At 39.7% G+C, this 130,773-nt stretch overlaps 19 protein-coding genes across 19 annotated transcripts; 12 read left to right on the top strand and 7 right to left on the bottom strand.

Annotated features, from left to right (window-relative positions):
- Nucleotides 1–20,264: 20,264 nt before the first annotated feature.
- On the top strand, nt 20,265–21,196 carry MELLADRAFT_112207 (uncharacterized protein; the record flags this gene model as incomplete). The annotated part of the gene is made up of 4 exons (XM_007416603.1): nt 20,265–20,523; nt 20,632–20,706; nt 20,776–21,022; nt 21,112–21,196. 4 exons carry the CDS (start codon nt 20,265–20,267, stop codon nt 21,194–21,196), a joined length of 666 nt encoding a protein of 221 aa, XP_007416665.1.
- A 6,400-nt stretch (nt 21,197–27,596) lies between these two features.
- Nucleotides 27,597–29,827, top strand: MELLADRAFT_68142 (uncharacterized protein; the record flags this gene model as incomplete). Its single annotated transcript, XM_007416604.1, has 6 exons — nt 27,597–28,083; nt 28,254–28,358; nt 28,495–28,894; nt 28,936–29,196; nt 29,397–29,512; nt 29,670–29,827. The coding sequence occupies 6 exons, from the start codon at nt 27,597–27,599 to the stop codon at nt 29,825–29,827; spliced, it is 1,527 nt and encodes a 508-aa protein (XP_007416666.1).
- Nucleotides 29,828–37,088: 7,261 nt separating this feature from the next.
- On the top strand, nt 37,089–37,596 carry MELLADRAFT_93911 (uncharacterized protein; the record flags this gene model as incomplete). Its single annotated transcript, XM_007416605.1, has 2 exons — nt 37,089–37,545; nt 37,589–37,596. The coding sequence occupies 2 exons, from the start codon at nt 37,089–37,091 to the stop codon at nt 37,594–37,596; spliced, it is 465 nt and encodes a 154-aa protein (XP_007416667.1).
- Nucleotides 37,597–38,497: 901 nt separating this feature from the next.
- On the bottom strand, nt 38,498–39,699 carry MELLADRAFT_79345 (uncharacterized protein; the record flags this gene model as incomplete). Its single annotated transcript, XM_007416602.1, has 4 exons — nt 38,498–38,682; nt 38,784–38,967; nt 39,051–39,178; nt 39,301–39,699. The coding sequence occupies 4 exons, from the start codon at nt 39,668–39,670 to the stop codon at nt 38,498–38,500; spliced, it is 867 nt and encodes a 288-aa protein (XP_007416664.1).
- Nucleotides 39,700–39,894: 195 nt separating this feature from the next.
- MELLADRAFT_45579 (uncharacterized protein) lies at nt 39,895–42,534 on the top strand (the record flags this gene model as incomplete). The annotated part of the gene is made up of 8 exons (XM_007416606.1): nt 39,895–40,212; nt 40,319–40,446; nt 40,543–40,664; nt 40,772–41,025; nt 41,105–41,334; nt 41,436–41,592; nt 41,694–41,802; nt 41,920–42,534. 8 exons carry the CDS (start codon nt 39,954–39,956, stop codon nt 42,191–42,193), a joined length of 1,533 nt encoding a protein of 510 aa, XP_007416668.1.
- A 5,268-nt stretch (nt 42,535–47,802) lies between these two features.
- Nucleotides 47,803–51,131, top strand: MELLADRAFT_112202 (uncharacterized protein; the record flags this gene model as incomplete). Its single annotated transcript, XM_007416607.1, has 4 exons — nt 47,803–48,994; nt 49,068–49,464; nt 49,528–50,630; nt 50,851–51,131. The coding sequence occupies 4 exons, from the start codon at nt 47,803–47,805 to the stop codon at nt 51,129–51,131; spliced, it is 2,973 nt and encodes a 990-aa protein (XP_007416669.1).
- Nucleotides 51,132–59,991: 8,860 nt separating this feature from the next.
- MELLADRAFT_93907 (uncharacterized protein) lies at nt 59,992–61,874 on the bottom strand (the record flags this gene model as incomplete). Its single annotated transcript, XM_007416601.1, has 5 exons — nt 59,992–60,232; nt 60,321–60,560; nt 60,688–61,057; nt 61,137–61,241; nt 61,397–61,874. 5 exons carry the CDS (start codon nt 61,872–61,874, stop codon nt 59,992–59,994), a joined length of 1,434 nt encoding a protein of 477 aa, XP_007416663.1.
- Nucleotides 61,875–64,900: 3,026 nt separating this feature from the next.
- On the top strand, nt 64,901–68,430 carry MELLADRAFT_79342 (uncharacterized protein; the record flags this gene model as incomplete). The annotated part of the gene is made up of 2 exons (XM_007416608.1): nt 64,901–66,371; nt 66,445–68,430. 2 exons carry the CDS (start codon nt 65,165–65,167, stop codon nt 68,004–68,006), a joined length of 2,769 nt encoding a protein of 922 aa, XP_007416670.1.
- Nucleotides 68,431–69,218: 788 nt separating this feature from the next.
- On the top strand, nt 69,219–71,227 carry MELLADRAFT_68136 (uncharacterized protein; the record flags this gene model as incomplete). Its single annotated transcript, XM_007416609.1, has 3 exons — nt 69,219–70,105; nt 70,172–71,143; nt 71,224–71,227. 3 exons carry the CDS (start codon nt 69,219–69,221, stop codon nt 71,225–71,227), a joined length of 1,863 nt encoding a protein of 620 aa, XP_007416671.1.
- Nucleotides 71,228–72,019: 792 nt separating this feature from the next.
- MELLADRAFT_93904 (uncharacterized protein) lies at nt 72,020–72,344 on the bottom strand (the record flags this gene model as incomplete). The annotated part of the gene is made up of 2 exons (XM_007416600.1): nt 72,020–72,235; nt 72,339–72,344. The coding sequence occupies 2 exons, from the start codon at nt 72,342–72,344 to the stop codon at nt 72,020–72,022; spliced, it is 222 nt and encodes a 73-aa protein (XP_007416662.1).
- Nucleotides 72,345–72,915: 571 nt separating this feature from the next.
- MELLADRAFT_112199 (uncharacterized protein) lies at nt 72,916–75,073 on the top strand (the record flags this gene model as incomplete). The annotated part of the gene is made up of 9 exons (XM_007416610.1): nt 72,916–72,932; nt 73,023–73,032; nt 73,115–73,192; nt 73,426–73,480; nt 73,647–73,724; nt 73,806–73,896; nt 73,973–74,116; nt 74,173–74,917; nt 75,002–75,073. The coding sequence occupies 9 exons, from the start codon at nt 72,916–72,918 to the stop codon at nt 75,071–75,073; spliced, it is 1,290 nt and encodes a 429-aa protein (XP_007416672.1).
- A 1,971-nt stretch (nt 75,074–77,044) lies between these two features.
- On the top strand, nt 77,045–77,539 carry MELLADRAFT_112198 (uncharacterized protein; the record flags this gene model as incomplete). Its single annotated transcript, XM_007416611.1, has 2 exons — nt 77,045–77,130; nt 77,206–77,539. The coding sequence occupies 2 exons, from the start codon at nt 77,045–77,047 to the stop codon at nt 77,537–77,539; spliced, it is 420 nt and encodes a 139-aa protein (XP_007416673.1).
- An 8,949-nt stretch (nt 77,540–86,488) lies between these two features.
- Nucleotides 86,489–88,287, bottom strand: MELLADRAFT_93900 (uncharacterized protein; the record flags this gene model as incomplete). Its single annotated transcript, XM_007416599.1, has 2 exons — nt 86,489–87,741; nt 87,894–88,287. 2 exons carry the CDS (start codon nt 88,285–88,287, stop codon nt 86,489–86,491), a joined length of 1,647 nt encoding a protein of 548 aa, XP_007416661.1.
- A 4,758-nt stretch (nt 88,288–93,045) lies between these two features.
- MELLADRAFT_45576 (uncharacterized protein) lies at nt 93,046–95,253 on the top strand (the record flags this gene model as incomplete). Its single annotated transcript, XM_007416612.1, has 4 exons — nt 93,046–93,349; nt 93,459–94,477; nt 94,542–94,818; nt 94,906–95,253. 4 exons carry the CDS (start codon nt 93,193–93,195, stop codon nt 94,923–94,925), a joined length of 1,473 nt encoding a protein of 490 aa, XP_007416674.1.
- A 2,282-nt stretch (nt 95,254–97,535) lies between these two features.
- MELLADRAFT_112196 (uncharacterized protein) lies at nt 97,536–101,107 on the bottom strand (the record flags this gene model as incomplete). Its single annotated transcript, XM_007416598.1, has 10 exons — nt 97,536–97,589; nt 97,670–98,781; nt 99,080–99,175; nt 99,347–99,505; nt 99,573–99,758; nt 99,837–100,052; nt 100,089–100,304; nt 100,372–100,539; nt 100,598–100,729; nt 100,822–101,107. The coding sequence occupies 10 exons, from the start codon at nt 101,105–101,107 to the stop codon at nt 97,536–97,538; spliced, it is 2,625 nt and encodes an 874-aa protein (XP_007416660.1).
- Nucleotides 101,108–101,807: 700 nt separating this feature from the next.
- On the bottom strand, nt 101,808–102,456 carry MELLADRAFT_112195 (uncharacterized protein; the record flags this gene model as incomplete). Its single annotated transcript, XM_007416597.1, has 3 exons — nt 101,808–102,122; nt 102,216–102,266; nt 102,337–102,456. The coding sequence occupies 3 exons, from the start codon at nt 102,454–102,456 to the stop codon at nt 101,808–101,810; spliced, it is 486 nt and encodes a 161-aa protein (XP_007416659.1).
- A 240-nt stretch (nt 102,457–102,696) lies between these two features.
- Nucleotides 102,697–103,726, top strand: MELLADRAFT_112194 (uncharacterized protein; the record flags this gene model as incomplete). The annotated part of the gene is made up of 2 exons (XM_007416613.1): nt 102,697–103,586; nt 103,657–103,726. 2 exons carry the CDS (start codon nt 102,697–102,699, stop codon nt 103,724–103,726), a joined length of 960 nt encoding a protein of 319 aa, XP_007416675.1.
- Nucleotides 103,727–104,670: 944 nt separating this feature from the next.
- MELLADRAFT_112193 (uncharacterized protein) lies at nt 104,671–105,253 on the top strand (the record flags this gene model as incomplete). Its single annotated transcript, XM_007416614.1, has 2 exons — nt 104,671–104,935; nt 105,048–105,253. 2 exons carry the CDS (start codon nt 104,671–104,673, stop codon nt 105,251–105,253), a joined length of 471 nt encoding a protein of 156 aa, XP_007416676.1.
- Nucleotides 105,254–112,188: 6,935 nt separating this feature from the next.
- Nucleotides 112,189–116,523, bottom strand: MELLADRAFT_118156 (uncharacterized protein; the record flags this gene model as incomplete). Its single annotated transcript, XM_007416596.1, has 11 exons — nt 112,189–112,980; nt 113,080–113,249; nt 113,338–113,409; nt 113,525–113,641; nt 113,732–113,822; nt 113,931–114,011; nt 114,085–114,180; nt 114,260–114,402; nt 114,487–115,296; nt 115,601–115,770; nt 115,863–116,523. 11 exons carry the CDS (start codon nt 116,521–116,523, stop codon nt 112,905–112,907), a joined length of 2,487 nt encoding a protein of 828 aa, XP_007416658.1.
- Nucleotides 116,524–130,773: the final 14,250 nt, after the last annotated feature.

Here is a 130,773-nt window from a genome sequence, read left to right as displayed (position 1 = left end):
AGCACATACATACGGAGCCTATGTATGTAGCTACATAGCAGCCCGACTATACATGTGGCCCGACTACACATATGTATTCACCATTGGTTTCATTGATTCCCTTTCTTATGGAGACTGTTTAACAAATCTTTTATAGAATATCCTTTATTTATTTCATTCAACCAATCTTTCTTCTTGATTCACGCACTCATACAAGATTATTGTAGAGACCTCGAGTGTCATTTATCAGACCACGAAAAATTGAACATCACCAATACGCAGGCCTTTCAACTATATCTCAACATATGCTTCCAGACCTATTTGATTGACGTCTTGATGGATTCATCGTACATCTTGGGTCCCCTACGGGTTTGTACTTGCACTGAGCTGAAGTGCTCAGCCGAAAAATTCAAATACGATGGCGTGACCTATTCTGGAAAAGCAAGGGACCCCAGCAACGGAAGGATTCACAACGTAAAACTTCGTAGGCTTCGCCAACAGGAACAGCAGACCAAACATCTTGGAAACAGTACTGTCCATAGTTCTCGCGGAAGACTCGGTCATTTTACTGATGTACGTAGTATCAGTAGTACAGGCCTACACCCCAGCCAGGCCCGAAACGCTGGGAATGCTGGGATCAGGAATCAAACAAGTTCATCATACGTAAGCTTAACATTCACATCCAATGCATCACCAGTCAAAATCAAGTTAAGAACTGATTTGAATTTGGAAATGTCTACAGGCCCGTCGAAGGTCCTTAAGCACCGGCGATATAACACCGCTGATTTCTCGCCCATCAATCCTAACCAATCAACATATTCATAACGACAATTTTTCCTTATCTTCTAATTTCCGCCAAGCCTGTCGAGGAATTACGTTTGAGGTTGATAACTTCCAAGATCAACCCCCCTGCGAAATATCACACCTGAGCAAATTCTGTACCGACTCTTTCAAAATTCAGCAGGTCTATCTTCTTCGACCTTCCATTATGATCTCAATGTTGCAAATCGCCAAGTCCAGTATCTTAGGTGGTGCAAGCAAGGACGCAAGCAGGTCAGCACTGCATTTGACTAAATTACAGGCCCATCAGAGTGCAATCGAGACGAATCATACTGGCCGACGTTACTGGGAAGATATTCCAACAACCGTTCCGAAATTATACAACATGCTCAATCTGGATGTTGATCTATCTTCCAAAGTCTGCTGCCCCGAGTGTTTTGCTATTCGCGGGAAAGCGATCACTGAAGAAAAGCCAGACTCCAAGCTGCACTGCGATGCGATGCGGTTTCTGAAAGACCCGACTCGATTGAAACAAGAACTTGGCAAGGTACTTCGCAGCAAATGTAACACACGACTTTACACACCTGGCTCAAAACCGAAGGCACTCCGTCTTTTTCACTACCAGTCACTCAAAACGTGGCTAGCAAAGATGATGTTCTTACCTGGCTTTGAGGACTCACTTGATGCCCCTCTTCTACGATCACAGCCTTCTGACCCTTCGATTATGACCGATATATGGGACGGCGAAGTCTGGAAGACATTCGGAGATCAAGATCAACCCTACACAATGACCAGTGGTAATCTAGTTTTTGGACTGTACTGCGACTGGTTCAACCCCCACGGCCGATCAGCGAAACGTCATATCTCTAGCGGAACCCTTCTTTTGATTTGTCTCAATCTACCACCCAACATGCGATACAAAGAGGAATATACCTTCCTTTTTGCAACAATTCCCGGTCCACACGAACCTAAGCTAGAACAAATCAACCATCTGTTGAAGCCTTTGGTATCGCAATTCCAAGAGTTATGGAATGGAATCTTTTTTACATCAACTGGAAGGCACCAAAACGGACGTGTAATACGAGCGGCATTATGGCCAATAATCGCTGACCTGCCCGCCATGAGAAAGGTGACTGGTTTATCTGGGCACACGGCTACATTTTTCTGTGCACACTGTGGACTGTTCAAAAATCATATCACCGAACTCGACATTGAAAAATGGCCTCCAAGATTGAATCATCAGCAGCATTCGAATGAATGGCATAACGCGACATCCCTTGGGCAACAAAACTCGATATTTTGCCAATTTGGCCTGCGATGGACTGTTCTTTCGGAGCTACCATATTGGCAGCCTATAGATTTTATCACTGTCGATGTAATGCATTGCATTCTCTTAGGAATGCTCTCAGACCATGCTACTTCTTGTCTTGGGATGATAGACGCCGGAGATAAATTAAAGGCAATTCATGCTTCAGCTGCTTTGAAAGCACGGTGTTCTCCTGCCCCTTCCGATAGTCGAGAGTCCACAGAAAATTCCTCGGTCAATCCCGTTTCCAGATACAGCGCCCAAATCTCGTCGGCGCTTGCAGAATCAGAGATATCTGCTTCCACACCAAGATTTTCTATATCAACAACTCCGAGAGAGTCTTCAGTAGATTGCGGTTACAAAGCATCCATATCAGTAGCTTCCGACTCGATCGTAACTGAAAGCATACATGGATCACCTGAGTAAGTTAACAAGTGCTGTCTTTGTAACCGGGATACTAGCCGAGATACTAACCAAATGTGAATTCTCAGAAAGCGTAACATGTCTTCATGCGACTCGACAAATAGGCTTGATTGTATAAAACGAAGCAGGACGGCCATTCCTGATATCTCTAGTGATTCGGAACTCAAGATTGCCTCTGATGGTGAAAACCTATCAGATTCGACCGAGCCAAGACCCCGGAGGTCTATGCGCTTGGCATCTAGAGCAAGAGCTGGCACTAGCGCTGGCCAGGTCAAAAAAAAAGTCATACATCAGCAAAGATACAATCAACAAAATTCAAATTCAAACAGTGGTTCAGATTCCGCCTCGACCATTCGGGGTCTGCATCAGCCAGCTCGATACAAGAGAACTGCTAAGCTACGACATAATACAATAGCAAACGAAGAAACCACAGCCCCTCAGCATATCAATCACATACCAACCCCGTTGAAATTTACAGTATCTGACCTTTCCAACTTACAAGAAACGATTGAAAGTGTGGTAACCCCAACATGGATGACGCGCCCACCTAAGAATGTAGGGATGAAGAGTGCTGGAACTCCCAAGGCTTCCGAATGGTTCTCGCTATACACCGTATACATGGTTCTTTCTACTATTCCAGATAAATACCAGTCCGAAGATCCAAATCACCAAGCAATATGTCAAAGTATCATAGAGGCTTCTGAGATTGCCAATATAACTGCTTCTCAAAAATTCAGCCACGGTGATGGGGATCGGTTAGCCTCAACTTTGAAAAACTACCGCACACGCCTACAGTTGCACTGGCCGAATGTCAGTGTGAAGACAAATCTACATTTCGCACAACATATACCACGAATCGCAAGACTTTTCGGCCCTCCTACCTACACAGCAAGTTGGGCAGGGGAAAGAATGAATGGTGTTTTGATCAATCTTCCCAAAAACTATCACTTGAGTTAGTACCATATCATCTATCACCTTGGCGAAAATGTAACCTGAAATTTTGTTTTGTGACAGACAATTTGGACCAGACAATGTGTACATCTTTCATTCGTCGAGGCTATTTCAGGCGGTGATAGACAGGGCCCTAATTTCTCAACAAGCCAATCAATCAATTCAGGCTCAAGTGATTGAAAGACTTTCAGGAACGCCCCATCAAAAGTGGACGGTAGCAAAACCTCTAGATGCGAGTACATACAAGACTTGGGTGGAATACTTGAACTGTAACCTGGATGGCAGATACGGATACTTCAAAAATCTCGGCAATGACAGCACTGCATCGAGTCAGGCACTTCCAAATACAGTTCAAACCATCAAACGGCTTCGAATTCTTGGAAAAAATTTTAGTGTTCGCACAAATCATGAAGGCAACAGTATGGTCAAGTACGAGTTCTGTGGCAAGCATCATTTTGGATATCTTATTTCTCACTTCCGTTCATCTATCATCCCAACAACATTTGTTTCAGTAGCACCCTTTGCCCCGTTGAGCTCAACAGACTTATCCAAGAACTTCTATAAAAAACATCCCAAGCTATACGCCACAATAGTATATGACCGAACAGAGGAACCACAGGTGATTGACAGTCAACAAATTGTTGGCCATATTGCACTGAAGAGGAATAAGGAAGGGAGCTTAGGTATACCCCAAGCAACTATTTCGATTGTCAGCCTCAGGAACTTGGTCAGTATCAACATCATTTTTAGTCCGCATGGCCTCCGAGCTGATTCCTTGGTGTGTTGATATTTCAGGATGTTGTCTTTAAAGATGCGCAAGCATAATCATTTGCGTATTCCACTCCAATTCTAAAGCTGGAACTTGTATATTTCAGTCTATATTTTTTTGGTTTTCCTTTCACTTTTTGATATCTTCTAAATTGTCGAGGCTTGAAATCACGAAGCTTCAAGCCGTGAAGTTTCCGTCTATATTTTTTTGGTTTTCCTTCCACTTTTTGATATCTTCTGAATCGTCGAGGCTTGAAATCACGAAGCTTCGAGCGGTCTAGATCTGAGAAGCCTACTCATTCTGTGAGTTTGTATAGCTATTGATAATCGGAGAAATATACATATATCATTGCAATTGAAGTAGTACTTGTTTTACATACATAATATGTTCTGATTCTTGACGATCAAGAATTCCTATCATCAGCTTACAGCCCAGCTCAAAACTTTTGTAAGTCTTCTGATTTACCATTTTCATTCTCAAATGGGCTCCTCAAGCTATCTGCGAATAAGATACAAAAAGGAAATAAAGTAATGTACAAAACTGATAGATCAATGTTTTCAAAAGCATGATTTGACCGATCACCACCAACAGTAGCAGTACATTATGACAGAGTGGACAAAGAGCTTCCCATGAACACTAACTGTAGATCCTGCTGATATATTTCGTTCATCTACAAATCAAACCTAAGGAGAAAAGAAAGACCCCTGCTCAACGATTGGGATCAACAAACTCAACAGATTATAATTTTTTTTTTAAAAAAGTGATGATTCTATTTGTTACATGATCTATACTACATATTTGAATTAGAATAATACAATTCTCGAAATCATTATATATGTATGTATCAAGACGAGTTAAGACAAAGTATCGTCTTTCGATGGGAAAAAGTATTCCTATGAGCCCACTCTCTCTCTGACACCCCTTTTGTCAAGACAAAGGATCCCCTTTCAATCTTTGCAGTCAGAACTCGTTCATTGAACTCCAATTGAGGAAGCAATCACTCTAGATGTCAATGTAAATGGCGTGTTGATTGAATTTAACGGGATCGAAATCAAACTAAAGAATAAACCCAATGTTAATTACATACTTTCAGGTTTGTTATCTAGTCACGAACCAAAGACCAATGTTGAAATAGACCAGGTATAAGAAAAAAAGGCAATTTGAAAAAAAGCAATCCAAAGATGAGTTTTGATCAATAGATGATATGATGAGTTTCTTTTGATTGAATTTGATTTGAATTTGATAAAATGTGATGATTGGTTTCATAAGTTTGAGGCAATTGATGGTATGAGATTGTATGGAGACTAGTGAATCATCCCCTAGCAGCGTTCATATCACTGTAGGAGAAGATCCAGGTTTCCCTCTTCAAGGGGACCTCAGGGAGCACCGAGTGAAACCTCGCATGAAAAGCACTTCTCGGGGTTCCGCTCGTGGAGCAAACTTAACACTCGTGGAGATACATCATGTACATTATGACGTAAACAATAGTAGCTGTAAGGTCTTAGTAGTACAGTGGTACACAGATTCAGCCTCAGGGAAGACCAACTTAACAAAGTCCCTCGCGCCAAAGGGCTTGGGCAAGGGACTTACGGCTAATCAATAGCATAGAATAGCAGCATATGTAAAAGAAGAAAGGTGTTGAACGGCGATGAAGTACAGATGATGCTCTATTCATCTTGATGTCGTGGTTTTTGCTCATGAGCTGAACGACTTTGAGCTATGGTTAGGCTGGTATGTTCAGCGCTGAGAAGATGCTCCCTTTGTTTGTGTTTCTCAGACACTTGTGTAACAAACAACTTGTTCGTGTGAGAGAAACTACACGAAAGTTGAGACCTCGACGTCGAGGTCGCGTTCAACGGGCACTGTGTAAAGGACGGGATTGAAGGCAACAAAGGAAGTAGTGCTTGAAACAGTACAAGGAGACAAGTTGATAATGATGGTTGTTCTATAATGATTTGATGAGTGAAGTGAAATACACTCAATTCGGAAGAGGTGGATTGGTTTGGCACAGTCTACAAAGTCAGGTACCACAAGTCTTTTTATATCATTGAAATGAACACATACAAAGCAAGCAACACGGCTTTTGGAGCAAGAGGTGGAAAAGCTTGTCAAGATAGCAGCATATGGAATGAGAAGTGGAAAAGCTCACAATTGGAAAAGAACAAGAACAAAGGATTGCAGGTTGGAAGGACAAAAAGGCCAAAATTTGTGCTTAACATCCACAAGGTGAGAAAAGTACATCAAAAAAAGATGAAAAGAGAAGTTGGAAAGGCATGAATACAGGGTGTAAAATAAGCATATTGGAAAAGCTTGAAAGAGAAAAGTAACACACCAAAAACATTCAAGCGGCAGGAAAATATGTGGAGGAAAAGACGCTGGAGCCAGGTCAGACGGTACCAAGTGGTCTTTCATGCGAGTCTGTTTGACATATTTATATATTAGATATTGAAATGCTGTAGCGTAAGCTCTAAGTTTTAGGAAAGATGCTCTAGGCGTAGACGACTCAGAATGCAATGTGGTAAAGCAGCACTTCCTAAACGGGGCGTGGAGTGATGGCACACTGAAGGGCTATAATTCAGGAATCATAAAACTACACCGGTTCGCCACAGTGAAGAAGATTGACCAGCACCTCCTGTTACAGATCTCGTCTTCAATAATGAAACAATTTGTCATATGGGCGTCCATGAAAGAAGAAAAGGTCGCTGCAAACAACTAATCCATGAGGTCATCCACACTGAAAGCTTACATTGCTGGGGTGAAAGCTTGGCATATTTATCACGGAGTAGACTATCCAACCAACATTGATCGATCCATCAAACCTCTCTTGAAAGCATCAAGACTATTAGAAGCATGCTTTGCAGATGTCGACCGCACAAGGCCTCCGGTGTTACTAACAGATCTAGTAGTGCTACTGGAAGAACTACCAAGTCAAGGAGAGCAAGGGTTAGCTCTTCTATTGGTAGCTTTGGCCGTGTTTTGGGGAACAGCCAGGCTGGGAGAGCTAATCACAGACAATCCCAAGGAACGGATGCCCAGATCAATACCCGAAGCGCTACGACACACTATGGAATTTGACCAATATCCGTAGTGGAGCGCAGGCTGCGCTATGAGGCCAGGCGACCTGGCTCCCCTATCTCGCCAAAAAAAAACTCACAACGTGGCGCAGCAATCAAATCGCTATAAAGTCGCTATATAGCACGCTATGTAGTCACAAAATGGGAAACAGATGTATTTCAAAAAAAACCGAGTCAAAACCCATGTGTACCAACGCCACCACCTCTCCGCTATAACCGCTGTTTTTACGAGCGGAGCGGTTTTGCGCTAAGGTAAAAACCTAATCGCTACGCTATCAAGTTGGGGTCGCTATGACCATTGAGCGCGGGGCGGTTAAAGCGCTCCGCTCCGCTTCGCTATAGGCAAATCTCACGTGGGATATCGCTTAAAAGCGCGGTCAAATGGGTTGTAAGGTCGGTTTTCATTCCAAGATCGTAGTATAACCAAGCAGAGTGGGGATAAGTAAGGATATAACAATTTTTTTAGCCATATCTTGTGTAAAGGCAGAGTTGGTTGGTGAAAAGGAACGACAAGCATAAAAGAAATTTTTTTTGGGGGCTATTTAGGTTGGAGAGAGACTCGGGTGGGAATTCAAGAAAAAACAAAGAAATGAAATGAAAACCCAAAAAAACCGTGGTGCGCTACTTCTTAGCCTTGACTTGCTGAGTTTGATAAGCTGTTACATATGCCCAAGCATCTGCATATATACCGGAGAGAGTGACCCCACTCTTTAACCATTCTCTGACTCCAACGAGCTTCCCAATCATCTTCGCGGTTAAAGATGCACGACTAGGTACTGCAATATCAGAAGCTGAGGAGAAAGTTCTCTCACATGGGCAAGATGTGCCTGACAACGCAAGATAATCTTGAGCCATGGATGCAAGGACAGGAAAATCGTTCTCGTGCTCCTATAAGTAGCAAAGGGAACCATCAGAAAGCCGTTTCAAGAAAGTGAATTGGATACAAAAGCTTACCCTCCACCAATCGAGCTCGTTCTGACCTGTGACTGTTAAGTGAGCACCCTCTATATACTCTACATATTCTTCTCTGCGTTTATCTGCGGCGGACTGAGATGATACATGCTTGGTAAAGACATCGTACTCAAAACAGTTTGGACGAGGCGAGGGAGGAGGTGATGGTGATTTGGGTGAGGGGGTAGGGTCGACTGGATCATCAGGCCATTGATCTAGGGCCACATCAAAAGCAGTTCTGAAAAGGTCTTTGGCTCGGGCAGCATCGTCAGGATAATTGAGATCAAAGAAGCGTAGTCGGAAGCGGGGATTCAAGATAGTCGATAAGACAACTGCATCGGAAGCCGCTGCCTCGGCTTGATATCCCTCAAGCTTGTTGCGCATGATATCAAGCATTGACTTCAATTCCAAGTCGTCCAACTCACTATACATCGTGTCGACCTCGGAGATGATGCGCGAATACTTGGCCAGCAGGACACACCCAGTGGTCGAATTACCTTCCATTATTTTGGTGGCGTACAAAAAAGTCTACAAAGAGATAGGCAGAGTAAGTAAAAGAGGAACAATCATAAGAAGTATCAATTACATACCTGAAGAACTTTGACCAAAAGCTCAATTGAATCCCATTCATCAGCTGTTATGAAAAGGCTTTGATAGTATCGAGTCTTTTGGTCACTGAGGAGGATGGCATCCACAACCTACAGTAGTTGCAATCCACAATAGTAAGTCATTTGAGACAAAAGATTTGGTTGAAGATAGATAAACGTAAATGGACTTACATCACGTGCATCACTCAATCGCTTGAGATAATCGGCATCTACATTCCAGCGGACACCCCAGCCAGAAATTGGTGAGCGCCCCTTATAGTCCAGCTGTTTGGCCTTCACAACAAACTCCTGACGTCTTGCAGAGCTTCGAGTGCATAAGGAATTGAATTTTTTGGCCTATGATACACAGTGACAAGGGAATCATTAATGATATGATGATATTACACTACACAAAATGTAATCTTTACCTGGCCGGTAAAGATTACATTTGGTGTAGTGTTAATGAAGATGAAAGAATAAGATACTTACCTTACGGACCGCCCGAGCAACATTGGTTAGATTGTACTCTTCCCCATCATCAGACCCACAATCGGATATATTGTCATCTAGCAGACGTCCGACTCTCGATCCTTGGGTTGAATCGTGGTCGTCCAAATCATCTTCGGAAGAATCAAAAGCCAGGTCTTCTTCACCATCATTGAGTATTACCGTGGGTGTGGGTAAAATGATTCCAGGCTGTGTAGTCGGCTTGATGTGACCGGCACTGACACCTAAGGATTTGAGGCCAGCTTTCACTACAAGACCTACCTTATGCGTGTAGCACTTGATCTGATTGACAGTCGAATCCCAATCGACAGGGTCTTCAGCATCCCGGAACATTTCGGATAATTTGTGAGCCAATGTGTTGTTTGAACTGCCCGAATCCGTTGTCTGAGCTAGCATGTAAAAATTTAGATCATGTTAGTTACAGATGAACGATGAAATAAGAGAAATTAAAAACCAAAACATAATTGTAAAACAAAAAGATGAACCAGAAAAGATTAAAGATGAGAATAAGAGTAAGATAAAAGACTTATCTTTTTATGTAGACCGTTAGATATCAAGAACCTGCCGACTGGCTGAGCGAGGAGTCGGCCGGCGTGATGCCACGAGACCAACTTGAGGGTCAGGTGTTGGGTGTGAAGTTTCCAATTGTCATCAATATAAGTTGCCGATACACCTATGAAGGCTTTACGACGACCTTTCGTTGTCCATACATCATAGATCAAACCAAACTTGCTTTTGTTTGACTATGATAAGAAATTGAAGAATGATCATTATGTTAGTAATCAAGTTCATGATTGCAGTGAAAATGATCATATCATCTAAAAGGACATACCTTAATTGACTCGATAACTGAAGACAACAGATCCTTGTAAATGCCCTTTGCAGTCTGAGATGCCCATGTGGTACCTCGCACGTTAGCGGACCGGTTCGTCAACTTGAAGGCCGCTCGAAGCGGTGGATCATTGAATCGAGCAAACGGTAATCCATGTCTGAGAATCCATATGACAAGGACCGTGTTGAGGAGGTCTACACTAAAGGAAGACTGGGATAAGAAAGAGTCAAGTGTGCTTTTAGGGTTTGTTTGAGCAACTTTGGCAGTGTCATCATGCTGCTGTCTCCAGGTTCGAGGAAGATTGTGACCATCTCGGATGGCAAGGTGTCTTTTTGGACATGCAGGTCGATCCTTCGATCCATCTCGATGCGAATAAAGGTTGTAGTAACTGCGACGGCCTCGGACAAAGTACCCGCGACAGTACTTACACCGATAACAACGAGGATCTTCGCCGGTCTGAAGATGAGATTGACCTCATTAATATAAAGAAAGACCGGAGAGAAGATAAAAAAAAGATGACAAAAGATGACTCACCTCGCCTTTAACATGGATGGGGGGCTCGTAGTGCTCCAACAAGGTTGAAACTCTGCCCAGGTGGGCTCGTCTGACTCCGGGTGCCTCGATGACTTCATCAACATCAGAATCTTGATGAACATCGAGACCGTCAGGAACATCGTAGTCCTAGAGATTTGAAAGTGGGGTTGATTAATTCCAGATAGAGAATCAATAAGAAAAAAGCTTGGATTCAAAGAAGAGAGATTTGAGAAAAGTCATGAAGATACATACCTGAAGAACGGTGGTGATAACCTTTTTCTTCTTCTTCTTTGGTGCTGAAGAAGGTTGAGAGGAGTTGGAAACATTCCGAGAAATGGAACCTTTGCGTTTCCCTTTTCCTAGATGACGTTTCCCTTTTCCTAGATGACGTTTACCTTTACCTTTTGGTAATCGTTTCTTGGTTTTAGAAGAAGCAGGAACTGAGCTGGGTGGTACTGATGATGCAACTGATCCTTCTCCTTCGTCCTCAGTCACAAACTTGTCAAACTCGTCCGCTTGATCGGTAACAATAGGGTCTTCACTATCAACACTAGGGAGCTGGAGAGCGCGTCGCGAGTCGGGGGACTGGGTTATAAAACCAGGTCGAGGCTGTACTGGGCTACGGGGTCGAAGTGATCGAGCAGGAGTCTCAGAAGGTGGAAAAAGAGCATCGGTAGTACTGGAGCCCAACTGAAGGGTTGTTTGAGTATAGCTTCTAGAATCGAGATGAAATGGAGACATGATGAAGGTGATTGAGTTTGTTTGATTACGAAAATCTACTTTGTATTTGATTTATAAAGGTGGATGAATAATCAGTGATATGAACAGGATGGTGGAAGAAACGATGTTGGATAATCAATGGAGGGAAAAGTACTTACCTGCAAGTCCAGGTGTTTTTATAGGTGGACCTGATTGGTCCGATTGTCCATGAAACAATAGCATGTGTCGAGAGGATGCTACTCGAATGAAGCTATGAGGTGATGTCGATAGGATGAAACAAGATGTTGATAGGATGGGATGAAGCAAAGAGATGGTGACGATAATAAATAATTGAGATGGGTTACGGTACGAAATGGACAGTGGGGTGGGTAAAGGTAGCCTGGAATGACGCTACGAGGTGATGTGGATCGGATGAAGCTAAGGGAAGGTGTTGATAATGAATACTTGAGATATACGAAGTGGTGAGAGGGTGTGGTGGGCAAAGGGTTAGTTCATAGTTGCTGTGTGTCAGGGGCTACGGGCCGCTCTGTGGCGCCCTATCGCTAAGCGCTCGAGGCCGCTGTGGCGGCTCATAGCTTGGCGGAATACCACTATACATAGCGGATAATTGAACCGCTATATGTAAAAAAGTGTAGCGCGGGCGGGGCGCGCGCTCTGCTACCGCCCCGCTGCCACTATCCCGGGCGGAGCGGCGGTGGCGTTGTGTGTACCTGCCTGGCATCTAGTGCTGGGCAAGGTAGGAGAGTGGGTTGGGTTCTACTATAAAAGATATAGGAACCGAGTAAGAAAAAGGACAGACACATATAACAAAACTGAGATAAAGTTGAAACTAGATTTGTATGAAAGCAATGAAACTGGAAGTGAAACTATCCCTTCTTTCCCTTCTTTTTAGCCATCTTGCCAATATAGAATTGGAGTGTTTGCGCAGCTTCTTCAAAAATACCATCAGGAATAATACCATCCTTCAACCAAGCTTGACACCCGACCAATCTCTCCATTGTTTTTGGTAGCATACTACCTCGTGAGGGAGTACAGATGTTGGCAGCGGCCGAGAATGTGCGCTCGCATGCGCAGGAAGTAGCTGAGACCGATAGATAATCACGCGTGAGTTTGGCGATGTTAGGAAAGTGTTGATGATGTAACTGTTGAAGAAAACTAAGTCAGTTTCTAATGAGGATGAGAAGAGAAAAAATGAGACAAACCTTCCACCAATTGAGTGGGGTTTGGTCTTTCTTGATTGGACATCGGCCTTGCAAGTAATCTTCCAGCTCTGAGCTGGAAGACTTGGCTGGTACATCATTGGAGCCTCCAAACACATCGAATTCATCAGTCTCCTCAGGATTGTTGGACTCGTCAGGAGGTGGTGTTCCCTCTTGTAGCTCCAATTCTTGTAACAGTTCAGTGAAGGTATTTTCAATCAAGTATTTAGCCGAGAGGTTGTATTCAGGATAGTGGAGTTCAAAGAATTTAGTTCAATATCAAGGGTTTAGAACTGTTGCCAACACTATGGTGTCGCATTCAGCAGCCTTGTGTTGGTACTCAGTCAACCATTGGATCATGACTTTGATGGCGTTATTGATGGAGGCAAAGGCGGCGCATTCAACTTGATGTTATTGGAGCTCGGAGATAACTCGTTTGTATTCGGCTAGGGGGTTACAACCGGTAGGGCCATTTCCCTCAACTTGGGATGTAGCTTCTACAAATGTCTGAATGAATATGAAGAAGTTAAAATGAGAGTCAACACGTGACAGTAGAACATGTAGAGAGAAATAGTCTTACCTTCAAGACCTTATTCACAAGCTCTACTGTGTGCCATTCCAAAGGTGAGATAGTTACGCCTTTGAAAAAGCATGCTTTGCGGTCGGCTGCTATCATTGCATTGATGACCTAGATTGAACCTGATGAATAGAAATAATGAAGGGAAAGATAAGATGAAGAAGCTTACCTCTTGAGCTTCACAAGCAATCGTACGACTCTCATAATGAGAATTCCATTGCGTCTTGCATGGTCGCTTAAGCATACAACCTGTGTAACCCATACGGGTAGCACGGGTCTTGAAGTTGTTCCTTCAAGCAGCACTGCTTGCTATTTGGCCAGAGATTTTGTCCACCTAAATAAAATAAGAGACACGATTAGCCCAAGTTGAATAACATTACCTGAAATTGATGTGAAATCACTTGCCTTGTCAAGAGCCCCCGCAGCCAAATCACCATAATCACCTTCTTCATCCAATTCAACGTGCTCATCATCTTCATCATCATCAACCCCGTCGGGCTTGTCTGGCAAACCAACCTCGGTGTCTTCGTCTGAATCAGATCCATACTCCACAGGATCCTCACCATTGTTCACCTCAAGGCCTGGGACTGGGAGAGGAACACGTGGAGTTGAGGGCTTCAGATGACCTACCTTATGACCTAGGGCCTTGAGCCCATGCCCAACCGTGAGGTTGAGTTTGTGGGCGTAGCATCGAATGTGGTGACTAGAGGAATCCCACGCCATCGCATCCACAGCTTGCAAAAACATCGATTCCAGTGCAGACACCATGGTCCCATTATTACCACCGCTGTCGGTGGTCTGAGCTAACATGTAAATATCACAATATGAAAATCAATCAAAGTCAGTATATAATCAAGATGAATGAAGGGAATGAAGAATGAATAAGACCAAAAGCAAACTCATCTTCTTATGAAGGCCGTGCTTGATCAAGAACTTGCCAATCGGTCTGGCTAGAAGCACTCCAAAATGACGCCAACTGATCATCTTAAGGGTGAGATGAGTGGATTTATACTCCCGGTTGTTATCAACGTAGTTGGCCGATGCTCCGACAAAGGCAAAACAATTGCCTTTCGTTGTCCAGACGTCATGTACAAGACAAAACTTGCCTTCATTGTTCTACATACGCCAAAGGTATACAATCAAGTCAACCAATGAAATATCATATGAATGAATAAGATAATAGAAACTTACTAGCAAGTTATTGATAGCCTTTTCGTGCAAGGACGAAAACAGTTGAACGAACTGTTGTGAAGCCCAGCACGTCGATCGCACAGTTGCTCCTCGATTGACGGTGTAGAACGCTGCCCGAAGGGCAGGATCTTCGAATCGCGCCCAAGGTAGCGTGTGACGGACAATCCAGATGACTAAGATTAAATTCAAGAGATCGACGGTGAAAGTTGGACCTTTGACGAATGAATCTAAGGTGCCATTAGTGAGTTTCTTCTCCTTTTCAAGGATTTAGTGATAGGTGGGAGGAAGTTCTACACCAGCAGCAATGGCTTGATGCCGCTCGGTGCAGGAAGGACGGAATTCGTTTCCGTCGCGATGACCCCACAGTGCGTAATAAGAGGTGGGTTCCTTGAGGTACTCGTTATTGCACCATCTGCACTTGTAGGACCAACCCTATATAGACATGGGAAAAAGATACGAAGTGAAAAAAAGATAGACAAAGGAGAATGATGCATGAGAGGTAGACAAAGAAATGATGATGAGATTAAGAAAACAAACATACTTTAGGTGGATAAAAATATTGAAGCATCTTCTTAACAGCAAGTGTTTGACCTTGATTATACCCAGTAGAACTAACTATCTTGATATCAGATCCCTGAGATAAGTCTACATCTTTGGGAATCTCATAGGGCTGAAGATAATGGTTAGAGTTGTGCAAAGGAGTGATTAAGAAAAGAAGCTTAATCGTAAACTTACATCAACATTGGCTCACTTAGATAGACGAGGCGACTGAGTGCTACCCATTGAACCTGGTGACACAGATCGGACTCGCTTGCTGGTTGAGGAGAGAGACTAGTGAAAATGAAAGGTAAGTTTTGATTAAATCAATTTTAGCTACGTGTAAGATTATATGATATCACATCAAGATGAAAAGCCAACCTTTCCATCTCAACTAGCTTTTGGTTTGACTTTGGTTGGGGCTTCTGGACCTTTCTTGTATGTCTTATGGGTCGAAGTCGGGGGTCGAGGCAAGGCAGCTTGACGAGCAAGAGGGCCAAGAAGTTCAACTTCTTCTTTGGAATCGGTTGGATTGGTTGGATTGGATGGCGCAGTGAGAGCAGATTGAGAATCTTTTGGCGGGATGACCATTCCAGGCTGAATTCAAGAGGGACTGGGGGGTTGAAGACTTCTCCTAATGGGTGCCTTGCTGGGAACTTGAAGGCTACTGGTTTGTGAAGAGGGTCTAGATGGTGGCATTCTGAATCAAAAAGATAATGTAGTTATCAAAGAATTAATATTTGATTTATGAATTCAATGAGTTAGAAAAGGAACGCACCTTGAATAGATTGTTAAAAAAGAAACTAGTAACCACAAGTTGGCCATGGTCGTATTGGAACAAATTGAAGGCCAGGGCGCAGCATTGATCGTGGTATGGACAACCATCCTTTGAGAAAACTGTCTGTATGATTGATGTTGTTGTTTGTTTCATGAGATGGGTGTGGCGTAAATTGGAGGAAGGTGAGTGGTTGGTGGGATACCCTGTACCCATCTGTGTGTACAGATGGGTACACTATATAGCGGAGTAAGACTTCTTGGGCTGGGTTGCGGAGCGGTTGCTCCGCTATAAAAAAACCCGGCCCGGTACTGCATTGCACAGTCTCCGCCATGAAATTCGAAGAGCATGGCGCACTCAAAAATCGCAACACTATTGCTCCGCAACCGCCATTTATTGCGGAGCGGTTCGGGTATTGCCCAGATGGAACAACTTGGTCTGGGCAGTTGACAAATCATACACGGAAATCACAATCCACAATGCAAAGACTTCTGAACCCGGAGAGGTACAATTGATCTTCTTACACAGACAAGACTCCCTTTTGGACCCGGTCTCAATGCTCAAATCTTGGTACACGTTCAACCTCAAAAACCTACAGATGAGATATTTTCTGTAGTGCGGCAAGGGAAGAAGGTCCAGCTTGGCAAAGTGGAAGCTATTACGGAGTTCAGGAAGGTGTGAAATCAGAAACGCTCCAAGAGAAAACAATTACTCCACGGCCATTCATTTCGAATAGGCGGAGCTTCGCTCAGATGGAACCTGGGAGCGAGTAGAGACGAAGTAAAGCGGTGTGGCCGGTGGTCCTTGAAATTGTACATGATCTACTTGAGGAAGTTCTTGGCAAAGGAATTGAAGTCATTGATCAAGTTGATGGAACAGCTGAAGTGGTCATGCACAGATTAATAGAAGAGTGACTCACGTGCTGTGGTAAATCACTTTGGCTGTGAGTATGGTTTGTAGCTAAAGTTGCCTGTCTAATCGTCTAAGTACTGACTATGATGATTGGTTGTAGCGGTTATCTTGTGGTAGAGTAGAGTGGCTGAAGATCAACGCTGTTTACGCCAGATTCCTCCCTTCTTTAGAATTCTTAGCAGATCCTTGTCTTGGTGTATTGTACATATGAACTCTAATTACATATACTGCTGCTCGGAAAGTGTCTTGATCTGTAGTGCAAACTGTAGTTGCATATTACTTCCAAGTGGAGAAGACGGTTTGGCAGGGGTACCTCACGGAGGACCAAGAATTGGGCTCGTCCCTAGGTTCACGTCAGTCCCCTGTGAGTTTTGGGAAAGAGAAGACCCCATTGGGCCTCCTTTGTTCTCAACCCAGTTGAGCGGATTATTCCCTGTGGTAGACATCTACCACTAGGATCCGCTCCGCTGGGGAATACCCCTCACACCACCTCAGTAAGAAAAATAATGTACTTGTTGTAAAAAGACAATTCTTATCTTTTTACAGTTGTGGTTACAAAGGTGTCCTGTAAGGTTTATCTGCCTGTAACTACTTACCAATTAAGAATTGAGTTTAGTACATCGAGGTTTATAACTTGGTCTAAACTGTGAACCCCCCCACTAAGATTCCCTAGTAGTGAGAGTAGTGGACTGCATGTATTACATATGATTCATGTATCCAGATGAGGATATAACTGAGCAGCCCTGTATGTACATAATAGCCACCTATTCACCCAGCCTGCTGCACATATGTAGTATGGGTGTTATGGCTCAGGTGTGCAGTGATGAATACTTTTATGACAAATTATACTTCTAATTGTTTTCCCCTTCCCACTTGTGGAAGTTGGATGATCTTCACAGTGAGGCTGTGGTAATAGCTCCAATATAATAATGTCCTGGTATCATTGGTTAAACAGTAAACTCATTAGTATATCTTCATTTTTTATGACCGTAATAATAGCTATTGTCAATCCTACATACCTAATAGGATTCCTTGTCACAGTTACTAGTTATAACTTGTAAACTTGTCTTTTAGTCAATCAAGTAAGTGCCACCCTGACAGATATGTGGTCAGTTCCTTTCAAGAATTTGTAGTGCTTCCCACTTTGGTGCTGGTAAACAACCAGAGTGCAGTCCAAATAAAGAACCTACAAATTCATGAAAGGGTAAGCATTTGTTCAGATCAATTTACTTTGATTATACAGATAAGGGTGACATGATGTTGGATGACAATTACACATTTGCCTGGCTCATTTGATTTTTGAGTACTGATGATCTCAACATCAAAAAGACCTTGTAAGGCTTTCTATTCTATGAGTGATATCACAGGGGCCAAAATAGATACTCACATACATGTGAGCGTTGTAGACTTTTTGGAATTCTCCAAAAAAGATTCATTTTCTTTCAGATTGATTCAATTCACAATCTTGTTTGTGTTCAGGTGATCATCCTGTGGTTCTCATATTTTACTTGACATTTATTGAGAAGGCTCATTTCCCTCTTGGATGAGCAATAACTGATTCCCGATGAGTACTCAGGATCAGCTCATGAGGCACTGAATACTCAGCAATTTGTTCAAAATGAAGATCAGCACATGAACTATACCTTCCTGAGGCTTCATTTTTCAGTGAAGAAGCCTGCCCAGGGGCGTCCCATTTGAGCTGCTCAGCAAATACTCAGTAGCATCCCCTGACTGGATCACTGATGGGCCGGACTTTTCTCAGACTTCCTTGCTAAGGAATGAAGCCTGATAGAAGTGTCATCCCATCTGCTCATTGCTCAGCTAATCCTCAGTGATATCCCCGGATAAAGTTTTTCACACTGAGGGGCTGAGATCAACTGAGCAGCCCCTCAGCCAATACTCAGTGACATCCTTTGGATCCTTCTGATCCGGCCAGGAATGCCCCTGAGGACTAGCTGAGCAGGCCCTCATCCAATGAGCAGTGAAATCCTCCGGATCCTCCTGATATCAGGGATTCCCCTGAGGAATAACTGAGCAGCCCCTCATCCAATGAGCAGTGAAATCCTCCGGATCCTCCTGATCTCAGGGATGCCCCTGAGGAATAACTGAGCAGCCCCTCATGTTCAGCTCAGCCCCTAAGCTATACATTGGTGGCATCCATTGGAGCTTACTGAACCAGGGAATGCCGCTCAGGATCAGCTGAGCAGATGGATCAGCCCTTCCTCAGACTTCTTTGCTCATGAATAAATGCTGAGGAAGGCTTAGTTTGTCTGCTCAGTTCCTGATGATCACGTAATCAGAACAGAAAGAAAAGGGAAACAAATGGGAAACAAATGGGAAACAAATGGGAAACAAATGGGAAACAAATTGGAAACAAATGGGAAACAAATGGGAAACAAATTGGAAACAAATGGGAAACAAATGGGAAACAAATGGGAAACAAATGGGAAACAAATGGGAACGAAACAGGAAAATTTCAACGCTCACATAGTTGTGAGCATCAATTTTTGCCCCTGTGTATCCTGGTCATTAATCACTGCCAGGATTAAACACTGTCCCTAATGAAATAATAATCACTTTTACATTGATTTCTTAGCATTTATATGGCAAAAATTGATTATCCCAAAAAAGCGACACATTATCCCAATTAGGACAGTGTTTAATCCTGGCAGTGGATCCAGCCATGTTTAGATTCACATGAGTGTTCCAAAAATTTCTTGGTTCGGTACTACATTTATAATGAGTTGGTTCTATACTGTCCTAGTATGTTAATGTTGCTCTCCCAAAATTCACCAGTATAACAAAGAAATTTGACAGCTCTCAAGAGTGGTTAAGACTTCTTTGATGGCTAAATTTCTTGAGAAAACGTGTAAAACTTTGAAAAACCTGACAATCTTCATCAGGGCTCTCTACAGGAGATTTCCAGGGTCCTTTTCACATGCAGCTGGCTAGTGGGTGAATGTGTTAGTTTACATAGTCCATTCATATTCTCAAACATCAATGTATGTGTTGCAATTGTATGTTGCAGGTCCATACACTCCCAGCAAAAGATGATTTTCCCAAGGAAAAAATGATCACATTTAATGCATTTTTAATTGAAAATGCTCATTTAATGCTGAATAATGCTGAATAATGCTGATTTAATGCTGATTAAATGCATTTTCAATCATTTTTTGCTCTGAATGTATCCATTTTTCACTTGGGAAAATTACTTTATGCTGGTAGTGATATGACCGTGAGACAAGTATCAAATCTACTACATTTCTGTCAACACATGTTTCATTGATTAAAGAATATCTTTGACATATAAATTAAATTGACTGCTTTGTTTCTTCATGGCAATCAAACTTACTAGTCTTTGCTTTGATCATCATGGAATATCACTTTTGGGTTCTGCTTGTGTTGCTCCGTCTATCTTACTCAGTATCAAGCTCAGTCAGCATAGAAAATCAACTCTACCAGCAAACCAGAGAGTTCAGTTCATCAAGAGGGATTGAAATTTTCAAACCTTTCAACATCTACTCTGATTCACCATCATTGCTCAGCTCAAAATCCACAGATAGAAAATTGATTGCAAAGAATTCTCAACTGTCTCAATACCAAGAGTTCAAAAGCATTCTCTCTTTGAACAAAAAAATATTACAAAGGAAAGGACTAGATATGAGTTTACAAGATTTAGCATCACCTTTCAACAGACTGTTTCCATGGGTCCCTTCAACAACAACATTCAGTCCAAAGGTTTTCAGTAAAGGACAACAATTTGAAATATCAATTCAAAAAGCAATTGAAATACTGGAAAATCACAAATTCCTTGATAGAGATTCTATCTGGGCACTTGCAGTCTTAAGACATCTTCAAGGTTATTTGCCAAGTGGTGACTTGGAGCCATTGAACAAAAACATGAAGCAGGGTCCCATAAGTTATGCTGCCCTTCTGCTTCATCTGACAAGGGGTATTATATGATTACTTCCTTTGAAAATTGAATGGTTTTGTTGATTAATGAATGTGGTGGTTTTTCCCTACATAGGTGCGGATCTTCTAGGAGTAAGTGCCACACTTTGGGAGGACGAGAAAGTTCCACAGCTGTCAAAGATTTCTTCAGGTGTGTTTCCTCCCTATCTTTGCTTGAGCATGTGATTCAATCTGATTTTGTGTGTATTGGAGTATGAAGCAATAGCAGAAGCCTCATTGAGATTAAAATTCATCATATGGATCATGTCCCAATTCAACAGGAATGAATCTACCAAATCCTCTAGATTCTTAGTTGAAATTTATGATATGTTTCTTCAGGAAAGCTGTCCAATGCAGCCTGAGAATTTCAAGGGCTTCTTGTTACTGTGTTCATCACATATAAGAGGCATGGATGTGTCAGATCAACTAGGACTAGAGGAGGGACTGGCATATGAAGCACTTCATATGTATGGAGAGATATATCCCATAGTCAGATACTTCATAGGGGAGGAAAAATTGAAGAATGATCAATTCAGGAACCGATTTGAATGTGAAGATATATTCCGGGGTATAACAATCATGCTAAGGACACCGTCTTTCAGTTCAATTGTGGACCTTCTTTCCCCATTCCTCCACTTTGAAAATTGGAACATGGACAATTTCAAGAAATTAATATATGCTATGATACATGCTAGACAGGACATCTCAAGATGGACAAAAAAGTCTTCAAGAGACTATACCTACACAGAAAGTGCACTGATCAGGCTATTACACCACATTGCTGTTTTCATTGATGGTTCAAAATTATATCTTGAAGCTCAAGTGGAGTGGATAAGTAGGTAATAATTTCTATGATGTTTTCTCGATGTCTACCAAAGGATTCATGAGAATCACTTTGAAATCTCAATTGAACCAATGCTGATCTCATGTTCACAATTGAAGACTTACTCAAAGACATCAGCTTAATGCTTGGGGAGAATTCTCTGGGGCCTTTGAAGGAGCTCATTTTGCCATTTCTTCAACTCCAAAATTGGAGTCTTGACATGTTTGTGCATGCAATTGATGTCATGATCAATTCTAGACAAGCAAGGTCAAGATGGGACAGAGTATCAACAGATTATTCTACTGCAGAAAGTAGGGTAATTGAGCTATTGTTACACCTTGCTGTCAAGGTGGATGGTGCAAGATCATATCTTGATGCTCAAGTGGAGCAGTTAAGTAGGTCACCTTCAAGATTTTATCCTCTTTACAAATCAGCCAGAAGGATCATCATATTCAACTTTTATAATCTGAATAGGAAAGACTAATAATTTATTCTCATAGGCAAATATCCTGTGCTTTTCACAGTCAAAAGACCTGCATTAGAATTAGAAGAGACTGGCCATGAGTGTTCAATTTGCATACATCCTATCTATCATCATGACTTTTCTGTTGATCTACATGGGGGAAATCCTGCAGGTCATGTATTTCACAAGGATTGCTTGCATGTATGTTGAAGAACTCTATCACCATTTGCACTTCATTTTTGTCTTAAAACAGCTTGCTTACAATTTGAATTTTTCATATCCACATGATAGCACATGATTTGTAGCAGGCCTCTGTCCCCATCAGGTCGTACAAGCTTCAAATGCCCAATTTGTCGGATGGAATCAGATATAGATACCAATGAACTGGACTCCAACACTGAATGAAGTAGTCTCCAAGGACTTGTATCTATGTGCTCTATGACAAAACAGGATCGTCCCAGAGGTTTTTCCATATATCAGGGAAGGATAAGAAGGCATCCAGATTTTGAAAGTTATTCTATAAGTAGTCCTTATATATACTCCCAGGATTCAAGCCTGGAAACTACAGCACCTATCTGATCCTCAAACACAATCTTTGTCACCCATAGACTTTGAATATAATATTCTTGCTTTTGTTCTGTTTATCCTTTCTTGCTTTGTAACTGAAAGTGTAGCTGCACCTTGAAATTTCTCATGAAAACTGGCCTCATCTCATTTCCCATGATCATGTACACCCAATAATGAATTGACTTATATGATTATGAGTTCAATGTTCCATAAACATTACTAAAACTGCACACCTAATCCATAACACCCACACTAATGTGCAGCACACTTAGTGACTAGGTGGCTACTGCTTACATACAGGCCTGCTCAGTTATCTGCTCATCTGGACAAGTGATCATTTTGAAAACATGCTGTGACTTTTTCAGCTTGACAAAAGGATTTCAAAAACTGACTGCATACACTGACTCAAAGGTTTGATGTAATTTCATCAACTAAACTTCATGTAACACCCTTCTTGTTACTAAGGCTGCCTGTCAGGGTGGCTATGAAAAGGAGCTTACGAAAGGTCTAGTCTACTGGTCGTAAGGGAGCCCTGACTGATATTCCGCTGGTTACGGGGAATAGGTACGTAATTCTTCCTTCAGGGTGATCCAGTGGAGCAGGAGGTGAAGTTAGTATATTATACTGACAGGTGACAAAGTTTTTATTCCGTGAATTAATTCACGACGGGACAGGCACACTGCTGGTTAGCAGGTGATAGCTGGTCAAGCCTGCGCCTGGATTATCTCCTAGGTAAGAACCTGGAGTAGCCTACGTCCAAAGGGTGTAGGGATCTTGCCAACCTTCCGGTGCAATAACTGGGTCTGAGACCAATAGAGGAGTAGGACTAACCTAAGTTAATCCAAAGATAATCCAGATTGTTCCTTAGAAACAGGAGAGGGATAACTACTACGGCTGGAAAGTGGTTTAAAAGGCGATGAAGCTATAAGTGAACAGTTATGGATCTCAAGGTTCAGAAACAAATCTAGGAAGTTGGAGTGACACTAATTCTAGGGGTTTGTTTAAAATAAGAATTTTATGCTTTTCAAACTGGAACTAATAATAAGTATTCTTTTGGAGAAGAACTTGCTTAGAAGTTGGAGGTCGAAGAAAACTTGGATACTTTAATTAGATGGTGGTCTGAAAAAGGATGAGGGGAATTAGGTGTCCTTCCTTTTTCTAGCGAGGGAGGACTGGTATTTATACCTATTCCTTCTCTAGCGTTGACTTGTGGTTGGGCTTCTAGGATTATGTCTTATCCTGGTGAAGCTAGGTTGTTTGTGTCGTTTTCCGATGGGATTCAATGTTGCTTCCCAATCCGGTCATTATTAAATGTAAGAGCTCTTTTGTGATAGAGTGTTATTTTATCACGCAAGGTCGCTTACTATTTTATTTGTATCACTCAGGTCTCTTAGTCTCTTGTCTCGTCATGGTTGTACTAACGGTTCGTGGGCAAGAGACTACTTTATTTGTAGTTCATCTTTTGATGTAATAGTTTTCCTGTTCTAGGGAACTTGTACAATTATTATTCTTAATACTAAAGTCTCTAGTCTATTTATGACTTTGAGTCTCTGATTATTTGTTGGGTCTTTGAAACTAGACCTCAAGTTGTAAGTGTTTTATTTTTATATATGTGTTTTTACTTTTTGTTAAGACAATTTAGAAAAGGAATCTGTTGTCTGTATTCTTTGATCTTTGATACTAGATCTAAAAAGGTGTATTAGTTTTTAGATAAGGTGATTAGTATAACTAATGGAGTGATGAAAACATAATATCAATTGTGAAGTCCTTTCGGTTCTTCTTGAGAAGAGCTCGAGGGCTGACACTGCCACTATACTATACTAGTATATTATACTATGGGTATAGTGTAGTTCAACTATACTATACTGACTACTATACCAGTACAGTTTGACCTATACTATACTGTAAAATATACCCAGTATAGTTGAATTTGCCAAATCTCCTGAAATATGCCTATACAACTTTTAAAAACAATATCTGACTATACTTCAGTATATTTAAGCTATACTGAGTATATTTCAACTATATTCTACTATCTTTAGAACTATACTATACCAAGTATAGTTCAGATGTGGTATAGTATATATAGTATAGTATAGTATAGTATAGTATAGTATAGTATAGTATAGTATAGTATAGTATAGTATAGTATAGTATAGTATAGTATAGTATAGTATAGTATAGTATAGTATAGTGGCAGCCTTGTTGTTACTGACAAATGACTTCAAGAAGCTATGATGGTGCATGTAGCCAATTTGTGGCACAATTTGGTCAAGGTGTAGAAAGTTACATGATGTATCACATATGATTTAATTATTCAGATCAGCAGATCACTGAGCAGACCTGTATGTGTGAAGATACTATCTTGCTGTGTGGTCAAAGATCATTATCTTTTTATGGTAATTGGAAGGTTTAGAAATGGAAGTTGTTAGAGTTAGACCAGAAGATCTCATGTGATGCATTGGTTAGTATGGAAATCAGTTTAGGTGTACAAAGGGCGGATTTGGAAAATCAAGTCAAGGGGTAAAATGGTGGATTCTTTGGGGTTTATCTTTTTACTTTTTGTAATTCTCTTTTCCTCACTTTTTCTGCTTCTTTTGGTGTCAAAAATAATCATGAAGTTTATCTCTAATATCATCTTCCTGAATTATCATTGATCAATGAGTCTAATACTGTTATCCTAAACTTAGATATGTTTTATTTTTATTTTTTCATTCCATCTACTTGTGATTGGGGGCTTTGAGAGAAACTAAAAGAAATCTCATGATACACCAAGAATACAGGACTGATAAGACAAAAGTAGAAATATAAACAGGCAACAATGTCACTATTAACAACATGCATAAAATCAATAGCCATCCTTGTTCAAAGAGATCAGACTAAGAAGATAATACTATAAGCTAGTGACCAACCACAAGTCTGCCATATACCTACTCCAGGTATAAGACGAGGGACTTCCCTTGACCAAAGAAAACAACTAACTTCTTATGAACCACTATCTTTACCCTACCCTTTGTCCAGTGAAGTCCAGCTGCTTGTTGCCATCAACAATAAATATTCCCATTTTTCTAGAATTTGTTTGTTAGAATTTCATACAAAGATTTAAGAAACATTCATTATTCAAGTTGGCCAAAAAGTGCCTAAAAATGTTTTTACTTTTGCCTCCCAAACCTTGAATTTTCATTCATTTTTTATAGAATAAACACTAGAATGTGCTTCTTGGGAAGGGCTTTCTGGAAGTTTTTTAAAAATTTGAAAGTTATAAGCTATGTTTTTATGTAGGGACATTTGAATTTTAGGCATTTTTTTAACTTGAAACCCCCTGAATCTTGTTATCCTGTTTCAATAAAATCCAAATTACTGAACTAGTTAGATTCTCCAATGGAAGTTCCATTGTAGGAACCTTTTCTGCTTGCCAGCTATTCCTTTGATGTAACTTCAAGACTTTTCTATTCTTATTTAGATGTCTTACTTACTACTCTGTTCTAGGAAAAGTAAATGACTTGATCAATTACCACGGTTCTTGCAAATCATTCTTGACAAGATCCCTGTAGTTTTTGAACTCAGGCTACTTGTGGATGTTTAAACAACCATCTTCTGCATCCCTCAGTAGGTCACTGTCAGTACTTCAACTCTTTGAATCTAGTTTTAGTGGATCATCACAGTCATATACTCACCACCACTCCATAGCTCTCAAAGTGATACTTTATAACATCAATCCTACGTACCCAATATATATGATTGTGAGGGTTGGGTATTCAAAAGAGTACTTAAGGCTCACTAAAAATGGCAAGGTAGGTTTGTAAATTTATATAATTAAGGTTATATTTCAAATATAATGTAATTACAATAAAATTATGAAGAAAAGAAAGGATGAGGGAGAGGGGAACTGGCCTGTTTGGGTAAATCCAGACAGGCTACAGTTAAATGACTCCTGAAGAGGAGATTATTATTATTAAGAATATGAAAGCTGGATCCAGGGCTTTCCTTCAATCTTCAAGGTGACCGATTGGAGAGTGAGGTATAGAGTCACTAGTCTGGTTGTTATAAAGTCACCAACTTATGGTTATTCAAAAGGTACACCAACCTGAGAGTTGATATAGGTCACTAACCTACGGTTGTTCAGAAGGTACACCAACCTGTGAGTTGATATAGGTCACTAACCTGTAGTTGTTCAAGAGGTAACTAACCTTGAAGTAAATTGGGAGGTCACTAACCTAGAAATGATCTACTTAGGGAAAGTAGAGGATCCAGAAGGTGAAGAAAGGGATTACTTTATCTTTTAGTCAGGAAGCTGCTTTAAAGATATGAAGTGAATCAATAGTCTTATTATTATAAGACTTTTGATTATGTACTTCAATTGAACTTTAAAGGGTTCTCTAAAAGATGTGTGTAATAAATTGCTTGAGGGAAAGTCCTTGAAGGTAGGCCTTTTCATGAGGCATGAAATGTGATGTCAGTCCATGAAGGCGTGCACTAGATAGATGACAGATAGGAGTGAGAGGGAAGAGTAGCGTGTCATCCTTAATCCAGAAAGAGGAATATCATATTCCTTCTCGAAAGAGACGGGATTACGAAAGCCAGATAATTTGATTAAATACGTCATAATATTGGAAATAAAAGAAAGGCGGAAGACATGATGATATATAAAGCATCAAAAGGAGAGAAGGACTTTCCTCCCTTTCTTTTTCTTTTCCTAGACCGTATCTTTTTCATCTCAATCATCTTTCCATTTACTGCACTGCATTTACTATCAATTATCCGTAATTCAACTTACTATAAGAATTTAAATTAGATATCAATTCATCCCTAGATTGATATAAGTTTACTACAATCCTTTAGGTTGTTACAAAATCTTTCTTGTTTGTTTCTAGATTACAAAGTCCTTTTTCAGAAGTACCATTCTCGTTTTTTAACGGGACTCGATTCATTGAATTTAGTTACGAACTCTTCATCGTTACTTCCTTGTTTCGATCTTTTCGTCGTTACTTCCTGTTTGGAGTTGTTGATAGCAGTCACCCAGCAGCTCTCTACGTTCACAAATTCATCCTTACTTAATCCGAGTCATTTCTAGATCCTTCACATATCTCTAAATTTTTAATACATCTGAAAGACAACACAAGTCGTCTTATAAATTGTTACGTCACATCCACCTTTAATAACATCGGTTGAATCTTTGTTTTTTCAAATGGCCAACAGTCAAACAACTAGCCGAATAACTCGTATTGCTAGAGGAGAGGCTATCGAAGAGGGAACAGTCATCATCGCCCCTCCTTCATCAACCACGACCGTTCCCCCCGCTGCTCCGGCGGATGATCTAGAAGGTACTGATGATCCCAACAATGATCAATTGGATGGTGAAACAATTGAAGAAGAGCGACGTGACGCGATAGCCAGGTCCATGGATAGCTACGCAGGAGAGGATGAAGTAGAAGATGATGAGGTAGAAGATCAAGAGTCGGAAGAAGAAGATTCCAAGGACGACACGTACAATGCAGAAGACGACCATGGGAGCCCAGACTCTTCATCTTCGGGAGAATCTTCAGCTTCATCCGATTCCGACTCCAGCACGAAGGCGGAAGATTCTTCTGAGGAAGATTCGTGGTCATCTGAATCTTCGAATGATTCGAGCGACTCGGATGATTCGGAATTGACAGTCAAGGAGAAAAAGAAGCGTAAGACATCCTTTTATCTTATCATATCATCCTCTAGCTCCCATCGTTTGAGCGCCCCACTTTAGGGAAGAGACTTTCTAGTCTACAGGCTACTCACGTAGCCCTGATTCAACATCTCCCACTGGTTGAGATTGGCTTCTAACAAAGCTGGTGTGTTTGTCCGAACATAGGTTCCAACATGTCAATCAAAGCAATCGATAAAGTGATTGCAAAAGCCCTTAAAGCGAAGGAGAAAGCAAAGGCCCTCTTAGCAAAAGAGAAAGCCCCTTCTAGAGGTAAGCAGACTCACCATCTGTATCATCCGGTTGTCACATACATGAGATACCGATGTCCAATTCCACTGAATGGTTAAAAAACGTGAACTTTCATCATACCTAGATAGGAAAGCGATGACGTAACACGGGAAACAAGTGTCGTCTTCAAAAACCAAGTCTTCAACCAACAGGAAGAGCATCAAGAAAGAAAACGGCATTCGTTTTCAAGAAGGAGCACCTTGCAAATCTTCCCTTCCTACTCTCCAACCTTATTGGGGAGAGGCCATGAAGAACTTATCAGATAACGTTCCCCTTACCGTTCTGAACCCAACATTTGTACAGAAAGACAAAGTCGAAAGTAGAAAGAACCAACCCGCCACGTCTTCGTCTAAGAATACTTGTAACCGAGGTCTCACTCCCCCATCCGAATATGCGATGACTTTCGGCGAATGGGTGGATGGTATAACCTTGTTGAGAAAGTACCTGAAGAAGGTATATCACTTCTCGATCTTATCTGATCAGTTAAGAGGTCACGTGAAGCATGTCAAAGACATCAAGTAAGATCTGGTTTATTCAAGAATTTAGACATTCCGCGTAGAACTGACAGATTGAATCACAGAGACGCTACCGAATGCTGGATGGTAGCTCTCCGGTACGATATCTTGTTTAGGGAACAACTGTTCGGTCACAGAGGTAAGGGCGTCCCAGTCCCGGATGCTAGTATCTATGTAGAAATCATTGAGAGGGCGGCGAAAGAGAAGGCAACTCGAAATGGTGAACTCAGCTCAGGAAATGAGAATCCATACGCTAAAGGAGCTCGATTTGAGCATCGTGATCCTATCACGGGGGTTTGGGAAGAGTGAGTGCCTTTTCCTATGGACGCCACGAGGGTAATAGTGAAAATGCTTAGCACTAAAGTAGACCAATAGAATTCAACAAAGGTCGACGGCTACCCTGTCCAAGAAGAGGAGGCGCCCTTTAACCCGTCCGAACTCGTCCTCGAATCATAGAAGAGCGACTCGCTTACCTAGAGCTCCTCGCCTCCCAGACATCATAGAGATGCTCCCGCCCTTATGAAGAGATCAAGCATCAGAAGTCCGTCAACCTAGTAACAGAGGAACAGCGCGTAGAGGTAGAGGTGGAGCGTCTAATGGTAGAGGAAGAACTCGCCAACAGTGAGTGTCCTTCAGTTGTCGGTACCTGTGATGCAGTCTTCTTTCCCTATCCTTTATGAAGGGGCTGTAGTGTGGTCGTATTTCTCGTTTTTTCTCGTTTTTCTTGAAATTGTGTTGTTTTTTGGTTGTTGCAAAAAAGCGCACTCACCCCCTGTAGCACGTGGTCTTATCTACCACCTTACTGTCCTTACCGCTCACCCAGTCACATGTCAGAATCCTGTGAACGTGTTGTATAAATGTTTGACAAAGGTTGGCTGGTTTGCGTTGGCATTCAACCCCTGGCTCGAATTATACGTATTGCTAGTCTTGATGTGATTCCCCTTGTCCGATGTTCCTTCAGAAATATACAACTATGAATTTTGATCGGCGTAATAACATTGTGTATTCTCCCCTAAAAAACTACCTTTTTGCCTTGGTCAGTCTAAACCAAAGATCAGCATCAAGACCTCGCCCGAATGAGGAGACGACATCTACACCACAAGAACCTACAGGTTTAACGGAGGTGCACATACCAATAAGGGACTCTTTGCCAAGGGACCAGTTCGACTCTCTACCAACTCGATGGCCAGAAAAACCTTACTGCGCTATGAACATAAGGATGTGGGAGGAAGAGTTGAAGAAGTATGGCCTACTACCGCAATTCAATTTTGTTCTAGAAGGCTTTAGGAACGGGTTTGATCAGGGTATACCAGATCATTGTATTGGTAGTCTTCCTTTTTACTGCCCACCTAACCACCAATCCTTGCAGGCAGTCAGGGATAAGATCATGGAGAACATTCGTAATGAAGTGCTAGAAGGGAGGATGTATGGCCCTTTCACAACAGCCGAACTACAATCACGGTTTCCTTTCTTTTGGTTGAGCCCGATGGGAGCCGTCATAAACGGCGATGGGTCCTTTAGGCCCATCAATGACCTATCTTTTCCAAAGAACAATCCAGACATTCCCAGTGTCAACTCTTTCATTAATAAAGACGACTTCAAAACAACATGGGATAATTTCTTGACGGTCTCCGAATTCGTAGCGGAAACAGAGGTTCCCATAAAAGCCGGTTTGTTTGACTGGGAGAAAGCGTACCGACAAATCGGAACTCTCCCAAGCCAATGGCCATTCTTACTGTTAACGTGCTTCTTAGGTTTTCAGTATATAGACACATGCATTTCATTCGGAGGCGTAGGAGGCTGTGGAAGCTTTGGTGGTCCAGCCGATGGATGGAAGGAATTAGTTAAGAAGCATTTTCGACTAAAAGAGGCTTTTAGATGGGTGGACGACAATCTTCTGATCAAAGAAGAGGCGAGCTCGCTAAGCATGGAAGAAGTTGTGGCTTATAGTGCAAGACTGGGAGTAAAGACAAATGAAACCAAATTTTCCCATTTTGCCGATGAACAAAAGTACATTGGCTTTCTCTGGAATTTCAAAGAAAAGACAGTATGCCTCCCGCTACAGAAACTACAGCTACGAATCAACCAACTCAGTGAATTTTTACGGCAGACACACTACTCTTATAAGGAGGTGGAGAAGATGAATGGTTGTCTAAGTCATGTTTCATACATCTTACCGCAACTGAGGTGTTATTTGTCTAGTAGCTTCCGGTGGGTGGCAGAGTGGCACGATAAGTACGCTAAGAGGATGATGGCGTCCGCGACGAGAGGGGACCTTAATGTGTGGATGGACGCTCTTCAAAGCTTTCCAAATAGACACCTCTTAAAGAAGAGAGAAGTGACAAACGTCGGTTGGGTCGGTGACGCTTCGACGTCCTTTGGCATCGGAGTGATAATTGGGAAGGATTGGTCACAGTTTAGATTACTACCAGGTTGGGAAACACCTATGGACCAACCCAAAAGAGGGATCGCATGGCTCGAAACGGTGGTGGTCCGTCTTGGACTACTGACATTGGCGAAACTAAGGAAGATGGAAGGAGGCCGCTTTCTGGTCTTAACCGACAACACCACGACGGAAGGGGTGCTACGAAACAAACGGTCCCGCGATTTCTGGGTGAACCAAGAATGGAAAGAAATTAGCTCTCTTTTATACTCTTATGACTGCCAGGTTGAACAACGAAGGGTAACTTCCCTAGATAATGCAGCGGATGAGCTGTCTTGGGGCATGTCCTCTTCCAAAGATTGGTTTAGACAGATCCATTTAGAAATTCCAGAAGACCTCACTCTCTGATTGAGAAACGCGACAGAAGAGGATCAGTTGGTGAGATAGAAGCGCTGACAGGAAGCAGAACCAAACCCAGAGCTGGTTATAGTACAGTCGATCCTTTTCTGGTACCTTAGTATAAAAATTTGTAGCTAGCATACGTGAGACCTTGTAATGTTAAGAATGAAACAATGTAATATTGTTAAATCCCCCCAATCCCATTGAAGCGGTCCCTGAGAACCAAGGTCGGTTGCTTAGGTAATAACGATAAATCCTGATAGCCCGGAGTCGGTATTACGAGAGCGAAGCTGAACGATTCAGGAGACTTTCTCAGGGACCAAAAAAAAGGTCCTTCAGGGTTGCTGAAATCAGGAGGTTATAAGTCCAGAGGGTCCACGAGATGCGGTTTGGTTTAGGAAAAAATTGAACCCATCCCCCTGTTTTATCTTCGGAAAGTTACCAATTCGGCTTCAACGTACAAGTTAATCCAGACAACCGTCTCTTAACTAGCAGTGGTAGAAAAAGTAAGAACATCAGCGAACATAGCACCTTCGCTATAACATCTCTGACTTGCTTTAAAAATTTTTTAGAAGATAACGGGATTCCAAGAATGAAGGACTTAACAACCTTTCTTCGAGTAAAAGATGACACTCCTCGACGACTCACAAGCACTCAGAGACACATGATACGGGGCGGATGGAAGAGGAGTACCCTAGAATCTTATGCGTCTGGTGTTAAAAAATTTAAAGTCTTTACAACGCAGTTCGGCCTAAAACCATTCCCAGCAGCTCGATCTACAATCGAATCTTTCATTGTATGGGCAGGACACAACCATAACAAAAAAGCTACAAACAAGCCAACACTACACCAAATGTAATCTTTACCGGGTGGTAAAGAAAACTACTGACATAGAAAAGTCCTGAGGCAACAGGAAGAGAGCTAAAAATCTGAAAAAATATGCACCTTGTTCCTAGATGTTGGGGCGTCATGATGAGTATTTTTTTGTATTTTACATGCAGATATTGGTTAATGTACTAACAATAAAGGCTGAAAATCATCAAAAACCCACCTGTAACAATACCTGAAATTTGGGTCATGATTATAAAGACAATATTTTGTGGTCTAAAAACTTCAATAACTTTTGCAATTCTGCTCCAAATAACTTGATTTTTGGTTCATTCAAAAGCTGAACCATTCTCCTTTACACTTCATAATGTCAGCAAGGTGCTATCTAGTCATTTGAACGCTCTACATATGTCCAAACAGTTCTGCATGAATAGCTCTGTAGGACCTTCTTCAGACGGGCTACAGATGTGATGTCTCAATGAAAAATGTAGAGCAAAGACTCACCTTTCCAATGAACCAAAAATCGAGTTATTTGATTCAGAACTGCAAAAGTTATTGATGTTTGAAGATTTCAAAAACCTGTCTACAAAATCAAGGGCCAAATTTCAGGTATTGTTACAGGTGGGTTTTTGATGATTTTCAGCCTTTATTGTTAGTAAATTAATCAATATCTGCGTGTAAAATACAAAAAAATACTCATCATGACGCCCCAGCATCTAGGAACAAGGTGCATATTTTTTCAGATTTTTAGCTCTCTTCCTGGTGCCTCAGGACTTTTCTATGTCAGTAGTTTTCTTTACCACCCGGTAAAGATTACATTTGGTGTAGTGCAATAAGAGTGGTGACGATACACAAATATTTGTCTGCAATCCGGACTTGGCACGATTTTCATGGACAGCGATGCCCGACTATTAATGAGACACAAATGAAGAGTATTCTACGTTCATCGACGAGGTTGGAAATGGAAGCGAAGTTACTGGGAGGCGACAGAAAACCTGTATCGCCAAAAGCTCTAGCACAACTACTCGACTTCATCCAGGACAATGAGGTGGATCCGGTAGGGATTACTGCGTTGGTCCTCACAGCGTATTGGGGTTTGGCTCGAATAGGAGAACTTGTTTATAGAACAACGTCCTACAATAAAAGGGACATCCAAGCCGTTCTAAAGTCTGATTTGCAGTTTATCTCGGTAGGAGGACAACGAATGGCGAAGATAACGCTTCGTGATGCAAAGACGTCTAAAAATGGCGAGCTACAGTATCTATTACTTAGAGAAACAGGCGGCCGCCTCTGCCCATTCAAAGCTTTAGGACGGCTAGTGCAAAGAATGGAAAGGGTAAAAGACCCAAGACTTTTTATGACTTGGAGAGATGGTGGGACAACAGCGATAACAAGACCAATCTTCATTAAGGTGTTAGAATCAGCTTGGGGAAAATCGAGCAACATGACAGGCCACGCCTTCAGGATAGGCGGCGCAACACTCTTGACAAGAGCAGGGGTTCAAAAGGAAGAGATAAAACGCCTGGGCCGTTGGAAGTCGGAATGCTGCTCACTGTACCAGCGAGAGTGGTCAGAGATAGAATGGCGGTGCGCACAATATGTGCTAGATAAGGAGAGATGCAAAATCCCTACTTACGTGTCATGAAATGTATATAGACCTTTTAGTCTCTAAAGTACGTTAGAAGTGAATCTTTAAGAAGAATCTGGCTGATTGGGAAAACGTGTGGCTAGCGACGGTGTGGGGAAGAGCCGGAGAGGCTCAGGACCGACACTAACCTGAGTGAAAGGAGACCCCGGCTCCCCACGCTCTAGTCTTTCAAAGGGGTAACTCCTTCAGGTTCTAGATAGGTTAAGAAAAACCTCTTGTAGAAGCCTGGAAAGGAAGTTACCTCTTGAAAACTGGCTTCCCCAAAATTCACAAGAATTTTCGGGGAGGCCTCTAGCCCACATAGTTTCTTGTCTTGTTCAGTAAATAGACTGAAGAAGACAAGACTCAATTCTTATGAAAGACAATTGAGTAGCGGAATAATGGATAGGCCTTTTCATGAGGCACGAAATGTGAAGTCAGTCCATGAAGGCGTGCACTAGATAGATGACAGATAGGAGTGAGAGGGAAGAGTAGCGTGTCATCCTTAATCCAGAAAGAGGAATATCATATTCCTTCTCGAAAGAGACGGGATTACGAAAGCCAGATAATTTGATTAAATACGTCATAATATTGGAAATAAAAGAAAGGCGGAAGACATGATGATATATAAAGCATCAAAAGGAGAGAAGGACTTTCCTCCCTTTCTTTTTCTTTTCCTAGACCGTATCTTTTTCATCTCAATCATCTTTCCATTTACTGCACTGCATTTACTATCAATTATCCGTAATTCAACTTACTATAAGAATTTAAATTAGATATCAATTCATCCCTAGATTGATATAAGTTTACTACAATCCTTTAGGTTGTTACGAAATCTTTTTTGTCCGACCCGCCCTCCCTAACACAGTGATGGAAACCAACATAGTGTGTTTTCCAGGGGAGACCCCGGCTCCCCACGCTCTAGTCTTTCAAAGGGGTAACTCCTTCAGGTTCTAGATAGGTTAAGAAAAACCTCTCGTAGAAGCCTGGAAAGGAAGTTACCTCTTGAAAACTGGCTTCCCCAAAATTCACAAGAATTTTCGGGGAGGCCTCTAGCCCACATAGTTTCTTGTCTTGTTCAGTAAATAGACTGAAGAAGACAAGACTCAATTCTTATGAAAGACAATTGAGTAGCGGAATAATGGACTGAGAGAGGAGGGGTTTATATACTCTCCTCTCCAAACCTAATTGTAGTGATATTTGATTGTATCATTACTGTGGTTTAGGGTTTAATGATTACCATTAATTATTATTATTATTATTATTATTACATAATTACATATACGTGTCATGTAATTTATGTAGTATAAGCATTTTAACTCTTGACACTGAGTTATGAGGTGTAATTGGTGTTTTATTACATGTTACATATGTTTTTAAATGTATATGTATATGTAATTTATGTTTGTATATGTTTTATTATATCTTACATGTGTTTTATAAGCTGTATGTACATGTAATTAGGTTTATAAGTGAAAGTTCAATATTATAAGTTAGTTTTGGGTACATGTATATGTACCCAGGGCTGACAATGTACCAAGTAAACCAAACTACTTAGCCACTAGTGTAAGTGCCACCCTAACATTCAGGCCCCCACTAAAATTGGATTTTGTTAATTTGTGGCCTCTATTTGAGGCTCAACCACTGCATGTATGCTCTAAGCTCCTCATAATCCTCATAAACAGAGAGCACCCCAAGCTGGCAACAGTGCTCTACAGTCTATTATGGGTGGTACTGTAGGGCAGGATTGCTAGAGTGCACAGGTCTTGAGAGCATCCCCAGCCGTGTGCCGTAAACCGTGACATACGTAGATTTGGAGTATTTTTATCCACAGCCGTTACCCCAAATACATACTTAGCTTAGGCAATTCTCTACGTGCGAGCCAAAATAGGCCAAATATGTTCTATTTTGGCTCGCACCCCAAATCCTTCCGTACCTCACTTTCCCCATAACTCCAACCTGTACAATTGCACTCTCTGCAAATCATACACCTCGATGATGAGCTAACCCATAATACACTTTGCAAAATATGCTACAAGCCGTACTGTACGGCACCACGGCTGTGCATGGTTCAAAATCCATGCATCAAACAGTACCCTAAGCGATCCGTGCGACCCTCCGTACGGTACGAATTTACGGCACGGCTGGGGATGCTCTGAGTCCATAGAATTGGGACCAAATCAAGCCAGACTGATTCTGGTGAGAGGGAACCAGATGTTGACTTGATAGCACATGAGAAAAATTTCTTTCTTCACCCCAACTTTTTCTCTTCCTCTCTTTTGCTTGTTGCTGAACTGTTAAAACTCCTACACATCACTACTCTCTTTCTTTTCACTTCTGAAAAAAAATTGTCTTGCTCACCCACCTCCTGGGATTTGTTCTCTCTCCATGGAGGGTAAGGGTAATTGGTCCTTGAAAAAGGTAGATTTCAACCATTTACTCTCCTTGGGGGTACCCCACATCACCTCTTGCTGCTTGTCCTAGACTTTCTAGGATAGCTGGTTGGGTTGTTTACAATGCCTGGAGTAGGCCTTTCTCTTGCAGGACAAACTTATAGAAAGACTTGGTGAGGTCACCCAGTTACTTTCTCATCACAGCTCCCTATTTCCCTCTACTGTCCAAGTAGTGGATTGATAGGCTTTTAAGGTATGTTTGCCGTTACAGTAAATGTTCCATCAAACACAAACTCTGGATAATTATATACCTTTGAAGATGTATTTTCAAGACTAATTTGCTATTGCTTCTTTTCATAGGTTGTCAAGAGTATCTCTGATCAGAAAGGATTTCTACTCGAGGATACACAAGCACTTAAGATCTGTTAAGAGAGGCGTTTGATCAGAGAGGCGGTAGGTGTGGATTTACCAAAATGCTACTTGCTCTTTCATTCTTCAAATTGCCCAAATCCAAAATCCAAAAACCAAACCAACTCAAGAAACGAGTAATCAAAGAAAGAAAGAAAGATGTCAACCTCACCTTTACCATCAACTTCAACCTCAACTTCAAATCAAATCTTAATCAAACCAACTTCAACATCAACCTCCAATCAAATCCATCAAACCGAACCTCAAAAAAAAAGTTCAATAAAAGAACACGAAATCCAAAGTTACAATCTAACCCATCAACTCTTACCACACTCAAACATCTATAAACTAATGAAACAATCCTTACCGAACGAAATCAAAATCACAAACTCATCTAAAACTTTAATCCAATCATGTGTTTCTGAATTCTTGATCTTTATCTTATCACATTCGAATTCATTACTTTCGAATCCATCATCTAAATTTACCGTTGTTCATCATCATCATCATAAAAGAAAAACTATTAATGGTTTAGACCTACTGAATTCGTTTAAAGAATTAGGGTTTATTGGATATTTTAATGTTTTGAAAATTTATTTAATTAAATATAGATCTAGTTAAGTTTCTTTCTTTCTTCTTTTTTTTTTCAAATGGATAAGGGTTCTGATTGGTTTTTTTTGTATATTTTGGTTTGGAATAGTTGTTAACCAAAATAATCATAGGAAATCAATCAAATCACAATCACAATCTCAATCTCAATCTCAATCTTTAAATCAATTACAAATCCAATCAGAACTTACTACAACAGATCCAATTGATTCAAGACCAACCAAACGAATCAAATCATCCAATCCAAATCCAAACACAACAGAAGAATAAAAACCTTTCAACCTGATCTCCCAAACCTATCAATCAACCAAAAAAAACATTTTGTTTCATTTTATAAATCTTCTTTGTGATCTGTTTCATGCTTGTTGTGATCGTTGATGTTCAAGAAAACTTTCAAAACCTTTTTTCTTCCAAATTATTTGTACAAAAAATATCTACGAACTTTGATTTTTTTTTAAATTTGCAACTTTATATATGCTTCTATATCTATGTATATATTAAACCAACAGAAATAAGTCACAAAAGAAACCAAAAGGTAAAAAAATAGATCGTAAAAAAATCCACAAATGAAAGTTACAAACTTCAACAAAAAAAATCCAATGATGACTTAAATATAATCAAATCAAACCTCTGACCAAATTAAACACAGAGAAAAAAAATCAATCGGGAATTTCAATTCCGAATTCTTTCTAAAACTAAATCCCATTCACTTTCAGCCACTCCAGCACCTTCTAATCGATTTAATTTAATTTGACGTTCTTCATTCAATTCATCAATCAATTCCCTCAAACTATTTTTTTCTTCTTGATTCAATTCTGTCTGATCAGACTGTAAAACGATAGTCGTAATAGCTCTTAAAGCTTTCTCAACACTACAAGAAAAAAAAACCCATACCCAAAAGAGAAGATTAAGATTAATGAAATGTTTAAGAGATAGGAGAAGGAATTGTAAACACTCAACTAATCTTCATCTTGTGATAATCCTTCACCATTTAAACCAGTAGGAATTCCAAGTGTAGGTGAAACTGAACTGATTAAAGTTTTGAAAAGATGATGAGACCTTAATGAATTTAAAATCGAATCGGATTGCATAGCCAAAGAGTTAATCAAAAACACCGTTTTTCTTCGAAGATTCATTGAAGGACCTAAACCAAAACCAAAACCCAAAAGAAAAACCAAACATAAATAAATCAACCGAAAAGAAGAATGGTTTGGTTTTTGTTGCTGCTTTTGGAAATTAAATTACCTTTTAAGATTGTATTTAAACTTTCTAATCCTGATGAATTGATAAACGAACTTAATGCATGGGTAGAAGAAGGAGCATGTTTTAAAGTTGAACTTAAACAATATAATGATTTAGCTTTGGTTTCTTCATCATTTGATTGATTTAAAACGTTTAAAATTAATGGAATCGGATCATATTTTAAAAACTGAAATCCACCAAAGAAAAACAAGACAAAATCGGATTAGTTTTATTTTTTTCGGGAGGGAGCGGGGGGTTTGGGGATCTTACGGCTAATTGAGATTTTGGATTGTTTTGGACTGAGGTACCGATGATCCAACATGTATAAAATTGGATTTGATCATTAGGTTCTTCTAAAAGTTTAATTAATTTAGGCCAAACACCTAAAACTTCCAAATCTAAAAAAAATAACAAAAAGACCGTAAAGTAAGATAATGATTAAACCAGAAAACCCAAAAAAATAGAGGTTCATATATATATCAATGAAAGTTAGATTTGAGTTTAGGAAATTGAATCATACCATTAGCATTATCTAAATCTTGAACAAGTTCTTCTAACCCTTCACCCGCCTGAATTCTTTCCTCAATCTGAACTTCAAGATTTTCAAAAACATTAATTAATTCTTTAATCCGAATGGCATCTGTTCTACCTAAAATAGTATCTAAGATAGATGTATCTAATTTTTTTATAGGTTCTTGTTTTAATACTACTGATGTATTTGAATTGGTTTCTAAGTTTGGTCGAAAGTTTATTTCAAATGGTCCTTGTGGGTCGTTGGGATGTGCGGTTATTGAGGTCGGTTCTGGGCTTGTGGGGTTTGGATTGGTGGTTGTGTTTTCTACGGCCCAGTGTAGTAAGTCGTTTAGTTTTGGTGCTGATGGGTTTGGCATGTTTTTGGTTTGGTTGGTTTTGCTGGTTGATTGGTCGGTCAGTTGGATGAGGTGACTCCCAAGTTTGTAAAATCCAATGGGTTTTGAAGTATTGGTTATGGGGTTAAGTATATTTACATAACTCGTTAAGGTACTTTATTAGTTGAAAACAGAGTTACATAAAACCGATTAAAATTTAATCCATCGATACAAAAAATCCAATCATCTATACTCGCTCTCCCCCTTGCCCTTGCACTTTCACTGATCCAAGAAGATATCACTTTCAATCAATCGAACTTCAATCATGGCATCAAAAGATTTACTACACGATCCCTTAGATTTATCAGAAGAATCAGAATCAGAATCAGACACCGAACAAATCCAAAGCAAACCTAAATCATCAAATCCTACATCTTTATCAAAACCTAATGTTAATAAGAATGGAAAATTGATTTCAAATCTTCATGTTCCAATTGAAGATATTAAAGAAGTTAAAGTAGATACTTCTAATTTAAATCCTTTAAGTCCTGAAGTGATTTCTAAACAAGCTACTATTAATATTGGTAAGTTTCTCGGATTCTTTCTTTTTCTTCTTCTTCGGTTTTTCGTGCTTTATATGTTCGATCGATCATTGATGATTTTGTGAGGTTTTTTGATGGACGGGTTTAGGTACTATTGGTCATGTAGCTCATGGTAAATCAACTGTCGTGAAAGCTATTTCTGGAGTACATACTGTTAGATTTAAAAACGAATTAGAAAGGAATATTACCATTAAATTAGGTTATGCCAATGCCAAAGTCAACCAGTCTTTATTTCATCTTCATTTCGTTTATTTTAAACTGACTTTTGTGTTTTTGTTTTCGTTTTGTTGGGCATGGCGATTCATTGTATAGGTTTATAAATGTGAAGAAGAATCTTGTGATCGTCCTGGGTGTTATAGAAGTTATGGATCTGATAAAGAAGATCGACCGATGTGTGACGTATCAGGATGTGGTGGTAGAATGAAATTAATCAGGTACCTTTCAGAACCCCTCCTCCCTCGATCATCTCTGAACTTCAAATCCTGATCAATTTATTATTTTGGGTGTTTGGGAAATGGGAAAAAACAAAACAAAAAAACAGACATGTATCCTTTGTAGATTGTCCAGGTCACGATATCTTAATGGCTACCATGTTATCAGGAGCAGCTGTGATGGATGCAGCTCTTTTGTTGATTGCAGGAAACGAACCTTGTCCACAACCTCAAACTTCTGAACATTTGGCAGCTATTGAAATCATGAAGTTAAAACATATCATCGTTTTACAAAACAAGGTGGATTTGATTTCAGAATCAGCGGCTGAGGAACAATACAAGACGATCCTTAGTTTTGTTAAAGGTTTGCATTTTTCTCTCTTTCTCTCTTTTCGAATGATTGAGTTTGATGTTTTGGGTTGGGTTTCGTTTTCGGTTTGTAGGTACAGTAGCTGATTCAGCACCTGTCGTACCGATTTCGGCTCAATTAAGATATAACATCGATTCAGTTAACGAATATATTGTGAAAAAGATTCCCGTACCATTACGTGATTTTAGTGCAGATCCTAGACTTACGGTCATCAGATCGTTTGATGTGAACAAACCAGGTGCAGAAGTAGACGAATTAAAAGGTGGTGTAGCTGGTGGTAGTCTTTTACAAGGTGTCTTAAGGGTACGTTCAATCTTTTTCTCTTTCATCTTTAAAACTTTAATCATCACTGGATCTTCTGTTGAATCTTTTGGTTTGGTTCTTTTTTTTTGACGGACGTTTAGATGGGTCAAGAGATTGAAGTTAGACCTGGTGTGGTGACTAAAGATGCAGAAGGAAAAATTCATTGTAAACCGATCAGAAGTAAGATTGTGACGCTTTTGGCTGAAAAGAATGAATTGAAATTCGCTGTACCTGGTGGATTGATTGGAGTGGGAACTAGTTAAGATTTCATTTTTTTCACTTTTCTTTTTGAATCGAAGTGAATCATGGATTGGTTTTTCTAATCAGAGGGATATATGTGTGTTCTTCTTCTTGAATAGAAATCGATCCTCAACTTTGTAGAGCTGATAGATTGGTTGGACAAGTTTTGGGAGGGGTTGGAAAGTTACCTAAGATCTTTACTGAGATTGAAATTAATTATTTCTTACTGTAAGTTGATTTTCAAGTGTTTTTTATATGATTTCGAAAGAAAAAACATGATGGAATTATTTGTTTCCTGAAACTGATGAATTCGAATTTTGTTTTTTTTTCTTCATGACTTACTAGTCGAAGATTATTAGGAGTTAAAACAGATGATAAAAAACAAACCAAAGTATCAAAACTAACCAAAGGTGAAATCTTAATGGTCAACATTGGTTCGACTTCAACCGGCGGTAGAGTGATGAGTGTAAAAGCCGATTTAGCTAAAGTTTTATTAAACCAACCTGCTTGTACTGAGATTGGAGAAAAGGTAGCCTTGAGTAGAAGGATTGAACAACATTGGAGATTGATTGGTTGGGGTAGTGTTAGAAGAGGTGCTGAGTATGAATTAAATGAATGATGTTTAAACTAAAAAATAAAAACATAAAAAGTTTTATATATACATATATATCAAAAGTTTGGATTTCATATATTAAAACTTTGGGTCATTGGAGAGACGGGTTTTCATTTGGTTTTTTTAGTTTATAAGATTTTTTTGATAAAGATTTAGTTGAGAAAGTTAACTTTTAAAAGAGGAACCCAATCGAATTAGAAAATACTTTTTTTTGGTTTGGATTTTCAAACAAAGGATTATAAAGTAGAAAAATATCTATGTATACAGAAATGATGATCAAAACAATTGGGTTGGAAGAGTTGTTGAGGTTTTTGATTTCATGATGATTTAAAGTTTTCATTTTAATTAATGATGTGTAAGGAATTGTGCAAGATTTCTTGGATCAAGTTTGCAAGTTATTTTTTTGACAAGCCCTGGTATTGAGTTCCAACTGGTGCAAACACTATTTGAGCCCAACTTGCAAGATCTGTGTGCTCATATTCTGCACAGGATTTGGGCAAATTGATTTTTTCAAGTTTGATTACCGTTGTTAAGATGTTGAAGGTTTGGTCATGATTTCATTTGAGGGTTTAATAAGTGATTTTCTAGGTGCATTATGTAAGATTAAATGTGCCGGTGATCAATAAGATTTGCTTCCAGTTGTGTTAATTTAATCGTGATATGTTTTAAATCAAAATGTTGAAGTGATTGAAAAAGAGAACTTTCACAGATCATTGAAAGACCTTTCTCGACGTCTGAAACTCAAGTCAAAGGAATACGCTGGTAGTATCTCAACAGAAAAGACCTCCATGGTAAGGTGTTCACACTCACACCAGTATGTGGCAGAAACAACTTCACCCAAGATACTAGGATCAACGCTGCCACAATTACTTTACCAGTATTGGTATTGTAGCGGTATTGTAGTTTTTTTTTGGGTATCGTATTGTCAGTATCAGTATTGCAGCCACAATACGGTACTGCCCAATCCTCCTGGCAGTATCGTGTATGGCGTTACTTTACTTAGTATCGTATTGCCCCCCGAGTACAATACTGGAATGGGCCCAAGGAAGTATCGAGTACAAAATCTCTATTGATTTTGTGTCTGGGAGTGCAATACTACAATACAGTATCAGTATCTGATCGGTATCGTGACAAGATACGGTACTAGGTATTGGGCGGCACAGTATTGCCATTGCGATACTTTACTGAGCATTGTATTGTGGGTACAACTACGTTACTGAGGCTCAGTTTCTCTAGTATTGTAGACCTGTTACTTTACTGAGTATCGTCGATACGATACCAGTATCGTATTTGTGGCAGTGTTGCTAGGATCAGTGGTTGCTGGGTTTCCAGAAACAGCTGGTGCGGCCAAAATATCTGGAGCTGCAGAGACAGCTGGTGCTGATACCAAAGGAAGAAAGGACTCTGTTTAAGAGGAGGTAGAAAGAGGAACAGATGTAATGTATCCTGTCACTCAAAATTAAAAGAAGGCTGATACTATACTCAACACCTTAGAACTTAACACTACACCAAATCAATAATATACCATGGAATTTAGAAAAGTCAAGATGTAGAAAATTCTCAGCAATGCATGAGAGGTGGGAAAGATTTGAAAAAGTTCTGGTCGAATCAGTCTGTGATTTCCCATCATTTTGCATATTTTTTCATATTTTTACCTTGAGTTTGGAAGATGTTCCATAGAGGAATGGGTCTGGGCTCTGGTGTAAAGGACTTTTAGTCCTCACTTGAAGGAAAATCTCAAAGAGGGAACAGGTTCAGATTTGCCACGTAGTGGACTTGCTTTTCTAGAACCCAAGTACTGATTTATTATATTGCCTGACTCCAAAGGACATGAATCTGAGATCAGTCTCAATTCCCTAAGGAATATACATGAATGAGAAAAGAAAGAGAATTATATAAAAGAGAAATAATGTAATAGAACTCACCTGACTCCAAAGGACATGAATCTGAGATCACTCTCAATTCCCTAAGGAGCCAGTACAACGAGAATTTTCACATGAGAGGTAATATGTAGAATAATTGTTAGGTCTAAAGGTTACGTGTCTAAGTTATAATTCGTGGTGTATGTTTATAGTTGATGTGTTATGCTTGTAATGATGGAAGCATCATTACATCTGGCAGTTCAACCGCTGGTTTACGCTTGACTGCCGTGAGGCAAATGAGTCTTATTAGCGTGCATGAGAGAACGGAACCTGTGTAAGACTGAGAAAAGAAAACACAGAGAAAACTCGTTTTTTGAAACCTGACAAGACTGAAACACATAAGAGTTCAGTGGGTGGAATCATTTTTAGGTACAAACTAACAAGTTTTGTCAAAGGATTTGAAAGAGAACAATCTGAATTGATGTAGTAGAGAAAAAGAGACAGCTTCTTTGATTCAAATAATTAGCCTGGGCAAGTGGGAGGCCAACAAAAAATTAGAGAATTTTTGTTTTAATGACACTGAAGAAAAAGGCTATAGAGAGAGGAAAAACGTGTGGAGTAATAAATTTTTGAAAAAAAAATTATGTGGGACAAACGAGCTTCCAACAGAGGACAGGAATTATAGGGAAATAATTTATTGACACTCTTTGCATCTTGACGTCAATCTTCTGCTGGCATGTGAGATGGAAGTATCTCCGCCAGAGAGGATGAGACGTCAAGGTTCCACCCCGCGTGTTTTCACTACCTGATTGCCTTTTTGACTCATTCCCATACGTCAATACCCATACCAACTCCCAAGAATGATTTTGGGGTGTATTTGGTCCGGAACTCAAATTTTGTCCAAAACTACCCAGGCTTGGGCATAAACTTTTCAACAATCACAAATACAGCAATTTTCTTTTGATCAGTTTAGTAGTTGCACATTATGAAAGCCACATACTGGATCTACAGTTTCCATTTGGATGCTAAAACCCTTGTGGAACAGATTTATAAGCTTTGATAGCTTTGCTGTTGGGGACAGTGATTGCTGTGCCTTTTTCATTTTTGGACACACACACACATTCTAATGTGTATCTGGTAAATCAAACATCTAGCTTTCAGAATGGGCAGACATTCCAGATGTTGACACAAAATTGACAATTTTATTGGTTTCACAAGGTTAATGCCTCCATGACTGCCAGTTTCTGACCTGTTATACACTGCTGCCATAAAAATATGTAAAAGATGCAAAATGATGGGCACACATAGGGGAATGCAACCCCTTTTTGCATATTTTTTGGACCCCTTCTGCCTTGTGTATAATTTTCTATGTCTTTTTAATTTTCTAAACTCAGCGATAAATTTGCAATCTGGAGTAGTGTAAACACTTAACATTACCATATTTCATCTTCTCAATTGTGACCTTGTTCTGACTCTTTAAGGATCTTTGACTGATCTTTGCCATTGTCTCATTTGGAGTCAGGTACATTGTCATAACATGTTCCTCTTTCATTTATTCTCTTTCTTCTTAAAAGGATCTTTGACTGATCTTTGCCATTGTCTCCTTTGGAGTCAGTTTGTAAATAAAACTTTCACTTTGGTTCTAGAAAGCTCTCCGCCACTTTGGTGGTGTCAAACGTCCCAAAGCGCCCCAGAAGTGAGATCATAACTTCAATTACCTTCTATCCTTCCCTTCCTTCAGTGAGGACATACATCGTCCTTACAACAGAGCTCTTCTGTTTTCCCTTATCAACCCTTGTAAAAGTCCTGAGTTGAGGCACTTGACACAGTAAAGGTCAAGGAGACAAGACCTGACAAGGGATTTTCAAAAATTGAATTCAATGTTATAAAGAGAGTTCAGTAGCAGGTTTTTGAGTCAAACAATGAGGACAGGCTGCCAGCAAAACCCTTCCTTGCAAAGGTGGGGAAGGTTGTAATTGATGGCTCCCCCAGAGGTTCCCGCGGGAAACATAGATAAGTTGACATTTCCTAAAGTATCAACAGCAGAGGGAGATGGAACGGAACAATTGGTGAAACCCTTGAGTGGTACAACTAACTGGATCCCCAGAGGGTCTTTGATTATCACCCAGGACAATGACGGGATCCGCCAAAGGTTCCAGACTGACTGGGAGATTATTTGTTGTTTGAAAGACTGGTCTGCAAGATCTTTTGGCCAATTCAATAGCACAACGGCCTAAGCTTGGCCATGGAGGAGACCAGACTTACCCCCCTCCAATTATCATAATTCTCAAGGATCTTATCAATATCTTTAAACTTCTTTGCAGCGAGAAAAGACTCTTCAAGCATAATCAAAAACTGAAAGTAACATAAGGGATTCTAATCAAAAATTTGTAGATAAAAATAATTTGTTTGAAAACTTTTCAGGATAATAGACGTGATAGTCGTCGAAAGGAAATGAAGGGAACATGTCTTTACTAGCCATCCTAGATTCCCATTCCTTACGAGATGAGAGAAACTAGTACCTCGTTCTGCAGGATTGCAGGCAAGCTAAGCAATGGTAACTCTTGCGTACCCGTCTACCGTTATCCGAAAACCTTTTCCCGAAACATTCCCGTATGTCAATACACGACGTAGCAACTCCCAAGCTTACAATCATGTGTCAAGCTGTGTTCAATTGAGACTTGACCTGACTTCTCCATCCAAAAACCTTTTCACTTCACTGATCTCAGTCTTCAATGACGTCTTATATATTTTTTGAATCAGGTACAGTCAAACCGGAAAAGCTTGACCAATTTTGCCCGCAAAACTCGAGCAAATTGGCGGGGAATTGGTGGCAAGCTTTTCCGGTTTGACTGTAAACGATGTCATATCGTCCTGTGGAACAGTGAGACTGGGTATTCTGCTCATCATTATAATCATCCCATCACATGCTTCTTTTTGTCAAGAAATCAAGTTCACTTTGATAATCCTTATCACACCAATCCGCACAACTTCACAACTTCAAAATGTTCAAGTTTAAGGTCGATTCATTTTTGAAATCGATGATTAGAACGAGAGCGTTTTTTTCAATGTTGAAATTTCAAGATTTCCTTCAACTTTTTCTTGAGAAGTGGAATCTGTACTTTTGGTTAATCTAACCATCATCTTCATCCTAATGGGTTGATATGATTGATTTTGTCATATTTGAAGTGATTGATTTGTCTGACATATGCGCAAGGGTAGAGATGAAGCCAACTGACCCGAGTTCCTCTCAGCGCGAGATGGGAAGTAGCTCGCCGAGAGGGACTCACAAGCTGAGTTAGGAGACGAAATCAAAAGAAGAAGATGGATGTAGGCTCAAATCATTGGTGATAGTCCTTTAATCTACTTCCGTGATGGGTATGGATCGATTCAAATGATCTTTTGGGTGAAGCTGTTTATGGTTATCTGCTTTTCTTGAGCTTCCCTTCTGAGTTATAGGTCGATCAATTTTATGAAGTCCATCGTTCAACTTCCATATAGGTGTAATGTTTCAAAGTTCTGTGTCGTTATGATGGTGTGTTGATTCAGTCTCACTTGGGTATATATTTGTAGCTTCAAGTGTCATATCTGATTTGGCTTTCTGAAACAAACTTGCTTGCTACCAGGGGTTGGCACGATGTTTTTTACGACTTCCATCTTGCCTCGGAGGGGGGACTTCGATGCTCTCCAAAGTCACGACCAACAAACACTCCGGATCAGGCATCAAGCGACTCGACCGTGGATCTATCCAAGATGAAGTCATTACGAATTATGATCTTGATGTCCAATTGGCCTATTTCACTGACCGCTACGGGCATTTGGGATTTATCCAAGACCATGGATCACCCTGTTCCAACCACGGAACGCTATACAGACTCATGGCCTCGCTTTACAGGACCTGACAATACAGCACTTCATCAGCAAGAAGTTTCCCGACCGGAAGGAATATATCGGTCGAATGTAGGGCATTCATATCCACAGACAGAACCTTCTTGGCTGGACACGCAGCTCTTCAACGCACATCCCTCGGACGCCTATATAGAACACCTTGGAGAACAGACATACCTTGAAGACCGGCTCGAACGCCCTAAGGACTACAACCACTTAAATCAGCTTCCAGGAATCAAGGCACAGCCACAGTCATGGCTCGACCTGCTCAGTGCAGACGACTTCGATGGAGCTCTGCACAATGATGGCTTCCATTCAAGTAGTCAGAGTCTCAGGCGTCACTCGGGAGTGCACAATATCGACTCTCATGACCCTCTGGCCGTCTGGACTGCACCTCACATCCAGCTCTCACAATCAGTATCAGGACACCACATTCCTGCCGAGCATTTGACTAGATCTTCAGAGAATGAGTTTGCTCATATCCTTGAGCAAAATCACAGAATTCAAACATCTCACGACGTTCACACCTCTAACAACCCACCACCGCCAATCTTAGACAGCACTTCGGGGCTCGATCTGCCCAGCGCAGGCGATGGTGGAGCTCGACACCATGATGCCTTCCATTCAACACGTCCCTACAATGGCTTCACAAGCTTCAAAGGTGACTCAGAAGTCCACAATGAGTACCCGCAACATTCTCCGGGCTTTTCCTATGCACCGCACGTTCAGATCTCGCCATCGCCATCAGGCCACAGTATTCCTACCGAGCATCCGATCGATTTTCTGGATAGTAATCTTGCTCGTATGCTTGATGAAGATGACAACTTTGATACATCTCTTTTCTCTCAAACCTTGAACAATGAGCCCACAGAAATCTCACGCGACGCTTTATGGCAACCCCCTGTTCCTCAAACAAGTTCTTCTGTCTCAAGCGGAAGGTGGCCTCTTGATACCTTTAGGGAGAATCTCGATCATGTCGCTCACGACACAACTCACAGCGCACAGCCCAAATCGGCTATCTCAGATGCAAGGCCAGCGTCAGAGTTGTCTGAAACCTGTGAGTGTTCCTGACTGGGTTTGATTTGGAAGAGAAATCTTTTTCTAATCCTTGATTGGTCTAAGCGTCACAGGGCTCAGAGGTCACTCGAAAGTGCACAATGGATATACTCATGATCCTCTGGGCCTTTCCTATGCACCGCACACCCAGATCTCACAATCGCCATCAGGCCATAGTATTCCTACCGAGCATCCGATTGATTTTCTGGATAGTAATCTGGCTCGTATGCTTGATGAAGATGACAACTTTGATGCACCTTTTGGATCTCAAACCCTTGACCAACCAATCTCACAAGTGGCTTCCTCGCGACCCTCTGTTCCCCAGGTCATTTCTTCTATTTCAAACGGAGAACGGCCTCTTGAAGCTTTCAAGGACACTTCCAGCCATTTCACCCACAGCACGCCTCCAATCACACATTCTATATTACCTATTCCAGAGGCCAGGCAGGCGTCAGAGTTGCCTTCAAGCGTGTTAGTATTTATGATCAGATCCGTTAGGAATGGACTTTTTTCTAATCCTTGATCGGTCTGCAGTGCCTTCGGAGGTCCTCCAAGTACATCGAACCCCCTCCTCTGGTTCTTAATGTCATCACCGGCTACTCGTTTGTATGAAGAATCCCTGAAAAAGGCAGACGTGTCATTGTTTAGATCAGGGCAGCTCAAGCGTCCGTTTCAGACAATCGAAGTCACATATCCATCTTTGAAACAAGAAACTCGTCAGAATCCTTCCTCATTTGATGACAAGGAAGGGCTCATCAGTCAAGTAAAAAGGCGTCGCCCATCCAAAGCTGCCGAGATTGACACCTTGACGTCATCGACACTCCCGAATCAGAAGCCCTCACGGTTACGATCCAAACCCTCTAAAACTCCTGCACTCGACTCCAAAACAAATGATATTCCAAAACTCCCAAAACCTCGTCGTAGACGACCTAAACCTGCTATTGTATTTCAAAGATCGAACCTCAAAGCTATAGAAAAGTATTACGGGTCCATTTGGCGTCTCGAAAAGGTGAAGAAGCAGAAAATGTTGAAGCGATTTGATTCAGAGCTTGCTCAGAAATTTATATTCAATGCCAATCATCCATCAATTTCACCTAGGAAATTAATTGATAGTTATGAACCTAAGATCCAAGCATTTTTGAAATCATTCGACATAGAGCGTGAAATTCCTGGTCATACTGAATATCTACAAGAAAACATGAACAAACTTCTGGATAATTACTTAGAGGTCCTGGCCATATGTTCTGAAGTGGTTTTTTCCAATGGTTTATATACAAACATGGAGGACGATGTTCGTGATGGTTACATCTGGCTCAAGGAAAAATTAAAAGGACTTCCAGAAACTCATTTTGACTACTTACCTATCAAGAATAACAAAGTACCAAGACCAACTACAGATAGAGTATTTTCGGAACCATTCAAGGATCTTTCGACTGTATACGACCGTACAGTCTTTTGGTTACGTCATAGATTATATGAAAAAAGACGTGAAAGCGTGGCAACTACATATGCATTAGACTTTATGCGTCAACATCGAGATCATTGGATCAAATATTTGACTCGGTCAGGGGCTCATCGGTTAAACGTCAAAACTTTGATGGTTTCAACAAACAGGGTAAGACCATTGAAATATACTGGTATAAAATGAAGAGGATAACAAGCGGGGTGATTCAGCTGAGAGAAGGGGTAATGGGATTATATGAGATGTTAGTCTAGGTGTCATTGTAGAAGACCATTTTATCATCTTGATCCCAACAATGAAGGATTGCTACTGACTAATGAGCCCGAGTTGAGATGACCAGCTCTTTAGTTATGCAGTTTAAAATATGATGGTGACCTGAAGTCAATTGTTTGTAGGTAATAGCACCTTGAAATGCTCCCGTCAATTACCATGTTCAGAATGCATAGGTTTGAGGCAAAGAGCTTTAAAATATAAAACCAGATCTGTTCCCATCAAACAGCTTGATTCCTCTACATTTTTTGCATCCAACTACCTTCATAGTGGCGTATCACCCCTACATAGCTTTCCGGAATTTCAAAGGATTGATGGAACACCCAGAAATTGTTATTGTGCCACCAAGGTAGTCTGTAGTCCATTATTAACTACAGGGAGAGCTGCAGGTGCAGATGGGAAATGAACCAGGGTTTTTTGTTGTATCTCTTGGTTCTGATGGTTTAAGGTCAGTATTCTAATATAGTTGCAGGACTATGCAGATAAGCTTGGAGTCTACTTATCTTTGTAATAACTCCTGACAGGCCCACCCAGATATCTCACAGATCAAGAAGTTGTACCACTCTTAGTTTCTCCATCCTCTGACAATATGTTTTAGATTCCTGATGAGTATGTGTAGGTGATTTGACAGCACAAGACTATTCTTGTTACCCGAGGATATTTATCTACAGGTGACTGAGCTATAGTGATTAGTGAAATTATCCTACAAAGGCTGCCTCTCTCATGTGGCACTGTTCTGGAACATGGGGTAAGTCCCACTCTCAAGTACTTGCTTGTCCAAGAGATACTTTTTTTAAGCTTCACCAAGTCCCTCACTCCTTGCAAGGCTTTGAGCAAGACACTTGTCACTAAAAATGGACTTCTGGTGTGAGAAGTGGCAAAAAACACTTCTTAAGGCAAAAGAAAAGGGCATGGCATGGGCCCGTTAGATGTGCTCAAACTTTGAGCTCCCTTGTAGCTCTCCTTGAACTCAAGCATTCAGTTGATACATGATCCAAGTTGACCACTTGTTTTTGAATATACAGGTTTTGGGTGGGTTAGATTACCATCCAGAAAAGGTGAAAATGACCCATCATGGCTCACCCGGTAGCAGGAGATCCAGAACAGGTATGGAGGAGATTGGAATTGGAGCATACATAATAATTTTTTTTGTTACCCCTTTATTTACACCAAGGACTGTTTATCAAGAGACAAAACAAGAAACTCAATGTGTCAAAAAGGGCATAATCTGTCTCAGCCGCCTATCTCCTTACTGACACATTTTTCTAAAGTACTTTTGATTTCACATATTGCACTAACTAACTAGGTATGTGTACTGTAACAAAGGAGGTATCTCAATTTCTTGTGGGTTTTTTACTATATTGCACTACCAAGCCTCTACAATAGATCAATGTTACAAACAGACCAAGAACACTCCCAAAATAAACACATAGAAAGAGAAAATCATAGAGATATGAGAAATGAGAAAAGTATAAGGCATAATATCTTTGTCAAAGTTTGTCATTTAATTTTTTAAATATCTTTTCAGGTGTAAGAATCAACCTGTTGACTGCATAGATTGTGCTGAATATGGATAGCAAGAGATTCAGGTGTGGAAGATTCTTTGTCTGATAAGAACAAGGATTAGGAATCAGTTTATGAAGAAGACTGATGAGTGATTGAAAGAATTCTACAATACCTGATAAGAACAAGGATCAGGAATCAGTCTATGAAGAAGACTGATGAGTGATCAAAAGAATTCCACAATCTAAAGAAAAGCAGATTGTAAGGAAATCTAAATATGAGTTCAATATTGCAAAGAGAGAACTAAAAATGAAGAACAACAACTAACACCTGATAAGAACAAGGATCAGCAAACAGTCTATCACTACAAAGAATATAATGTTTTCTGGGCAGAAGACACAAATATTGATATACAAAAATATTGGGCGGTCAGGAGGAGGGCAAAAAATACAAAAAAATATGGATATTGTTCCTGGTGTTCAGAGCTTCAAGATGAGCATTTTTGTGTATTTTTAGAGTGCATATTGTTGAATGTACTAACAAAAAACCCCATATTCATCAGATATACACCTGTAACAGATGCTGAAATTCAGTTCCTCAGATTGGAGAGGATATTCTGAATTCTACAAATGCTCATAAAATTTGCAATTCTTGCTCAAAAGACTCGCTTTTAGGCTCATTAGAAAGCCACAGTCTCTCTCTAAATGTCTTAATAATGATTCAAGGCTTCATTGTCTCTCACAAGTCAGCTATAGTCACTTTGAAATATCTTCTTCAAAGCCACATAGATTCTTTTCAAAGCTGGACACAGCGCCATGACCTTAATGAGAGAGCTGGAGACAGAGTTCAGCTTTCTAATGAACCAATAATCGAGTGTTTTCCTTGCCAATTGCAAAAGTTATGAGCATTTGTAGATTTCAAATTGTCCTCTCCAATCTGAGGAGCCAAATTTCAGCATCTGTTACAGGTGTACATCTGATGAATATGCGGTTTTTTGTTAGTACGTTCAAAAGTATGCACTCTAAAAATACAAAAAAATACTCAGATAGAAGCTCCCAACACCAGGAACAACAGCCATATTTTTTTGTATTTTTTGCCCTCCTCCTGACCGCCCAATATTTTTGTATATCAATATTTGCGTTTTCTGCCCAGAAAACATTATATTTTTTGTAGTGTATGAAGACGACTGATGAGTGATCAAAAGAATTCCACAATCTAAAGAAAAGCAGATTGTAAGGAAATCTAAATACTAGTTTGATGAAAGAAAGAACAAAAAAGTTTACAAGAGTTGTTTATATATACAGAAACATTGAACACATATCAATCATGTCATGATGTTGAAAGAACCTCTTCTATAATGTGCACTCAAGTGTACATGTCCTGCTCTTGAGCATGACATTGCTACACAACACTCAATTGATAGGCCTTAGGTGTGTCTAATAGTGCAGTAGCTGAATTGATATACAAGCTTAATAATATTAATCAGCAACAACTTTAATCATGAGGATTGATAAGGCAAGAGTGAAATTATTCAAGAAAGACAGGAATTTGAGAATGGTAAACAAGGGTGCTACAGGATTTATTCTTGTGTAATGATGTCATTGAGGGATTTGATGGCTGCCAAGAGTTTCATAATGATATCTAAAGTTATTCTTAGAAATGGGTTGATCTACAAAAATCTTATGATGTAGAAGAAATCAATATTGGATGTGAAAAGAGGTGAAAAGGTGTGCAAATCATCAAGAATGACAGTTTTCAGCTAATTACATATGTCAAAACTTGGCAGATCATGATAGGTGATTGCTCAATCAACTAAGAATGTTACATTTTGTAATAGGGGGTTCCAAGGTGACTTTTTTTGTATATTTACACTACAACAACTTGCCTGTTGTTGTAAAATATGTGTAAATGTTTTAAAGCAGGACACCTTTTTTGTTGGTTTTACTACCTTTGCTAAAAAGCTTGCCCGGTTCAATCGCAAAGAAGAGACAAGAGAGGTCAAATTTGTCCGCAGCTTGCTGCAAGGCCGCTGCGCAGCTTGTCAAGATCCCAAATTTGGCCAATCACAAATTGTGAAAGACATTGACTTCACCTGTGGATCTAGGGACTGATGAGATCAGAAGACGTTTTGCGCCTAGTTGCTTTGTTCTTAAGAGCTCTGATAACTGTGGCAGAATTCACAGTGCCTTGTTGCATGAGGGGAGTTATAACAGGCAACCAGTCAAGAGGAAGAGAAGTGAGGATTGAGGTAGTGTAGATATCATCTACAGTGAGAGGAGAGTATGTTGTGATAAGGGAGTTGAGTTGTTTGTAGATTCTGTGAAGTGAATTGATATGAGCGTCTATATTGCTACCCACCATACGAGTTGTGATGAGTTTATGAAGTAGATGCATTTGGCCCTGTGGTTGAGTCTTCATGAGCTACTCTAAGAGGATACCACATGCCGGCAGCGTCACAACAATGAGGTTTGATGTATTTAAGATTTCCATCTTTGATGGAGCGGGAGATGAGGGTGCAAGCTTTGGTGTTGTTGTTTTCCCAATTGTTCAATCTGTCTTTGACAGCAATTGGTTTGAGGATGTAAGCCAGTTTGGCTGCATCCAGGGTGAGTTCAACTTTGAGCTCCCAGTCATGGTAGTTTGAGTCTTCACTTGGAGGACAAAGGGAGGGAATACCGGTGAGCCAGATTTCCTTCTGATTCTCAGCAGTGGACGACACCATTGGATGAGAGACTATCTTCATGCAACTTTGGACCTTTTCAACACAAAGAGTGGGGAAGATAGAGAGATTGAATTGAATAGAATGATTAAAGTTTTGAGATTTGTATTCAACAAGATAGACTTAGGTGGTAGCCGATGGGCTCATAACCTCTTGAGATCAATGTATGATCTAAAGCAGCATAGAAAGAGACAAAGGAAAGGTGAAAAATATATTTCATATGAGAGAGAGAAAAAGGAGAGAACTAGACCTACCTGAAGCAGTGTAGAAAGAGACAAAGGAAAGTTGAGGAAAAAGACACCTTATACTTTCCTCTCTAAACCCAATTGTAGTGGTAATATAGTAATATTCAGTAGTTGTTATGTACTATAAGCATATCAAATCTTGACACTAAGTTATGAGGTGTAGTTGGTGTTTTATTACATATCACATGTTGTTTTAAGTGCACATGCATATGTAATCAGTATTTTTATGTATTTTGTTACATGTTACATACTGTCTATAGACTGTATGCATATGTAATTAGGTTTCTATGTTATATTTTTATAGTACAAGTTAGTTTTGGGTACATGTATATGTACTCAGGGCTGACATAGGGCCAGCTCTACTGGCCTTAATTGATATCAGAGACTCAACCAGTTCTAGAGCATTGATAATCTAGAGCTGCCCCTGGTTGTTATGGGGGCCAGATGTAGGTGATCAATTACCTAGAGCTGACAAGGGTTCATATGGGGAATTTTATCTGTCAGCTCATTATGAAATAGATATCCATGTCATATATATCCATTATATTGTGTCTCAATAGTCTTCCTTAAGAATTGAGCCTCCCCTCCCCAAGTCTTTACTTGTCGAGAGGAGGTCCAGTGTGGGCTAGAGGCCTTTCAGAATTTTCAGGGAATTTCCATATCCCTTCTAAAATTCTAGAAAGCCAGTTTTTTAAGGGGAACTATTTCATGTTATAGAATCTATGAGCAGTTTATCTTAACTACTCATAGTTTCTTACAAGGAATATCTCCTTCAAAAGACTAGAGCGTGGGGATCCGGGGTCTCCTATCTCTCAGGATAGTGTCGGTCCTGAGCCTCTCCGGCTCTTCCCCACACCGTTGCTAGACTCACACTTTCTCTCTCTTTAAGAAGGACTATGTACTTTCTCCTTTGTTCTACGGCTCGGTTGATCCACCTGGCTGCTCTGTGCGCCTCCGTTTGCATCATAACCTGAATCTATTGTTGCATTCTCTCTTCCCTGGTCTTAACTTGCCATTATCGATTTTAACAACTCTGAGCTATAATTCGGGAGTGTACATGCCGCGCTTCGTAACACATGTTGGGCATTGCGGCACTTGATCTCCGACCATTCCCTCTGGTATAGCAAATGACAGGATGAACGCCACCTCCCCAGTTGTTTTATTTCCTCCGTATCTATCCCTGCTTTCGTTAGCAGCGTCGCACCTCCAATCCGGAAGGAATGCCCTGTCATGTAGCTCGACGTGCCCCATGCCCTCTCTAGAACCTTGGTCAGTATCTGTCGTGTTATAGCGGTTGTGCCACCATTGCTCCACGTCATAAACAGTCTTGGGTCTTTGACTCGCTCCATCCTTCTCACTAATTTCCCTAAAGCTCTGAAAGGACACAGTCTTCCGCCTGTTTCCCTTAGTATCAGGTACTGGACTTCACCTCTTTTTGCGGTCTTTGCGTCTTGCAATGCAATCCTTGCCAATCGTTGTCCTTTGATTGAGAAGAACGCCAAGTCCGATTTCAAGACTGCTCCTATGTCCCGTTTCACAAATGAACTTGACTTATAAACCAATTCTCCCATTCGTGCCAATCCCCAGTAGGCCGTAAGCACCAATGCTTGAAGTCCCACTGGATCGATTTCGTTTTCTTGAATGTCGTCCATCAGCTGTACTAAAGCCTTCGGAGATACTGGTTGCCTTCCTTCTATTTCTAGTCTGGTCGAGGACCGCAGTATAATTTTAAGACGCGTCTGATTCACCTCGTGGCACGGACAGCCGTGAAAATCATGCCAAGTGCGTATTGCGGAGAGGTATTTGTGTATCGTCGCCACTTTGATTGGTTTGTTCGTTGCTTGAGTATTATGGTTATGGCCCGCCCAGACCACGAAAGACTCTATTGTAGTTCGAGACGCAGGGAAAGACCTCAGGTTGAATTGTTTAGTGAAAATCTTGAATTTTTTGACACCGGACGCGTAAGATTCCAGGGTGTTTTTCTTCCATCCTCCCTTTACCATATGGCGTTGAGTGCTCGACAGCCTACGCGGGGTTTCGTCTTGGATTCGTAAGCAAGATGTTAAGTCCTTCATCTTCTTTCTCTAGTTCCACATTCATCTATTCAGTATATTTCTTAGCGTGTATTTCAGCGGGATAGCAATACTTACTATTCTCCAAATCTTGATAGATTCGTCTCCTGATACAAGTTACTCAACTACTGGTTACTTCTTATCGCTGTGCTTGAGCTGCTGTCTCTCTGCTTCTCTCATCTCACTTGGTTTCTTTGTCTAGGGGTTTTATAACCCGCGAGGGCTGTGTTTGCTTATTTGGTTCGCTTTATCACTTGAACCGCTCACATAATATTGTCTCAGGGGTCTCAACCGGTTTGCTCCTTCCTTTGGATCAGCAATTCTCAGTTGATCAATTCCTCTCATTGTACGACCATCTGTGTTTGCATCATTTCAAGCTAAACTTCTCTCTTGGCTGATCTTAGGTCATTACATTCAATTCCGCTAAGCATTCAGAGAACCTTACATATTCGCTTGTCTACCTCTCACAGTATTCCTCTGTTGGAGGTCCCCTACACTACGGCAGTTATTAGTTCCTGTCCTCTGGTGTGTTAATCTTAGGTGAGCTTTACTTGCCTGGTTCACTTGATCCTCTTCGGTAGCGTTTCTCATCCATTGTTCGAGGTCGGGTGGGATTTCTACATGAATCTGTTGAAACCAATCTTTGGAGGAAGATATGCCTCTTGATAATTCATCAGCCGCATTTTCTTCTGATGTCACCCTTCTCTGCTCCACTTGGCAGTCGTGTGAATACAGTAAGGCACTGATCTCCTTCCATTCCTGATTTACCCAAAAATCCCGTGACCTTTCGTTTTGTAAAACGCCTTCCGTAGTTGTGTTGTCGGTAAGCACCAGGAACCGGTTTCCTTCTAGCGCCCTTGTCTTCATCAGTGTCAAAAGGCCTAACCGTACCGCTACTGTTTCCAACCATGCTATTCCTCTTCTTTGCTGGTCTAATGGTTCATTCCAGCCCGGGAGTAGTCTGAACTGTGACCAATCTTTACCTATCACGATTCCGATTCCGAAGGATGTCGATGCATCCCCGACCCAACCGACGTTTTTTAGCTCTCTCTTTTTTAGCAAATGTCAATTTGGGAAATTGTTGAGTGCTTTCATCCACACGTTTAGATCGCCCCTTATGGCCGTTGTCATTTTCCGTTTAGCGTACTTATCGTGCCACTCAGCTAACCATCGAAAACTACTTGAGAGATAGCATCGTAGTTGTGGTAGAATATAAGACACATGGCTAAGTCTGCCATTCATTTTCTCAACTTCTTTGTAAGAATAATCAACTTTAGCAAGGAACGTTTCTAGTTGTTCAATCCTTTGTTGGAGTTTTCCTGTTGGAAGGCATACCGTCTTTGTTTCGAAATTCCACAAGAAACCTATATACTTTTGTTCTTGTCCGAAGTTTGAGAACTTTGTTTCATTTGTCTTCACGCCTAACTTTGCGCTATAATGAACAATTTGATTCATCGACACCTCGTTAGACCTCTCTTTGATTAAGAGATTATCGTCTACCCATCGAAATGCTTCCAATAGTTTGAACCGTAATTTTACTAACTCTTTCCACCCGTCTGCTGGTCCACCAAAGCTACCACAACCTCCAACGCCTCCAAAAGATATACAGGTATCAATGTATTGGAATCCTAAGAAACATGTTAATAGAAGATAAGGCCATTGGGAGGGAAGGGTGCCTATTTGATGGTACGCCTTCTCCCAATCGAAAAGTCCCCCTTCAATTGGTACCTCCGTTTCTGCTACAAATTCAGCCACCATCGAAAAGTTATCCCAGGTTGTTTTAAAGTCGTCCTTGTTGACAAACAAGTTTACACTTGGGATTTTTGGGTCATTTTTTGGAAATGACAGGTCATTTATTGGCCGAAACGATCCATCTCCATTCACCACTGCTCCCATAGGGCTAGACCGAAAGAAAGGATATCGTGTCTGAAGCTCCTTCGTGGTGAATGGTCCGAACATTCTCTTTGCTAGCACTTCCTTCTCGATGTTCTTCGTTATTTTTTCTTGTACTGCTTCAGATGAGTGGTGGTTTGGAGGGCAGTAAAAGGGAAGGTCACTGATTCTGTGATCTGGAACCCCTTGGTCAAATCCAGATCTGAAGCCGTCTATCACGAACTGATATTTCGGAAGCAACCCGTAAGTCCGTAACTCCTTTTCCCACAAATCAATGTCCATTTCACATGTTGGTCCCGTTGGCCACCGTGAGTTACTCTCTCCTTTTGACATGCTACTATGGCTTACTCGTTCTTCTTTTTCTTTCATCGTCAGTTGTTTCTCAGTTTCGAACGACTCTAGCGCTTGAGGTTCCTGCGAAACCAGCATTCTCTCTTCTCTCACTCGTTCTTTTATTGACGACCACTTAATTCTACTGGGGTGCAAAATTAGAGGATTGGGGGGTAACACAATTTGTCATTACTCAGAACAATCGTAACGGAACACACTTCACTGACAATCCTCAATATTGGAGGGTTTTACAAATGAGCGGTAATTATGTATAAATAAAGGATGGAGGGGGTTGGATTGGCTGCAACTCTGTTCCCCCAATTCGGGGCTCTGTCTATCTCTTCCTTCATAGGAACAAGAGAAGGAGCGGAGAGACTGACAAGACTACAATCTCCAGATTGGTAGAAAAACTTCAAGAAAAATTTCGAGGACAGCTCTCTTTCATAAAGGAAGGGGAAATGAGGATGTCCTGCACTCGTGGTTTGTAGAGAAAACTTTCTACACTTACTGCTGTCCCCCTCTCCCTCTCCCAGTCGATACTCCTCCTCTGCCTCTTCTCACTGCCCCTCTTACAACTCTCTGACGGACTTCTCTAGGTGGTTCTTGTCGTAACGGTGGCAGCATCTCGATTATATCGGGGAGTCGTGGTTCCCTCGGCAATCTTGGCAATCGTCTGTTGTTTGATGACAGTGGTCTTTGTCTTATCAAGTGTAGCTTGCGTTTGTTTGCGTTATTCTTTGCCGAACTTGTGTATGTCAGCCGAGGAGAGGTAACTCGTCTTAATTAGCAAGCTGTTATATCGCTTTCTTTCCAGTTGCTCAAACTTCACTCACTCATCCCATAATCCGGTAATTGGGTCTCTATTCTCAAACCTCGCTCCTTTTGCATAAGGGTTTGCGTCTCCAAAGGACAGTTCTCCGTTTCTTGTCGCTTTCTCCTTCGCTAAACGCTCGAACTTCTCAATGTGAATGCTTGCGTCTGATACCGGAACTCCTTTTCCTCGGTGACCAAAAAGTTGTTCTCTGAACATGATATCGTATCTTAGGGCCACCATCCAACACTCGGTTGCATCTCTGTTTATCGGTGCTTGTTAGCTTGGTTTACTTGGTCCTGTTTGAGTCAAGAATCTATCCTTACTTGATATCTTTCACATGTCTCACATGGCCTTTCAGTTGATCTGACAAAATCTAAAAGTTGTACGTCTTCTTCAAGTAGCGTCTCAACAACATGATACCATCTATCCATTCCCCGAATGTCATCGCATATTCTGACGGGGGGTTTAGTCCTCTGTTCCTAGTAGACTTCGAAGACGACGTAGTAGATTGATTCTTTCGACTTTCTACCTTATCCTTTTGAACAAAGGTAGGGTTCAGGACTGTAAGCGGGACGTTATCGGACAGGTTTTTAATCGCATCTCCCCAATAGGCTTGTAAAGTTGGTAGAAGCGATTTACAGGGGGCTCCTTTCTGAAATTTTATGCCGTTTTCTTTCTTGATGTTCTTCTTACCCAAGGACGACTTTTGCTTCTTTGAGGTGGCTCGTTTGCCATGCTTTGTCGTTGTTGCGTTCTCTGCTCCGGGGTAAGTAAGAAGTACCTCTTTAGTTTTTGATCTCTCGATCATGTGAGGAGCCGTAGTGATTGTCCTCACCTTGCTTCTTACTTTTCCCTTTTGCTAGCATCACTTTGGCTTTCTCCTTTGCGCGGATTGCCTTCTCTATCTTTTTATCGATAGCTCGGATGGATCTGTGTTTGCCTATCAAAGGATAACATAGAAATGAATCATATGTCAGAACACTAGGATTACTGTCGCGTCCCCGCGCAGACCACTTATTGTTAAGTCTCTTCCCTTTCACAGGGGCGCTCAAACAATGGGAGCTTAAACGTCCGCCAAGATGGGATACACCTTACGTTTCTTTCCATGTCGTACAGTATCTTCTGATTCTTCCGATTTACTGGAAGAATCATCCGATGAGTCTGAAGACAATGATTCAGAGTCTTCGCCAGACGACTCGTCATCACTCGAGGTGGAAGACGAGTCAGAACCAGATGAGTCGGGTGAAACTGAAGATCCTGTCACATCCGAACTTCCATCATCTTCTTCCGCATCGAAGGTAGCATCTTCTGAATCTTCTTTTTCTTCTTCCTCTTCCGCTCCTTGATAACTGTCCATTGATCTAGCTAATTGATCTCTTCTCTCTTCTACTAGGGCTTCTCCGTCTAAATCTTCTCCTACCGGGTTGTCGGTACCTTCTAAACCATCTTCTTGTTCATTCGGTAACTCCCCGTTCAAATTGGAGGAAGGTGGAGGTATCATGTTCACATCTTCTTCTTGCACCTCTCCTCTGTTTCTTCTCGTCACTCTACTAGTAGGTTGGGTGTTTGACATAATAAAGTGATCAACTATAGGAAGTCGGTTGAAAGGGTGGGTTACGACTAAGGTATTTAAGGATTTGTAAAAGAATTACTTTGAAAAAGTAGATAACAATTAAGGTTTTAGGAGGACAGAAGAAATTCAATAATGCCTTGAAAAAATTAGAGAACGATTAAGGTTTTTTTAGGAGGACGGAAGAAATCAATAAAGTACTAAATTTTTTGTGGAAATTTTATTTTTGTATTTTCTTTAAGAATAAGGAGTAAGGAGAAGGTGTAAGACTTTTAAGAGAGCTTGTAAAGAAAACTTTAAGAGGACTAAAAAGATTTAAAAAATTAAGAGTATTTTAAGAGAGATCTGCAAGAATGCTAAGATAATAAAAAGAATATCTTCTTTTCTGCTACTTGGAACTATGTAATATTATCAAGTTAGAGATAATGAAGACTATCAGGATTATTAGTTTTATTGGGACACGTATAACTGAAATCTGTAGTAGCTTTGGAAAATGAAGATATTTGAGGAATTGAAACTTAATAGGAGTGAAACGGGCAAAAGGGCGGGAAATGGTATCTTCCCCTTCTTACTCCTTATAACTTTTGTCTTGCTGCTATTAGGGTGTTAATTATCTAATGACATATCGCGTGTTCCTCATTTGAATGTTCAGACGTCGTTATGTCCATTCTTGGAACAGAATTTGTTATTCCTAATTTGTCAATACATTAACACGAGTTTCTTTCCTAACATCTGACTCTTACGCGTCATTTTCTAGTGTTTACGTTTACATGGACTTACTCCACATATCGTGCCTCATGTAAAGGCTTATGTCCCATATCTCTTCAAGACTGGGTTAACAACTTGCAGAGATCTGTCTGCCCAGTCAAGAACATCACAATGCCCAGTCAAGATATATCTAATAACTGGTCAAGATGTATCCAAAAGCTTGTCAAATACTGCATGATATAAGTTGAGCAACAAATTCAAACGGATTGAAAACAGATTGAAAACAAATTGAAGTCACCGGGACGCAATGGTCTGCCAGTGACTTGCAATTGGGGGCTGTGAAAGTTTACCAAGACAGATCAGCCTTTGACAACCACTCAGACATAGGGTGTATTGGATGAAACCAAGCTAAAGCTGAAGAACCGGCTCTTGAGGTTCCACTCTCTGTTGCCAAAATTTGAAAGGCAGCAGCCAAGGGTTCTGGCCCCTTTGATTCCTTTGTTGTTGTCACAACTAATGCTTCTTTCAACAATCTGACACTAAAACAGATGGCCTGTGCATGGCTTATTTGCCATGCTCAATCATGGAGCCAATTAGAAGATCTTCTGCTTCAAGGTATGGTGCAATACCTTCAAAAGGAAGTACATCTTCACAGTTGTTGGTGGGCAGCAGATGTAGCCAAGCAGATCAATCTCTCTCTTAAAGAGTCTGTGTTCTCTCAACTAAGGTGAGTGGTTTATTTGGATTTTCTATTATTATTGATCAGTAGTTGTATTAATCAAAGGCTCTTGATATTATCAACATTGGGCTCTCAAATCAAAAAAACCTTGAGTCATGATGACTGAACAATGAAGGGTAATTGACATGCTTTTGTTGGAGTATTGGTAACCTTTGTGGAAAGCCACTGGAACTATTGGATCCGTCACCTGACTATGAAGGTAGTAACCTGGCACATGGGCCTTGGTTATGGCTAGAGAGATGGACCATCAATTCTCGGAGCTGAAAGATCTTTCCTACACGTGGGAGCCCCAAAAGATGCATATCTTTTGTTTTTGCCACAAACTGGCATTGATTGTGAATGCAGGTTTGGCTATGCTTGGCATCAAAGCACCTCCTCCCATCGATTCAAAGGAAGAAAGTTGAGGGTGATTTCCTTTGATTGGTACAATCATGGAGGAAGCTGAAGAGGACAATCAGTCCTCACCCCAAGCTGAAGATGTCAAGCATGATCCACAGGACCTTGAAACTGATGGTATGACTCCTACAACCAATGGAACAGCAACTGTTGAGGTTATCCGCAATTTAGATGATGAAGCTGAGTGGAACACAGCTGATACTGAAGAGGAATACAATTACCCTCAAATATCCAAAGTGGGAAATCTTGATTGCATAGGATGAAAAATGGGTTGTGTTTATAATGTATGCGGACTCCGGAGAGTTTAATGGCCAGATTCAGCAACACAGTTCTCCAAGTTGGGAATTTGGTTGATTTTGTTGGTAAATTCAGAATGTTCAAATTCCAATGAACATGTGGTATATTGACGCAGGTTGTTTTGATTATTATTGCATGAATGGAGCGCAGGAACTGACATTGTATTGATTCAAGGCAACAGGCCCACTGTTAGTCAAAGGTAGAACAGAAGTCATTGGACGTTGCATGATGTGTTGTCAATCCTTTGTTGTACATTGTATGTAGACAGCTCAAGTAACATAATATAGATATGCATCAGCAGTATGGAATGGAGCCACATGTTGCAATACTTGCAACATTGCATTGCAATGTTGCAGTAGGGACAACCGCAATGACAAATATTGTCACTGTTGGGACATAGGATACATGTCGTTTTGACCGGGGATTACATCTCTTTTTAAGTGCTTTTGGCTTAGTTACATAAATACACCACTAAAAAAAGGTAATTTTAAAAAGACTATTACACCTCAGAAGAAACGGCCATCTGATCAAAAACTGGTGTAATTGATGACAATGAGATTAGATTATTTAAACTTTGTGTTCCCATGCATAGAGCTTTTTTAAAAAAAAATCCATCTTTAGGCTTTTAGCCCAACCGCAGGAAAGCGATGGACCTCTATCATCATTCTACAATTGTAGAAGAGGATGTTATGTAGAGTCATTACTCTTATGCAATTGATAACAAAGGAATTTGATGCAGGACAGTGAACCGAACCCCAAAGCTGATCGGGGCGGCCCGGATTGCCGCCCCGTAGAACGAAGCCCCCGATGGTACATAGTTTGGAAGAGAAAAATTTCTCTATTGCTCAACAGTTTCCTTATCAAATAATTTTACCATAGCTTTCATCTCATCAAACAGCATCACAAAAACATATCCTCAAATTCTAAATTGCCGGAGTTGTGTGGATCTGAAGTCGCAGTGTTTCAGCGTCAGCCTTCCGACCCAAGTTTTGAACTTCTGACTTTCTGAAACAAAGTTGCTCACTGCGAGGGGTTAGCAGCATGTTTTGGCGATTGCCACCTTGCCTCGAAGTCGCTACGATGCTGCCTAAAATCACGATCAACAGGCGCTCCGAGTCAGGCATTAAGCACCTCGACAGTGGATCTATTCAACATGAAGTCACTTCAGACTTTGGCCTTGATGTTCAATTGGCCCATTTTACTGAACGCTATGGACGTTTGGGGTTTATCCAAGACCATTAGTCAGCCTGTTCCAACCACGGAACACTATCCAGACTCATGGCCTCGCTTTGCAGGACCTGAAGAACAAGCACTTCATCATCAAGAAGTTTCCCAACTGGAAGGAATATATCCGTTCAATGTATGGCACTCATATCCACAGACAGAACCTTCTTGGCTGGACACGCAGCTCTTCAACGCACATCCCTCGGACGCCTATATAGAACACCTTGGAGAAGGGACACACCTTGAAGACCAGCTCGAGAGCCCTGGGGACTACCGCCAACCAAACCAGCTTCCAGGGTCCAAGGCACAGCCACAGTTGTGGCTCGACCTGCTCAGTGCAGACGACTTCGATGGAGCTCTGCACAATGATGGCTTCCATTCAAGTAGTCACTACGATAGTGTTACAAGTCTCAGGCGTCACTCGGGAGTGCAAAATATCGACTCTCATGACCCTCCGGCCGTCTGGACTGCACCTCACATCCAGCTCTCCCAATCAGTATCAGGACACCACATTCCTGCCGAGCATTTGACTAGCTCTTCGGAGAATGAGTTTGCTCATATCCTTGAGCAAAATCACAGAATTCAAACATCTGTCGACGTTCACACCTCTAACAACCCACCACCGCCAATCTTAGATAGCACTTCGGGACTCGATCTGCTCAGCGCAGGCGATGGTGAAGCTCGACACCATGATGCCTTCCATTCAACAGGTCCCTACAATAGCTTCACGAGGCTCAAAGGTCACTCTGAAGTGCACAATGAGTACCCGCAACATTCTCCGGGCTTTTCCTATGCACCGCACGTTCATATCTCGCAATCGCCATCAGACCACAGTATTCCTACCGAGCATCCGATCGATTTTCTGGATAGTAATCTTGCTCGTATGCTTGATGAAGATGACAACTTTGATACATCTCTTTTCTCTCAGGCCTTTAACAATGAGCCCACAGAAATCCCACGCGACGCTTCATGGCAACCCCCCCTTCCTCCAACAAGTTCTTCTGTAGCAAGCGGAAGATGGCCTCTTGATACCTTTAGGGAGAATCGCGATCATGTCACTCAAGACACGACTCACAGCGCACAGCCCAAATCAGCTATTTCAGATGCAAGGCCGGCGTCAGAGTTGTCTGAAACCCGTGAGTGTTCCTGACTGGGTTTGATTTGGAAGAGAAATCTTTTTCTAATCCTTGATTGGTCTAAGCGTCACAGGGCTCAGAGGTCACTCGAAAGTGCACAATGGATATACTCATGATCCTCTGGGCCTTTCCTATGCACCGCACACCCAGATCTCACAATCGCCATCAGGCCACAGTATTCCTACCGAGAATCCGATTGATTTTCTGGATAGTAATCTTGCTCATATGCTTGATGAAGATGACAACTTTGATGCACCTTTTGGATCTCAAACCTTTGACCAACCAATCTTACAAGTGGCTTCCTCGCGACTCTCTGTTCCTCAGGTCATTTCTTATATCTTGAACGGAGAACCGCCTCTTGAAACTTTCAAGGACACTTTCACCCATTTCACCCACAGCACGCCTCCAATCACACATTCAATATTACCTATTCCAGAGGCCAGGCAGGCGTCAGAGTTGCCTCCAAACTTGTGCGTGTTTCTGCCTCGACTGGAACAGGAGTCCAAACCTTTTACTAATTCTTCATTGGGCTACAGTGACTTCCGCCGTTTGCCAAGTACATCCAATCATCTCCATCAATTTTCATTACCGGCCAGCCGTTCGCAAGAAGAATCCCTGACAAAAGCACCCGCGCCATTGTTTAGATCAGGCCCACTCAAACACCCATTTCAGACGGAATCACCATTCTTGAAATACAAAGCGTATCAGAGTCACTTTACATTTGATGACAGTGAAGGATTCATTCGTCAAGTCAAACGAAAGTCTGAAGATAACGAAATCCTTACCTTGCCCTTGTCGGCTGCCTCGAGTCAGAAGCCCGCACTGTTACAATCTGAACCCCCTACAACTGCTGCACTCTACTCTCAAACAAATTCTATCCTAAAACGCAAAAAACATCGCGGCAAAGCAACTATACATAATAATCCAGTAGACCTTGAAAAACATCAATCAACCCCCAAAGCTATAGAAAGATACTACGGTCGAAGCTGGCGTCGAGAAAAATTGATAAAGGAGAGATTATTGCACGATGTTGATGCAAACCTTATGCAGAAATTCGTATCAAATTCGAATCATCTATCAATTTCACCTAGAGAATTAATTGACAGTTTTCATCCTAAAATCCAAGAATTTTTAAACTTGATCGGCTTAGAACGTATCAAAAAGTTTCATACACACTATCTTCAAACAAACATGGATAAACTTTTGGATAATTACTTAGAGATCTTGACCACATGCTCTGAAGTTGTTTCGTCTAATGGTTTACATACCAACATGGTACAAGATATCCGTGATGGTTACAAGTGGCTCATAGAAAAATTAGCAAGACTTCCAGGAACTCAATTTGAATATTTACCACTTGTTGGGAACACTGTAGGACCTGATGAAAACGCTGTCTTCATGAAAACGTTCGATGGGCTTTCTATATATCGTGGTACAGTCTTTTGGTTAGCTCATCCATTATATGACAGGAGACGTAACAGAGTGGCCACCACCTATGTCCTAGAATTTATGCGTCAAAATCGAATGCATTGGATCAAATATCTGACGCCTTCTACGGCTGGTGAGTTATCATCGAAGACTTTGTTAATTTGGGCAAAAAGGGTAAGACCATTGAAATATATCAGTCCACATTGATGAGGATGACAAGCGAGGTAATTAAGGTCAAAGAAGTGGTATAACCATTTGATTACTTTGATCCCAACAAGAAAGGATCACCGCTGACTGATAAGCCTGAGTTACGATGATTTTCGAAGTAATGCAACTTGAAAAATAATAATGTCCTGAAGTCAGTTGGTCAGATGTGGCAGCTCCTTGAAATGCTTCCGTCAATTACCATGTTCAGAGAGGATAGGTTTGAGGCAAAGAGCTCTAAAGTATATATATCAAACTCAAGTCTGCACGCATACAACAGCTCTTTTCCTCCTCTACATTCTTTTGTATCCCAATTCCTTCATAGAAGTCTACCACCCCCGCATATAGAGTACGTCAAATGTGTAGAAATTGGTTAAGGACCCTTTGTTAGAAATAAACTACCCGCATTCTTCCCATTATAACAAGGACCCTAAAAAGTAAGTTTTAGTGCTATGAAGCATTTGAAAAGCCCCCAAACATTACAAAAATAAGTCCGTTTATGCCCAAGGAAGAAATCCAAACACTATGTTGGCCATTGTTGGAATGTAGATTCTTATACATATGTGGGAGTCTCGGAGAACAGTGCAAATTGGACAGTTTGAAATAGCTATAGCTCATCCCTCTTGAAACTTAAGAAGCTGAAACATATGATTGGTGTAAAAGATTATGAGGCCTTACTCTAGGGAGAGCGAGAGGGCTTGCGAGAGAGGAAGCTCGCTTAAGGAGAAGGATTTACAAGTCGAGTTAGGAGATGAAAGGAAGACAGACGATGGATCGGGTTCAGATTATTGTTGATGGTCTTTCAACTTGCTGCCATGGTCATTATGTATCACTTTGAATGGTGTTTGGGCGAGGCTGTTTCTAAACACTATCAGAAAGCCACACTTGAGGAGCGCATTGCTAGCAACGTTATTTTTTTCAAAAAAATCTGAAGGGCTGGGAGGCCAAAATGCATAACTAAGATTTGAACCCCGCTGATAGGCTGATAGTCAAGTCCGTTGGAGTGTTTTAAGATTTTGTGTCATATGATTCATAGTTTCAAATGTCATACATATCTGCTTTGGCTTGCTACAAGGGGTCGACACTAAAAGCTTAGTTTTCGTGATCTCCAACTTGCCTCGGGGGAGGGCTCCAAATCGCCAATGTTTTCCAAAATCACGGCCAACAGGCACTCCGAATCAGGCATCAAGCGATTCGACCGTGGATCTATTCAACATGAAGTCATTCCGGACCATGGTCTTCATGTCCAATTGGCCTATTTCACTTACCGCTATGGGCGTTGAAGATTTATCCAAGATCATAGGTCATTCTGTTTCACCCACGGAAAGCCATGCACAGTCTCACTTTACAGGAATTTACGATCCGGCACTCCATCAACAAGAAGCTTTTCGATCGGAAACATATCCGTCAAATTTATTGCATTCACGTGCACAGGCAGAACCTCCTGGGCTTGGCACGCTTATTGTTGAGGCTCCTTCATCCGACGCCTCTGTTGGAAACCTTGGAGAAGGAATATGGGAACAATTTGAAGACCCACTCGGAAGCCCTGGGTACTACACCGAGTTAACCCAAGTACTTAGCCAGCTTCCACGAACCCAAGCAGATTCGCCGTTGTACCAGCTGAGCGCAGACGGCTTCGATGGCGTTCTACACGACGATGGCTTCCATCCAACAAATCCCTACGATAGCGTCATAGGGCTCTGGGCTCAGTCGGAAGTGCACAATGAGTACACTCATGTTCCTTCGACCTTGTCCCATACACCTCACATCCAGCCCTCGCAATCGCCATCAGGCCACCGCATTCCTGCCGAGCATCCGATTGATTTTCTTGATAGTGATCTTGCTCGTATTTTTGAGCAAAATGACAACTTTGATAAATCTCTAGGATTCCAACCCTTGAAGCATGAGCCCACAGCCATATCGCGTGACATTTTATTGCAACCTCCCGTTCCTCAGGTCATGTCATCTATTGCAAACGGAGGACGGCCTCATGAAACTTTCAAGGACATTTTCAATCATGTCACCCACAGCACGCCTCGAATCACACAGCCTATATCACCTATTCCAGAGGCCAGGCAGGCGTCAGAGTCACCTTCAAACTTGTTGGTCTTTCTGATCAGATTTTACTATGAATGAAAATCTTTTTCTAATCCTTGCATGGTACACAGTGGCTTCGGAGGTTCTCCAAGTACATTCACCCCGCTCCTTCAGGTTTTATCACCGGCTCGTCATTCGGAAGAAGAATCCCAGAAGCACGGACACGTGTCATTGCTCAGATCAGGACAGCTCAAGCACCTAACTCAGACGCATCCAGTTAAACCTAGATCGAAACGAAAAAATCGTCCAAAACCTTCGTTAATGGATGACAATGAAGGATTTGTCCGTCAAGTAAAGAGACGTGGATCATCCAAAGACGGCAAAATTGATACCTTGGTGGCATCGACTCCGCCGAACCAGCAGCCCTCACGGTTACGATTCAAACGCCCTAAAGTTCCTGCATTCGACTCTGAAACAGATTATATCTCAAGACTTGAAGAATATCTCCATGAAGCAACTATGTCTAATGATCTAGTCAAGATTGACGATTATCAATTAAACATCAAAGCTATGGAAAGATATTACGGAAAAAGTTGGCATCGAGAAAAGTCGAAAAAGAAGAAATTGTTGAAAAAAATTGATCCAGAGCTTGATCAGAAATTGTCATCAAATGCCCATCTGCCATCAATTTCACCTAGGAAATTAATTGATAAATATAAACCTAAGATCCAAGCATTTTTGAAATTATTCAAGATAGAGCGTGAATTTCCTGGTCATACAGAGTATCTACAAGAAAATATGCATAAACTTTTGGATAATTACTTGGAGATCTTGACCATATGTTCTGAAGTTGTCTGGTCTAATGATTTACATACCAACCTGGAAGATGATGTTCGTGAGGGATACGACTGGCTCATGGAAAGATTAAAAGGGTTTCCAACCAGGGAATTCGATCACTTACCAATTGATGGAAACATTGTAATACCGACTGACGATAAAGACTTTATAAAGAGGTTTGATGGTGGTCTTTCTGTATATGATGGTACAGCGTTTTGGTTAACTCATAAATTATATAAGAGAAAAAGGGAAAGAGTGGCCGCTACGTATGTATTAGAATTTATGCGTCAAAATCGAATGCATTGGATCAAATATTTGACTCCCTCAACTTCTGGTGATTTGATAGCTAGTACTTTATTATATTCAATAAAAAGAGTAAGACCATTGACACAACCTACCCCAAAATAAAGAGTACAAAAAGCGATGGAATTAAGCTGGGGGAAGGGGTCATAGAAGGGGTTATAGTCTAGATGGCATTGTAGAAGACCAGTTGATCATTTTGCTCACTGCTGACTAATAAGTACGAGTCTCGAGAATTTGTTCTATAGTAATATTACTTCACATGCAATAATGACCTGAAGTCAATTGTTTAACTGCAAAGTATACTCTTGGTCTTGCAAATCACTGCATTCTTCTCAAGTGCATTCCCTTTCGTGATCATCACCTACATCCCCTTTTTGAAAAAAGGCGTGAAGAATGAACATGAAAAATCAATGGAAGTCTCGGAATACCCATAATGTTACAGCCACCTCTCCCTGGTAAACATATTCGAGAGTACTCACCGGAACTGAAAGAGTATTTTCCTTCACATATCTTTGGTCCTTGATTCATGATGAATGTTATTGATCGACATTCTTCCATTGCTTAGATCTATATGACTATAATTACTGCTGCCAACATTGAGGCAAAGGTTTTCCAAGAGTAATAGACGGTTCACTGATGAGCGGTTCATCTTTATTCATCATACGCCTCGCTTTCAAATACTGACGCTGGGTTCAATAAGTTTTTAGATCCGTCAAAGTGAGATTCGATCTTTAAAAAGAAAGATCAAAACAAAACAGGCGAGAAATACAATTGCAATACCCTTCAATTCTAAAAAGTTGAAAAAAGCTAAAGTTATACAAATCCAATAAGATATCAATCTACCAATTCATCTTTTCAATCTTTTCTTTAACTTTTTCTTTAGAAGCACAAGCCGTACTTTTGATTTGATCACCATTTTCATCATACATAACTTTACAACATTTATATAATCTTTTAACTAATTCTTCACATCTTTCTGGTTGATATGTAAATCTATTTAAACATTTTTGAAGTTGACATGCTTCAAGTTGACAAATTTGAGGTGATTGATCTGTCTACATAACATAAATGTTACAATAGGTGAGATGGAAGTAAAGAAAAATGAGATTAAAGGATTAAAGGTCAGAATAGATTGTTGCTGAGGAATTTCCGACTTACTGTCATGATGATTCAAACCGATCTGAATGATGTTTTTGATGACCTGGTTTCTAGTTCTCTGCTCTTTTCTTGAACTTCTGTTCGGATGCGGTTGTTCATGAAAGAAGTTCAAACTGAGATTGGAAACCAGATTCATTCCAAATCATTCGCAAAGTACCCGAGCAGTGCTACCCGATGCAAAAGCCCCCCGGTCTCGGGCTTCATTCCGGGCTGGACCTGCTCAGAACTTGATCCGCACGTTTTGGTACCGCGGGACCTACAATTTGACAATTCATTTTCCAGCCTTTCAGTTTGCTTCACCTTCAATTCTTCATGATACACCAAAAAAAGAGATGCCTAGGTTCAACTCAAGTCATCATGATCATCCAAATCCATACATTAACTTGTTAAGTACCTTTCCCTTTGATTTGGATCATGAATTTCTAAAACTTATGCTAACCGAAAAACATATACCTTTTACCTTCTGGTATTACGCCAATCAAATGGAATTCATGATTGAAGTATACGAGTTTTAGGTGATGAAGGCAATTCTGGAATACCTATAATTGATTCAACGAAAGAAAATGCACGTCAAATCATGAAAGCTATCTCAGCGTTCGTTAAATCGATTAAAATTCCATAAGGCTGTTCTTTTTACAATAATTGATTCATGGTCTGATACTCGGTTTTGTTTGAAATAATCAGTCAAGTTCTAGTAAGTTCAATTCGAAAACTGAATTTGATGATCCTCATTCAAAATGCTGATTCTTTTGTTAATCCTTTTTGAATGATTGTAGCCGATAATGAAAGAACATGGAATGGGTTTAAATACGTTTACAGAGTATAAATGGAATTCAGAATTCGCAGGTAGAAATGTAATCTACATCTCATAAACTCATGATCAAATCGTCAACAAAAAACTTATTCAATACTTCCTTTTGTGGTGCGGTGGGACATTGATAATCAAGTGGAATGGAGGTGAAACTATTGAATTAGTTTTACGTAAGAAAAATGGACAGTTTTTAGTTGGTCACCTTTTTGTTTTTCTTTTATAAATTTATAAAAAAACAATTTCTTTCTGATCCAATCGTCTTTTTTGTTTAAAAAGCCAATGGGTTATTTATTATCAGTGATGGCTCATGAATTAGCACACATTCATCATAGTAAGCGATTTTCTTTTCCAAAAAAAAGAAATTCTAATCTTATTAAAACCATTGACTAAAGCAGAAGTAATTTATCATTTTTGTTCAAAGTGAATCATGGTAAATATGATTTCATCAAATCTTGAACTTCGAAATTCAATCAAGCTGAATTCATGATCTCGAACAGGTCCACAATTTCAAAAACTGAATACTAAGCTTCGTTCAGAAATTCGACAGTTACAAGCCAAAGGTTATTATGGACCAGGTAAGGGTTTGAAAAAATTCACTGTCACTTTTTACACAGATTCTAAACAGACGTTTCCATTTGATCTTTTCTTCTCTATAGGTTTTTGGTCTTCAGGTCAACGACTCAAAGATTCCGCCACTTCCGCGGGTGATGGAGCTCTAGTAGCTTCTGATTTACCACAATACGCTTGGTAAACTCTGTTTTCAATCTTTTTCGCATCTCTCCACCCTTGACATTTCTCGATCTCACATCTTTTGTTTCCGCAGCGGTGGGTCTAACACTCAAGGTACACGACGTCGTGTTTACAAACCCAAGACAACTACTACTCGCACTCCTCGTCAAAAGCGTACTGCTCAACAGTTTATTGGTGATGGACAAAAGCTAGAGAACGATGGACAATCATTCTTCCGGTAAGTAATTCTAACGACTCAGAGTTTTCATCACTAATTTCTTGCTTATGAATCAGAAAGCGAGCCAATGCGGCCGGGGCCAAGGAAACTAGAGCGCAAGCTGCAGAACTTAGATTACGAAGGGCTGGTATAATGAATAAATCACCTACTCTGAAACTTGAACCTCAATTTCAAAAGTCCAAAGCACACTTAAAGCAAGAATCAAAGGGTAAACAAAGACTAGAATCATCAGAAGCTTCAGGATCGAAAAGAAGATCCAATTCGGTTGAAGTGATCGATATTGCAAGAGTCAATAAAGAGAGTGAAGATGATGATGATGATGACGAAATTGAGATAGTAAAGCTTGAAGCTGAATGGGAGGATTTCAAAGAATCCGATCGAACAAATCTATCTTCACCCGATCAAGTTGAGGCTGAGAAGAAGCTTTTGAGGGATGAGATGAACGAATTAAGGGAAGGATATGAAGCCTTGGGATCGAAAGTTAAAGACTCTAAACCATCACTTTTACCGAATACCAAGGACCGATCTTTGAAGAAGAAACGGGATGATGACGATGACGAGATTCAATTTTTAGGCACAACAAAGAGAGATCGTGAAGTGACAAAGCGAAAGAATGAAGAAGACGTCGAAGTTCAAGTCAAGAAAATACCACGGAGAAACGAAAAGATACCTTTTTCAGATTTGGGTTCGTCATCTTCTGCAAGATTAGTAGGATCGAATTCAAAGACAATACCTCGAAACCCAGAGATAATGAAAGTTTTAGAAACTAAAACATGGAAGTGTAATATTTGTTGTATGGAGGTATGTAGTGAATTCAGTTTGATTTGATTAATTATGATCAGAAATGCTGATTGAAGGGTTTGATTGAATTCGGTTGTTTTTCAGAATGATGATGACTTTGGTATATGTAGTTCATGTGCTCGTCCAAAGGGTATGGCAGCACCTGATTGGAGTTGAACTTAGAGATCGGTTTATTCATGTTGTTTTTATTATCATTGTGATCATTGGTGTGGAATTGTGATAATTCTTGATGGACAGCCCTTTGGTTTGTTATTTTAGATCTGATGACGGTGAGTTTGTTTTGTTTACATTGTTGCAGTCATTTTGTTTTGTATTTTGATCAGGTTAATGGATGGATTTTGAAATATGTGATGTATCTTTTTGTGGTCGAGTATGTGAACTGGTTTTCTGATATCATGCCAGTGATCTGACCATTGATAATTTGATTTGATTTAAAATTTAACTTCATTTCATGTCAGGTCTAAAAACTTCCTATGCTTTATTGGCGGTAACGCTTTTGTAAAAATATCAGCAATCATATCATCTGTAGAAACATACGCTACTTTAAGTTGTTCATCTGCCGCTAATTCTCTCAACCAGTCTGCTGTACCTTTACTGTGAAGCGGCGGAAGCGGTGTAGATGCTGTGATTGGCTGTGAATAAAGTTTTATTTCAAACGTCATTCATGATTTCATTCAAGAAATTAAATTTGATGTTCTATACAAATAATCTTTTTTTCCTTTGAAAAAAATCGGACACCAACAGATACATCAATCACCACCCCGATTATAAATGATGAGCAAAACCCATCCACATCTTTGTTCATCATTTTTCTTCTTCCAATCATACTTTCAATCAGAGATCCCTCTTAAAATAATCTATATAATTCTCTAAAAACACAGTGATTTTTAAAGATATCTTAAACATCGAAACCGAAAGAAGAAAGAAAAGTATGAATCAATTTAAAAACCTATTTTCGAAAGAAACAAGCGTTCATCAAACTCAAAAAGATGATGATAAAAAGAAGTCTGACAAGTAAATTTTGTATTTCATCTTCATCTTTACCGTTTAGAAAATTAATTGAAGTTTTTTGAATTTGTTTTAGAATTAAGGCTGTTGTAAGTGAAGTTTCTGGACTTTTTAAAGAAGTTTTGGGCGTTTTCAGTGAAGGATCTGGTGGTCATCATAGTCATAGTGATCATTCTGGAGGTGGTGGAGATGGAGGTGGCTCATGTTAAATGCGTCAATCCTGATTTCAATCCTTTGCTAATCGTTTGATTTTCTCAACACATTTCTGCCTTTACTTCATTTCTTTTTCTTATTTGGTTGAGTGGATAAGTTTCAATTTTCTTGTGATGAGTATTGATCAGAGATAAGATTTAAAAAAAATTGATGACAAAGAAGTGGCCTTTCGTATTCCGATCCTCTTAAATCAAGATATATGTAATAGGAAAAAAGACAAAGTCTGTTTTCAAGACATGAATGGTAAGATTTAAAAATCGAGACAATTGTCATTCATGATGATTGATATTTCCTTCTGGAAAATTTCGTCTCTGTGAAAAACTGCAAAATTGGCTTGAACCTCGTTCTTTCCTCTTGGCAAATTTGCTACGAGTAAAACAATAGAACCGATTGCCCCGCTATTCATTATCAAAGGTTGTCGGGGTTTTGGGTAAAGTTAAGATTTGGGTTAAGATTCGAAAGGTTGTAGTCAGCTTTGCCGCTGTGCAGCTGATCATCAGCTGTATATCAATCAAAAAACATTGAGGTTGGTATTAAATATTCCAAGTCAGCTGAGGTCTTCTGGACTTCTTTTATGCTATGCAGGTGCTGTGCTCTTGAACGTCATATCACAATAGGTTGAAGAGATATACTTCAGAGATTGAGGTGATTCGTTACACATTCTCCTTGAGAACGCCACATTTTGGCTGCATCATCACTTCAAGTTCAAATAATCAGATAGCAAGCGACGTAAATTACATTACTGGTTAGTGATGTTTCATTTTTTCCCTTATACCTTTTGATTGCAATTCAAAGCTTGACTAAATCTTAAAAACTTGGACCAATTTCAAACTTCATATTTCTTTATCCTTTAAAACAGGTTTATACAAATTTTTCAAATACAAATTGGAAAAGGAAGAAAACAAGATGAAATTTTTTGAAAAACTGTTTTGTTTAAAATCAAATGATGTTATGAATCAAAAACCAAAAGAAGATAATAAGAAAGTTCAGGAGTAAATTTATTTTTCATCTTTATTTGAACTGTCAGACAGATGATTGAGGTTTTTGGATTTCATTTTGTTTTGTAGATTTAAAGTTACACCTAATGCTCCTAATGTTGCAAGTAGGGATTTCTTTTCGGGCGTGGATATTAGGGGTTACCGTGGTCTTAGTGAGACTCTTAGTGGTCTTGGGCGTCATTCTGGAGGTAGTGGTGCACACGGGGCTGGTGGTGGTACTGGTAGACATGGTGGTGGTGGTGATGGAGGGGATGGTACTGGTAGACACGATGGTGGAGGCTATGGAGGTGGTGGAGGTGGTGATGGAAGTGGTGGAGGAGGTGGAGGGGATAGTGGAGGAGGTGATGGCGGAGGAGGAGGGGATGGAGGGGGTGGAGGAGGAGGTGATGGAGGAGGCTGTTGACCCTGCCAGTTTGTATGCATTTTCAAACCTTTGTGAATGTTTTGATTCTCTCAAGGCAATATAGGTTTTATCTCTTATCTGGTTGAATGGATAAGCTTCACGTTTGTGGTGGGGGGTTTTGGATTGACTGAAAACAGATTTTAAAGACAGGTCAGTGAAAATAAAAGGGATTTGATGTGAATATTCTTGAATTCTTTATGTTTCTATCACATTTCTTTTGATTACACATTTTTTAGTTGTTCATTAACAAAATAGGTGACCAGAGATCTTTGTTTGAAATGATAATCCTAGGATAAATATATATCCCAATGCTTTAATGTTTGCCATTTTTTTTATCAAAAATTTGCCTGAGTGAAAAACTATAAAATTGGCTTCTTGAAGTTCTGCTGGGTATTCTTCTCTCAACAAATTCGGCCCAATTAGACCAATGATGCCAATTATCCTGCCATGCCTTGAGATAGGCTATTTGAAATCTTGGTGAGGGCAGATAAGAATACAGATTTGCAAGATTGTGGCCAGGTTTGCTGCTGTGACACTGATTGTGATATGTAGCTGTCAACTTGGATTTGAGGCAGATATACATACATTGATATACAAAGGTGGATATCATTTCAATCCTGCTGAGGTAGACTGATGTCTTCTGAGTTAACTTATTAAAGCCCTTGGAAATGATTTTTTGGGCTACAGGCTGTGTAGGAGCGGTGCTCTTGAGAATTCCTGAAAAAATTCAAACCATTCTTATATAAAAACTTTGGTGGGAAAGGACCATACTGGATTCTGCTGAGAGAAATACATACTAAAGAATACCTATAACCAAAAAGGAAACTTAAAGAATACCTATAACCAAAAAGGAAACTCATAATTCATATCTTTCTACCATTACTGGGACTCTTTCCCTTACCAATAATACTTACCGGGGTCACTAGAGCTTCAAACCTGTACACGGGGGGTGGGTGGGTTCGAAAAGAAATCTACAAGCTGAAGAGCTTGAATTGAGTGTGAGAGAGAGAAAGGACAGTGAGGATTTCCAGATTCGAGCGTGAGATTGCGGATGTGGGGGAAATTGACACTCGGGAAAATTTTCAAGGTTGGGAAGTCTTCCCTAACTTGAATTTCCTTTACCAAGTGTCCGGGAAGCATCCTTCGCTATAAGGCTATGCCCTGTATTTGCCCACAGTCCGATCTCGCTCGTATCGTGGAAATAGGCGGTACTGTCGTGCCTTTGGGTACCGCCACTCATCCACTCTTTAACTCGCTGTCTCTCATGAGTGTATATGTATGAAATCATACAGTATATTGCAATTTAGTTTATGAGTATCATCTAGTATGATTTCATAAGCCGGTTTGTCCTATTCAAACCTAAAGAGTTCATCTTGAGTTCTCTAGGTTTCTTGGGGGGGGCCCTCTGCCTTGGTAAAGGCTGAGGGAGGTAGGACACCGGTCACAGTAGGCGGGAGACCGCTTCCCCTTGACTCGGGATGCAGTCCTGAGCCTGCGATCACCCACCTACTGTGTCTCGTGTCAAGTCGATGGACAACCCCCCCGGGCTATGTGGCTTATTGTGTTATTAAAAACTACGATCTGTCAAGTTCGTATACAGCAAACTCAAAAAGGATCTGCATGGATCTACTTGGTGTCATATTCCTAAGTCAACATTAACACCAGCAAAGCTCCTCCGGTCAACTCCTGAATTTGACTTCCTCTAATACACGTAGCGTTTCCAATAACTCCTCTTCGCTATACTCTCTGATCAACGCCCGAACCAATACAAGACGGATGTCGGTATCGTATTGGTTTCGTGTCGCCAACCCGATACCAAAAACTCGGATTTCCCCATATCGGTTCAGCCAACCCGATATGGGGACTGGTGTTTTTCCATATCGGGTATCGGCCACACCATACAGGCCAATACCCGATATGATATCGCTTCATGTCGCCCTTTGTACCCCATTACAATGAATCCTGCGTAGCCCTGCGTTGGCTCACGCAGTCTCCTGTCACATCGACACTTCCGATCACACCACGACACCACCATTCCGATAATTCGTCGACTTTAGTGGCGATCTCTTTAGACTTAGCCACTGTCACGATGCCCCTCCGATGGCTCGATAACGAGATCCTACTCACCTGTCAACCCCAATCTTATCCACAGATTCGAATCAAACGGTGGCTCAGCCTCCACTTTCAAAAGGTCAGCATTTTCGTTATACTACTCTTCCTTCCTCGCATCCCCACTATTCCCCAATTCAACGCGGCTAAAGATCATTGATGTGTGTTGAGTTAAATCAGAAACACACCATGGCATCCACGCATGAGTCCGAGTCCACCCAATTACAACCATCTCAGGCTCTTTTGAACGATGATTCTGTTCCGAATCCCATTCCCAGTACCCAGAAACGCAAACGAGGACCTTCCAATACAACCGGCACCCAGAAAAAACGCAAGGATGTATGTTATCTTACTGTCCAAGTCATTTCATCAACCGCTTTACTAACTTTATTTATTTGATTTATTGCTGTATAAAACCAGAAATCAAATTATGTTCCCGAAGGTCTGGATGTTGACCGAGACTCTGATATCGAGATAACCGGAGAGACTCAGCCTGCACCTAAAGCTGAGGTGCGCACTGAACGTGTCCGTGAACTTCTCAAGTACTATGAAGATCCAGTCGAATGCCCAGATGAAGTAAGTGGCACTGGCTTCTATTTGTTCCCTCCTTTAACTTTCTTTCACAAACTCATCTACATTCTCGGTATTTGGATATTTTGATTCAATCAAGATCGGCAGCGGTATTTTCCGGTATTACAAGTGCCGGTTTTGTAAAAAATCTTTTTCAAAACCCCCGAATACTTATCAGACTCTATACAACCATCGCGATGGGGCCGAAACTCGACCAGTTTGCCAGAAACGACACGTTGCCATCAATCAAGGATTCGACCTCAATAAATCTTGGCCTGAGCAACAGAAGGCTAAAAAGGAACAAAATAACAACTTAGATCGATTTGTTGTCAAGCAACCTTTTGGAATCAAAAACCTCAATCTCATGCTGGTCATTTGGGTTCTTCGTCACGCGCTCCCGTGGGCAAGATTTGAAGACTCTATTCTTCGTGCAGCCTTTTGGTTTTCAAACCCGCTGGCAACTCTTTACTCGGCAACATGGGCAGCCCAAGCAGCCCAGCGCTTATACATAGGACTCCAAAAAAATGTCATAAGTAGCATCTTGGTACGTTTTTTTCTGGTAACGTTTAATTTCCTTTTCACTTTGAATTAATCTCATTAATCCATACCACACAGGAAAATGACAGTGCCTTCTGTCTAATGCACGAGGGGGGGACGACAAGGGGACGACGGCATGCTTTTATTGGGGCCAGTGTTTTGTTTATTGATAGTAACTGGAGATACCAGGTCCGACACCTCACCCTCAAGCTTGTGACATGGAATCACTACGGGGTTCTACTGGCTCGTCCCCTGGCTCGATTCCTTGTTTGACACGGCCTACACAAGAAAATAAGTGTATTTAATTCCTTTTTCTTTGATAATCACCTCGAATATTGAGCCTGACATGAGAATGTTGTTTTATCCACATGCTTGCGCAGACAACGGATTCAGGCGCGAACAACAACACAATGGCGACAGAAATGTCAAAGATCTTCTCTGAAGGTGAGGATCCGGTGTTCTGGGATGCAAGGGTCAACCATGTGCGCTGTTACGCGCACAAGCTGGCTCTTGTGGTCAAAGCCGGTTTGTGAAGTATCAAAATTGATCCAGGACATACAAAGCCAACTACGACTCCTGGCCGTGAACTTCCTACACCCTCGCTTGGACTTGACGACTCATCCAACTTTCCTGACGACCCAAACAACACTGAACCGGTTGATTGTCTTGAAGATGGAGAAGATATTGGCGGGGATCATGATGGTGATACTGACTCTGAGGTCGAGGATGGAGATGATTCTCAATTGCAGACTCACTTGGCCAGTAGGTGGAAAACTGATGTAGTGGTACAGGCAGTCCAAAAGGTCAGTTTCTATCATGCACAACCGAGATCATAGTCACATACTGAATGATGATTTTGTTTCCAGGTGGATCTTTTTGCACGCCGGGTCTGTTTGAGTGCTGCCCTGCGAGCACTCTTCAAAGCACAAAGAGAAGGACAGGGGTCGATCACGGCGGGTTACGGAATACGTTGGAATGCGGCGGTCCAGTCTTGCCAAAAGGTTTGTGAAGCCCAAGAGGTATGTCTGGACATATTGATCATCCTATAGATCATATCATATCCCTTCTCACCATGTGTTGTTTATGTTTTCAGACAGTGACCCAGATGCTAGGAAGTGCCAATAGTCATCTTTTTGATGAGATGTGTATAACTCAGAGCGAATGGGCTGCTGTGAGGGCCTCAAATGGTGTCTTAGAGGTATGCATCACTTGCACTTTGTTCTTCTAACCATCATTAACAGTACTGATATATTTCAAATTTGTAGATATTCCTCTCTTCGACCCTCATGATGGAAGGGGATAGTCCAACAGGAGCGCGTGTCTTGTCCGAGTATTGTCGAATGGAGAAAGCTTTAGAGAAAATGGAGGCTGAGACTAAATACAAAAGCTTACATAAGATGATCGGGGTAATGCGTGTGAAACTCGCGGTGTATCATAATGAAGCGCTCAGCTGTGACGCTCTTGTCATGGATACAGTTTTAAATCCAAGCAAGCGTATGAAGTTCTTTGAAAACTACTATCCTGCGGAGGTACCTCGAATTTGAACGATGTTGGATCAAGCTTTTCAAAGGAAAGTGGTATCATCAGAGGCAAACATCGAGATCACTTCAGCAACAGCAACATCACAAAATACAATCGAAACTACTCACGATCAAGACGACGACAATCTCTTTGGACCTTCAGAAGTGTCTGCATCAATCAATCGATCAGACGAATTAGAGCTCTATCTTGGCACAAAATATCCTTATAAGGACGGGTGTATCTTAAAGTGGTGGGAGGTGAGTGTCTGATTTTTCTCCGTTTTACTCTCTCTTCATGTCACTTATGTCTTATGTGTGGTTGATTTGGGGCAATAGGAGAACTCAAAATGGTTCCCATTAGTGGCAGCGCTTGCGAAGGATTATCTCGCATGCTCGGGTACCACATGTCCAGTCGAAAGGACTTTTTCCTCAGCAGCCGATGTCTGCCAGCCTGATTGTGGTGGCCTCAACTCAAGCACGATGGAGCGCGCTGTAGGCTGTAGAGAGTGGATCAAAGCGGGTGTGGCTACACCAGCAGAGTTTTCAGAAGCATCTGAATTAATTGAAAAATATTTAGTAAGGCAACATAGTAATAAAACAAAATGATCTCGCTCTTTGTATTTGTAAATACAAATTATATTACAGTTTGATTATGTGAACTGCAAAAAAAATACTGTTCGCGATCCCAACCAACTTTTACCGCCATTTCGTATCGGCTCGTGTTGCTTCAGCGAAACAATATGAGCCTCCCCCAAAAAAAATTTTTCATGTCGTATCGGGAGTCGGTTCATATATATCGGTGTCCCGATGCGACATGAAAAAGCCCTGATATATCGTATGGTATCGGATAGGTTCGGGCGTTGCTCTGATATATAACTTGTAAGCTTTTGACTTCCAACGCCCGACTCTAACAATCTCTTCCAACGGGTGACTTAAGTTCCACCTCAATGATGCACCTCCTACGCGAAAGGAGTGCCCCGTAAGTCGGCTTCCTTCCTGATTCAACCATGTTTCCGAAAACAATTTCTGACATCTCGCCTTCGTCAAGGTTATCCTTTTCCCATCGCGGGGGTAAGAGAACAACGGATCGTCGTCTGTAGCTTTCGTATCATTAATGAGCCTACGAATAGCGTCCACTGGGTCCAATAGGGAAGACTGGCGCTGGCAGTGAATTTCCTGTATCTCGCCAACCGCCGCAGTTTTTGCTGATCGAATTTTTATCCTGATATAATGTCCATCTGGGTCCCAAATCAGATCGTTTACTCGGATCTGATCTATCTTACAGGAGGATTTCACCAACTCCCCCAGCCTCGCCATACCCCAAAAGGCTGTCAAGGCTACCGTGTAAGCTACTTGTCTTTCTAATTCTCCTGTTGCGAGATCCTTCACCAACTCGAACAAGTGTCTGACCAAGACCGGGTTCTTCTTCTCTTTCGGTTCTAAGCGAAGCTCTAACTTTTGCGCAGCTTTGAGTATTGCTTCCACCCTCGGAGTCTCCTTATGCAGATAGTCGAAGCCGTGGAACAAATGCTAGGCTTTGACTCCTGACAAGTAAGTCCGGATCGTATTTGATTTGATAGGGGGGTAGTTATCGACGTCTGGTCGTCGATCTAACTTTGGGCCTGCCCAAACAGCGAAGTGACATAGAACTTCAGGGTCGATTGGCAGAAGGAGGCGTCTCGGGATGTCATACTCTTTTGCAAAGGTCATCAATTTGGAAACTCCGGTGTTATAGTGTTTTAATGTCGCCGGCGTCCAGGTTCCACCTTCTAACATGTAAGCTTTCACTGCGTTATCACTTGATGAGTCTACTCCATTTTCATCCTTCAAAAACTCCATTATCTGATTGACTTATAAATTGATCGATTAAAGTGACGTTTTATAAATCTTTGTATTAAATTTCTAATGTTGTGATCAAGAATTGTTGATCATCACCGGCGGTACAGAACAGGATCAATGCCTCTGAGTCTCCCCAATTCTCGACCAGGAACTTTTGATCACTCACTCCAATCGAGGCGATCGGTACTCACGGCGAAACTGCTGTATATAGAGGCACAGGGCAACACACATACGACCGGAACACGTTTCAAATTACATTTCAAGGAATTCAGCTAACGATTTCAAGAAAACGTCATCATGCGTTTCAACCACCTATCTTCATCTAAAGCACTTGGCGAACAACATCACGTAGGTCACTTGGCACTTCAATCACCACAACGTCATCTGCAGATCGCTTGTCTTTCCCCCGCGCCAACAAGTCTGCCATATTCTCTCCTGATTTTACACGTTGTGCTACGATATCGCAGTGTAAGTGCTCCAACAACTTTTGAATTCTTTTCCATTCTTCGTTTACTTCCACGTCTCCTGACTTCCTGTTATCTACTGCAGCCTGCGAAGTTGTGTTATCGGTAAGTACGATAAACGACTTCCCTCCTACATTCCTAAAGGTGCTGAGCATTATCAAACCTAGACGAATTGCGACGGTCTCAGCCCAGGAAATATTTCGTTTCCCTCTCGAAGCTTTCTGCATATTCCACCCTTCCTTCAGATCGAATTGGGCCCACTTGGACCCGACTAGCACTCCAATGCCAGTTAGCGATGCGTCACCGACCCACTCTACATCTATTGGAACTTGATCTGGTATTATCCGTCTTGGTTTAAAGGACTTCATTGCCGCCTGCCATTCCAGTAAATCTTCCCGTACGTCACCCGGAATTTTTCTTTTCGCAGATGCCACTTGCCATGCACTCTCCCACCTATATAAGCTCGAGAGGTAGAACTTTAGATGAGGAACAATGTGTGTAGTATGAACTAACCTTCCTACAAATTTCTGCACTTTCTTCAGGTTAAACGACCCTTCTGGTACCAGGAATTCCTCTATTTCATTTAGGCAAGCATCGAACTTCTCGTCGGGTAATCGCACCGTTCTTTCTTTTGAGTTCCAAATGAATCCAATGTATCTTTGCTCCTCTGCAAAGTCATGGACCTTTTCCGCATTCGAAGAAACTCCCATCTCTGAACTAAATGCAACGATATCTTGTATTGATGTATTATTGTCTACATCTTTCACAAGTAAGTTGTCGTCGACCCATTGGAATGCCTTGGTCAGATTAAATGCTAATACGATTATTTGTTTCCATAAATCAGCAGGTCTTCCAAACACGCTGCACCCTGCGACTCCACCGAATTGAATCCGCGAGTCCAGCCATAGTCTATTCGACAGGTCCATGAGAAATAGGAACCTCCATTGCGACGGGTGAATATGAATCTGCCGATAGGCCTTTTCCCAATCAAACAAGGCGAGTAAGTAATTTCCTTGATGATCTCTGAAGAAAGCTGCTACGATCTTAAAATTGTCCCATGTCGTGGCATAATCTTTCTTGTCAACGAAGCTGTTAACTGATGGTGTGTCCTCGACGTCGTGAGGAAAAGACAGGTCGTTGATTATTCTGAAGGAACCATCTCCATTAATGACACTTCCCATTGGACTAGACCTGAAGAAACCGATTTTGGCGAACACCTCTTCATGAGTAAAAGGTCCGAAGATCCTTTTTGCTTTCCGTTCTTTCTCTAACGTGTTTGCTATCTTTTCCGCTGCCATTTTTGCTGATTCATGGTTATCGGGAGTGTACCACCTTCTATCTCCCATCGTATGATCAGGTATACCCTGGTGAAACCCGTCTAAACATCCCTTTATGACTTCTTGCGCATCTTTTTCAATCCCATACAAGGCCACCAACGATCTCCATCTCGATAGATTCAGGTCACAAACGGCATACTCTAATGGCCACCTACTGTCATAGTGTCTGCCTGAGTTCTTATATGGCTTTATTCTTACAACACTCACGTCGTTAGGCACCCTCAGTCTAGGTCCGTGATCAGGTAAGGCAAGTTCCTTCCTCCAGTCAAACCTATAGGCAAGTAATGGAAAGGCAATTGAAGGTTAGCCAAGGGCAGAAATTAATCACAGAATCCTGTCATACGACGTTTATTTCATGGAGACCACGACATCAATGGCGGATGTCTCATTTAGGTCAGAGGGAGAAACGACGATATCTACAATTGACAGTCTACAAACATTGTGACTTGTTACAAATCAAGAAGAAACCAATCCAACCACAATCGTTATACCCGACTATCTTTGGGTGGTGGTAAAAAGGGTACGTCTAGAGGAAATTTCATCTCTTTGAAAGGAAATAATTCGGCCAATGGCTTACTTTGCCTTCCCGTTGTTTCCGCCGTACTTAGGGCTGTTTGCCTCTCCTCTACGGTCGTCGCGTCTGTCATCCTGACGCCAAGAACCACCACCTTCTCCCCTTCGGTTGGCAAAACGATCGTTCTCTCGACCACTGCCGTATCTTTCACTATCACGACCGCCGCTACCTCCGTTCCAGCCCCCTCCGCGACCACGACCCCTCACGTTTCTCCCATCACCTCTTCTATCGTTGTATTGTTGGTAGCCTGGGTTGCTAGGTCCTTCATAGAAAGGTTGAGGTGGATAATGGTTTGCATGCTGCCAGGACCGGGCATTGGGCTTGCCATAATGAGGAGTGTGACTAGGGGAATTCGCGACCTGGTATTGTTTCTGATGATTGAACAGCTGATATTCACCGGTGATAGGGTGAATGTTGGCTTTTGGTTGGCCTTCAGCGTACGGGTTAATGTCTTGAAACCGGGGTTGAAAATCACCGAGGCGTTCACATTCGGTTTGAGCTTCTCTTTCTCGATTTTCATCACGAACAGCGGGGTTTGCTAACTTGCCATCCGCATTCTTAAAGGTCATAACTGTCGACCGAATGGCTTGATCATATCTAAAGGCCATGATCCAGGATGCCCACTCTCTTTTAATCGCCATTACATTCTCTCGGTGAATAACGAACTTATCAGCAACATCTCCGTGTCCGTAGTGACGTATATAAGAAACAAAAAGGTCGAACGCCGATATCCATTCTCCAAAGTTCATTCTCCATTCATCAGGAACATCTAGACAGGTATAACGATCGTCTTCACTGTCTTTCTTTTTCTTCACTCTTTGAGACTGGCGCACTAGGTCTAATCGTAACCACTGAGGATTGAAAATTGATAGGGGAATGTAACCCTTGAATGGTTTCATCTTAGCATTGAACCAGGGTGATAAGGCTACCAAACCATCGACTTCTATTCCAGTCTCGCTTACTTCCACTTTTTTCTTTTCTGCAGCTTTAGGTTCATCATTGTCCTTGGTCAAATCGACTTGTTGTGGCACTTTCTTCGGGATCGATTTCTCCTTCACTTGGGCTGGCGCAGCGACCCATGATGGCGTGACAATTGAACTAGCTAGAGCAGTAGACATGCCATTGAGAGCATGGTTTGAAGTAGATGGGTTGTTGAAAACAGTAAGGCCTTTAGCTTTCAACCAGGAATGGAAACCGCGAGGGGGACTATTGCCCATTTCTGCGACCGTGTTTCTACGTGTTGGGGAACGTACTGTACGAGGAAATTCAATTAAAGGTATGTTCAGTTATCACTCTCAGTGCTGGAGGCTTCACGCGTTTGGTGGCATCACCGAAGGTGGGAAAAACCGAACTTCGCTATACGCGGCATCACTCTGGGTGGTTACAATTGAATTTGTGGCTTACAATTTGGCACATTATCTATATTATCTCTTGACAGTAAACCACCTGAGTGTAACACCGAAGTTCCTGGTGTCAATGGTACGTCTTGATTGTTTGGCGACTTATTGGTTGGAGCAATGACAGCTGTTGAGTTGGTCGACGTATTTCCTTCCTCACCGGGTACCGTCAAAGTAACGACTGGTGTGGTGGGCGTTTCAGCATTAGTCCTATTGGAGACTGTTGAATTTCCACGGCCGCGTCCTCTGCTACGACCACGACGACTTTCAAGTGTTGCAGTTGGAACGACGATATCAGAATCTGGTGGAGGGACTGAACCCCCTCTCAACCTACTGCTAGTCCTTCTCAGCATTTCATTGAAATTTTGCGTGTTGGTAGCGATCTTGTCCGCTGTTGACATTTTCTTAACTTGAATAAGGATTTAAATTTTTGATAAAGGATAACTCCAAGTAATGATATCTTTTTCGAAAAGAAATCTACAAGCTGAAGAGCTTGAATTGAGTGTGAGAGAGAGAAAGGACAGTGAGGATTTCCAGATTCGAGCGTGAGATTGCGGATGTGGGGGAAATTGACACTCGGGAAAATTTTCAAGGTTGGGAAGTCTTCCCTAACTTGAATTTCCTTTACCGAGTGTCCGGGAAGCATCCTTCGCTATAAGGCTATGCCCTGTATTCGCCCACAGTCCGATCTCGCTCGTATTGTGGAAATAGGCGGTACCGTCGTGCCTTTGGGTACCGCCACTCATTCATTTCAAAAAGTTTAAAATTTTGTTTTTATGTTTTGTGATCGCATGACTTTTAAAAGTCACCTTTTACCTAGTTTTTGATGAAAACAACATGAAAAAGGATATGGATGTTTGTATGAAGATTATAATTCTAGGATACAATTATCCAATGGTACATAATTGATTTTGAAAGTTTGTCACGGCAGGAAACTTTGGCTCCCGTTGAGGGTTTTCCCTGCGGCAAATTTTGTCGAGTGAATAATTACATATAACGATTGCTCCGCTATTCCTTGTCGGAGTTCGCTTGAGACTTCTTGAGGACAAGCTGCGAGTTGAGATTTGAAAGATTGTGACAGGATGGTTATGTGATCTGAAGCCGATTGTTAGCTGTAACAGGACCCCGGAATGCGCCGCAGGATGATAGTCCCCAAATTTTGGAGAAAAACCCAAATTCCACCATGTTGCCACTGGACTCGAGGCCTTGTTCCAAATATGGTCAGATGTATCAACTGTGCCTTCTGAAAAGGTCTCCAAGAGAATTAGCTTAACAAAGCCCTCTCTGTGTGGCCGCGTCCGCGCCCTCGCAGAGGGGCTTAGGACTAATCGTCGATTTTTGGCTTGAGCACTACACTCCTTAAGTGTCTCTAAGGAGATTTTCAAATGTTTACGCTTCCCTCACAAACCAACCTCACTTGGTCCTGCTGGGAAAGTTGTTCATGATCATTTTCTACATGTGTATATCTTGTTATCACGAGAGAAACACTACCCCACCATGCTGTTCTTGAGGGAGTTTTCAAGCCTTATGTCTCACTTGTAAAGGGGCATACAAGGTGAATTTGCACCGTACCCGATTTTTGAATCATTGCTACAGGTGTGTTGTAAGAATCATCAACCTCCTTTTTTGGCCACACCGTTCACACTGGCCATGATGCTAGACTACAAGATTATGTAGAATTTTTATCAGAACAACTTTCCCTGCGGAGTCAGGTGAAGTTTGTTTGTGAGGGAAGCGTTAAAATCCGAAAAACTCCTTAGAGACACTTAAGGAGTGTAGTGCTCAAGCCAAAAATCGACGATTAGTCCTAAGCCCCTCTGCGAGGGCGCGGACGCGGCCGCGCAGAGAGGGCTTTGTTAAGCTAACCAAGAGAAAAACAAGGCCTCCTGTGGCAATTACATGATGGAATTTGGGGTGTTCCTCCAAAATTTTGGGGACTATCATCCTGCGGCGCATGCCGGGGTCCTGCTGTAACTCTCAATTAATATTTACTGTCGTTCTCGAAAAGCTTGTCCAAGTTTTCCCGCCAAATTGCTCGAGTTTTGCGGGAAAACTCGGACAAGCTTTTCGAGAACGATAGTAAGGTCTACATATGTGATATCAAGTCTGCTGTGTTTTGCTGTGAAGTCGTATATACATTTTTTGCTGTGAAGTCGTCAACTTCGTCAACTTGTTCAATCTATAAACTTATCAAAGTCCCACGCTCGCCCATCCTCCGCGAGCATGGGACTTTGATAAGTTTATTCAATCTACAATCTTCATCAAGTTTGCCTCACAACTTCACTTACTGATTTTAACCTGGAGAACATCACATTCTAACTGCGATATCCTCAAACCAAGTTTAAACCGTCAAGGGTTCTTGATTGATTGGTACTTATCTTCATCCGCTTACCCCTACATCGTCCAGACCGAACTAATGTTGATTCGATCTGAAAAATAGCTTTGTTCGCATAAACCCGAAACAAAAACCGAAGAAAGAGAAAGATGGAGTCCGTCAAAAAACGTTTTCGTAGAACTTCAAAGAATGTTATGGATCAAAAACCAAAACAAGAGCAAGATAAAGAACCCAAAAAGTAAAGATCATTGTTTGATCTTCATTGAGATGAAGGTTTGGAATTCTAACTCGTTGTTTCGAATTTGTAGAGCTCGTGGTAAAGGTAGAGTTTATGATATCATTAATGCTGGGTTTATGGCACTTCGAGGACTTTCAGGTGGTGGTGGATACTACGCAGGTCGTCTTTAAGCTCAAACAAATTTACCAACTCCTCAAATTGATGATCTAACACAGCCTTCCAGACTCATTTGGAGGGCTCGATTGAAAGGTTATGACTTTTGTCTTTATTATGAAGATTTGATTGATCTGGAAGAAGATTCAAGACAATCAATAGATTGGCGAGAATCGTTTTTAATTTTGTCCTGACCTTGGATTACTTTTCTTGGTATTGCAGCCTTGTAATTTTGTAATTTTCTTGTAATAGTTCTGGTGATTTTTGAGAATTCGAGCTCCGTTGAAAGTTTCGTTTCCTTGAGCGCTGACAATTGAACCTCACATATCATTCGATATCAAGTTGAGTCAAGACTGTTATGATGAAGACGCTGTGATGTCCTGTGATGTCATTTTCAGGGTCATATTGTTGAACATGATGACGTCATTTACGTCTTGGTCAAGAAGGATATTAAGAAAAGGTAGGCAAGAGCCTCTCGCTCATTTTTTGCGACATGGTCTAGTGAGATAAAGATCACTCTCCTTTGAACATATACACAATCTCGATTTAGGTGAGAAGGACTATGTAGGCCCTGGACCCACCTGGACCCCATCTGTCTGAATCATAATGGGCGCATACTTTGAGAGGCTATGCAGCTTTACATGACTGAGGAAAGTTTCAAGTTTCGTCCTTGACCTTAAGATTGTGCAACAACTTTATGAATGAGATCTCTTCTTCTTCAGACCAAAACTTTACCCCACTTATCGATCCAATTTCCATAACGCCAGAATTTTAATCATCAACATTTATTGTCAGTTTCTCTGGCCTTTCCTTTTGCTCCTTTCTTCCCTGAAGTTGATCTTAATCTTAATCTTGATACTCATAATCGTTTTACTATCGCCACAGAACCAACTCTCTCTCTCAAAACATATAAAGATGGGTTTCTTACAAAGACTTTGCTTCGGATCGTCACACCATCATCATCATGATGACGACAGGTAACAATTCATTCGTCTTGAAGCTTAGCTTTAGTTGAGGTTGCTCAACTTTGATTTCTTTTGGGAACGGCTCTAGGTATCGTTATGGTGGACGTCGACCTTTCGGTCTGTTTGGTGGTGGATTGGGTGGGCATCATGGTGGACATCACGGTGGATATTATAGTGGCCATCATCATGGTGGTCATCATCATCACGGCGGCCATCATCATCATGCAGGCCATCATCACCATCACGGAGGTCATCATCACCATCACGGAGGTCACCACCACCATGGAGGGCATCATCATGGAGGGCATTGCTAAGATCTAGTACGAGGATGCATCTCCCTGTGAACGCTTCAATCTTATACGTAGCAATTTCTTTGTCCACTTTTATACACTTTCTCCGAGCGCTTTTTTAATCATCATCAAACAGATTGTAGCGTTTTTATATCTCTGTTCCAGAAGATTGTATTTTTTACCAAATGAATGAGCAAATTATGGAGCAAAATGACTTGAATTCACCAATGCTCCTGCAGATATGTTTGTGCACTGTATCAGAATAAGTGGTCCAAAAAAAAGCGCCCACCACCTTGCTACACTTTATTGTAAAGTCTACTTCGACAGCACATATCTCTGCACAAATTCAAAAACACAATCCATAGAAGGTTACAATTTATGGACACAGCCATATTTGGTACATTTGGTGCCAAAATAAAGAGGTGAGAATACATTCCATTGTTGCACACTCGAGTCTCGAGTCACTATTACTTGCAGATGGCCCTCTTTTGCAATCTTAATCATGTAGGTGTAGTTCGTATCTGGCTTTGATTTCCATATGCCCCCTAACTCCACTCTTGGGTGGTCCTTTCCCTTTCAGAAGTCGCCATGTCAGGACCCCGGAAAGCTCCTATGGAACCATCCGACGGGAAATGACGAAAAATTGACTGTTTGATACCTCAAAAAAGTTGTTTTTTGAGGCCTTTGATACCAATTTCGTCGGTAACATCCGACGGTTTTTGCCTTGATTTGGGCAGTTTTGCTCCTTTTCCGCTGGTAACATGCTGTATTCCGCGGGTTTACCTCTGTGACATGCCATTTCATACAGATTTGATACCTGTATTGCTATTTTACGTCGGTATGTTGTTACAGCTCTTTTTTGAAAATTGGCCGATTGATACGTATTTCGTCGGTAACTCAGCCAAAATCTCGACCCCCGATTGATACGTTTTTCGTCGGATGGTTCCATAGGGGCTTTCCGGGGTCCTGCCATGTCAGCAAACATGTACTCTGGAGAATGATGGTGAGTTGTGAACTTGTGACGTCAATTCATGCGTGTTCTACTCTTGTTGAATGTCGCGTGAGTGATACCTTCTTCGGGCATGACCCGCGAGAGAAACCGGAGTTCGGATATCGGCCAACGGTTACATCATCGACTTGATTGATACCACCAATTCATTCCATAACCATCAACTTTCACTTCCACACTGGCAGTTCATCCTAATCTTTACTGTCGTCCTCCTACAGACTGGATAGCAATCTTCGCTTTCAAATCTAAAACGCGAAGTACAATCAAAAGCCTTTATTCACACTCTTTTATTCTTCACACTCGGAATTTTCGTAATATGGCACCTCTCCCTAAGCATAATTATGAGTATGATCTCGTGGTGATCGGTGGAGGTTCAGGTGGATTAGGTTGTGCAAGAAGAGCGGCTCAGTATGGTGCAAAGGTAGCGATTATTGAACGAACTCCTGTTTTAGGTGGGACCTGTGTCAACGTCGGTGAGTCTTTTTGATTTTCTTTCGATCAATTCAGAAGATAAGCTTCTTCGACGACAGAGATAATCTCACTGACAATAATTTTCGAATTCCGAATGATCATGAATGACAGGTTGTGTACCAAAGAAAGTAATGTGGCATGCAGCTGATGTTAGGGAAAAGTTAAAAGCTGCAACTCATTACGGAATGAAAGTAGAAAACATTCCAGAGTTCGATTGGTCAGAAATGAAGAAAAAACGTGATGCTTATATCGAAAGATTAAATGGAATATATGAAAAGAATTTAAAGAATGATGGAGTAGAATATCTTACTGGTCATGCACGTTTTATTGATTCACATCAACTTGAGATTTCTAAAGGAATTCAATCTACTCATGCTCATTCTCAAGCTGATCCGACTACCAAAGTCACTGCTCCTGATGGTATTAAAACTATCACGGCTGAAAGGATCGTGATCGCTATTGGAGGTCGACCTGTGTTACCTGACATTCCGGGATCTGATCTTGCGATAGATTCCGATGGATTTTTTGTTCTCGAATCTCTTCCAAAACGCGTAGCAGTGGTCGGCGCTGGTTATATTGCTGTCGAATTAGCTGGGATCTTTCATACACTCGGTGCTGAAACTCATTTATTGATTCGACACGAGAAACCACTTAGATCATTTGATCCGATCATTCAAGATACTTTGCATAAACATATGGAACATACTGGAATCAGAATTCATCCAAATTCAAATGTTTCTAAAATCACTACCTCTGAGAAGGGTCCCTTTGATCTCACTAAACCTTTCGAGAAAGTGGTTGAAACGAAGGAGGGCGAAAGGATTACAGTAGATTGTGTTCTCTTTGCTATTGGACGTAAACCTCTTACAGATTTAATCGACTGTGACAAGGCAGATGTAAAGTTGGATAAGAAGGGTGATGTGATTGTAGATGAGTATCAAAAGACGAATGTGGATCATATCTTTGCGATCGGAGACGTTCAAGGTAAAGCTCTTCTTACGCCTGTGGCAATTGCTGCAGGAAGAAGATTGAGCAACAGGTTATATGGTGGCGTGAAAGATGACAAGATCAGCTATGACAATATTGCTACTGTCGTCTTCTCACATCCTCCTTGCGGGACAGTAGGTTTGGTGAGTCTTGTAACTCTATCTTGATGATTTTTTACACTATGCTCAATGTTTTCGACCTTTACAGACTGAAGATGAAGCCAAGGAAAAGTATGGAGAAGAATCGATCAAGACTTATACATCTAAATTCACTGCTATGTATTATGCTATGATGCCAGCAGATGAAAAGGAACCGACAGCGATGAAATTGGTCTGTTCTGGTCCTGAAGAGAAAGTGGTAGGGATTCATATGATTGGAATGGGTAGTGATGAGATCACTCAAGGGTTTGCTGTGGCGATTAAGATGGGCGCAACTAAGAAAGATTTAGATGATACGATTGCTATTCATCCTACTAGTGCTGAAGGTATGTTTCTTTTTTACTTTTCTGACTAAAGTGAATCATGTTCTCCAGATCGGTTGACGAATTTTGAATGGACGTATGGAATTTTAGAGCTTGTGACGATGAGATAGGTACAGATTCACCTTGATCTTATGAAGGACTTTGATGCTCAATCAATGGGTTCATCAATAGATTGGGTCTGTTATCAAACTCTCAGGACTATCATTTTCATTGGATATCTCTGAAGACTTTATTTTTTTGTGTTTTGCTGATGATTTCAATTATGTACTTGAGGAATGCGAAAAATGTGTTACTATAAAAAAAGCAAAAAAAAAGCATCTGATTCAAGATTTCTTTTGTCTTTTTTGGATTTCATGCTGATCAAACAATTGTAGTTTTTGTAAAATTTGACTGGAAAGATTCTTGCAAAAATATATACATACAGCTATTCAAGAGATCAATGTCCTGTTCCAACTTGTTTATTTTGTTCTTCTTGAAGGTTCATGTCAAAATAGGCCAAATCTAGCCATGTATCAGGCAAAGGATGCACCCAACTGAACAAGAAACTTCTGATACAGGCCTGTATTGTGTAAATCTTTGCTTGAGGGTCTGTGAATCATTGACAAAATCAAAAACAGTTTTTTTGAGCAGGTCATGAATTTCTTGAATAGCTGTATATATATATACTTTGTATGCCTCTTGTAACAGTCAATTAATGGTGTGTTGACTTAAGCAAATTTTACTCAGAACTTGCTTTTTACAAATATCAAAGTGTTATTGGGTAAGAAATTTCTGACCAGAAATCACATTCTATAAAATTTAAAACAGACAAAAGGAACATATGGGATATGACCAGCATTTTATAATTCAAGAATGTGATTTTTGGTCGGAAATTCCTGAAACAAATACATCCTTAGGTTGGTGGAGTAAGGTTCATCTTTGCATTTTAAATATTGAAGGATGTGCTTAAGTGAAGAGACCCTAACTCACTCCCATTAGAATAAAAACTCTGGGGGGAAGAATCAGATGAAGATTGTGCAAGTGGCTTACCAAAACGTGCACTTGGACATGTATCTCATCATTCAAGCTGTATCAAGGGGATCTCTGGGGTCTGCTGTACCATTTATCTGGACATATGTTGGTTTTAAAGTGCAATGGACTGTAATCACCAGAAAATTTCCAAGTGGGAGGGGGAAAACAATTAAGAGTATGATTTGTTGTAAAAGGATCTGTCACTTTGCACCTGAGCCATAATACCCAAAGTGCCCGTCTGGGCTGCCCCAGACGTAGGGGGCTTCAAGAGGTACAAAGGCTTGCTCAAAGGTCTCCAACATCCAGTATGTCCTCTATGGGCACAGTGACCCACACTACATATGTTCAGTAGGATGAATAAATTGGTAGATATCATGTACATATAAGTCCACTTGGTTATCTACTCATATGAATAAGCAAATCACATGTGATACATTCTGTAACATTTTCCAGTTTGATAAAATCACTTCAAAAATTGACTACACACACTCATGACTGGAAGTTTTGGTGTAATCTCATCAACTAAACTTCATGTAACACTCTTTCTGTTACTGTTGAATGGCTTCAATAGTACTGCCTGAGTAGCTATGAAGGTAGATGTAGTCAATTCTCTGGAAAATTTTCCACAATCATGCAAATTACATGATGTATCACAAGTGATTTACTCATTCAGATGACACCGCGGGAATCATTAAGTGTGAAACCCAATTGAGCAAAGTCGTGGTGTCCGGGTCCGTGACTTTTTTCAATTGCGGATCTTGTTTGCCATAGGTTTGCTATAGGTTTGCTAGCTTGCATTGAGCTGCCCTCGAGTTGTCTGCCTGAGCTGCAGTACATGTTATGCATGTTTTTCCTTTCAATATCCTCAGACCACTCAAGATCGTGTATGAGTCATGAGCTTTATTATGTATATGTTACAAGAGTCTAGACATATGGTACGTCCATTAGTCCATACTACAGCCTGAGTGAATGACTAGGTAGAGGGCAGCTCGAGACAAGCTTGCAAACCTATGGCAAACCTGTGGCAAACAAGATCCGTGATTGAAGGAAGTCGCCGACCCGGACACCGCGACTTTGCTCAATCCGGTTTCACAGTTAATGATTCCCGCGGTGTGAGCAGAGAACTGAGCAAACCTGTATGTACATGATAGTTAACATTTTACTTGGCTTGTTGCACATATTTAGTGTAGGTGTTATGGCTCAGGTGTGAAGTGCTAGATCCTTTTACACTGAATCATACTCTTGATTATTTTCCGCCTCCCACTTTGGGAAATCTTTTGATGTTTACAGTGATGGTTGACCTTGCTTGACTTTTGGGTCTCAAAGATAGTTTGAGAGGAATGAAATAATGTGACATTGAAAAGAAAAGAATTGGGAAACAGTAGGAAAAAACAATCTTGCTAAGCCAAATGTAACCACATAGATAGGGGTGATAGTCCAAGAGTATGGATAGTGATCAGAACTCAAACACATCATGGCAGCTCTGGCAGATTTGTGGTCTCTGATTCACATCAAACTACATATACTCATAAAGTTGTATACATTTTTGAATTGTCTATCATCTCTTGGAAGGGTTAGAATGCAGAGTAGCCTCTGTGAAAGGAAAGATCAAGTAAAATTTTGATACAAATGCTTCTGTCACATGGGACCTGTCCACCATTTCTCAAGACTCTCATACTTTTTTATCATGTTGAATTTTCAAAGAATTCCTAATACAGTGTCTCACTTTTCAAGCGTTTGAATTTGCCTCTGGGAATCTTGTGCTATGTAGAAACATTTTGATATGTTGATCAGATTCAAATCTAGAAAAACAAAATGAAAATTCAGTTTGAAATTCACTCACCTCAATACAAAACTCCATTTCAAAAAACTGTCCATCCTTTTCAATCATCTGTTGCATCACTTCACGAGCATAATGAATTTTGAATTGTCTTAAAAGGTTTTGTGTTTTAGGATTTTGAATTTGTGTGAGCTCATGTAAAGTTGAATCATAAGTTTTTAACCATTCCCAAAAGATATCCCAACTGATGACAGTCCATTTTGGAGTAAGGGTAGCAAATTCTAAATGATGGATAAGTTGAACAGACGAATTTCCTCTTGGTGACTCTTTGTGTTCATTCATATCTTTCCAAATTGGTTTGTTTATATTTTCCTCTACGTAATGAAGGTATTCAAGTGCTTTATTTTTTAACCATTTACGAAAGAATTCACTTGCTGATACATATACGGTTGGTGTATTTGTGAACTTTTCTCCAAGTTTATAATCTTTAGTTATCATGCTTAAATCTTGTGTCAATTTGCAAATCCATGAAACCTGACGTATAAAGATTGGGAAGATGATATGCTCTGCTTTGAATGACACGATACTATTGAAAGTCTTCATATTCAACTGAGCCAGGTGTCGACTTAAATTCTTGGTCATGGATTTTTCAACTGAACCATAAGCACGAGACATATCCTCAAAGAGTTCTTTGTTTTTCTCAATGATTTGTTTTCCTTGATGCGCATAAGTGAATACCAAATCACGTGTTTTACGATAAGATTCTTCATGACTCCTTCTAAATGATCTATGAACTTCTCCCTGTTGTCTTAAGTGATTTCTAATCTTTATAAGAAGAGAGCTGTTATTGGATGGAGGATTAACTTGTTTAGGTTTTCGAGTTGATGGATTTGTCATCTCTTGAGAAGAAAGTTGTGTTTTTCTTTCATTTTGTTTAGGAATAACCTTTTCACTCAAAATGTTTTCAGGGATTTGTTGGCTGTCTGTGTGATCATCTGCTGGAAACATTTTCTTTTGTTTCCTTTTGGTTTTAGACCTCCAATCGTTGGTAGTGTCGATTTGAATGCTCTGCTCATATCCATGAATGTCTTCAGTCCTTTTTCCATTGACAGTACTGCTTCCTGATAGCTGGATGTCTAGGATATTTTTGAGTTCCAAAGCGATTATTGTCAGTACTAGATTTGTATTTTGTAAAAGCATACATCAGATAATACCTGGAGTAGCTTCATCAACCAATTTTCTCTCTTTTTGATTTGACTCTGTGGAAGATTTTGACAAAATGTTTTGCTTCAGATCTCTGGAAGTCTTGCCATTTTGAACAATATCCATTTCTTTGAACGATACTTTGGATTGCTGGTCATCAAGCTGGTCGTATTTTTGTTCCACGGAATTCATCAGCCCTGAAGTTGGAATGTAAGGATCAGTTATTTGTAAATTCCTTTTGAAATTCTGCTGGTTTGAAGGGATCCTGACCATGTTCTGACTGCGATCCTATCTCATGTCGATTGGTTTTGCTGCCTGATATATCTTCCAAATTCTTGGTTCTGAGAAGCTTAGCAGGTGTCGAACCTATCATCTCCACATCCCGGTCAGAACCCTGAATGTTTTTATTTTGTATTTTCCTTGTGTCTTCTGAGTTGAGATATTTTGTCTTACGACCAATACCTAGCGAGCTTTTGAATACTGTACCTTTTGATCTCAGTTATTTGTTTTCAATGAGAATCCGTTGAATAGACTCACGATCTGATTTCCTCTTGTATTCATTCCACTCATGCAGAGCTGTTGACTGTTGGATACCTTGAGCCTCACTGACACTAGCGTGTTTTCTTTTTGCATTTTGGAAGGGTTCATTTGAGTCATTATTTGTATTCATAGATTCCAATTCTCTTATTTTTCTTTCTATAATTTCATTCACAACTAGAATTAGTTTATTAACCCAGTATGATAGTCAATGGACAGGAATTACCTTCAACTGATTCAGAATCATATTCACTAGCCTTTTTGTTTGATTTGATCGCCTGAGAAGCTAAATTCTCCAGCCCTTTATCCATTACTTGTTCTCTAGACTCAGTTGCATCCTTCCCTATGCTATGATCTGGGGACTGTCCCAAAGGTTTGGTAGTCTTTTTAGAGGCATTTGGGTATTTGAGTTCTATGATTTCACCAGGTCAACCCACCGGCATCAGCTTGGATCTGTATCTTCTAGAACAGTCATGACTTCAAAGCATACCTTTGTTGATTCCAGTGAGCTGGATGTTAGCCAAATTTTCAAAGTGTTCACTAACTGGGCGCATGATTTGCTCTAGTTGTTTTCTGAATTTTTCATCTGATTTGGATTCCTTTTTTGTGGGCTTTGCATGCTTCTGAATGTGATTTGCTCTTTGATCCCTTTCACTGGCAGGATATGGAAATTTGGCCTTCACATTATTATCTTGTGAGACACATTCTAAGATTGATATCAAGTCAGTTCAAGATTGATTACTTTTGTTATTGCAATATGGAATTTCACCTTTCAGTGGATTATCAACTGAACTGAGATCTCCATTACTGTAATCAACAACAGATGTTGACTTCAAAACATTGTCCAGATCAGGCATTTTCCTAGTTTTCTTTTTCAACCAGTTTTTCTCAATTGTTTCAATTGAAATGACATCATTAGATTCAGATGAGGAGACACTTTTGGTTGATTTCAATAGATCTGTTTTTCAAAGAAATCAAAAATTAACTAGAACCACATGATTTCATAACCATTTTTCAAGGCTCACCTTTCATTGCTTTTGACTTGCGGATCTTCTTGCTTGATAAGGTAGGTTGCAACCCAACATATTTTCCAATGTGAAGATCTCTTCTCTTAGTTTTGTCTTTTGCCAAATGATCTTGTGTATCTGATTGTCTGGAGTCCATTGAGCAAGGTGCCTTAAGGGCCTTATTTTCTACCATCCACAAAATCAGTGCTCAGTGCAAATCAATTCCATGCAGGACTGCACATACTGGACAAGGTACCTTCAGAGGGTTTGATTCTTGGAGAATCCATTGGAGTAGTCTCTTTTGGGTTTTCAAACTCATCCCAAGAACTCATGACTGAATTGATATCATCAAGATGATATCCTTTGTAATGATTTGCTGTAATTGGATTAAAGAACTTAGAACCCTAAACACAATTTATTTGATGGATTTTATTTTCAAGAGGAGTATGAAAGAAGAACTAAACTTACTAAATGGATGATGATCAATCATGGTGAGATCATTTTCTAAACCATTTGGAATCTTCTGATCAAAACTCATCACTTGATCATTTTCAGAAACTTTCCAATTTCCAAGAATTATACTTTCTACTGAGATAGGTTGAACTAATGTATTCAGATCATCATGTATCTTCTCACTAGAAAACTTAAAGCAATCTTGACCTTTTCTATAACCATTCTCCTTAAGATTCTTCTCAATTGTCCTTGGTGTTAAGATTTCTCTTGTGAAGGATAGAAAGACTTGTTTGGGAATCATTAAGCATATGAAGAAAGAAAACCATTTGGAAGGACAAAACATTGTTTTTTTTCTTTTTGTGGAATGTGATCAAAGATTAGGATCACAATGAATTCTTGAAAATTGGATTGAAATCAATATGGATACGAAGGATCACCACCAAACAAATCATTCAGTCATGTTTGATGAAAGTGAATAGTTTAAATATTATAATCATGTAGCTCATCTTTAATTCCATGTTTCAATCAAGTATCTCCAATAGTATCTGTGCACTGATTTTGAAACATTCAATCAAGGCGTGTATGGAGATAAAAGAAACTTAATTTAGGATCTTGTTACCACGTAAGCTTCATGAATATAGAAAATAGTGATTGTATGTCTTGATAATATGCTTAACTCCTTAGATTAGATTTGAATTTTGCTCAAGAAACATGTCTTTACATAAGCTGCCTGTCTCCCATTCAACTTGAGGTTTCATCAAACACTTGATCAGACATATCCATACCCACAATTGATCAATGTTTTCTAAATTTCTAAGCATACTTGTTTGAAGATGTCAAGCATTAAATCAAGTTTATGTATTGTACATCTTGTCACCACAGAGTATTCCATCGGAATCATTAACTCGGGTTTCTCAAGTAATTAAATTTTCATAAAACAAACGGTTTTACATGATACAAATCAAAACGAGATAAAAACTACAAGAAAAAGAAGTCAAATATCAAATCAAATCACTAGACTGATGATTAGACTGATGATTAGAATTAGAATTAGCAGTAGGAGAAGTCGAAGAAGAAGAAGAAGAAACAATGGAATCCATTTGACCATTCCAACCAGGAGCCAATCTATGAAGAGTTTGAAGTTTATTTAACCGAAGTTGATGTTGGATTTCTTGTTTTTCAATCAACTTAAGTTGTTCTCTTTTTGATAAATAATCATTTGCTGATTGGTATTGGGTTTTTAAATTTTGTGCATTTGTTTTTAAGTTTGATAAATAATTTAATGATGAACTTTCTAGTGTATATGGATAAACAAACTGAAAGTGAAGATGTGGTTTTTTGGTGTGAAAGGTTTAAATGCATTAGTTTTCTTTAATAGAAGAAAAAAACAGGAATTGAAGATTACTTACATAGGCTGTTATGTCATCTGGCATTGGATGTAAATCGGCTGGTAAGACGATCTGTGATTGAGATGAAACGTAAAAGTTAAGAGATATGATCGAATGTATGGATGATGGATTTGAAACTGACTGGTTTAGGTAACCAAGTTCCAGGTGCTTTGATGAGAGGAATGTTATTAAGTAATTCGTAAGGATGATGTGAGTTATTTTTTTGTTGTTGACTAGAGCCAGCTGAAGGTTTGAAGTCCATCTTTTATTCTGATGAGTTGGTTTGTTGGTCTTGAGAGTTTGTTAATGAGGTGATCGAGATACTTGAGAAAGTGAGTGAGATCCAATGACGTGAATGGGTCAAGACAGGTCAAGACTCAAGTTTAGAGTGAGACTCAGAACAGTTAAGGTACATAGCCATTTAAGCTACTTAAGCTTATGTAGTTGAGTACCCTATTGAGTTGAAAGTTGAAAGTTGAAATTTGAAAATGCAAACCAACCAATGAATTACTTTTTACCTTCAAACTCACTGACTTCTTATCATCATCATCATCAAAAACAAAAACAAAAACAACAAAACCAATCAAGCTCAGCAAAAAGAAACACTCTAGAATCTCATCTTGATCATCATGAAACATCCAATATTGAAGATTGGACTCAAATCGAATTAAACTCAACTTCTACTTCAAATCATCCATCAAGTTCATCTGATATTATAAGCACCAACCCAAAAGAAACTGAAACATCAACTAACATCAGAACCGTCGATTCACCTATTACAAACTTAGATCAAAGTCAATTAATTTCTAAATTATTACCAAACGAAGATCACTTACACGAATCTCAAGTTGATTCTTTAACTGATTTTGATCCACAAGCATGGAAAAGAGGTGAAGAAGTGACTAAAGATCATTCGTCTCATTACGAAACCCTTAAACCGAACTTGATACCGATTTCGAACCAACTTAAGAAAATCAATATCATGAAACCTAATGAACTTGAATCGAAACTATCTTATCAAATCCCTGTATCATCTTCATCTAATTTAACTAATCTAAACAAACCCTTTGATGAAGTTTCTCAATCTTCAAATTTAAATCAACCATCGAATTCGAATTTACCAAGATGGAGACCATACCTTTCTATATCTCGAAGAAAATCTAAAACCCTAATTTCAAAGAAACCTATTGATGAAATTCCGATTAAAGAAACCAAAGTAAATGAAAACCAAATTCCAAAAGCTTTAAACAAACCAAATCCGAAAAAAGAAAATGAAGAAGAAGATGATGATCAGAGTGTTAAGAATCGATGGTTTAAGATCGATTACAAAACTTTGAAGTTTATTGGAATTAGTAGTTTAGTCATCATCTTTGGAATAGGAATCGGAACTAAGTAAGTGATACTCCTTTTCTTTTCGAGATTTACATCATTTTTTTTCTGATGATTTTTTCGGGGGGATTAGGAAACGAATCAATTTGAACAAATTCAAGTCTATGATCTTCAAATCATTTAAACCTTTATCAATCTTTTAACCAAGTTTTAAAACCCCTTTCAACTTCATTTCCCTTTCTACATCGTTTTTTTTACAATCTTCAACTATCTACCTCATCTTTTTTTCTTTCTTTGCTTCATCTCTTGTAAACTTATTTTTGCATATCTCTTTTTCTCTATCTATATCTCTATCTAAACACGCATTGCAATCTTTCACTTACTTATGATGATCATGATTTTTTTTCTCGATTTATGTGTGTGTGTATGAGTATGTAACACTTTGTAAACCTTTGTTCAAAGTATCTTATTCAATTTTTAGTTTTCAATATCTGCATGTCTTTGTGATTCATAATTTAACTGAACTTGAGTTGTATGAGGATTTCGAACCACCTGGTTTTGAGTCTTGACCACATTTTCCTTTAACTGGGATCCTAAATAAGTGTTGAAAATCTGATCCCATCAAAGTTGTTAGACTAGGGAGTAAACGTATCTGTTCACCTTTCACGGTTTTCTACTACTTTACTCGATATAACTGTATCCAAACTTGAAGATACCATTGAAAGGAACTGAGAAAATGACGTATCGTAAAGCTTTGGCTACTAAAGTTCAGAGCTTTCAAAGTGCTACGCTACTTTGTCGAATATCGTAACAGTCATAGGGTTGCCGAGTGATATGAAATAAGATTTTCGAAATCTCATGTTTCTTTTTGAAATCAAAAAATGCACTATGTATACACATCCGATCTTATAATCAACCATGGCTAAATTGATTCAACAGAAGAACCTCAAGGAATTGAGAAGGAGAAGTCTGTTTAAAGAAAAGACTTTTAAGAGGTGACCACTGACCCGGGCTGACTTCCAGAAACATGTCGGATAAATTGAGTTCAGGGCCGGGTCAAAGCCTTAAGAACTTATGAGTGTGACCGCTTGAACAGTGATGATCAGTTCTCTTAAAACATCGATTTACTTTGTAGCAGACTCAGAGAATGGAAAGCTCAACCAAACCAGAAAGTTCACATCAAGTTCAACAAGCCAACTCAATCAATCAATCCAAACACCATCATCCATCTTCAACCACAAACTCAGAATTAGAATCAAATCATTCGATCAATACACCAATCCCTTCATTAACTTTAAGTCTTTTTCAACATTTGTTTGATGATCGATTAACTTGGCAAAGAAAGATAGGATGTATGACAGCCACTTTAGCTATTAATCTTTTTTTACCTTTTGTAAATGGGATCATGTTAGGTAATCTAAACCCCTCCCTTCCCTTCATCCCTCTGCCTCGAATTTCTTTCTACTTTCATATCAGAATTGATGAATTGTTTTTTTTTCTTTGGTGATGTTTTTTTTTTCTTAGGGTTTGGTGAAATCGCTGCTCGTGAACTTGTTGGAAAATATTTTGGATGGGGAATTGGACCGTTTAAAGAATCGTATCGAACAAATTCACAAACTCAACTTACAAAAGAAGATGAATTGATACTTATTGAACCTAGTCTTCAAATCTCAACAGATCAAAGTCGGTGGTGGAAACCCAGCAATCAAACTAAAATTGATCAAAGGTGAAAATAAGAAACCGGTTTAAACGTCTGTTTTTTTAGTAAGACATTGGATTTTTAGATTGGGTGAGTGGATCACTGAAATAAAAAGAGGACCGATTGTTGGAAAGCAGATTTTTAACTTTTTTTTGCTTCTTAAGACGGTTGAACGGTAAAGTCATAGATATATAGATCATGTAAGTTCTTACCTCCTTCTTTCTTTAAAGTCTGTAGCTTGGTATCTTGACACCACTTTCAATACTTTGGATCATAGCCAATCTGTCTCTGGTCACGCTCTAGTTATAAACCTGAACCAAGTCCTTCCCAGTACGTGGGATGTTGTAATCCGATCTGGTTCCTAAACACGTTCAACAATTTGGAATCTTGATTTAAGATATTTATAGAAACTCAAAAAAATTGAAAAACCAATCAAACCTATTTGATTTGAAATCAATTTCTATAAATTGTACTCTGAATGAAATGTAAAAAGATTAAAAATAAAGTCAAAGTCAAGAGAAAGAAATCACTTCAATCAAGTTGGTTTCAAATCATCCTACATACTTCTTTGAATCTGATTTTCACCCTTTTTTTTCTTCCAATCTATATATGTACAATTACATAAAGTAAACTACTCCCCCAAGAAGAATTGGAAAACATGCTTTAAGTGAAGTTTTTTGGGGGGGACTACTTTTTTCGAAATGGCCTTTTAGCAATGTTTGTCTTTTGTGCATTTTTTTAAGATTCAGGCAAGAATTTTGTAAAGAAAAAAATCTGCATAAAACCAAGATACATATTTTCAATTTTGGTACACCTAAAAACCTGTCAATGCCAATATAATATGTATTTTTCCAAGGGTGAAAAATGATTACATTTATTTTTCAAAATGATTAGAAATGGATTACTTGTGCATCAATTCTTCATTTTTCTGAATTAGGTCTGCATTATTAATCATTTTGTGCATTATTCATCATTTTGTGCATTAAACTCAATCAGTTTTTCACCTTGGAAAAATACATTATTTTTTGCAGTGTGATAGCCTTTGGCTCACGAGGCACTTTAAGCAATGCATAAGAAAAAAACAGCTTCTTGAGAAGCTCATTGATCCAGAATTTGTTTTCTCTGATGGGTCTTTGATCCTAATTATATATCAATCTTGACACTTCTCTTTACTTTTTTTACCTCATTATTTGCTTGTCTAGTTTTTCTTTGTTTGATAGTTCTTTGGGGTTTCCTCAAATTGCTTTCAATCTACATAAATTTACTGATCATAAAAACCCTGAGATGTTCTTAAAGAAATCTTAATTTGATAAACTTTATACAAATCTTTATGAATTTGGGATTTCTTTTTGATGGTCAAAGTTATTGAATCACTTTGACTTGAGCACACCTACAACTGTTGTAAGATCTATTGGAAGATTTTGAGGGCTTTGTGTTGTTGCTAGATTTAATGTAGAGGTCAAAAACTTGAAAAAGCCCTTTTGAGATTGATAACTCTATATACTGCCCATTGGTCCAATCAGGACCCTGGAATGCTCCTACTAAGGCGTCTGACCAAAAATGTCAGGTTTTGGCCTGTTTGAGCTCAGATGTATCTGTCCAAAAATGTCGGGTTTTGGGTTTTGGGAGGTTTACCGCGCATATGTATCTGACCAGAAATGTCGGGAAATTGGTCCTTTTGTGACATTTATGGGGTTTGAACCCACAGTAGTGTGGTTTTTGTCAAATGACCGGAGCTTTTTTGCGGATACCAGGGCTTTTACCCGGGTATCAAGGCTTTTCTCCGGGCCCGTCGCTTGGAGGTATCTGACCAAAAATGTCGGGTTTTGCCAAAAAAAAAAATTGCGACCAGCGTAATGTCGGGTTTTACGTCAGACGCCTCAGTGGGCGCATTCCAGGGTCCTGTCCAATCTGCACCAGGACAATAGAGCTCAGTCTGATAGTGATATAGCTTAGAGTTTATGACTTCAAAAGTTAAATCTGGTAACAACAAAACTTTTCAACAATCTTCCAGTAGATCTTACAATGACTGTAATCTCCTTTTCATTTCACTCAAGGTCAGCACAGGCCCCAGGGTGTTAACAAAGTGGAATATGTGACATGGCAAAAGACACACTGGCAAGTAGGTTACACGTGCAAGTTACTCTCAAAAGAGGTGCATCAAAAGAGTAGCATCAAAAGGCAAATGACAGACTCCCCCAATGAGTCAAGTTGTGCCACAAGCAATCACATCATCATTCCATTCCTCTTTAATTCCTTTTTTCAGTTGTTACATTCTTGTTATTCTCTATCAAAAAAAAATGTGTCTTGAAAAATCAAAAAATAAAACATAATCCAAGTTTCAAATTTTATATTCCTCAAATTATACAGTATTCTTCATAATTGTTATTTTTCAAACATTAGTTATAGTTTCCTTGTTCAGGTCAAAAAAAAAATCTTTGCCACCCACCACCCTTTCTGTCAAACAGAGGGTTAAGTTTTATGTGGTGCATAAGTTGTCCTTTTTTTCACACAGTTATTGTTATCCTTGCAGTAGAGCAGGGAGCAACACAGTGGGATAGCTCAGCACCAAGTATGGCCACACACAGTGCTCTCTCTTACCTTTCTTGCCCCGGGTCAAAAAAAACTGCAATGTCAGGCCCCGGGCCACTATGAGTAGCACAAGTGACTGTCTGTCAAAATGAGTCAAAGCTGATTCCTTTGTTTCTCTTTGATCTTGACCACATCTTTGATTATGTACATAAACTGATCTTTTTCTCAAGGATCAGTTTTTTGAATCATAACTCTTGGAATTTTTTTTTGAAAGTTTAAATTCAAAGATACTTAAAACTGATTCAAAAATAAGTAAATAAGTAGACTGCATAACATTTTGAAAAGATAAAAAGAGTTGAAAATCAAAGAAAAGATGGGGAAAACTGTTACCAACTGAGAGTTTTTTTCATCATTGTAAAGTTGCTTACATGAGGTTTAAATCTACTCCAAAACTTGTCATTTTTGAAATGTGAAAGGAGTACAAGAAGAACACACTGGGCTCTTAAAGTTACTCTAGAAGTGTTAACCAAGAAAATTCTGGATCTCACTTCTTGAGACTTCTCAACTCTGTGTACTTCTCAGATCTTGGAAAACTCATTAGATTTATACATACAGTCAATTTACAAAAGCTTGACCAAAGTTGCCTGGCAAACTCCAGCAATTTGGCAGGGAAATTGTGACAAGCTTTTCTGAAAGTTCCCTTTTTTATTCTTCATTAGTGATATTTTTGGTGCCAATTGTTGTGGTTTTTCAGTATGGTTGGTCATTTATGGTTCTTTTTGTTGTGGTTTATTTAGTCAAAAATATTGTGTTTTTTAGGGTTTTGTTATTTGAGGAGGTTTTTTTATTCAAGTTTCTTTTGTTTATGCAGTCTTGAGGCTTGGACATTTGTATCATTTTTGGTTTTTTTTTGTTGTAATGCTTGTTTCACTTGGCACTATAGGTTACATTTTTTATGAGTTTCATGTTTTTTTACAATTGTTATTTTCTTTGGCTACTAGCCACCCTGTAAGATGTTATTTTTGTTGTTATCATTGGTTAAGAAATTATCAATCCTAGGCAGGATCTTTACTCACACATCACATCTCACTGTTTTAGTGTTTTTGACATAATTTGTAGTAAGTTTCTGTTGATCTTATTTCAGAACAAAAGAAGAATAAATGATCAGAGAAATAAGAATACCAACTACATACATGATTTTTCAAAATTCACCTATAAGGGTACACCAAAATTAAAAACCTGTATGAAAAACAAGTATGAAAAACCCATTCCAACCCATTTGAATTTTGGCTTTTGGCTAAACATAACAAAGTCCCACACTTGCCTTGAGCAAGGCTGTAGTGAGCCAGGGACTTATGTCAAACTTGCACACTCCATAAACTTGCAGTAGAGACCTTTGCAGGGAGCCTCCATCACTGGCTTTCATCTCATTGCCCACCAAGGATTTGGGTATGGTCCAAAGAGAAAAAATATGTGCCTTACTCTGGTGGCAGTGCATATTGTACAGATTTACCTCCAAGAAAACTGGTCCCCTCCATGAACAAAATTGATTCAAAGTTTTGGCTTCAATAGGAAATTATGTACATGTGAACCACACATCTAACTGCTGCAAATGGGAAGTGATGGTGAAAATGGTGGGTTTTCTTCTAAGGCAATCTACATAATAAGAGCACTTTCCTTGGTGAAGAATATGTACAATATGTGCCTTACTCTTGCACATATTTCTTCTCTTTGTACCATGTCTGAATCCTTGGTATGGAAAAAGATAAAGGGGATTGAACTTGAAGGAAGCTCCCTGCAAAACCCACTACCACAAGGTGATGGAGCGTACAAGCTTGGTGTAAGTCCCTTGCAAGGCAGGCATGGTACTTTGTTAAGTTTATAAGCTTTTGGTGGGGAAATCTTGAAATCCAAATGGGTTTGGACAGGTTTTTCATATGGGTTTTGATGTTTGTGTACCCTTTATGTATGTAATTCAGTTGAGGCTCTTTGAGTCTCATGAGGAAAATATTACTTTTGCTAAAAACCTTGGCCCAATCAAGAAAAAATAAAACAGAATTAGACCCAGAATTCACCGCAGCAGCCACAACGCAGCAGAGAGAAAAAAGTTTGAGGGTGCTGTCACATGTGGTGTGATCTCCCTCCTATTCGGTCCTTTTGATTCCCCCGTTGCCGCCAAAATTTGTTCATATTCTCAAAATCCCTGCCAGCACTTCGTTTTCCTCACCAAACTCAATCCCCCGCTGCTTCTCGCATCCTGGAAATGTGTCCTATCCAGTGTGGACAATTGATGGCTGGTCTCTGTAAGGAAAAAGGTACGCTTTTTTGCATTAATCCCTCCATTTGTCTTTTCAGTGCATTTCATTCAACTTGCTGATAATCCCCAACAACATTTCTAGGTATCTTCTCCAATAACTACCATCATACTGTCCCAAGTTCAACCCTTTCGAGTTTGGATTCAATATGTCAAAGTTTGATGTCTGGAGATCACATCTTTTAATTACTAGGTCAAATCCAATCAAACGGAATTAACACACAAATTGTACCATCGTTGTAGTTTTCAGATATTTGAAGATAAGCTTGATCATTTAGAATCAATGAATTGTAGTTATCAAAGATTGTGATTGTATAGGAATTAGAATCGATGAATTGTAGATAAGAGTGGTGTGAAAATTGAAATTGTTTCAATCTTCTTCATAGGATTACAAGCGGATCGATCAGTTTTGGTCTTGTTCAAAAACATCAGTCTCTAGATGACACAAGAGAGCTGAGATTGTTCAAAATCTTCCTCATAGGAAGATAGGAAGGTCAATTGGTTTTGACTAAGCAAAGCCAATCGATTTTTGACTTTGAATGTCTTCAAGAAAACTGAAATGGTTTTTGATCCTGTTCATAGGACCATAGACGAATCGAATGGGTTTGGATAACTTGAAGCCCGATGATATCTTTTATTGCCCTCATAAGAGATCTGAGATGGTTCTCAGCTTGCAATCATAGGATTGCCTCATAGGAGAATCAATCGGAATTGATTGGTTGTGATATTTTTCATGACCAATCGATGATTCTGACAATCTCGACTACGTTGAAAAATCACTCACGTTTTGGATATCTTTCATAAATTATTTCATCTCAGACTTTTGGTATTCAGCAGAGCTCGCACCGGACAGGTTGGAGATATGTAAGATACCTCTCAATCAACTTGCCCTTCTTCATAAAAGCTTGTCATCTCTTATCTTCATCTCATCTCTTATTTTCATCTGTTAACAAAAATTCTGCTTGTTATCAACATATGAGGAGTAGTACAGACAGAGAGGTTTCACAAATCAATCCAACACCTCAAACCCATTGCAAAAGAGTGTGGGAAGGAAGAGCTGGTGAGGTGATGGTGAGACAAAGCTAGGTGGACCAATCACTGATATCAGACTGTGTTGCGAGGACGGTCATCTGAATCAAACGATATGGAAGGTTGTTAGAAAGTACCCCAATAGATGATGAATAAGATGTTATTTATAATGTAGCACGTAGAGTGACTTACCAAAAGTTTGACAAGCTCATCTTGCCAGAGTGTGCGACAAAAGAGATGGCCATGTGAGGGTGAACTAGACCCAAGAGATGAGTGACGGGCCAGTGGAATGGAATGGAGGTCGCACCACGTGTGACAGCACCCTCAAACTTTTTTCTCTCTGCTGCGTTGTGGCTGCTGCGGTGAATTCTGGGTCTAATTCTGTTTTATTTTTTCTTGATTGGGCCAAGGTTTTTAGCAAAAGTAATAAAGAACTTTTCAAAACTAGAGCTACAAGTAAGCAAACCATAAGAATCTTCCTAATCCTATCCCATCTAATACATAGCTCATCTCATCTTACAACCCCTCACTCATGATGAACTTCAGTCAACTTCTATACACCTTTCTCACACCTTTCAAAACCCAAAAACCCAAAAAAACCAAACTGAGAGCATCCACAGCTGTGTGCCATAAACCGTGCCTTACATAGATTTGGGGTATTTTTTCCCCCAAACACACATACTTAACTTGAGCAATGCTCTACATGCAAGTCAAAATATGCCAAAGATCTTCTTTTTCCGCTTGCACCCTAAATCCTTCATTCTGTACCTCACTTCTCCCATAAACTCCAACTTGTCAATCACCAAACTTAACTAAGTCTCTCACTGGCTCTGTGCCAAAAGCCCAAGCCCCAGCGTTGGCAAGGGACTTTGTTAAGTTTGGTCAATCACACTCTCCACAAATCAAACAGCTCAATAACCAACTTATAACCCATAATAACCCCCCCAAAATATGCTACAAACCATCCTGTAAGGAACCACATCTGTACATCCTTAAAAATCCATACCTCAAACACTACCCTAAAAGATCTATGCAACTCTCCGTACGTTATAAATTTACAGATGCTCTGAGAAAAAAAAACATTTTTTTTTCAACATTAATTTTTTTTCAATAATCACATTTCCAACAAAAAAATTTAAACCAAAACAAAAGATGTAGATATATATAAGAAAAAGTACTTTAAACAACCAATCAAAAAAAATGAGAAAAACATTGAATTGAATGAGAATGAATATTTAAAACGATTTAAAAAGATTCTAAAAAAAAATGACTTTTTTTCTTATTTAATTTTTATATCTTAAATGAAAGTAAAAGAAATTGTTAAATTAACAGAAAATTGAAAAAGTGAAAAAGTGAACAGTAAAGAAGTTAAAAAGTGAAAAACGACAACTTTTCTAATATAAAAAAGAACACATACACACACACACAGAATATTTAAAAGTAAATCAAAAGCAAGGTATATGTATATATTTATTTAAGTTGTTTTTTTCATTATATATAAAAGAAAGAAGAAAAAAAATCAATCAAGAAAAAAAGAGAAAAACAATGTGAGCCTAAGCGATCCGATTCCCATCTCCTTCTTCCAAATTAAACATTAAACACCCTATTATCTATCTATGACCTCCAACTCCAACTCCAACTCCAACTCCAACTCCAACTCCCAAAAAAACGTTTCCTTATAAACAAGTAAATCAACTGCTTCTAATCTAATCAGATCTATTCAACTTCTTCTATTCATTCAATACACACACATTTATATATACTTCTATAATTTCTGCATCTAATTCCTCATCCTCATCATCCCATCCTAATTTACCCGAGTTCCACTACTCCCAGGCCCACTCACCACCCAAGACTTTTCTCTTTCTTGTAAAAGCATTGCCCTAAGAAACCCCCCACCCCCAAAAATCAATCAATCAATCATTCGTTTGATTTCGGTTACAAAGTTTTGAGAGATCATCATCATTCAATGAATGACTTACGAAAGAAACCTAACCACTTCTGGCATCAACGGACGTCGATCCGAATCATCATCCCACATCTTTTCAATCAATCCTACAATCTCTCGTCCCCACTTTCGTCTGATCTGACTGGTAGATGGTCTTAATCCATTCTTTCCTACTTCTGCAAAAATCGCATGTTCATTCATTCCCTAATCGCCCCAGAAAAAAAAGTCAGAAATTGGTAAAATCGTTAAAAAGGTTTTTTTTTGGTTTTTTTTTTGCTGGCTTGCTACTTACTTGAAACGGATACGTTTTTTCTTTAAATGACCAACACAATACTTCCCAAAAAACCAATCCAAGTGCATAAACCTAATCCAAAGATCAAAGAAAAATCCCAAATCAACTTCATCAACCAAACCTATTCCCCCCAAAAAACCAAATCTTCCAAAAGAAAACCAGACAAAAGAGAAAAAACCCGGCTTACATCAATCGAATGATTATAAGAAGGATGAGCAACCCAAAGTTCCGGAGCTTGCCAATTTAACGTTCCACAAGTCGTTGCACACATCGACATCACATCTCTTTTAACTCTTGCTAAACCCTATGAAACCCCCAAAAAAAACCAAACCCCCAAAAAAATCATTCATGAGTCAATCTTTTTCAAATGAGAAAATTCATCGATCCACTCAACAAAATCAGTAATCTTAGCCGATCCATTAGCTGTGATCAAGACGTTAGGACTCTTTAAATCTCGATGAATAATCGAAGGAGTACGTTGATGACTATAAAGGAAGAAAGATCCAAACCCAAACCAAACCAAGAAAAAACAAATCTTCATCAGAAAAGACTCATGGTGACATGGTGATAAAAAATCTCATCCTCCTGCTTACAGATATTCAACCCCTCTAGCCGCATCCAACATCATCGCCAAGATCTGAACAAAAGGAGGACAAGGGATCTTACGAATATAACTAGAAACCAAAACCAAAACCAATCAATTCATTCATCTTTAATGAAAAAAAAATGATCCATAAATCCACTTACTCATAAAGATCACCATTCCTACAAAGTTCAGTAACGATAGTACAAGGCACATGACCTCCAACCGAAACCCCAATAAACCTCACAATATTAGGATGTCTAATGAAAAAAAAACAATCCATCAATCTCTCACACACACACAAAGAAAAACCTCATCTAATCGAAATAGAAGACATACCTCAAATCACGTAAGAGTCCTAATTCTTTAATATCCATATCTGTTAACCTACCTCTCAAATCACAAATAGCTACTCTAAAGTTCCTATACCTTCCCATATAAACATCTTTAAAACTACCACTTCCCACTTTCTGTTCTCTAGCCTATAATCCCAAACCGAAAAAAACACATCACAGTTAGTCATCTGATCATCAAGAAATAAAAACACTTTAGGGATTTCAACATACTAATTTCTCCGGAGGGATTTCTTTATCCGATAACTTTAAATCTTCTAAATCCAACAAGACATCCAAATCATCACCAGCCGAAGGAGACTGAGTCTCATCCGTTTCATCATCCGTTCCAGTCGTAGTCGTACGATGATTGGTGATCAAGCCCGACGAGCTCGGATCAGTATCGACCGAAGCCGGTGGCGAAAGTGGTGAAGGTCTCGGTCCCAAAGTCTTAGTTTGATCAATCTTAACAGTAATCGGTGTATCATTCAAGAGTCGAGTTGGACCTTGAGTCCCACCAATGATGACTTCTGACATATTAATCTTTGAGATCGGACCGATTGAAGCAATCTTGGTGCCTACTAATCTGATACTCTTTCGTTTGGAATTCGAATGAGTTGGATGATCTAGTAATGGGATCGTAGGAGGATGTTGCATAACCTCTGTGACCGGTTGGACTGCTACTTGGACTGGTGGATCGATACCCGTTGCAGCTAAGTAATCGGCTAATTGACTTTGAGGTGAGAAAGCTCCAGGCATAGGACTTCGTCGTTTAGGTGATGAACTTTTAATCGTTTCATCCTTTTCAATCAATCGGTTACGTAAGTTATAAAGAATCGGTTGGGGATTATGTTCAGGTGAACATAATTGAGGATCAATGGAATCTTCAATGGATGTTTCGGCCGTTTGTCCTGTATGGTGATGATGATGATGATCATTGTCTTGGAAAAATGAATGGTGTTGGTCATCGGATTCTGAGGTTATTGATGAATCTTCGGTTTCGGATAATAACATGCTGATTCGATGATTGATGTTGTATTCGCGCTAAAGAAAATTCATTCAAAATGAAAATTGAGTTCGTTAGTGATTTGTTTGAAAAGAAAATTTGGGAATAGATTAGAAAAAAGAAATCGTAGGGTGTCAATCTAAAAAGTGTTAAAAATGTTCAAGCACAAACAAAAGTATATCAAGAAAGAAAGGGTAATGACCCATAACACCAACAAAAAAAAAGCATCAAAAGAAAAAAAAAGTAAAAAAAGAACTAATCTCTCTCTCTCTAAGAAGATATTCTTATAAAAGTGATATTTTTGTTTTGAGAAAAAAGATACGAAATTTTGAAAAGACGAACCCAACCCAATAAAGCTTGAACCATTTCACGTTTAGTTAATTCATGAGTTTCACTCAAAAGATTTCTTTCACGACAAAGTTCAAGTAACCTGTTATGTTTCTTTCTCATAAGACTAGTTTCTGTAGCATGTGAAAGACTATAACTCGGAGCAATAGTCGAAGGAGGAGGAACTAAGGAAAAAAAAACCAAAAAACCAAAAAACCAAAACAAAATCAGTATGATGAAAAAAAAAGATAACAGGTTTTGAGAAAAGAGTTTTGACCTTGTTGAGCTCTATTGATGATAGTTTGAGGTGCAAGAGCTGTGATAGAAGGGTTAAGTGAATGATTACGAATCAATAACTCATCCGGTACACCTCGATAGACCATTGTCACAGGTGCAGGTTTTTCTTTCTTCGTAGGTCGTTTCGTATTGATCGGATTAGGATGATTGATAGATTGATCAGTTGCGATCCTGTCCCGTTTCTTAGGTGGTGGTGGTGGTCTCATGTTAGTGGGATGTGGTTCTAGGATTGGTTGGATTAGTTCGGGTGAGATGTGTTGATGATGTGGATGTGATGGTGATTGTGGAATGAATGATTGGTGTAGGATCGAATGGGTTGGTATTGTTGTTGCTGTTGTTGCTGTTGTACTTGGGTTTGTGGTTGTGATGGTTGGAGTAGGTGAAGTAGAAGAGTTTGTGATGCTTGGATTGAGTTGATCGGATGTAGATGATAGAGATAGATGAGAAGGTGATTGTTGATGATGATGAAGTAAATGATAGTTTGGTAATAAATGAAGAGGAGGAGAAGGAGAAGGAGCGATATCTAAACGATGTTCGAATTGAGTTAAGAATCTAGGATGAGCTGCTGATGGTACTGCTGCTGAATGAGTAGTGATAGGTTTTGTATGATTTGGTGAATTTGATCTGAAGTTACGATCCATGTTGAGTATTGAAGATGAATGAAGAGGATTGATGGTTTTTGATGAGATTGGTTAGATCGAGGAATGAGAAGTGCAGTAGTATCCTTCTAGTAGTCAGTCTTTCAGTAGTCAGTCTCACTCTCAGTAGTCTTTGTCAGTGGGTGTTTAAGTAAAGAAAGGGTTCGATTCGATTCGATTCGATTGAGTCACAGTCAGACTCACAGTCAGAGTCTTGAGAATGATAGGTTGGATTATCGATGGACGATTATGTAATCTGTTCACACACCTACCAATCCGGTCAATTTCATCTCATCTCATCAGGAATTGTCTCATCACCTCATGAACTTCGAAGCTCGAGTTTCATCACGTACTTTATCTTGTACTTATTCTTAACTTCAAACATCTTCTTCATCCAAATTCACTTCATAAGTTTCATCTCTCCCAGTCCCTCCACTTTCCTTAAACGATATCCATCATGATACATATTCATCCTTTAGAATCCAATCCAATCCAATCCAATCTTCTTCCATGATCACACTACATACATCTTGATCTTCATCTGGATGCATTCCAAGCATAGGCTAGATTTTTTAAAACCTGTGTAAAACCCATACATAGTTTTAACTTTTGGGTTTGATTCGTCACAAAGTTGAGCAATAAATCAAAGCAAGAGCCATCCTCCACACGAAGTGCAAATCTCTACCAAATCCACTATGATCACTTTCATGGCTAACTGCAATCAGAACATCTCTCTCTTCTTTTTTTTGGGTCACATAGTCAGAATACTCACTTCTTGACCAACACTCACATTCATGCTAGACAAAACTCAAAAAACCAGTGACATAATGATACACAGTCGTTTTATCAAATGTACTGCGCTTGATGAACTCTTTACAATTTTCAGATCAAGTATTCTTGCAACGGAATAGATCCGGTAAGAAAAAAAATCTGCACAGTATATTTAACAAGAAAAAATAAGATCATATGGATGGTTTCTTTTTCATTGATGCATAAATCATAAGCTTAACTGAGCCCCTTGATCACCAGCGCGTTCAACTTCAACTTCGCAGAGGGGCTTAACAACGCACTGGTGGTTTTGATTTTTGGCGTGTGAGCTCCAAGAATTGATGTGCTCCTATGTTGTTGTTTTTTACCTCACCGTAGAAAATGTTAAGCTTAAGCGCTGGTGAAAATCATCTCATTTTAACTTTTATCCATCAATTCATGATTCAAAAATCTGATGTGATCTCTGAATTGGTATGGGTTTCATAAATTCACAAATATCTGTCTTACTTCAGAGTCCTCTTGAGTGTTCAAATTCTTTATGACTGATAATGGGAGTACATACCTAGATATCAGCAAAATACTCATCATGGCTCACACTTTTTGTCAAACCAGAATAAAAACCACACAAGGTGTTCTGTACATATGATTTGCTTATTCAAGATTGAGCCAATAGCTGAGCCAATAGCTGAGCAGCTCTGGATGAACATCATCATACAACATGTAGCTCCCAATTTATCCATCCTGTTGCACATTTGTAGTGTGTGTGGCAAGTGTGCAGTGACCAATTATACTTCCAGTCATTTTCCCTCTGCTCAATTGAAGGGGAAAATATTTAAATGACTTCAGTTTGTTTCTTATTGATTTCTTTTATACTTTTCCTTTGATTTGATGTTTGGATTCATCTTTTTTAAGATCTTCTCATTGACATGCACAGTCTAGTTTTTCATATTTGATTTCCAGTTTCATATCTTAATCAAAAATCAGTTAAACCAGAGTCTCTTGAACTTTGATAGACAAATTTGTAAAACACAGATCAAGTTTGATTTTAATAGGTTCCTTCAAACTAGAAAAAAAATGAAAACTTGAAAAGAAAATCTTTGAGCCATGTGATTTAAACACAACTGATATAGAGCTATAGTGCAATCATACCACTGTAAACATCATTCAACTTCCCCAATTTGGCAGAGGAAAATGATTAATAGTACAGTTTTTCATAAAAGAATCTAATACTGCACACCTGGGCCATTTCACCCACACTACATATGTGCAGCAAGCTAAGTCAATAGTTGTCTATCATGTACATACAGGTCTGCTCAGTTTTTTGCCCATCAGAATAAATAAATCACATGTTATACCACATGTAACTTTTTCGACTTTGAATTTTTTTTCCCAAAAATTCACTACATATAATTCTGTAGCTGCTCAGGCAATATTGTTGAAGCTTTGTCTTAGTAACAGAAAGTGTGTTACATGCAGTTGAGTTGATGAGATCACACCAAAACATTGAGTCAGTGTATGTAGTCAATCTTTTGGAAGCTTTTTTCAATCTGAAAGAAGTTACAGCATGTATTACATATGAATAACTTGTCCTGATGAGCAGATAACTGAGCAGAACTGTATGTACATGATAACCACATATTCACTGAGCCTGCTACACATATGTAGTGTGGGTGTTATGGCTCAGGTGTGGAGTGATAGACCATTTTATGACAAATCATACTCCCAATCATTTTTCCCTGCCCACTTGGGGAACCCGAATAATGTCTGCAGTGTACTTTTTTCAGTACATGCTTTTTTGGTTTCTTCAAAATTGTAAAGCCCTATGAAGGAGTTCCACTCCAAATACAAAGTCTAACTTTGTGATTACACTACAGCCTTGTATAGCATGTATTTAATTACACAGTTGACAATTTTTTTTCTTCAACATTTCATTTTTTTCTATAGTTTGAAGACACCTAACAATAGCTTTACACCTTGTTGGATTTTGTGATTAGAACTTCCCAAGAACTTTGGAAATCTTATCTGTTTGAGATGCCCTCAGTGCTTGTGATTCAGATTGGATTGGTTATGTTGGTGTTCTTTGAAGATGAAGTTCTTTGAAAGTAGGAAAAGTGAAAAGATGGATTCTTACAGAGCTAGAAAATAATCTTAGAGCAAAAAGAAACTAATCCTTTTCTAAAAATCTATTCTACATCATATAAATGATTTATGCTAATAGTATCTTTTTAGTGGAATGTAATTAGCAAACATACTTAATTACACAATAAAAAAATTGTTGCATGGTAAACATCATCACAAATAGATACCAACTTGATACCTTGGCTAGGATATGTGATGAAATTAGAACATAGAATATCTTGATCACATCCTATCACTCCTTTTTGAAAGGAACTTTGAGTTATCATCATACACACATATTTCTATCTGTATCTTCTTGTGGTTCCTGCCATTCTTACAAATCTCAACACTTGCTTTAAGTTTGAGGCTTGCTAGGTGGGGAAGGAGTTGCATGCAGTTGGAACAGGTGCCAAGAAGAATGGTCATCTATGGTACCTGATCATCATTCTACTCTGTTTCCAAGCCTAGTGAGGATCTCATACCAATCTTTTTTGTAAAAGACAGATTTTGGATCATGAGGCAACTCAGTTTACAAAGCATATATAATAAAACTTCTTCCCCCTCTCTCACCATTGGTGAGCTGTGACCACCTACTTGTCTTTAGAATACCATGAGGAACAATCATCAAATACTTTCAATCTTTCTAATATGCCTGATTGGAAACCTATTAGCCACAGAAGAAAATGTGATGGGTGATCTCAAAAGTGTCAACAAAAGGATTTTTGATTTTGATCTCAATGAACCACCACCACCAGAGATAGAGGACACAAATCCAAGGCCAAGTTTGGAAAACAACATGATTGATAAGAGGTTTGAAGTAGGTTTTGGTATGAATTCAGATCTGGAGAAGATTGGTATCCAAAACCCAAGCTCATGGTCTCAAGAAGCAATCCGGTTATCAAATCTTGAAATGGGTGATTATAAGTCAAATGGATTGCAAGTATCTATGGGAGAGAAACAGGATGGAGGTTCTGATCACTCAAACCTACAAAGTGTTCCTGAAGATGGATCTAGAAGACATCTGCTAGAAGATCTTTGTCAATCAGGACAACTTTGGGTAAACAGGTATCCTAGATCAAAGGGTATGAGGATACCCTCTAAGGCATTTTCATCCAAAACTTTCAACAGTCTACCAAAGTTGAATCTCAGAATACAACATAACCTTGATGGAAACAGCCTAAGGAGATCTGAGATAGAAAAACAACTTCATCTTTCACAATTTTCAACTAGATTTAAAAAACCTATTGCAAATCCTGAGTATAAGGGAAAATCCAAGATGAACCTTACTCAAGATCCTTCCATGGGATCAAAAGGTTAGTCAGTTTATTGGGGTCAATCCTTCTTTTGAAGAAAACTCATCTCTGACATCCTCCGAGTCTTAAACATAGACAAGAATGCTTTACTGTCAAAAGAATACTGGGAACAACCAGGATCACAAGGATCTAGACAAGTGGATTTGCCTGACAAATCACTCAGTTCTTCTAATGAAAAAAGGGTATCCAGAGGTCTCAAAACCTGGAAGATAAACCAAATGAGGATAAGAAAGAATCTGGCCAAAGACCCCACAAAAGACCATGCTCCTCAAGAAAGCAATGCTCTGGATGATAAGATTCCTAAAACAAGTTTTGGAATTCACGAGAAAGATCAAAAATCTCAAACTGAAAGTCTTGAAGGGAGTTCAGATCAACCAGTTCCAGAAGAATCTTCATCCATCACCCAAACTGAATTCCAAAGAAAAGTATTAAGTTGGTATAGGAACAATGGATTCAGTAAGACAGAAACTTCAAACCATTTTAAGATTTCTGTTAGAACCATCACAAGATATTTGAAGTCAGAAACCCAATCAAGTATCATTGAAAATCAATCTAATTCTACTTCAAGAAAAATCAATCTTCATAATCGGTTTAGAAAAACATTTTTTTCTGATGAGTATAAAAGATGGGCAGTCAAATGGCATGTCAAACATGGACTTGTTCAAAGAGATAGTGCTACTGCTCTTGGAGTTTGTCAAAGTAACTTGTGTCTTTGGATAAGAAAATTCCCATACAGTCCTACTTCTGCAGCCTCAGGGAGAAAAACAAAATGATCAGTTGGATCTTTGTTGATCTTATTCATTCACAGTTATGATGTCATGAAATTTTTAACATCTGAACACATTTTTTTCCCATCAAGTTCACCATTGTCATTTCCATGATTTTCATCACTTCCTGATTCTTTGCATCACTCCCACCCGTTTTTATCCCTGGTTATCAGTTTGTTCTTATGGTGTATGTTGCATCTTTTATTCTTCTTATGCAGTTGGTTGTGGATGTTGATTTTGATGTTTTTTTGGCAGTTAAGGTCTATTTTTTTGTATGCTTGGTTTACTTCTGTCTTCATGGTTAAAATGTTTGATGATTTTGTCAAAAAACTCTTTATTTCATCTAATTCATTTATATTCTATGTTTTATTTTTGTTATTTTCTCTTTATTAGTGTTAAGAATTTTTTTTATTCTTTGTGACTGCTAGACACTTTAGAGTGTTATTTTTCCCCAGCAATTTATCACCCTAGAGAGTTAGCATTGGGAATTCAACCATAACCTTTCAGTCTTCTTTCTTAGTATTTAGTGGTTTTCATGGTTCATGAATCCATATTTCTCAATTTGACTAGTAAAATTTGAGTACATTCCTGAGGCAAGCTGAGCAGCAGCTTTGAGTGATCTCTATGATGTCTTATTGCTTTGACACTTACTATGCCAATGCAAGGGACTTGTGTCAAGTGGCATTACTTGTGTGTAAGGAAGTTCTGTCTGTAAATTTGAAGTGGTCCATGCTCTCCTTTTCAGATCATATCCTCCACCATTTCCCTTGTTATTGTCTTTTGATCTACTACTAGCCACTTCAACTGCAATGAAAATGTCTATTTAATGTTGTGTAAAAGAAGGTGCAAAACATGGTTTACATTCTTTATGGTCCATCTTTGCATGTTTGATATCATTGATAGTACTGTGCTACTAGTCAAATTGCTTGAAAACTTTCTACCATGAATGCTTGTGATTGTTCTATTTGACTTGACACAGCTTCTCATTTCTGAACTCTACTATTTGAAGGGTTTTCAGCTGCAGGTTTAAAGGATCATGAAACATCAGATCAGAAAGAACTTTTGTAATGCTTGATTATCACTCTTTTGACTTGTGCCATGTTACTGTTAGCCTTTCATCAAAACTCGGATCTGATATCATCTGCAAAACAGTGGTTAATATCTTGAAAGAACACAGCTGGAACATGTAATAGTGATCTAAGATATGATTTCTATACCGTCTCAACATCCTACTTGACTTCTTGATCCAGAAACGTGTCAAGATTGCCCAGTATTCAAAGTCAGCTTTCAGTAGGCGAAAATTAATTAACTCTACTGACAATTGGGTGCCTAACCCACATCTTGAAACTACCCTTATACCATCATGAAGCTGAATCAGGGAAAACTTGAAATCCTTCTCATATTCCTTTGCAAATATTGCAATGTATTGGCCACAGGACACGTTGTAGGAAAGGCTCAACAAAGCATTAGCAGCAGGCGATTCAAATTTGATCTCAATGAATCACCATCACCGGAAATAGAGGAAACAAATACAGAAACAAACTTCATAGGAGGTCTGAACGATAAGAGCCATGAAAGAGGTGACGGCCTGAATTTGGATCCGGCAAAATGTTCTGCGCAAAACTCAAGTCCAGTCTCTCAATCTTTTTTCCACACGTCTGATCTTCAATTGAGAAAACCCAAAGCTTCTACGGGGGAACAAGATGATGATGGTCCTGATACCTCCGACTTACAAAGAGTCCTTGTCCGCAAAGCCAAAAAAAGTTTGCTGACAGACCTTCATCAGTCAGAGGAAGGCTGGTGCAAGAGGTCCCCCAGATCAAGACGTATGAGGATGCCATTGAAGGGGTTGCTTTCCAAAAGTTCCAAGATTCCACCAATCACAGATTGTAAGACGGGTGACCCTATAGCAAGCTCGAGGGGATTTGACAAAGACCCAGGAATAGATTTTGCTCAAGACTCGACTGACTTTCAGAAATCGATCTCAAGTCGTCTTCCCATCCGTTCCCAAGAGGCAAAGAAAGAGCATATTGTCAAGTTGTCAATTATTGGATCAGAAGGTGAGTGATTTCATAAGCCTGAGCTTTAATCTTGAAGCGAGTTCATTTCTTACCCCCGGTTAAACATCTAGCTTCAGACAAAGAAGCCATGTCATCAAGAGTGTACAAGGTCCAGCCAACCGTGAAGAAATTCAAGCAAGGGTGCCAAAACGAATTTCTTGCTTCGACTTCTACAACAAGAAGCACGCCAAATCTCAAGGGGTTCTCAACTTGGGAAATCAAGTCCCATACGAGTTTGGAGAAGGAATCAGCAGAGCCTCATTTGGACTATTCTGGTTCCCAAGCAACTTCTGATGACCTTCACATGACTAGCAGTGTTGAAGACTTTACCGATATAAATCAAGAGTCTCGACTCCAGAAACAAAGCGAATTCAGAAAAGCTGTTGTGCATTGGTATAGAAATCATGGCTTCTGCAAGGGAAAAACAGGGAGGCATTTCAATATACATCCAAAGACTGTAAGTAGATACATCGATTCAGCTGAAGGGCTAGAGAAGCAAAGAGCGGCTGGGTTGACAGGAGGGACAGTCGCAAGGGAACTCGCGGGCGTTAAAGCTATTGTATACCCAGATGAATACAAAAAATGGGTCTTGAAGTGGCATTTTGAGCATGGACTACCCCGGAGACTCACTGCCGCTTCACTTGGAATCCCTGATGGCACCATAAGCACTTGGTTGAGGAAATTCCCATCACTCACACCGGAGCGCCGGAGAGAGACAAAAAGTTCTCACAATGATCATGTGGTGACTCCAAGGAAGTAAAGAAGAAGAACCTCTGGCTCTGAAACAACAAAAGAATCAAGCAAACAAAGTAGATTGGATTTCACATTGGTGTGAATCTGAAGATAGGTGATATGGCCATAGGTTGTTGAGAACAGGATGACTTCACCATATGCTAGTTGGTGCTAATTATATGGAAACTAAGTACACTCCTTGAATACTCTTGGGCTACTGTTCTTTGATACTCCTGCCCACTACTACTGAGGTGGGGTTTAGTTTCTTATACAGATTATTTTATTAAAAGATTTTATTTAAATCACCATCATCATCATCATCATCATTCATTCATCATTCAAGTTAAAGGGAAACCGTGTTCGCCGGCAAAACCTGATTTAACTCCCAATCCCTACTACCAATTTCCAGGTTTACACGCTCACCACATTTAATCTGATTTCCACGCGCCCCACCCCAAATTTACTCCTCATTCCTCTCATCAATTTAATCCACTGCCTACCAGTCTTCACACTATCCTCCCACTCGTGTATAGCCGCCAAACCACTCCAACCAAGTAGTTATCTATCAATCAATTCAAACAAATTCATTAAAACTTCCTTCAAATCCCAATGAAGCAGACCAAACTCACACTTTTTTGATCTCTAATCCTCAAACTGTTTTAATCACTTCACCAACACACACCCTCATCTTTAGACGGTCTCTCAACTTGATTGTGGTGAGCTCAATTTCATCCTTCTCCAGACTTGATCATGTAATGACATGTGAACTGACTTCAACTCATTGGTATGCGTAGATATCTGCTTTAGCTCTTTCATTTGGACCTTACTCAAGAACCTATTTATCAAATCCTAGCGGTCGATTTCTTCTGTCTCACTTCTGCTGCATTCGATCATTACCAAGCCTCTAATCTTAACAAGGATGACTCAGATGATCAAGGTTTCTATGATCATCCATCAGTTAGTGGACCAAAGAAATTAATGTCAAATGATTCATTCTATCATCCAACTGAACATGATCTCTCAGTTCGACTTCAAACAAGACTTTCAAATCCTACACAAGCTTATGGTCCACGTTTCCTATGGAACTTGTTCATGATGACTGGACCAAGTGGATTTGAAGATGGTCTATCAAATGGGCTTGATCAATCAACAAATCACCGCATTGAATCAGTTCTACAATCAGAGGCAAAAGGAAATCTTTGATCAAACATACCAATTCAATATTTCATCAAACATACCGATTAACTATTTTATTGAACATACCAATCAACTCTTTCATTAACTTATTTCATTGATTGATGTTTGAGTCCTCTATCAGATCTATACGTATCAGTACAAGTTTGGGAAGATAATCGACCATCAACAATACCATTTTACACTCCTCAGAAGTCATTCACAAGTTGTTACACATCAGTTTAATCATTTAATCGATCCCAGTTGAGATTTGGTCACTTAATCCAATCCGATGGCTTGCACATGTTGAAGTCTTGATAAATTGAATTTCTTGTTATATGGTCTTCTCCAATGAAACTACCAATCAAATATCAAGATTTACCACATTCAGCTTAATTAACTTTGAATGTATTTGATGTGGTCAACTACTCTGCGATGTCTATTACGGAATCAGGTCCGAATCCTTGTACTGATTCATTCTTACTCAGGAATACAGAAATCATGGCCCATGGTAATACTCTGAGCCTTTTTGGAGGAAAGAGTGAGAAATGGAAACAGAGGTGCCTTCTTCATGTTAGTACCATCATAACCGTTTGTATTTGAAGCTTTTATCGGTTAATGTCAAATTCAACTTCTTAGATTTGTTCACCATCAACAGTGTGGTAGATCGGCAGATGGCTACATTGCCACCCTAACACCAAGCGAACCGCCCCGAAGCAATCCACTTATGACACAAGATGATGTAGAAGCGGAAGAGATAGACAAATTGGGACAACTTGAAAAGGTTTGCCAGAGCTCCTTGAGCTCTGCATGGTAAATACCTACTAAACTGACACCATCATCACAAGCTTCACCATCTAATTGTGTTGCATTCAATTGGATATGATGACTTCAGATTACTCGGATCAAACCAAATTCAATGGAATTGGGACGTCAAATCAGTGAGCTCATCTGCATATACACTTTTCAATCCAACAACTACATGATTCAACAATTTTGCTCATTCAAATTGTAGCCACTTTCAAATTAATTGAGAAAGGCAACAAAGCAATTACCAACTAGGAGATTAACTTATCAACTCAATCAATCCTTCAATGCACTCGACTTCAATTGTTGACTATGATCTGGAACTCACTTTGAATACAATCACATACAACTTTATCAACTATCTGAACCAGAACAATCATTGATCATTCACAGAAGGTCAAAACGATTCAATATCACCTTTACTTTAAACATTGTTGAAACATGATACCTGATTTCAAAGATCTTCAAATCATCATCAAGTTCAGGACAAGGGATGTGATTCATAGGAAGAATTACAAAACCATCACTTCTATTAAATTGTTCAAATGGTTAACAATTCATTGGACAAGACTGCATTGAAGTCATAGTTAAATAAGGTAGAGTTGATAGGGGATCAAATTCTTCACATCAATGGATCATGAGGCTTTTAAACTACTAAATCATTTGACTTCCAATGAATTTTCAAGTGTTTCCAGATCTGATCTACCTATAAATTTACTTGAACCATATAAAACCTTCTGACAGAAATAAACATCAATTTATTTAACTGAGAACCAAATCAAATTGATTTGAAAGATTGGACAAGACTTTGAATCCAAAAGATAAATTTGGTCAGATAGATGTTAGAATTGATTTTTAGTTGTTGAAAGCATTCAGAGTGAGCAATAAAATCAATCAGATTCAAACTAACAAATCAAAAATTGACCAAAATTCCAGAATTGGAAGATAGAATTTTGGGTATTGGAATTAATAAAGCTATATCAATTACAGCTATAAAGAAATTTTCAAGATTGACCAGATTTTGAGAAACTGATCAAAGTTATATTACAATAAAAAATATTCTTGAATGTTGGTCAGATGCACTTATCAGTCTTGATGATGAAGATGATATGACCAATAGGATTTAACTTAGGAGTGTGTCAACTACTTTGAACAATTTATATTAATGCAATCAAGATGGGAAGTGTAATGATGAATTTGAGTCTGGATTTTCTTTAAGAAGTAGTCATTTGATTGGTTCAACTTGGACAAAGTTAATAAAAGTCAATTGGATTTGATTATCAAGTTTATTAGAACATGACATCAAATTCAAATATTGATCAGTCTTAGGTTCATCAATCAGTTCAGTCTCAGTAAGTTTAGGGGCTATAAAAGTATTTAAGTCTATTCTACTTTTCTTCTCTATGACTTATTGATCAAGAAGCAATGGATTCTATAAGTTTGAGGATTAAGAGAATGACCATGGACCTACAACTTCTTTAGAAGCAAAAAGGCCAGCAGCATCCATTGGTAATTTCTTCTGAGTCAAAGAATTACATTTAGTTTTGATGACTTAATTTGGAGATGATGTTTATTGGAATGAATCATGTGCCATTGATTATTTAATATGATTGTTGAATTTTTGATGAAACTTGATGAACTAATGAAGAACATGAAGTTGTTTTAAGAGTCTTTAAACCAACTTCATCACTTGAAAGTTGGATGAAAGATGGAGTCATTGAACCCCAACCCAAAGAAATATATAATTGATGTGAATCATGATTGATATTTTTGTAATGCAAGAATTCAAAAATATTGTGGTGGAACAGGTGACATGTCAAAATTTCTATGTGAAATGTTTCATCATTTTGATAATATAAATTTTGAGAAAAAGGGCCTTCATTGGAGTTAAGGATTCAAACAAATGAGACAATAAGGTTAGGAAAGTGTCAAGTTCAATTCAAGGTCATTCATAAAATTCAAATGTATAACAGGAAGACAAGTAGCAAGTTATCATCAAATGAAGCTTGCATATGATCTCAAATTCCTTTAAGCAATAATTGTGGTTAAAAGAAGCTTTAAAGAAGCTGTAGTTGCTGAAAGTTTGAAGTTGATATTGATTGAGGCTTTGAGTAAGGACTCACTTGGAGAAGAATAGAAACTTTGGTATAGAAGTGGAGTAGATGATATTTTTCTCACATAAGATTTGGTTTTCTGTTGAATGATCTTATGCAATTTTTTTGTATTTGTGATATTAGATCTTGATTCATTTTTGAGCCATTCTTCTGGACCCTCATTTATTGCTTTGGGATCTTGCAGCCAACTGCTGATCAAAGTCTTCACCAGAGGGCAGGAGGACAGCGCATAGAGAGAAAAATATGTAATGATTTGCTTGGTCTGATTATCATTAGTACATACTATGGATATATGTATCTCCTGACTGAGCACAACTCCACAGTCTTGCAGGGCACTTTTGAACTGGTAAGTTTGGTGCTTCAAGTATGAGCAGCAGTTTACTGAATGTGGGACTGAGTGTTAGATGTGTCTACATTGAAAAAGCAATTTTTGTTAGACTCAAAAACTCAAGGTTCAATTGTAGATGCGCTATGTATCACACCTGTTGTGAAATTGATATCTGTGTGAAAGTCTGAGAAATTTCTGGGGAAGGAGATGTGCGGCGCCCGCCGCTGATTGGGCTAGTTCATTTTAAAGGCGAACATGCAATTCAAACAAAACCTGACAAAATATGCAATTAGCCCCATTTTTGGGTTTTGCACATGTGGCAGAAACCATTTTGTGACAATCAATTGAATCTGTGCTTCACTTTGCAATTCCAATCATCTATCTACTGCTATCTCCACCACCGTGGTCCACCTGATTCTATACATCCAAGCCTAGCCCACCCTGTCAATACACCCAATCTTGCTCTTTACACTCCTGAGTCCTCAGATTCATCTCCTCGTCCGTGAATTTCATGCAGATCCCAGCTTGCAATCCACTGTAAGGAACATTGGTGTGTCCTATTCCAGCCATTCAAGCTTTCATCTATGTATACTAATCAGATTTTCTTTCAGCACATTTACCCCTAATTAAAATCCAGGAAAGGATCCTGTCTAAATCATGATTTGATCGTGTCGAATTTCCCGGTGGTGCAAAACCTTCACTAATCCAAGCTCAGGAAATCAAGCATCATAATCATGACTCTCCTCAAGGCCCCAAACCTTTGACCACGATGCACAACTTCCACCAATCACATCACCCATTTACCTCGCTTCACTGGAATTGCTCAACCCGTGGTCATACATTAAATCAAGTCGAGACACATTATTCAACTCGACTTCACCAACACTCAACTTCTTCACCACCTACTAAGTTGTAAAGTGGTATGTATTTTTGTCTATGTATGTCATCCCGGTAAGTTTTGAAATTCTTCTTGTCTACAAAAGAATTCACTGATGGAATTCCTTCTTCATTCTTAGGATATGATAAATCATTAATTAACCTAATTGATCCATCCCCGTTCTCAGCACTCCCCATCAGATTTGACATGAAAAACCCATATTCCTTATACAATTCCTTGTGAGGAAAAGGGCCAGCCAGTCTTCCTTCTTTAAAATCAGACCTTATCGTTTTTTCAATTTGTTCTCTTGCTAATGAAGCTGATTTATGATTAGGCGGGGTATACCACCTTTTATTACCCACTTTATGTTGCGCAATACCAAGACAGAAACCTTCTGTAAAGCCTTTCACAATATATTGTACCTCTCTTTCCAATCCTGCCTCTATCATTAATGCTTCCCATTCTCCAATCTTCTTCTGACTCTTAACTTCTGCTGGCCATGCTTGTTTAACAGGTATTGCCAAGATCTTCCTTCTCCAGAGTGGCAATGGTTCCGGTCTCTCGTTCCCTGACTCATCTTCTTCACTTGAACTTTCGATCTCCAATCTCTGGTTTTCTTCAACAACTTCCCTACCTTTCCTTACCTCACTTATTGTAATTACTCTGCGGTTATCACTCTCTCTTTTCTCACTTCACTGTGTTCAAACAATCAGAAGTTAAGTTACTAAATTTGTCTTTTATTACCACAACTTGGGTTATAACAATATTAATCTTTATTTCTAAAGCGTACCAATTTACAAAATAAAGCCAATAACACAAAGAAATTTTTCAACAAGTTCCAGACAAATTCATTCCAACCAAATCATCCCACATCAGCCCGAGACATTATTGGATCAGTTCCAATCGTCATCATTTCATATTCAACACAGCAAGTTTTATCAAAGAGAAACCTTATTAACACCTTATTCATCTTCAAATTTTTGAAAAAGAAAGAAGATGCTCACCTATTAGTAGCAGCAACATTCTCCTGCCCACCACCTACTCCAGCATTCTTATTGTAAGTCTTGTAATTACTCGTACTTTGAAAAGTACCTTGTTGGGCGTTTTCATTCGTTGCATTCTGACTAAATTGCTGATTCGGTCTCAACAGCTGTGGGTCCACGACTTGTTGATTTATTGGATAAGAAGCAAAAGAT

Source organism: Melampsora larici-populina, assembly GCF_000204055.1.
Source record: "Melampsora larici-populina 98AG31 unplaced genomic scaffold MELLAscaffold_62, whole genome shotgun sequence".
Lineage (NCBI taxonomy): Eukaryota > Fungi > Basidiomycota > Pucciniomycetes > Pucciniales > Melampsoraceae > Melampsora > Melampsora laricis-populina.
This window is presented reverse-complemented; position numbering and strand designations above follow the sequence as displayed.